Below are 136,443 nucleotides of genomic sequence, written 5' to 3'. Positions count from 1 at the left end.
TCTATACATCTCTCTACAGCTCATTGCTTGCTGTGTCCCCCACACTCTGAATATGAAGAAGTCCTTTCTTGGCATCTATGCAGTCAGGCCTTGTGGGATTTTGAGGGTTTGTCAGGGTGGACAGGGAAGGGCTGAGGGAAGCCACTCTATATGGCAGGGTCATGTGGGTGGACTTCTCCTCACTACTGAAGCTGTTCAATGTATCATATAGTTGTGATCTGTGATTTTAGCCCCCGTCATACTTTTTGCCCCAATCCCTCTCTCCATTAGAAGGTATGCTTTCTCTGATTTCCCTGTGGCTCCAAATAGCTTTGAGAGACATACCCCTGGCCCTATCTGCATGGCCTGATATCGTTCCCTATCAAAAGAATAAGGAAGCTGCTATCACGAGCTAAACCACAGATATTTTAACTTAGTTTTCCCACCTGATGGATTTTTTCTGTGGGAGGGTAGCAGGGACCCTACGTTAGTACATTTGATTATTTTTTGATTCATCAAGATCATGTTGCATTTTAATCTTAGCCTCCAAAATCCACATAATACTCAAAAGACACTTTGCCTGTGTTTTTAATTTCTGTTGTCTTTAATCAAGTTGTGTTGTGTTTCACCATGTTTTATGTCTTTAGGTGTCTAGGCTGACTGTTGCAGTGGTGCAAGTTTGTGAACATAGATGTGCTAGTATGATGCCAGTTTCCTACATCATTTCAGCCTAGAAAGTTTTGTATGAATTAATAGTTCCCCCTGCTGACAGTTGGTATAGAAAAATTTTTGAGACGGATTTTCAGTATTTAGGTTTGCTACCTCCTTACACAATTCGGTGTGCTGATTTGATTATTAGTCTGAGTACCAAAGGTTGCTGGTTGCCTACTGAAAATGAAAAGTACTTGATTCCTGTTTAAACCAAACCTTATAAGTTTATATAAAAGTAAGCACTAGAATGATTGTTGAGCAGATGCAAACTGGACATTCTTGACTGACACCTTTGCTTCCATTGTTCATGAAAGGACACAGTATTGGGCAGTTTCTAATCACATTGCACTTCAACATGATGCACCATAAGTCATTGTGAATGGTGAGAATACAAAGCAATGAGTTAAGTATTGTAAAACAAAACAACCCCTCTCACGCATTATTCAGATATGATTCTTTTGTCCCAGCTTCCTCCCTGTTTTGTGTCTAGTCAGATGTTTATTACAAGAGAGTATGTTACTTTGTTAACATACTTGAGGGCAATTGACTACTTGCATGCAGTATCTGAAAAGGGAAAAAATAAATGTAGAACAAACGTATTTCTTTTTTTCTACATTCCAGTTTTGATGGCCGTCATCTTACTCTGTCTACAGCAGTTACTGCTGGAAAATCAGGGTGTGACTCCAGTAGGCTTTTATGTAATCTCAGTGTGCATACTCTGCAGACTCACTGGTCTAGTGGTGAAGAATTACACTCCATTTTGTTCATTTATTCTCACCACTGAGCTCCAGAGGTAATTCTGGCAATTACAGGCCAGGAAGGCTAACTTCAGTACCAGGCAAATTGGTTGAAAATGTAGTAAAGAACAGAATTATCAAACACATAGATGTACACGATTTGTTGGGGAAGAATCAACATGGCATTTACGAAGGGAAATCATGCCTCATCCATCTACTAGAATTCTTTGAGGGGGTCAACGAACATGTGTACAAGGGTGATCCAGCGGATATAGTGTACTTGGACTTTTTGAAAGCCTTTGACAAAGTCCCTCACCAAAGACTCTTAGCAAAATAAGCGGTCATGGGATAAGAGGTAAGGTCATTTCATGGATCAGTAGCTGGTTAAAAGACGTGAAAGAAAGGGTAGAAAAAACGGCCCGTTTTCAGAACCGAGAGAGGTAAATAGCGGTGTTCCCTAGGGTTCTGTACTGGGACCAGTGTTGTTCAACATATTCATAAATTATCTGGGAAAAGCAGTAAACAGTGAGGTGGCAAAGTTTGCAGATGATACAAAATTACTCAAGATAGTTAAGTCCAAAACAGACTGCAAAGAGTTACAAAGGGATCTCACAGTACTGGGTGACTGGGCAACAAAATGGCAGATGAAATTCAGTGTTGATAAATGCAAAGTAATGCACATTGGAAAATATAATCACAACTCTAAATACAAAATTACGTGATCTAAATGATCTGTTACCACTTAAGAAAGAGATCTTGGGGTCATCCTGGAGCATTCTCTGAAAACATCTGCTCAATGTGCAACAGCTGTCAAAAAAGCTAACAGAATGTTAGGAACCATTAGGAAAGGGATAGCTAAACACAAAAATATCATAATGCCACTATATATTGCCATGATATGACCACACCTTCAATACTGTTGCAGCTCTGGTCACCCCATCTCAAAAAAGATATATTAGAAATGGAAAAGGTACAGAGAAGGGCAAGAAAAATGATTAGGGATATGGAACAGCTTCCATATGAGGAGAGATTAAAAAGTCTGGGACTATTCAGCTTGGAAAAGAGGTGACTATGGGGGAATATGATAGAGGTCTATAAAATCATGACTGGTGTAGAGAAAGTGAATAAGGAAGTGTTATGTACCCCTTCATATAATACAAGAACCGGGGTCACTCAATGACATTAATAGGCAGCAGGTTTACCACAAACAAAAGGAAGTACATCTTCACAAAATGCACGGTCAACCTGTGGAACTCATTACCATGGGATGTTGTGAAGGCCAAAATTATAACTGGATTCAAAATAGAACTAGATAAGTTTATGGATAGGATAGGTCTATCAATGGCTATTAGCTAAGATGGTCAGGAGTGCAACCTCGTGTCTCTAAGCCTCTGACTGCCAGATGCTGGAAGTGGATGACAGGGGATGGATCACTTGCTGATTGCCCTGTTCTGTTCTTTCCCTTTGAAGCATCGTACATTTGCCACTGTCAGAAGACAGAATGCTGGGCTAGACAGACCATTGGTCTGACCCAGTATGGCCGGTTTTATGTTCTTACTTAGTCAAGAACTCAGTAACCTTCCCTTGCTGAGAGTGATCAGGATTTAGGAACTTGATGTATAATTTTAAAATTTGAAGCCCAGAAACAAAAGTGTGCTGTCAATTCATCTTTCTGGACGCTGCAGTGCAGCCACTCTATTGTTTAAACACAGGAAACATGAGGCAAGGTTCTGTCTGTTTCTTCTATGTATAATTTACAATGGAACTTAAACTCTGGACCCATTTATTGGTTTTAACAGCAGAATCTCTAGGCCAACAGCTAAAACTGCTGTAGTGCTCTGCATTTGCAGACAAGCCTTATGATTTACAAAATTTAATAAGCTGGCCGCTTATGACTTTTTTTTCAAAGATAATAGCTGCCAAAAAGCTTGTCAGAGGCACATATACCCATTGGTATAATGAAACTTTACTTTTTTTGTGCAAAAGCATATAAATACTCTCCAACTATTGCTAATTCATTAACAATGATTAAATTCTAGAAAGGTCTGCTGGTTGGATATGGTAATATATTAGTGACTTTTGTAGCATCATTATATGGCAGTGATATTTCCTGGGTAACTGTGTAGTGAGCTGCAGACAAAGACCAGAGGATTTATAGTATCTCATCTGTACTCTACTTCGTTTAAATCAACGTAGCAAGAAGTCAAAGTTCCTGTCTCATCCAGAAGTTACCTTTCAGTAGTGCCCACTTGCATGAGCTGAATTGAAAAGCTATAGCCACTATAATACTTTCTGCTTAATATATCTTTAAAAATAATGTTTTAATAAAAAGATAAATGCACATCAAACACTCAGACACATTTTGCTATGTTTAGATGTACCTGTGGGCATACATCTATAATATCAGATTTGGTTGGAAAAAGAAAAAAATTGTTTTGGGGTCTTTTTGTGGCATTTCATTTCTGTTTCTCATTGAAATATCATCAACTCTACTGATGGCAACTTCAAGATAATCACATAACATCTTTAAGGAGTTTCTGGCCATAAGACTGCAAACACAAAATATCATGTGAGAAAATTTAATTGTATGAATAGTCCTACTGACTTCAATAGGTCATAAAGTACTTACAGAATCAAGGCCTATATTTGTAGCCCTTGTCCTTAAATTCCTCCTTTCTCCACAGATGTTTTCCCTTTCAGTTGTTTTCTTGCCTAATATTTAGGGCCTGATCTTCAAACCTTTGCTATTGGGTGTCATATTTACTGCCTTGCGTAGTCCCTTTGTCAATCAGAGGCCTTTTAATTATAGTAATTGCTACATCCAGTTGCAAGTGTTTGAAATACCAGGCCTGTTTTTTGGAAGCAGATGGGAAGGGGTGGGCAAACAGGCCAACCTCCATTGGTGCCAGCTTTCAAGAGGTGCTGTACCACTGTGACAGTGGGTTTTCTTTTTTCTTTTCTTTTTTTTTCTTTTCTTTTTTTTTTTTTTTTGCTTGGCTTCTGGAGGGGTGGGGAGGGAGTCAGGAAAGACAGGAGAAGTGGGGGTGCTGAAATGTTTTTTGCTATGTCTGGCAAAACAGCTAGGGCTACTCCTGAATGCAAGAGTTTCTTCGACAAACTCACCTTGTCCAATTCATTTATTTGTAATGCAGCTAGCATATTTTGGGGCACTGTAGAAATAATAAATAAAAGTAGTCGTTTCTGGCTAGATTACAAACTGGAAAATATTAAGAAAAAGTAATTCCTTTCAAATGAAAATATTTCTCAAACAATATAATGAAGACAGTTATTCGCTGACTTTTTTGTAATTTATTGACCTTTTGCTTGATGAAAATTGCTTCTCTTTTGACAATAATACTTGGGATGATTCTACTTTTTCATGTATGCATTGCTCCCTTATTTTTATTTTATACCCACCTATATAACTATTACACTAGTCTGTACTTTTTGGGTGTGCCAGTATATCATGTTTTCTGGAGCAATGTGAAGAAAATCATATCTTTCTGATCTCCTTTTAATATGTGGCAGGGTCTGATAGTCCCTTTGGGCTTGACAAAATACAGCATACAACATAGCACCTGCTATTAAATAAGACTTGTTTCTTCAACCATTCTGAGATTTGAAACTTCTCATGGAGGTAACCCAGAGGCACGGTCTTCCTTTGTAGGATGCTGTTCCTGTTTAGACTACATATATTTTTTTGTAGCTGTCGTTGTTGCTGGCTTAAACACTCTTCCTCCTTAAGATCATTTTCCTTGTATACAAATAGCCAGTCATTCCAGATCTTTAAATTGGTTTGTCTTCTGTGTCCTGTTTCCTGTCTTCCATTGTTCTTGTTCCTTCTCTTCCCCACACCCACTGCCTTCAGCTTTCTTGATTACACGATTCACATTCATGTAAATTATTCCTACGATTTTTCTCTCAACTTAGCCCTGTGAGAATATGATCCCTATTACAAATGTATATGTTTTACAGAACTGTTTGGGAAGGTTGGCTTAAATATGATGATAAATGTGAGAAAAATAGATATGTTTTGTTATCATAACCTTCCTGCTATTTTTCTTTCCACTACAGGGAGTTTCAGGGATGTATGGTAAAACAAACTGCAATCACCTGGGTGTTTCCACTCTAGTTCTTTCATTTTAAATGATGTATGATTTTTTTCCTGATAAATATCTTTACGTTTTTTTTTTCTGTGTGTACTTTGGTCAACATCCTGTAAATATTTAGTCTCTATCCCAGAGGAATTCTTATTTTTTGCTTTTTAGCATTGTAATATAAAGGCTGTGTGGGGGACAGCTTTTAGGGTCAAGCAGAAAGGAAGATTTTCTCTCACAAACTTCTGTGAACAACCACATGGAAGAGCAGACAGTACTAGCATAATTTAATGTGCTTCCACTGGGTGAAAAATTCTTTTTTGACACTATGTCATGACTTGTACTTTAAGTGAAGCCTTTTCAGGTGGTATATCTTACACTGCATTGCTTTTCTTTTCTTAGACTAATATTTTCCAGTCTTCTTTTTATTGGTTGATGCTACAAACGTGTCAAAAAAGACTCATAAACGTTATTTATTCCTTCGGCATTCGCTGTCCACTGTGATAACAGTGAACAGTTGCCATTCTGCAGATGGCAGGAAAACCAGTTTCAAGTTTCTGTGAACCTGAAGGTCACCCATGGCTAAGCTGGTGATTAAGCATTAGGTTTGACAGGCATAATTGTGAAGAGACCTGTAGGTCTGACAGCTGTCCTTTACCAGCAGGGGCTGCAGCAGAGCAGTAATAATCATAGATCCATCCTAGGGGACTTTCAAAATGTGTTTTTTAAAACAAACTATGTATAATAGTTTTTACATTCCGTGATGCTGTTAGTTCTGTTGGGGCAAGAATTAGTGAGAAACGTAAAAGTCACTGAAGAATATAAAAGTTGGACAGGAGAAGAATAAGTGTTCTTGAAACTTTGTATAAAATACAGAATATGCGTAAGATTTATTGAAGTAACTTCCTTAGATGAGAAAGTTATGCTAATGTGAGTTATATAATAGCCTAAAATCCTATTCACTACAAAACAAAATCTTTGAAAAGAAAGGAAAAGGAAAAAGATGGATTGTAAGTGAAGTTAAAACTTAATAGAAAAATCCCCTTAGTAATAGTAACCTCTGTTTTTTTAGGGTTCATTATCTTAAACACACCACTGAGAATGTGCAACTACGAACACGGGGCTCAGGCGGGGAAAACTGATATTATTCTAAAGATGGAAGAGAAAGCATAATGATGTAAGTATTTGGTTGCATAACTATTTTTTCACTTAAGGGATTTGTTCTCCAATACCTGAATTAGCCATGCATCCCTTTGTTATACTGCAGGATTTCCACAGGCCAGAATGGCTGCCCTGGCTATGCTCTATTGAAAAGACTATCTCACTATATTGCTTCATATTGCCAGGTCCCTTTTAGAAGAAGAAAATCAATATCAGTGTCAAAGAAACTGATCTACGGGTTCAGATCATGATATGGTATCATTTGCTTGGTGGTATGATAAGCTCGAAGGTGAAATCATAAATATATAATCCGGGACTGGAGTACAGAATCTTTGGATTTTGTAGGAGAATTTGCAGGTAAATCCGACCTATTCAGGGAATAGAACTTTTCTTGCATTGGTCTTAACATGTTTCCCTAGTCTTCCTCCCCTCTTTTTAGATGGCTCCTGAATTGACTGAGGAGGCAAGTAAGTGGCAGCATAAGTTGCCTATACCTCAGCCAGCAGGAATGTCACACGCACTGAGCAGTAAAAGAGTGCTCTTTGGATTCTGAAAGTACTCTACCTCTCGTATGTATCTGACTTTTGCGGTTTTAGCTATTGAAAGCTTTAACCTGTTCCCAGACTCAAGATACTGAGGACTGAGGTTTTTTTGTTGGGTTGTGCAATGCTGTTAGCTTACTACTTACCTCTACATGATTTTAAAAAAAAGAAGGAAAGAAACCAACATTTCTGATATTTTGTTTTTTGGCATATGAGGATGTGAGGAGAGATTTAAAGAGCTCATCTTCAAAAAAGAACTAGATAAGTTCATGGAGGATAGGTCCATCAATGGCTATTAGACAGGGATGGTGTCCCTAGCCTCAGTTTGCCAGAAGCTGGGAAAGGGTGACATGGGATGATCACTTGATGATTACCTGTTCTGTTCACTTCCTCTGGGGCATCTGGCATTGGCCACTGTCAGAAGACAGGATACTGGGCTAGATGAACCTTTGGTCTGACCCGTATGGCCGTTCTTATGTTCTTACCTTCTATTTAGGCACCAAAATTATTAGCCAGATTTTCAAAAGAGTGTGTGGTTATAGCCAATAAGTTTCACAATGGGAGCTACTTGGTACCGAGTACTTGAAAATATGTTCCTCAGCTCTTTTGAAAATCTGGAGTGTGGAATCTCACATCCATGTACTGGAGTGCCTTACAATAGCAATTTAAAAACCTTGATTGGAATCCTGGTCCTACTGAAGTTGATAGGAGTTTTGCAGCAGACTTCAGTGGGTCCAGGATTTCACCAATATTCTTTTGTTATGACTAATATTGGAGTCAAGGGAATTTCCCTTGAAAGTTTGGCGACTTAGAACTTAAGAGAGTTGTGCATGGGTAACCTTATTCTAGCACTGTGCTTGCAGATCTTGAATTGAAGTGTTTGGCTGGCTTTCTAGACTTTCTTATTACAATAGACACACGTACACTTAACCCATTTAGACACCATCTTCCTCAAAGGAGGTTCCTGAAGAAAAATATTGATGCAAAAGTTGCGTTAGAAAAGATCAATGACAAAATGCCACTGTCAATTGAACTTATGTAAAGACCCTTAGAGTGTTAGAATATAAAGCGAAAGCAATGCAGTCACATAGTGTAGCACAGGCCTGCAGCAGTGCTTAAACTGTAACACCGTTACAAAAGCAGCTATTGACTTTGGCATTATTGAGAACCTAATACCGGTTATTGAAGTCAGGTTTTACTGATTTTTAACACTGACAAAATTTCTGTAAGGGCAGATCTGGTAACTATTTCTTTTATATTTCTTCAGAACTCCTGATTGTCAAAACTACTATATAGACAGTGTATACAGTAGTATACTCCATAATTTATATAATAATAACCAAGGACAGAGTGCTATGAGAAATATTTTCGCACATTAGGAATAACTTTTCATGATTTGAGTTACAGAGAGAAGAAGAGCCATGAATGGGTTATTATAGGTCATCCTTAATGAGTGGGACTCTTTCTAATATCATACTGCCTGCAGTCATCTGTTTGCTTTATAAAACGTATGAATTTATTTTTTCCAATATGAATTTTACAAAACTATTTATTGGTTCCTAAGTTGTGTGGGTTAGAATAATAGAATATCAGGGTTGGAAGGGTCATCTAGTCCAACCCCCTGCTCAAAGCAGGACCAATCCCCAATTTTTGTCCCAGATCCCTAAATAACCCCCTCAAGGACTGAGCTCACAATTCTGGGTTTAGCAGGCCAATGCTCAAACCACTGAGCTATCCCTTGTCTGTTGATTACTTGGAAGAGCTATTACGTTGTTGGTTATTTTTACCGGTAAAAGGTTTGGTCTGTGTTCTGTGGATACAAAGTGACACCTATGGTTTGGCCTCTAGCACAGTGTGGCTTGGTGGTAGTGCAGCTAGGGGAACTATCCCTTCATTAGCCTGTACACAAGGCCAGTCCATTGCAGGCAGATTCCTACAACAGCAGATAAGTGGTAGATGGCTGGGACATATGTGGATTTGGTTATATTTATTGGTTAGTGGGTGAGATTAGTGTTCTAAGTAACATTGTTGTGTTCTAATGTGTAAGAGAACTCATTTTTAAGGTTTTGAGTTTTGGGCTATAATTTCATGCTTAGAATTGATAGTTGACATTTCTGTGTATTTCCTGCAGTACTGTGGGTGGGTGGGAATGTTAGGGGTAGTGTTGTTGATGTTCCCGTTAAAAGGCCAGGAACTGAGAAAGTTTGGTTACACTGAAAGAGAGAAATTCTTTACAAAAGTGCTTACAGTGGATTTTTGGGGGTTATGTTGATTGGTTGGAGGATGGAACTATATATTGTCACTCCTAGTATCAATTTTAAGGAACACAAAAGGGATCCTTTATGCCAGACTCTCTAAGTCTCTCTGGGTCTTAGGTCATAGTTTGAGGAACACAGCCAGTGCAGCACGGAGTTGGCTTAGATTACGCACTCATGAAATGGATTGCTGAGCAGACTAACTTTGAGAGGCAATGGTGGTTTTGTTGTGTTCATTTGTTAGTGGGTGGATGGAATGAGGGGTCTGTGTGGGTGGAGTTGGGTTTCAGTGTGTGAGATGCTGCTACACCAAACCTGTCAAGTGTCACTTCTCTTGCATGGCATGCACACATTAGGCCCCCTTGTCACGCATAGAGTGACCAGACAGCAAATGTGAAAAATCAGGACAGGGGGTGGGGGGTAATGGGAGCCTATATAGAAAAAGACCCCAAAATCGGGACTGTCCCTATAAAATCGGGACATCTGGTCACCCTAGTCACTCATCGCTGCATCTGCACTGGATTTTTCCACAGCCAGTATAGCTGCCCCAGAGTGATATTAGCCCTTTTCACAACTGCATCACATCGTTGGTTAATATACTAGTTGTGGTCCATTATAACGCCAAGATCCTTTTCTGCAGTACTATGGCTTTTCAATTATTCATCATTTTGTATTAGTACAGTTGATTTTTTTATTCCTAAATGTAGTACTTTGCACTTGTCTTTATTTCAGCTTGTTGATTGCAGACCAATTCTCCAATTTATCAATATCATTCTGAATTCTAATACTGTCCTCCAAAAGTGCTAGCAACCCCTGCCAGCTTGGTATCATCCAGAAATTTTATAAGCATACTCTCCATGCCATTATTCAAGTCGTTAATGAAAATGTTGAATAGTATTGGACCCAGGACAGATCCCTGCAAGACGTCCTTCCAGTTTGACAGTGAACCATTGATCACTACTCTTTGAGTACAGGTTTTCAACTAGTTGTGGACACACCTTATAATAATTTAATCTACAACACGTTTTCCTAGTTTGCTTGTGAGAATGTCATGTAGGACTGTGTCAAAAGCCTTTCTAAAATACAGATATATCATGTCATCTACTAGGCCAATAAGCTTGTCAAAGAAGGAAATTAGGGTAGTCTGGCATGATTTGTTCTTGACAAATTCATTTTGGCTATTCCTTATAACCCTATTTATCCTCTAGGTGCTTGCAAACTGATCGTTTAATAATTTGTTCCAGTATCGCTCCAGGGATCAAAGTTAAGCTGACTGGTCTATAATTCCCCATGTCCTCTTTGTTCCATTTTTAATGATAGGAACTATGTTTGTCCTTCACTAGTCCTGTGGGATGTCACCTGTCCTCCATGAGTTCTCAAAAATAATCACTAATGTTTCCGAGGTTGTTTGGAGGACATTGGTTGCAATAGTTTATTGCCACTGCCGTAACACAACAGCTACTATCACATTATAACATCGAAACTCAGCAACTAGAAAACAGTCTAAAACCCAGGGCCCCTAAACAATCCTTGTTGTCAACTCCTCAAGTTAATGTTGGTCCTCCCTGAACTGCAATTGTCCCAAATACTCCAGCCCCACTGTTCCAACTCCCACTGGACCATCATATCTTCCCAATGCCAAATACTGCTCTCCCTAATTTATGGTACTCTGGACAACCAGATCCCTGGCATTCCTACTCTCCTCTTTCACTCTGAAGAGTCAGGACCAAACAGGGGAATGAACACTACGAGTGCCAGGTTCTGTGACGAGGGGAAGAGCAAAGGTTGGCTTCTTTATCTACCCTTGCCCTTGATGTAGAAGAAATTCCCAAATATATATCTGTGTGCATTTTGTGTGTGTGCATTTGTGTGTGTGTGTGTGTGAAATATGTGTGAGGTGTGTGTGTGTGAACCCTCTTGGCACAAACCTCATTTCTGGGAGTGGTGAGGGATTGGCTCCTGATTCCATCCGTGCCACCCATCCCCCCTCCCGCTGCTTGAGAATTGGCCCAAGAGGAATCCCTTCTCCCTCCCAGCTTTCTGTCTATTTATATACATACTTGCATAGCTTTGCAGGGGAAAATTAGTAGCTTGCTTTTATCTGTAAGAAATGCCACACATGGAGCTGCTTAAAACGTGGCAGCTATGCCAGCTCCTGTGATAAATGATTCTTTTAAAAAATGTCTGTTTGAGTAATTTCATGATCAAAACTAATATTGTAGTTATCATTCCTATTTATTTCTTGTAGTTTATTTTTTAAGAACAATATAAAATATAGTAACTGGGGAATGGGAGAGGAGCACCCTGATGGAAAGAGTTAAAAACTTCAGACAGGCCTGGAGTATTTTAGCCATCTCCTCTTTTTGATTAAATTTAGCACACTAATATACATACTGGATATGTCAAGAACAGAATGTATTTTAAAGAGCTTACAGTGGTTCAAACTCTGAAATATAACAGCAGAAGTAAAAGCATCAGGTTTTGTGTACATATGTATCTATTATATTCTGTAGTTAATGTATGTATACTGTAGAAGATACACTGGAAAATCGCAAGTCACTTAAAATGTCACAGACTGGAGTATGTCTGAATTGTGCTGTCAGTGTGGAGAATGAATTCAAATAATAGGTGCCATTACTGTAGCATGAAACTATTAGTTAAAGTTCACAGTGCTTGGCTAGACCATTTAGACCTTTATTAGGAAAAAAAATGAAATTTTGAATGTTCTTATATTCTTCCTTAATTTGAGCAAAGGCTCAAAGTTTAACCAAAAGTATTTGGAAATAAGTTCCACCGCTGTACTCTTAGTCCAAGTTCCACTGAGCAGAGGACACAACTGCTTGTGCCTGGTGCTCACTAGTATCATGAGAATGTTAAGTTTGACACAAGGTGGACTGACAAGTTGTTATTCTTCTCATTCTTACATCTATTTAATGATCTGCACCTGAGCTCCACTGTGTTGCATGACACTTATTAGCAATCTACAGGTCTGAGACAACTGTTGTTTATCCATATTTCACCTGTGATTACATTAACAAGAGATGATGTGCCGCAGTGGCTGGTGCCAGCTGAAGGTCACGGGGAGAGCAAAGGAAGGATCAGGATTTGTCTGTCACTGTGGGTACTGCAGACTCAGTTTCACTGAAAGCAGTGATCTCACATCATTAATATCAATGGGACATAAGTGCGTGCTACCTGCATTAGTTCCTCGGTTCCAGGAGTGGAAACATGGAGCTATTAGCGCATCTCATTCACATCCTAGATAAGAATGTTGAAATAGTTCCACATGGCAGATGAACAAAAGAAGTCATTAGGCTTGTGCTTGTCCACATGTACTCAGCTGGCTGACAGAAAGTGCCCCTGCTATTTTAAATCAAGACTGAGAGACTCAAGGCTACTGATTTACTGAATTTCACTCAACTCTGAATCATTTTTTTATTTTTCTCGTGAGGAGCTGCTTCAAAGCAACTAAGTCTCATTGACTAAAACAGCTACTTTGATTTTCAGCCATGCACAGTCTAATAATATTATTGTGTGGAAGAGAATGATCGTATTTTTTTTAATTAGAAATTCTCTGGGAGCCTATGATAGAATATAAGCTTTCAGATATAGAGCAATTTTAAATAAGCATCTCTCTCTCTCTCTCTCTCTCTCTCTGTGTTTGTGTATACATACACTTGCATATATTTCTGCATATTATAGATAGATATGTCTGTGTGCGTATTAAAGAAAGGAAATAGTTTTTCTGACTCCTTATTTAAATTCACAGAGTGCTGTTCTGCAGGCACTGTGTGCTTGCATAAGTGGTAACTGACTTCTTCCTTTTGTTTCTTTTCTTTCCTGCCTTATTTTTTTCTAGCAACATTTTTTTCCTTTTGCAAATCATGCAGACACTTGGGCCCCTGCTGGGCTGGTGCAGCCACCAGCAACTTCACAGGAAAACCCTCCAATCGTCTGTAAAGCATATAAAACGACACCATTTTGCAGACAGGAAGAGACTGCAAGGTGGTGAGCCCCTTCAATGCCTATTGACTCCATTGGGGAGTTCTGGGGACTCAGCACCTTGCAGGAAGTGCTCAGGATCAGGGGGGCAAATTTGCCTAAATTGTCTCTGAATGACAAACTAACTGTCCCCATCTGGAGTGAAAACAATCACTAGATCTCCCTGCTTCAATCTCAATTAAACAGACATTAAAGAATGCTTGTATACCTCTCCTCTCCATCTCATTGGTACAAGGGCCTAATCCAAACCTCACTGCATGTCAACAGAAAGACACCCAGTGACTTCAGCGTAGCAGCTGTGTTAGTCTGTATCCACCAAAAGAAAAGGAGGACTTGTGGCACCTTAGAGACTAACAAATTTATTTGAGCATAAGCTTTCACAAAGCTTATGCTCAAATAAATTTGTTAGTCTCTAAGGTGCCACAAGTCCTCCTTTTCTTTTTCCAATGACTTCAGTGGCTTTTGGTTCTGGCCCGACTTTCTGGATGTTTCAGGCTTTTTTTATAAGCGATACAGCTGAAGAAGCATAATTTTAACCAGTTCTATCATGGAAAAAGCTACTTGTTTTTGTAACTTTCTCTCAGCTGTTTCCATTGAAGTAGAATATGCTGGCTTTCTAGAGTATGCCATTCTTTTTTTGGCTTGTTCCTCGTGAACCAAACATAAAATCATTATTTTGTTTTGGGGACTCATTGGTATTTAAAACCAACTCCCAACATCTCACAAGATGCAATTGTACTTGTAAGTACAGTAATGGGCAATAAATAAGAAAGATTAAGAACACTGTAACCAGGTTGTAGTGAAACAACAAAAAAGGCTGCTGCATTCTTTTTAAACAAACAAAAAGCATAATTGGAAAAAATCATTTTTATGTTCTCTTACATTAAATGGGACCAATGAGTGAAACATTCACTGATGAATTACTCCTCTAATCTGCGGAGGAAAAACAGCTACTGGCAAATTAAAGAGACTTGGAACAGAGCCATGAGAACTAAATGGCTAAAAATGAAAACAGGCAAACATTTGAAGAGTATTCTACAGAACACAGATCTTTCAACACCTCCCCTTTTTCCACCGTTAATTCATTGTCATGGAAACTGAATTTATCAAAATGTTCTCGTTCACTCCTAGTGACCCAGTGAGTCGACTTACAGAGCTGGTGAAAGGTAACTCTGGCTGAAGCAATTTTTAGAAATGATACGTAGCAGTTCATAAATTGGTGAATTTTGAATGGTGCCATTGTGCCTCCCAAACAGTTTTCCACAGTCTCAAAAGACTCTTTTAATCTGCAAACCAGAGGGGTCTGAAACCCCTCATGAACAAGTTAGTAAGGAAAACATGTATAGATTTAGCTCCCCTTTTCTCCCCCTTAATTTGTTTTTCTTCTCACCCTGTTAGAATTTATGTTTAAAATCCTGTTATTTGTGTCTTTTATTTACTTTATGCATTCTCCACAGCATTTTCCTTTGCTGATTTCTAGCCCAAGGGTACAAAAATCCCTCAGCTCTTCATCACAATCATCTCTCCTTATCTCTTGTTAAAGGTAGGTGTTGACTATCAAGTGTGACACACAATGACTACTTTATGCTGCCACCTTTGCCAAATCTGAATTAACCATGAAAGTCTGGGTGCCTTCACCCAGAAGGTGGACTTGGGTGGTTTTTTTTCATCAAATAGAAATAATGTCATTTATTATTATTACTATTATTATTTAAGGATTTTACAGCTTCCACGTAGCTGCCAAATTCAGTCAAGGTTGATTTTTACTTTATTTTATGTTAGCAATTAGTGACTTGTTGTCATGGAAACCACACTTCACACAATTCTGGAACTTAAACTGCTGAATGTGATCATGCAACAGCCCTTCCTTCTTTTAGCCTCAGTAGTTAGTCTTTCTTTGTGTCATCTTGATTACAGATTCACATAAAATATCTATAAACATGCAAAATAATAGCAGAGGGCTACATCAATTAAAATTGAGTATTCAATAATTTATTCTTTAATTAAACTCTTTCCTTTTCCTATTCCTGTAACCTTTCAAGTGTTAAAGCAGACATAAGAGCTCATCATTTGGTAAGAAATATCTTTTCTAATTAAGAGTTTGTGAGACAATAATGAAGAAAAATAAAAATTAGGATTTCAGATTCTTTTTTGGCTTTTCATGTTTAATGTAAAGGGTGAAAATTAGGAGACTTCACTGATAAATCTTTTCTAGGTGAAATATCTGCAGTGAAGGTTATAATCTTTATATGTGTTTTGTGTATGTGTGTGTACAGGGAGGAGGGTGAATGCTACCCATGCTTGCTTGCTGTCAGATGAGATGAGTCAGGATACAAAAGTCAAAAGGAGGTGACACAGTATGTGAGAGTTGTGTGCATGTTTGCATATGTGGCATGCTGTAAATATGTTGGGATTTGGAAACAAAATTCACTGTAACTTCACCATAAAACCTGCATTGTAAAACAGGAAAAACACGGAAGGAGGTAGTAGATTTTATTTCTTGACTTGTGAATGATCCCACAACCCGTTAGAATACCACAGTGTAAAATATATTGTAAAGGCTTGTCTACATGGGAGATTTTTCCAACTATACCCATATAATTATATGGGTATAGTTAAACTGATATAATTATACTGGTATAAACACCCCATGTGGACACTCTTATACTGGAATAAAAGTGTGCAGATGAGGAATTATACTGTTATAACTCTAGCTGTTTAAGTTCACAGCCTACTTTATACTGGTACAACTTTCCTGTGTAGACAAGCCCCAAATGTAATTTACATGTACATATGGGGGCTGTTTTCCTCTCTGTGGGCCTAATCCTGAAAGGTGCTGAATAACTCCAAGTCAGTGAGTGTTCAGGGAATTTACACCTTTCAGGAGGCTCTCAACACCTTGCAGGATAGGCCCTGACCTTCAGGATTAGGCCCACAGGGAGGAAAACAGCCCCCATGTGTACATGTAAATTGAACTTGAAACAGGATTGAAGCACGTTTGAAGAAAAATTAATTTTCTCACTCACTCTCTCAATGCAGATATAAACAGTTTGACCAACTGTGTCTTTATTATCAAGAAGGAAAAAGCAATGGTAACATGATCAGTGCCCCCACATATTTATTTTACCCACAGTGGAAAACTGATGTATCAGAAATGAATCTAATTACCAAACACGACATGTTAGAGATTTTTTTGGTTACTATTGGTAAATCCTGACACAGTATGTCAAATTTTCTCCCTTCTCCCATGCTTTTGTGAAATCAAAGCAGTCTTATTGAAATCAACCCATTTAAAATCAATGTGATTGCATAGATGTACAGGTCAGAATTTGGTCCAGTGCACTACATAGGGATACACTTTGTTTTGTTGACATGTGTAAGACATGATGCCTCATAGTAGTGATTCCGTGAATATCTATTTTTTAAAACCTCTTTTCCAACTATTACACCTGCTATCAGTTCAGGTAACTGTCCCTTGATTCCAATTTCTTTGGAATAATTTTCAGAACAACATGCTCATCTGACAGTATTTTCTCATGACCTTTTGGAACAGTAGATTCTACAAGGGCAGGATGTAAATAAAGCCTTTACAAATATATCGTCAATCATTATACTAACTATGTAGTACCCACAATTTAATAGAATCTTTCTTGAACAATTCCAATGCATTTTGGTTTATTACATGTATTTTAGAGGCTCGTAGTATATTAACGCCTCTTATTCGTTGTGCTCTTCTAATTTAATTGTTTTTGTGAACTTATCAAATTTTATCTTTGAGTTCATTAAAAACATGCTGAGTGAGGAAGATCAATTTACTAATTCAAGTTTAGAAAGGAACAAAGCATTTGCACTTGAATTTATGACATGGTTATTGTGCAGTAGCTTCAGAGGAAAATAAACCTTACAGTACAGCAGAGTGCTATTTTTCAATATACAAAATTCAGCAAACAAAAGTCTTTTGCAAATCAGATGGAAATGAAATTCGAAAAAAGAGGCTATTAAACCTGGTGATTTTCTTCAAAGTGTGTGGGGTTTTTTTATTTAACTCTTGTAACATGTTTAACATTCTTGTACTAGGAAAGACAATAGGATATGACAGGTTCCTTGACAGTTTGCTAACACAAATTAACCTCATTTATGGTAAGACTGGCTGTGTGTGAACATCTACTTTTGCTGTGCTATGTAAAACATCTCTGAATTGCGGTCTGCACTGGGAGGTTCGCTTCCTAAAGCTTAGATGTTTTGTGGAATAGTGTCATTTATGCTATGCTGTATCAAATGATTTACTTACATGAATGACCAGTTAGTTCCGTATGACAGTGGGGAAGAATAAGAAAGAAAGAATACACCCTTTTCCAGGCTGGATTTTTAATTTGCCATTGTTACTCTTTTACAACCCCATTGATTTCTATGGGATTGCACCAGTGTAACTAGAGGGAAACATTTGGCCCTAGATCAGTCTTTAATTAATAAAGAAACCAGCTAGTCCAACTTCAGTGGGAGAAATTTGGCAAAACAAATTGTATTACAAAGAAATAATAGCCCATTTAAGGAACATTGTTTTTGACCCAGGTTTATATTTGTTTCTTGTATTTTTGTTCAGTTTGACAAATTAATAAATCACTACCATCTAGAAAAAAGAAAAAGACTTTAGGAGAGTACATGATACTAAAAAGAAAAGGAGTACTTGTGGCACCTTAGAGACTAACCAATTTATTTGAGCATAAGCTTTCGTGAGCTACAGCTCACTTCATCGGATAGCTCATGAAAGCTTATGCTCAAATAAATTGGTTAGTCTCTAAGGTGCCACAAGTACTCCTTTTCTTTTTGCGAATACGGACTAACACGGCTATTACTCTGAAACCTGTCATGATACTAAAGTTATTCCTTAAGAGGTTGGTGTTAGCCAAGATAACTATTAGGGACAATTTGTCTACATCTAAAGGTGACTATTGTTCTGAATTCAGTTTTTTAAGAGGTGGTAGTTGGCAGATGAAAATGTTGAAAAAATGTGTCAAATAAAATAAACATAAACATATGCCAGTGAACTTTCTGGGCTGGATATTTACAAATAGAAGTATCTTGGAGAACTCTGCCTTCTCACACCTCCTGAAAGAATGAGTTATGTTTTCCTTCTCACGTTGAAGGACACTACTGAATACTGAGAGGATGTTGTGAAGGCCAAGATTATAACAGGGTTCAAAAAAGACCTAGATAGATTCATGGAGGATAGATAGGATAGACAGGTTCATCAATGGCTATTTGCAAAAATGGGCTGGATGGTGTCCCTAGCTTGTGTTTGCCAGAAGCTGGGAATGGGCAACAGGGGATGGATCACTTTATGATTACCTGTTCTGTTCATTCCCTCTGGAGCACCTGGCATTGGCTACTGTCAGAAGACAGGATAGTAGGCTAGATGGACCATTGGTCTAACCCAGTATAGCTGTTCTAATGTTCTTATTTTACTGAGCTAAGCAACATAAGAAAGATCAAAAGGTCAGGTAAAACATTTTCCCCTAGCCTGTGATAGTGCCAGATCCCAAATATCAACCAAGTTTTGGCTCGGTGAGTTCTTGAATGGAAGATCGTACTGGAAAACCGATGGTGCTACATAAAGTGGTGTTTGAGGTTTCAATAGGTGGCACTTTCCATTTTGAATTTAGTGCTGAACCAAAGAGGAGAAATTAAATAGGACTTTCTTGGTGCTCAGCACTTTTCAAAATCAGGTCTGTTCTTTAGCATGGATTTCAGCACTGAGCTTTAAGCTCCTGTTTTTGAAAATCTTGACCTTTAATGGCACCGAGTTTATGCTGATAAAGCCTTCAAGGTATAATCATATCATCATATTTCCTGTACATGACACATGCGTTACAGATAAACTATTTCAGGGGTGTGTCCAAAATATGTTTATGGACTATTTCCTGTACAGTTAATGGTAAGTTAGATGCACTGGTTTCCTTAGGTCTAACTGTGTGCAGGTCTCACATGGAATCTTAAAAAGCTCTAAAAATAGACTAAAGGAGTTTTTCTATACCCCAAAATGTCAAGACATTAACATCCGATATCTTGGGACCTTCCAAGCTTAGAAGGTGGGAAACTGATCCTTTCCAATGGTATAAAGCTCTCATTTTTAGGCTTATAGGGATGCAAAGACTTAAAAGTTATGACAATTTTATATATAGAAAAGCTGTCCTGAATATTGCTCACCCTGCACTTCAGGTAGGTGTAATTTTGAGGAGGATTTCCATATTTGGAGGGAGAAAGAGGGACCTTTTTTCTAAATAGGTTCATTTTTTAAATGCTCAGGGTTTTGAAGTAGTTTAGGAAGAGATGGAGTAGATAGAGGTCAGGTGACAGAGTTAAAGGTGTATGGTAAATTAATTTATCACAGGGCTCTGCAATTTATCATATAGATATCTCCACATATGTGGATCATGTGTATACTTACGTAGCTCTGTCTGAAAGTAGAGTTTGAACACTCAGTTTTGTACAACTTATGTATGAGCAGAGAAGGGCAATTTTAATTGCTGCCTATTAAAAAGGCAGTTCAATTAGGAGGAAAATATAGATGTAGATTATGATGAGTTCTTTTTTGACCTGGTGTTCATCAGTGACGATTGTCTGATCTTAGCTTTTTCGATGGTGAGACTGAAATTGTAATTAATTGTAGGTTTGGGAATGAATAAAAATTCACTAGCTCAATTCACTGCAGTATAGCAGTTTAGTGAGTTGAATGATGGGTCACTATCTGAAAGTGTATGTCACAATCAAGGTACTTTTCTATTTAGGGCCTTCTGTAAAGTGGCTGAATGATGGCAGAGCAATTCATTTCCATTTGCTGGTTAACCATGGAGGAAAAGGAAAAAAAAATCTGTTTGTGTTTTAGGGACTTAACAGGATTCATGATGAGCAAGAAGGATATTCTTCTTACTTGCATTACCTTGTGTTAAGCCCATTTTGGAGTAGAGTGATGTGGATGGGAGACATCTCTCCGGAGCAGACGTGCCAAACCTGTGAAAAAAACCGCAGAAATTGGGCTTGTTTTTGGCTTAATTGGCTTGTGAGTTGCTTGTTGGCTAATTTTTGGCTTGTAGCTTGTTTGGCTTGTAGCTTGTTGCTTGTTGTAGCTTGTTGCGTCTTTTTTTGATCAGCTCCAGGCAAGCAGCGGCAAGGGGGGGCAAAGGGGAGGGACAAGGGGCAAGCAGGGACAAGTGAGAGGGAGAATAAGGAGTGCACAGCGGGCCCACCACAGTCCTAGACTGCACGCTGGGGGGATCTAGTCACATAGAGTGTTGGCTTGTTTTGGCCTTCTTTTGAAATGGGATTAGCTTGAGTTTTGGCTTATTGTGAAAGTTGGGGTGCTTATTTACTGTGTGAGATTTGGCAACTGTGCTCCAGAGCAACATTTCATAATAAATAATCCTACCATACATAAAAATATTCAGTTATCTGTTTATTTGTGCAGAAAACTACTTACACATTTCTGACCAGATTTAGAAGAACAATATTGCTTAGTACTGTATGTGTCATAAAAAACTTACAATAGTAGATTTGGATATTTTTAGCTTGAAATCCAAGATTTTCAAAGGTGACAAGTGATTTAACACCTTATTTTGTGGATTCCCTAACTGAGACACCCTAAAGGGGCCTGAATTTCAGAACAGTGGTGCTCAGTGCAGTCTGAAAATCATGCCCTTTTAAGATGCCTCAAATCGGGAACCCACGAATTGAGACAATCAAAATTGCTAGTTGTTTGAAAATCCTGGCCAAAAATATTAAGATTTTTACTGATCAGACAGTTTTATGTTTGAAATCATCTTAAGTCAAATATGCTGCATACTCACTGGAGCTCGGTGAAAAGTAACAAACCTGGTATATAGATTTTACTGGTTAATATTTTTGTCATTTCTTTCCAGGCCATGTTGTTCCCCTGATATTGTTTCTTATTATATTTATTCAAAATGGGCATTTTTCGCCTTGAAAGCACAGAAGATATTAAAATATGTCCCATGCTTTTGTAGCAGATTGATTTTCATATAAAAGAAATGATGAATTATTGTTTGAACAATTTTGAAAATTGTGTCTTTTTTTTTAAAAAATTTAAAACTAGGAAAATGTGGGGGTATGTCAACACTGCAGGTGGAACTGTGCTTTCCAGCATGGGTAGACAGACCCATGATATTTTTGCTCGAGTGCTAAAAATAGCAGTGTAGCCGGGGGTATCATGGGTGGCAGCTCAGGCTAGCTGAACTGAGTGCAAACCTCCCCAGATGCCCTGGGTATGTACTTGGGTGGCTCGCCTGAACTGCTGTCTGTGCTACCTCAAACTACACTGCTCTTTTTATCTTTCTAGCTTGAGTAGAATTAGCATGTCTGTCTACCCTCCCTGGGAATCACGGTCCCAGCTGCAGTGTAGACGAACCCTTGGAGAGAAAAATGCAAAGTTCATGTTTTGTGTTTAAAGCCTAAACACTTTTGAAAAATTGAAATGAGACACAAAGCTCTTGATTTCTGGGATTGTGTAAGTTTGTTTCACATTTTGTGTGAAGATCTCTCACTTTCTGACAGCGATACTCTAATGCAGGGATCAGCAACCTTTGGCACACGGCTCATCGGAAATCCGCTGGCGGGCCAGGATAGTTTGTTTACCTGCAGCATCCGCAGGTTTGGCCAATCGCAGCTCCCACTGGCCACGGTTCGCTGTTCCAGGCCAATGGGGGCTGCGGGAAGTGGCGCAGGCGAAGAGATGTGCTGGCCGCCACTTCCCACAGCCCCCATTGGCCTGGAACAGAGAACTGCGGCCAGTGGGAGCTGCGATCGACCGAACCTGCGGATGCTGAAGGTAAACAAACCATCCCAGCCTGTCAGAGGATTTCCCTGACGGGCTGCAGGCCAAAGGTTGCCGATCCCTGCTATAATGGAACAATAGGTAATAATATGGGAGTTTTTATCCAGGTACTGAATATTTATTAACTTATTAAAAAGGATTACAAAATGTTACAGATAAGTGTCATAGTTTGAGGAGACTAGCCATATTACCACAGGTAGCCATAGACTTGATAGGGCCTCTTTGCAACTCAGGAAGTCTTGTGTAACTGTGCAGCATAAGTGGGAAGGAGATGACTGCAGCACCTCAGTGATTGTTGGGAGAGCTTGCCATTAGGAGTGGAGTGGGGAGGGTTTCAGCAGCTGGTAGATGGGTTGGATAGGGTACCAATTCCTGCAGAAGCATGAAGGGTTGGTTCTTCCCAGTTGTGAATCCCCATCTTGAGAAGTCAGCAGAATTGTTCTATTTCCCTTTTGTACTTGTCCCCCTTTTCTTTGTTTTCCCATTTGCTGCTTCCTAATTGTGAAGCTGAGAGGGTGACTCTCTCCTGACATTAGTGCTACTCCTCCGTGTGTCTGGTAGAATGTTTCATATCAGCTTTTCCTCCATCTTCTCCATCTGTGATGTGCTCAGTTTCTTGGAGGTTGAACCCTGTGCTCATTCCCGAATGGACACAGCAGTGTGCTTCTCTTTTGCTATAAATAATATGTCTTTAACAGGTGTTGACCATCATCCATGTTGAACTTTCCCCCAGAAATAGCTGTATGCAGTGATTCTGAGATAGGATAATGATCAAGCTTACATTTCTAATATATAGCACTATTCATCATGAAGAATCCCCATTATTCTTTTTCTAACGATCTCAGCAGCCCAGACAGGGTTGCAGCAGTACTGATGTGTGTGTGTGTATGTAATTGGGGCATGGCAGCGCCTAACTGATATTTCCTGTCCCTGGAAGGCGTAGTGTATGAAGGATTGATCAAATGGATTTTGGAAGGGTGCAGCTGCTGCAGGCTGGTCATTTAGGGTGGCCAACCAAACACAAAATAAAGGCAAATAAAATGGTAGCTAAAGGCAAAGAAAACTGTCGGTCCAGTCTTTTGTTATAGCTGTGCTTCAAGCATCAGTGCATGTAACAAGCTCTGAACTGGCCCTTGGATGAAGTGGTGTAATTTGAGGCACGTAAATCACAGATGCTGGCTTTTATTAAATAGCGGCAGGACTTAGCAGTTTCACCAGCTCATGGGGAGAAAGTGGGGACCCTTCCCAAGATAGGTTCCAAGTGTCCTTCAGACCTAGCTGTCTAACAGGACCATGTGTTGTACACGTGTGTCAGAGTGAGGTTCACTGCAATGTGCGGGTAGCTCTGTGCACATGTGCCCTATTTAAATAACCATCTGATCATGTAGACACAAATACTAAATGATATCTATAAATGGATCATTTTGCGTAACAGGGATATAGCTAATAGCGACAGTGTAGGCATATGTTCTTTCTGTAATATTTTAATTATAAGAGTTCTTGTCAGTGGTAATGATAAAAACTTTTGGCCATATTCTCAGGCCTACTCTGGGCCCTGCAGTCTCTGGTGTAGAGGCATGTTTGGGCTGGGGTCGTGGTGGCCAGAGCACAGGCCCCTCCTATCTCCAGTTGATGAGAGCCATTATCAGTTGGATGAATTGAGAGCATCCCTTTAGACTGTTCTACATTCCATCAAGGCTACTGCAACAGGTTAGAAGTTCAGGAGCTGCATTGTTTCTCTCATGTCCCGCTCCTGGGCAGCACCCAGTGGAAACTGAGCAGAGTAGAGCAGACCCATTTAACAGTAACAGGGCTAGTCTTTTTTTTCTCCCACAGACTGTTTGGATATTTCTGGTTAGGTTGCTGTCTAAGAAGTAACATGTCAATATTTGCTGTTTTAAAATAGATACAAAAATAAACACAAAATGCTACATTAAAAACAATGGACTTGGTTCTCCTCTTTCACAAGATTTTCATCAAAATTACTCCAACTTCCGGAGAGTTACTGCTGATTTACACTGGTGTAAGTGAGAAGAACATCAGGCCCAATCTGAAGGACCTGACTTAGAGACAACTGCAAAGGATTTCAGAGATGCTATCCTCAGTTCCCCCTGCTGTGCCTTGGTACTACACTTAAAACAGAACTGCATGGGATATAATGTTAAACTGTTTGGATACCACTGCAATACAAGATCAGCTAAGGACCTCATCGCAGTAACTTTGAGTTTGAATTTCCCTGCTTTCATTGGTTTGTGAGTCTGTCTGTGAGATTTGAACAACCTCTGTATTTGCTAGTAAATAATGAAATCAGTAGATTAAGATGACAGTTAGTTCTTTTACCTCCACCTTGTACTGCACTGCTACTATCAGCACATCTTTATTGAACAATAAATGATAGGTTAGCCTGGAATAGCTGCAACAAATTTTATTTAATTTTATTAGTCATATAATAATTTTATTTCCCAATGCAGTATGTTTCTCACACATTTTATATTCTGTGCTTTGTTTTATTTAGCCATTTTCCCTTCCTAATTAAAGCTCCATTAATTCACTTCACTACAGCAATCATCCGTGGCTGGGGAGGAGGATGGAAGGGGAGAGAGAGAGAGCGAGCGAGCTGTTGAGTAAATGAAGCATTACCCATGACTGCTGCACCACCACCGTCTGTGCTTGTACGAGCACCGTATACCCGCTTCCGAGCATAACAAAGGTAACTCATTTCCTCGTGCTTTCCATGCTCAAGGGCAAGTTACCTTCACCACAGAGAGAATAAGGACTGGCTGGTGTAATTTTGGAAATATGTAGCAATTACTCGCTGCAGAAACTCAGATTCCAGCTCTTCTTAATGAAGAATGACAAAGACCTGGGTTCAAAGAGGGTGGCCCACAGCTGCAAAGGTTCACTATTCTGTACCATTAGTTTGCAGAACCCCCACATGGTTTAACTATCCTTTCCTTTTTTCCTCCCTTCTTTCCAACTTGTTTTCATGATCTGGTCAGCTTCTTAGTGTCTCATCTATTCCTCTCTTCTTTTCCTTTGCATGGTGTGCTTACTAATGATCAGATTAGGCTCATTTGATTATTCCCTCTTTATATTACCTCTGTTTTTGACTTACTATATCTTAAAATTTAAGAATATTTATGCTTTCTTGACATAACCTATTCACTTACTTTATTTAAATGAATGGCATCAAATGTTTCCTTATTTTCCAAATTCTTTTAACCATGCAGTCTTTGTAGTTTTCCATACTCAGGTGAAACCTCCTTGGTTTCTTTTATTGTTCTCCATATATGTATATATCCAGGCAGAAATACGCTTAAAGTGCTGGCTTAAAATAACAAAATTCAAGAAGTTCAGAATTAAAGCTCATTTCAGTGTGATATGCCTAAGTATACATCACAGCTGTATAAAGCTATACTCTGCTGTATGTGTTTGATTCCTCCTGAAATGGACACAATCAGATAGGTAAAGCTGGAACACGTAGCTTAATACTTGAATTTCCAGGTTTTATTCAGTTTAAAACAGACACTTGGCAATTTTTAAAATGGGGGTGAAGAGTTGGTTTGTTTGTTTGCGTATTTATTTGTTTTGTTTCATGTTTACAATTACTTTGTGAAGATAATTTTGGGTGAAAATAAGCAAATATATCTGAAGAGAGGGTCTGAGAGATATCTGAAGAGCTGACCTCCCTGCTTTGAATTGGAAGTTGTTTGGAACAATAGTTGTCCTTTCTGAATTTTACCTGCTGAGTGTTGGTTTTGGAACAATAGATTTTTCAAAAGCACTTAGGAGCACAAGTCTCATTTATTTTACATGGCACATAGACACCTAAGTCCCTTTGTGGATCTAGCCTTAGGTGACTTTGGAGCACAACTGCTACTTTAGGAACCAAAGTCCAAAATTTAGATTCTCAAACCCTCCCACTCAGTTGCCACTCAACTTTGTAGGTGCCTAAAGTCCCCAGGCATCTAGGCCTCTGTCAACAAAGTCAGGTAAGTTACTATAAATCTGCCAGTGAACATGCAAACTGATGTCTAAGTCTCAATCTCCTGCACCTATCTCCTGTATAAGACTCTGAGGGATCCTCAGACTAGTCTTTCCCCTGTGCAATCTGGTAAGCATTTTCAGAGGCTAACTGATCAGTCCCCACACCAAACACACCTGCTGAAGGAGTTGGTAGTGGTGCCCCCATAATCTTTAGCCCAGAGCTCTCACCCTGGATATGGGAGACCTGGGTTCGAATCCTCACTTGGCCTAATATAGAGCAGGGATTTGAACCTCTGTTGCCCACTTTTTTAGGACAGGGCTTCAACTGCTTGGCTATGGGATATTCTTCCCTAGGAATCGCTCCTGTTGGAACTATTCCACTTTGTACAAATAATCATTGGAGCAGGGACTTGAGTTTGGGTTCCTGAGTGCTCTAATCACTTGGCTATAGAGTCATTCTCACTCTGTTTCAAAAACTATTTAATTATTTATACAAAGTGGAATAACTTCAGAAGGAGAGCCATCTATCCCAGGGTATGCCATAGGCTACTGGTTAGGGCACTGTTTGAGCTTTAAGGTAGGCTGGGGTAGGGCTTGTCAACTCCCTAGAACGTGCTGCAAATTGTATAGTTGAACATTATTTCTCCAGATAATTGTCTGTCACCACATTACTTCACTGGGCTTTGAAGGAACTCAGTGCCTTGCAGGAGTTGCTGACACCTTCTAGGACTGGACCTTAAATCTATACAACTGTCCAGAATAACTAAAAAAATCTTACACTCCTATTGCTTGTCCAAAGTTGATTATAAAAAAGAAAAATAAAGTGTATAGCACTGGGAAACTGCTGATGTCCACATGTGATGGGGGGAAAAAAAAGGCAGAGAGAGAGAAAACAAGGTTGATCATTAACAAATACAGATCACGGCTCTTGTTAGCACTGAGCTAGTTGCTTTTGCAAAGCCAGTCAAAGGAGGTTAAACCCTGGGGTAATACACTAATATTCTCAAAGGTGGTAGCTGTTGCTTTAATTTTGAGCACTTCATATCTGTTTATTCTCTAACCTTAATTGTGTTGGACTATAATAACCTTACAAAAATCATTTATAAAAATTGGGCTGATTTTGAATGCTGTTAAATAATACTAATTTGTTGCTCTCATGCTCTGCCAGTGTTTTAATGTTTGTAGAGCAAATAAGGAATTTCTAAACAGTCCCAGAGGGGCATTGTGCTAATTCTTTGTGTGAGAAAAGCCTAATAATTTGAGCATGCCTTAAGCACTACTAGTTTATGATAAGGACTTTATAAAAATGCAATGGCTCTTTAACTGATGGCTCAGTTAAAATACTATGGAGTATAATTGGCTAGGAAAAGAAAATTCTATTCTCCCATGGATTGTATATAAGTGAATGAAGCTTCCTATTCTCCCCATAAATGCACTTCAAAGTGTAAGTGGGATTCCTCTATGAAGATCTTATTGTTTAGGGTCACTATGTTTGAAGGTATGAATACTTTTGGCATTAAGAGCTTTCCCTCTCTAAAAAAGTCCTCTCCTGAGTGGATGTATTACTTTAAAAAGAGAGAGAAAGAGAAACGCTGTGGGATGAACAACTCTCATCTTGGCATGTCTATTGCAAATCCACACAAATTCATGTACTGGGTGTTCCTAATACAAAAAGGATATTTTACTAAATAACTCTTTCTGAGGTGCTAAGGGCCAGCAACATGAAAATAAGAGGCATCATTTCCACTTAACAAATTACGAACTATACAATCAAGATAAGAGTGATTTATGATCCTCTTGCTAGACCAGTCACACAAGTGCACTGCCTTTAGAATTCAGTGAAAGGCAGACGCATTGTCAGCTATTGATATTATTAACAAGTGACATTAATGTATCACTGTATGGGAATGTACGTAGTTTAATATTCAATGGAGAGCTCTAATTGTAGTTAGCTGTTTGGAATATGCACATCCATTATTCACAGATGCAAGATGTGGATTTTTATTGATTTCTTTTGACTATGTATAAAAAAAGCAGTTAAAACATCTTATTGTTGATCACTTTTTACACACGTGTGAAGTAGCCTGGTCAAAGCTTCAGGAGCAACACAAAGAGAAAACTGTGACAGGAGATGCAGATACAGCAGTCTCTTACGCTATATCATTTTAGGTTTTCACCCACTGAAAGCCTAATGGAACAGCATTACTTTGTATTCCTGTGAATAAGGGCTTGCACACATTCTGCATGATAATGTGCACTTTGGGTTAAAATGTGCACTTCTGGGCTAAACTAATATTTTTTTCCACAGGCAGACATAGCTGCAATTTCAATGTGTACTGTTTTTAAAAGCTTCTCTTATGAAACCATTTCTTCAGGAATCAGGGCACATGTGTGTAGAAAGAGCATAAATATGGTAGTGCATTTTTCTTTCACCTCCAGTCCCCTCTGTGTATTACGTTTCAGCTTTGTTGACCTTCAGTGGGACTTGTGGACCCAAGCCTGTTAGATGCTTTTAAAAATGTCACCCTGAATGTACTTTAAACATTGTTGAAGATTGCTATGATTTCTTTTATGTTTCCCTATCATATTTGTTAGAGTCACTTAACTAGTCACATAGTTTGAATTGTCTACATATGATCCTGTTTTCCGCATATGGTATTGACTAACGCTACTCTTAAAAGAATGGTTATTTCGAGTCTTCTGTAAGGTTTTGGACTTAGATGTTGTCTTTGTAAGAATTCCATTGGCTCCCATAAATGTAAGTTGTCATTATTTCTCTCACTTCTCTGGCATCATACCTTTGATCTTCAATTTGCATAGTGTGTGGTGGCTGTCTCACTATGGTAAGGTAACAGCTATAGTTGGCTTCCTGCTATTTTCAAGTACAACTATTAGTCTGGACAACGGTTTTCTTAGCCATAGTAATAGCTTTGTTTCTTCTGTTGTTGTTCAAATTTTATTTGTAAGTCCAGATTACAAAGCTTAGGTCTGAGTTGCTGGGCTTGTTTTTGACTGATGTCCCATTAGTACTTGTGATAGAAATGTTAAGTCTCTATTGGCAAATTCCCAAGATTCAGTTGGATTAAGCAGAGTTCTTTATAATAATATTCACAATAATACTTAATTTTTATATAATGCCTTTCATCCATAGATGTAAAAGTGCTTTACAAAAGAAGACTAGTATCACTATTCCCATTTTACAGATAAAGAAACTGAGGCACAGAAAAGTAAAGTGACTTGCTGACGGTCACATGTCCAGTTGGTAACATAGCAAAGTCCAGCACTCTATACGCTACGTCATGCTGTTTAAACGTCTTTCATAGAGATTGTATGATATTCACTGAACTCTCAGCTACCTCATCATTTGGTGAAGCTGACGTGATTTTTCTCAAGCTCTGCTATGTCTTAGCAAATACTTGAAATCCCACACTTAAGTACTGCAGTCCACTGTCAGTGACATATTTTATGTCACTCATCATATTGTAGATTGATATGGCTAATCTTGGTACTACTGCTTCTCTTGGTCATTTTGGAAATCTCAATGAATGCAGAATACTAATCAATTAAAAGTAAATAGGTTTTTCTGACAGTTTGAAAGGGTCCCTATGAAGGTAACAGGGAAATGGAACAAGGTAATAAATAATTTAAAACTGGAGAAAATTTAATCAAGAACCCCCAATTCCCACTGTCCCCACACACAGGTGCTCAATTACACTACTTCTTAGAAGAGGCAAGAGAGCAATACCTAGGTGTCTGTGACATAAATGAATTTTATTATTAGGGAAGAAGGCATTCAAACATACAAATACAGTAAAGTAATCGATTCAAATTACAATATGATATGTTTATTGTGTAGAGTGCTTTTTATTAAGCTATATCCCAAAACTCTTTACAAAATTAAATAATATATTTCACTATATCATATAAACGACAGGTATCAGCAATAGTGTAGAGACTTTTTATGGTGAATGGATGAGATCATAAAACAATTCAGAGGAGGGAAGGAGGAAGAAATTAGGAGGCATAAATGGGGGAGAAAAGATTGTATTTCAAGTAAAATGTAAAGAAAGATGGAGAGCTGATGAGCTTGATCTCACATCATTAAAAGTGATCGAAGTTATTCCATTGGCTTCATTGGGAGCAGGATCAAGTAGTAAGAGAGTAACAAGGAAGCACAGGGAGTGAAAGAGGAGAAGACTTTTGTCAACAGAAGGGAAACTGTATGAAGAGATAAGAAAATTGCAGATTTGGGTGAAAGGAGGGAGCAGGAAGGAAAGTAATGAGGGACGGGAGGTCCCCTGGAGAGGTTTAATAATGATCCACCACACTTCATTCCATTTTGACACCAGCATAGCTCTGCTGAAATTAGCTAACTGAAATCAGTGGAGCTACATCAGCAGAAAAGTAGAGGAGTGTTGCTTCGGTGAATCAAGACCATGGAACAGCATCTTGAAATGGCTTCTGAGGTGAATGCAGAGCCAGTGGAGTTGTTTGAGAAGGGGGAAGATGTTGCCATGTTTCTCTGTATGTGTGTGAAGTCAGGAAGCAGAGGTGAACAAATGCTGGTGTCTAGAAGTCTAGGATTTGGGGAGGCCATACATAAGTGAATTGTAATAGTTCAGGTGAGAGGAAATGAAGGCATGGATATAGATTCTGTACGTTAGTGAGAACAAACCTCTCTATTCCGTTGCTAACTTTGCCATCCTTCTATATACAGGTGTGTAGTGAGCTTACTTAGAAATTTAGTTGTGGCACTTGACTCTGATGGGGTTGAAACTCCTTGTGAAAATTCAATGGGATGGTCACGTGGCTCTTCCAGTGCGAGAACCTAGGGTGGCTGCTGCCATTTTTCATTGGGCCTCCATTTGGGCGATTTGGATTTGGATTTTTTTAAATTAGCTGAGGTGCCAGGATACTTTGGCAGCAGTACCCTAGTATAAACAACTAAATTAATGGCATTACATTCAAAAATCCCTTCCTAGCTTTTTCGTGGCCTCCAGTTGGGTATTTCATGACCCTTCCTCAGCTCTGTTATGTGGGGGACTCTTCTGAATCCACGTGACTAAGTGACTTATCATGGCTGCTATCTTTCCACCCATTACAACACAGAATACATTCTCCTATCCTTTTTCTTACATTGCTCAGCACCTAGATGGTGGCTGGAAGTTTATTAATAAGTATCCCATTTTTTAACATTGGGAAAATGTTACCTACTTAGTGCCTTCATCTCTTTCCCAACTGACCAGGATGATCTCAAGTTGAGGGATAAAACTCTGTACACTCTCTCTCTCTCTCCCTGACACCTCATTAAACTATCGTTTTCAATTTATTCAAAATGGTGTGTCTGTTCTTCTTATTGAAACCCTGCTAGTTTAGCAGCCATGTTAGTCTGTATCCGCAAAAAGAAAAGGAGGACTTGTGGCACCTTAGAGACTAACCAATTTATTTGAGCATAAGCTTTTGTGAGCTACAGCTCACTTCGTCCGATGCAGCCAATGAAGTGAGCTGTAGCTCATGAAAGCTTGTGCTCAAATAAATTTGTTAGTCTCTAAGGTGCCACAAGTCCTCCTTTTCTTCCTGCTAGTTTAGTTGGACTGATCAACATATTCTTTGTTGTATAAACAACATATTCAATTCATGAATCTCACTGGTGGATTTTGTTAAGCTGTTTATAGCCCTTCTAATGGCTATTGTGGTCCTTAGTTGATTGTGAAGATAAAGGGCCTGATTCTTCATTGCCTTGCACCTTGTGTAGTCATTCACACTGAGGAAAAATAGGTGTACGTTGTTACCAAATCAGATTAGTTTAGAACAGCGTTTCTCAAACTGGGGTTGCGTCCGTGAGGGAACTCTAGGGGGTCCGCAGGCCCAGCTGATCTACTCCTCCCTCTCCCTTTCTCAACTCCTCCCCCTCCCTCCCAGCACCTCCTGCACACCAGGGAACAGCTGTTCAGGAGCGTGCATGAGGTGCTGAAAGGGAGGGGGAGGAGCGGGGATGGGGTGTGCTCAGGGGAGGGGGTGGAAAGAGGCAGAGAAGAGGAGGGTGGGTGGAGCAGAGGTGGGGCAGGGGGAAGCAGTGAAGTAGGGCAGGGTCTGGGGCTGAGCAGTGGGTTTGGGGGTCTGTGGAAAATTGTAAATCAAAATGGAGGTCCTCAGGTTGTTAAAGTTTGAGAACCACTGGTTTAGAATGATGCCATTCTGATTGGGTAACATTTTATCGCCATTTTGCGCTCTTTTTGCACAGGAGTAAATGACTGCACAAAGTACAAGTCAGTAGAAAATCAGACCCTATATCTTAACAGCTTTGATATCCTAAGGTGGAGGCTAGGTGGTGATCAAATCTATATCACTCCAGTTTTCACGAGCTTTGTAATCAAGAATGGCCCAGTGGTTAGGGTACTAGAAGAGGAGTTGGGAGAACCTAGGTTCAAGTTCTTACCCCACTACAAAACTTTCTATGTTATGACCTTGAGCAAGCTTCTCTGTGCTCCACATATATAAAATGAGAGTACTAATACTCCACTCTCACCTTGGTGGTGTTAGGTTAAATACATTAGAGATGGTGAAGTACTTCGGGATCTACAGATATAAAAGCCGGGTATTATTTGAACAGGGAGACAGCTTTTTGTTTCTTTCATTTATAGATAATGGAACTTAACCAATCAATTGCCTGAACCTTCTTTTCTTCCTCAGCATTTGTGTGTGTGTGTGTGTGTAACATCTATGAAAACACACATGATGGCCCTTTCTGATTAAGGCATGCCCCGAATCCTGCAGAAGATGCATCTGCTTATACTGCATCTAGTTCAATTAATTCATATTTTTAAACATGTGGATTGGTGACCAGTGTTTTAACTAAGTTTATGGTATATCTAGCTTTTCAGTGCCAAGTGATGTGAAATTGGGAAATAATTTTGCAAAATTGTGCATCATCTCCATAAGTCTCCGTACATTGGTTTTGTATTGCAGAGTGGGTGTTTTAACAATCTGAATGATTCATTTGAGCAATTAAACATTTTTGCTCATTTCATTGTATGACTAATATAAAAAGCTTCTTTTAATGTTACCTTTTTAGGATTAAATTTTTAGTGCTCAATTGCATGTGCAATTTCCTATCTATATTTGCACAGATACATAATATGATTTCCTGTGCAAATTCCCATGATTGCACATACAAACAGGTTTTAGATGTCAATTGTTCAGATTTTTGCACATGGGTCTGTGATGGGGCATTGGCCCCACACTGGTCTCGAAGGGGTTAATAGAGTCCTAGGGATGCTACACAGGAGGCAGCCAATTAGAGAGGGGCTGAGAGGAGCAGGTAATCTGGCCCTGGCAGGTTCATATAAGAAGAGCTACAGGGCAGAGCAGGGTCAGTTACTCCATGCAGTTTAAGGAGGGAGGACTGGCAGGCAGAAAGAAGCTAGCACCCTGGACGGAGCACTGCTGCTAGCAGGGATGAGGGAGCTAGAGAAAGCTCCTGGCTGGCTGCTTGGATTTGTAGGCTAATGCCCTGAGGTCAGGGCGAAGAGGATGCTGAGGCCACAGGGAATTGGTAGGACAACTGGCTTCAGTCACCAGTAGGGAAGTGGTGGGACAGTTGGACTGCAGCACTCGCCCCCAAAAGGGGAGAAAACATATCATGATGTGGCTGAAGGGCTGTGTCATGAAGAGGATGCCGTGGTCTTTGAAGTGACGTGGGTCCAGGAGCAGAAGTGACAGTGGGCAAGACACCATCGGGAGAAGGTGTACTAACCTGCAGAGCTAGTCCCCAAGACGGCCAGTAGGCAGTGCCAGCGTGGTGAGTGGAACCCCGTTACAGATCCTTTTCAAACTCATTCTCAAATTTCTGTTTGAAGTGGCTTTCCCTCATTGTTGACACAACTTTTCTAAGTCTTTTGTTTTGTCCTTAAATGCCTTGAACTCAAATTAAAAAATAACATTTGTAAGCATATATCACTTTACATCCCAAGATCTTTAAAATGCAATTTCTTGTCTCAGACACTGTACAAAGGTACATGTTAACCCCATTTCACTGATGAGACAACTTCGCAACAGAGATGTTATGGCCTCAGTCCACAAAGAGACCGAAGTGTTGCAACACCTTGAAAATCACTGGAATCCACAAAGCTTGAGTTAGGCACCTACAGTCTATATGCATTACACGGGGAGAGATAGGTACCTAAGAATAGAGGCCAGCACCCTAAGCAAGGAGATGCCTAAACTAGCCAAAAGCATTAGCCATCAGACCTGACCTCTCACAGGTTAGGCACTTAAATCTAGGTGGCAGGGAGGCACCTATCTCTTCTAGTGATGCACAGATCCCTTTCCCGGAGTCAGATGTCTTAGGTACCTAAGCCGTTTCTTGCAAGAACAGCTTAGGTGTCTGCCTAACTCCACACAAAATGAGTATTGGGAAGGGAGGAGGTGCCAGCAGCGACCTTCCTTATAACTTTTAGCCCAGTGGTTAGGCTACTAACACAGGATGTGGGAGACCCCTGTTCAGTTCACTCCCTCTTCCTGATGATGAGAAGGGATTTGAACAGGGGTTTCCAACCTCTCAGAGGAGTGCTTCAGGGGTGAAAGTAACTTAAATGACTTACCAAGATGCAGGGTGGCTGGGATCCTGGAAAAGAGGGGGTGGTGGGCAGCTCTGGGCCCCTGGAAAGGGCGGGGCCTCGGGTGGAAGGGGCTGGGGTGGGTCCAAAATCCCCCAGCCAGCCCTTCAGCACCGCCTGGCCTGTGCTGCCAGGGGCTTCGGCGGTGATTTAAAGGGCCCGAGGGTCTGGCAGCAGTCATGGTAGCAGCAACAGGGCCGGGAGCCCAGGGCCCTTTTAAATCACTGGGCCCTGTGGCAGCTGCCCCTTTTGCCCTTCCTTCCCCCCATCAGCAGCCATGCACTGCGGTACAGTCAGCACTTTCTTACCAGTACACAGTACCGGACTGGACCGGCTTATTTTCACCTCTTGGAGTGCTTCCAACTAGACTATGGAATATTCTAATGAGGGTCTCTTTCATTCTCTGCTATTGAAGCCATTCCACTTTAATTACATATTAATTGGGACAGAGTTAGAGTGAGAATGGCCTTGTTGCCCAGTGGTTAGGGCACTCCCTGTCCCCATTCAAAACCCTTCTCCATTTTAGGCAAAGGGAGGAATTGAATGGTGTTTCCTATTTCCTGGGTGAGTGCTGTAACCAGTGGGCTAAAAGTTATCAGGGATGCTGATGCTGCACCTACCGCTCTCCCTCTCCCCCTCTCCACCCCGCCCCTTGGCTGTTGTGTGTGGAGATAGATCGGCTCGGAGAATCAGAGAATATCAGGGTTGGTGGGGACCTCAGGAGGTCATCTAGTCCAACCCCCTGCTCAAAGCAGGACCAATCCCCAGCGAAATTGTCCCAGCCAGGGCTTTGTCAAGCCTGACCTTAAAAACTTCTAAGGCAGGAGAATGCCGGCTAGTTTGGGCCAACAGGCAAGATAGGTGGGGCAACACTTTCCTTCACCTGATTTGAAGATTGTACTGGAAACTATTTGGATACCTAGAGTGAGGCATAGTGTTCATTGCCCAGAAAAATAGGTGCCTAGGGAACTTTTACAGCAAAAATATAGGCACAGGGTCAATTTAGGTTAGGTACAGCTGATCAGGGATTTTGTGGATCACAATGGTGCCTAAAACTAGCACTTAGGCATCTAAATCTAAGTCCCTTTGTGGATCTGGCCCTAAAGCTGAGATTTTAAATATATTTAGATGTTGCTGTGTGCTGCATTACAATGCCTAATATATTTAGGATCCTAAATCTTATTTTCAAAAGGGATTTAGGCACTTGGGAGTCTAAATCTTATTGACAATTTATGGGATTTAGGCTCCTAAGTATCTAAGTCCTTTTTTAAAATGAGATTTAGTCTCCTAGATCAGTTAGGCATTGCGATGGTAATGCAACAATGCCTTAAATATCTTTAAAAGTCTGGGCCTAAGGGTATGTCTACACTACGGAATAAGGTCGAATTTATAGAAGTCGTTTTTTTAGAAATCGGTTTTATATATTCGAGTGTGTGTGTCCCCACAGAAAATGCTCTAAGTGCATTAAGTGCATTAACTCGGCAGAGTGCTTCCACAGTACCGAGGCTAGAGTAGACTTCCGGAGCTTTGCACTGTGGATAGCTATCCCACAGTTCCCGCAGTCTCTGCTGCCCATTGGAATTCTGGGTTGAGATCCCAATGCCTGATGGGGCTAAAACATTGTCGCGGGTGGTTCTGGGTACATATCGTCAGGCCCCCGTTCCCTCCCTCCCTCCGTGAAAGCAAGGGCAGACAATCGTTTCGCGCCTTTTTTCCTGAGTTACCTGTGCAGACGCCATACCACGGCAAGCATGGAGCCCGCTCAGGTAACCGTCACTGTATGTCTCCTGGGTGCTGGCAGACACGGTACGGCATTGCTACACAGTAGCAGCAACCCATTGCCTTCTGGCAGCAGACGGTGCAGTACGACTGGTAGCCGTCCTCGTTGTGTCCGAGGTGCTCCTGGCCACGTCGGCTGGGAGCGCCTGGGCAGACATGGGCGCAGGGACTAAATTTGGAGTGACTTGACCAGGTCATTCTCTTTAGTCCTGCAGTCAGTCCTATTGAACCGTCTTATGGTGAGCAGGCAGGCGATACGGATTGCTAGCAGTCGTACTGTACCATCTTCTGCCAGGTAGGCAAGAGATGAGGATGGCTAGCAGTCGTATTGTACCATCTTCTGCCGGGCAGGCAAGAGATGAGGATGGCTAGCAGTCGTACTGTATCATCTTCTGCCGAGCAGCCATGAGATGTGGATGGCATGCAGTCCTTCTGCACCATCTGCTGCCAGCCAAAGATGTAAAAGATAGATGGAGTGGATCAAAACAAGAAATAGACCAGATTTGTTTTGTACTCATTTGCCTCCTCCCCCGTCTAGGGGACTCATTCCTCTAGGTCACACTGCAGTCACTCACAGAGAAGGTGCAGCGAGGTAAATCTAGCCATGTATCAATCAGAGGCCAGGCTAACCTTCTTGTTCCAATAAGAACAATAACTTAGGTGCACCATTTCTTATTGGAACCCTCCGTGGAGTCCTGACTGAAATACTCCTTGATGTAAAGCCACCCCCTTTGTTGATTTTAGCTCCCTGAAGCCAACCCTGTAAGCCGTGTTGTCAGTCGCCCCTCCCTCCGTCAGAGCAACGGCAGACAATCGTTCCGCACCTTTTTTTTGTGCAGACGCCATACCAAGGCAAGCATGGAGGCCGCTCAGCTCACTTTGGCAATTAGGAGCACATTAAACACCACACACATTATCCAGCAGTATATGAAGCACCAGAACCTGGCAAAGCGATACCGGGCGAGGAGGTGACGTCAGCGCGGTCACGTGAGTGATCAGGACATGGACACAGATTTCTCTGAAAGCATGGGCCCTGCCAATGCATGCATCATGGTGCTAATGGGGCAGGTTCATGCTGTGGAACACCGATTCTGGGCTCGAGAAACAAGCACAGACCGGTGGGACCGCATAGTGTTGCAGGTCTGGGACGATTCCCAGTGGCTGCGAAACTTTCGCATGCGTAAGGGCACTTTCATGGAACTTTGTGACTTCCTTTCCCCTGCCCTGAGGCGCATGAATACCAAGATGAGAGCAGCCCTCACAGTTGAGAAGCGAGTGGTGATAGCCCTGTGGAAGCTTGCAACGCCAGACAGCTACCGGTCAGTTGGGAATCAATTTGAAGTGGGCAAATCTACTGTTGGGGCTGCTGTGATGCAAGTAGCCCATGCAATCAAAGATCTGCTGATATCAAGGGTAGTGACCCTGGGAAATGTGCAGGTCATAGGGGATGGCTCTGCTGCAATGGGATTCCCTAACTGTGATGGGGCCATAGACGGAACCCATATCCCTATCTTGGCACCAGAGCACCAAGCCGCCGAGTACATAAACCGCAAGGGGTACTTTTCAATAGTGCTGCAAGCTCTGGTGGATCACAAGGGACGTTTCACCAATATCAACGTGGGATGCCGGGAAAGGTACATGATGCTCGCATCTTCAGGAACTCTGGTCTGTTTCAAAAGCTGCAGGAAGGGACTTTCTTCCCAGACCAGAAAATAACTGTTGGGGATGTTGAAATGCCTATATGTATCCTTGGGGACCCAGCCTACCCCTTAATGCCATGGCTCATGAAGCCGTACACAGGCAGCCTGGACAGTAGTCAGGAGCTGTTCAACTACAGGCTGAGCAAGTGCAGAATGGTTGTAGAATGTGCATTTGGACATTTAAAGGCGCGCTGGCGCAGTTTACTGACTCGCTTAGACCTCAGCGAAACCAATATTCCCACTGTTATTACTGCTTGCTGTGTGCTCCACAATATCTGTGAGAGTAAGGGGGAGACGTTTATGGCGGGGTGGGAGGTTGAGGCAAATTGACTGGCTGCTGGTTACGCGCAGCCAGGCACCAGGGCGGTTAGAAGAGCACAGGAGGGCGCGGTACGCATCAGAGAAGCTTTGAAAACCAGTTTCATAACTGGCCAGGCTACGGTGTGAAAGTTCTGTTTGTTTCTCCTTGATGAAACCCCCCGCCCCTTGGTTCACTCTACTTCCCTGTAAGCTAACCACCCGCCTCTCCTCCCTTTGATCACTGCTTGCAGAGGCAATAAAGTCATTGTTGCTTCTCATTCATGCATTCTTTATTCATTCATCACACAAATAGGGGGATGACTACCAAGGTAGCCCAGGAGGGGTGGTGGAGGAGGGAAGGAAAATGCCACACAGCACTTTAAAAGTTTACAACTTTAAAATTTATTGAATGCCAGCCTTCTTTTTTTTGGGCAATCCTCTGTGGCGGAGTGGCTGGTTGGCCGGTGGCCCCCCCACCGCTTTCTTGGGCATCTGGGTGTGGAGGCTATGGAACTTGGGGAGGAGGGCAGTTGGTTACACAGGGGCTGTAGTGGCAGTCTGTGCTCCAGCTGCCTTTGCTGCAGCTCAGCCATATACTGGAGCATACTGGTTTGGTCCTCCAGCAGCCTCAGCATTGAATCCTGCCTCCTCTCATCACGCTGCCTCCACATTTGAGCTTCAGCCCTGTCTTCAGCCCGCCACTTACTCTCTTCAGCCTGCCACCTCTCTTCCCGGTCATTTTGTGCTTTTCTGCACTCTGACATTATTTGCCTCCACGCATTCGTCTGTGCTCTGTCAGTGTGGGAGGACAGCCTGAGCTCGGAGAACATTTCATCTTTTTTCTTTCTAAGCTTCACTAGCCTCTGGGAAGGAGAAGATCCTGTGTTCATTGAAACACATGCAGCTGGTGGAGAAAAAAAAGGGACAGCGGTATTTAAAAAGACACATTTTATAAAACAGTGGCTACACTCTTTCAGGGTAAACCTTGCTATAAACATTACATACATAGCACATGTGCTTTCATTACAAGGTTGCATTTTGCCTCCCCCCACTGCATGGCTACCCCCTCAAACCTCCCCCCTCCCTGTGGCTAACAGCGGGGAACATTTCTGTTCAGCCACAGGCAAACAGCCCAGCAGGAATGGGCTCCTCTGAGTGTCCCCTGAAGAAAAGGACTCTATTTCAACCAGGTGACCATGAATTATATGTCACTCTCCTGAGGATAACACAGAGAGATAAAGAACGGATGTTGTTTGAACGCCAGCAAACATACACTGCAATGCTTTGTTGTACAATGATTCCCGAGTACGTGATACTGGCCTGGAGTGGTAAAGTGTCCTACCATGAAGGACGCAATAAGGCTGCCCTCCCCAGAAACCTTTTGCAAAGGCTTTGGGAGTACATCCAGGAGAGCCGCGAATGCCAGGGCAAAGTAATCCTTTCACATGCTTGCTTTTAAACCATGTATAGTATTTTAAAAGGTACACACACCGGAGGTCCCTTCTCCGTCTGCTGGGTCCAGGAAGCAGCCTTGGGTGGGTTCGGGGGGTACTGGCTCCAGGTCCAGGGTGAGAAACAGTTCCTGGCTGTCGGGAAAACCGGTTTCTCCGTTTGCTTGCTGTGAGCTATCTACAACCTCCTCATCATCATCTTCTTCATCCCCAAAACCTGCTTCCGTGTTGCCTCCATCTCCATTGAAGGAGTCAAACAACACGACTGGGGTAGTGGTGGCTGAACCCCCTAAAATGGCATGCAGCTCATCATAGAAGCGGCATGTTTGGGGCTCTGACCCGGAGCGGCCGTTCGCCTCTCTGGTTTTCTGGTAGGCTTGCCTCAGCTCCTTCAGTTTCACGCGGCACTGCTTCGGGTCCCTGTTATGGCCTCTGTCCTTCATGCCCTGGGAGATTTTCACAAAGGTTTTGGCATTTCGAAAACTGGAACGGAGTTCTGATAGCACGGATTCCTCTCCCCATACAGCGATCAGATCCCGTGCCTCCCGTTCGGTCCATGCTGGAGCTCTTTTGCGATTCTGGGACTCCATCATGGTCACCTGTGCTGATGAGCTCTGCATGGTCACCTGCAGCTTGCCATGCTGGCCAAACAGGAAATGAGATTCAAAAGTTCGCGGTTCTTTTCCTGTCTACCTGGCCAGTGCATCTGAGTTGAGAGTGCTGTCCAGAGGTGTCACAATGGAGCACTCTGGGATAGCTCCCGGAGGCCAATACCGTCAAATTGTGTCCACAGTACCCCAAATTCGAGCCGGCAAGGCCAATTTAAGCGCTAATCCACTTGTCGGGGTGGAGTAAGGAAATCGATTTTAAGAGCCCTTTAAGTCGAAATAAAGGGCTTCATCGTGTGGACGGGTGCAGGTTTACATCGATTTAATGCTGCTAAATTTGACCTAAAGTCCTAGTGTAGACCAGGGCTAAGTGACTTGCGTTGTCAGACATAGCAAGTCAGTGCCAGAGCTAGGCGTAGACTGAGGTCTTCAAATTCTTAGTCTCTTATACTAATGATTCAGTCATGTTGCCACATCCATAAATGAAGTGTTATTCATTATAACTTCAGGACCTTGTGAATTTTGTGAAAACTTCAGAATTTTGTGAAATGACTGAAGAAAACACTTCAGAAGCAGACCAGATACCACATTAGACATTAGCTTAAACTCAAAACAGGAGGACTTAGTCTTTACAAGTGCAAATTCCTGTGTTCGCAGGCTGAATTAGATAATGACCCATGCAAATTCATCCTGCAGTTGGGTTCACAGTCATCTGTGAATGTAAATCTACATTTTTGTGCACATAAATGCCAGTGTTGATGGCATACAGGGTACATATGAATTTCTGTCAGTATTCTGGGCCCTGCTTTGATGATTTGGTTCACAACATCCAGTTTGTGTATCAGAAGTTATTAAATTAGAGATTGACTCATCTAATTTTATTTGCTAGAATACGTCTTTGATCTGATTAAGAGAACAGTTTTGATTCTGAGAGCTTTTCTGCTGCCTCTTCAACACTTTTAATCAGCTAATATATTTAATTGCATGATTTAAATGACATGAACCAACAATACATATCCATATTTATGATTTTCCAATCATCGATCTAGAATTAATCCAATCCATAGATTGTTCCATTCTATTAATACCGTCTAGATTTCCCATATTATTAAGTTTAGTTTTTACATCTTTTTAAGGGAATAGAGATTTGCTGCTTTGAGTAGATCATTTCTGTATTCATTTTGTATCTCCATCCAGACATCCTAATTTCTACCAGCATGTCCTCTTTGCTTGCAGTAGGAAATTCTATATCATTATCGAGTAGAGCTGGGTAAATGTTGGAAAAAAACATCTACAAATTAGAAACTGAATTTTGATTTGCTGTGGTTGCATCACTGTTGTATTTGCATTTTGTGAATGCTTGTGGAGAATATATTTCAGGCCCATAGCTGAAATCTATTTTATGACAACACAAATTTGTTTTGTGAGGAAGTAGCGAGGTGGCCATACAGTTTAATTTGTGCAGGAGCATGGTATGTAGGGTTACATAAAAGGGGAGGAAATAGGAACAAAGAGATGAGGAAGTCTGGAGGTGTGGAGGAGATAGGGCTGGGAGGAGGCCCCATTCATCACCTGTCAGCCCACTTCACAGAAGTTCAGGTGAGTGAATGAAGGTGCTCAGGCGAATGCTTGCCCTTCAGTGGTATGGGCTCACCTGAGATCTCTCCACAGGGTGAACAGAAGACTCTGATGGGAGAATCTGGTCTGGCTCATGCATTTTAGCAGATATGTCCAGAGAAAGGGGTATGGCAGCAGAAGAGAGAAAATGCTGCCAGGGTCATTCTATATACATAGGATGGGACTGGCTGCTTGTTTTCTTGGAGGCCTCCAGGATGACTCCTCTGCCTGGAGATCCTGGTTGTAGATGAAGAGAGGGACCCTAGATGAAGATAGAGGTATTTGAAGGAGAAACTACCTGGGAGAGAGACAGGCCTATTTTAACTGGATGAGAGAGGTGAAGGTCATCCTCTCTCAGATGGCCACCTGAGCTCCAGGAACCTCTCTGCCTTGCTGGTGGTCCTCATCTCCTTCCTTCTGGTAGCTCCCTACCACCCTAGTCATGAGTCTGAACCTTATCCAATGTATTTTCCGGACATGGGTTGTTTGATTGGAAGTGAGGCCTGATCATCAAAACTATCAGGAACCACCAAAATAATAAGTAGCAATAGTAACTGAAGTTATTAAAGCTCCTCTTCATTCTGGTGATAGCAGGAGCAGATCCAGTGAGAATGCTGATATGTAATGTTCCTCGTGATTTTGGTAACTTGTGATTGCCTTGTGATTTTTGGTAACTCAGTTTTTGGTTGCCTAACACCGAAAAGGGGCTTGATTTTCCAAGGATGGGTGTTGAGTGGTTATACAATTCCTTGCCCTCCACAAATACCAGAGAGGACCAGGATGTGTTGCAGTGGGGAGCATAATAAAAACAGGAATTTCCTGGTCAGGGAGTTCTCTAGTTGCTGCTAAAAGCATGGCTCTTTGTGTTTGTCCTCACACTACAATAGGTACTTAAGACTTTAAGGTGTCTCAATTTGGGCATCCAAAGGCAAGCAGCATCACTAGTCACTTTTGAAAGTCTTGACCATGATGACCAAGACATCATACCAAACTAAGGTACATAAATTGCAGTATTCTGTGGCTGCACCTTCCTCTGTCTGTTCACTTGTACAAGTTGTTTGCCACAAAAACAGCATTGCACATTGTTGGTGCTTCTCAAAAATAAGTGTTATATCAGATGAGACTTGCAACTTACACAAATCTCTAGCATCAACAGCTGCAGCAGTGGGATGATGTAAGTTTTCTCAGCTCCTCTTTTTCCCAGATCTCCATTCTCCATATGCAACCATAAATGTGGCCTGGAATATTCATAATCTAGAGAAGTACCCTACCCTACTCACAGATTGCAGATATTCAAGGGAAACCATTTCCTGCTACAGATCAAACCAGCAACTTCCTCACATGCAGCATACACAAATTCATCTGCAATAAAAAAATACAGCAGTCTTATTGAAATTGTGGAGCTGGATTAATCTTTCCTACCTCGAAATAAGATATACCTCTCTGGGGAACTCATTATTTTTGAGGGTCCTGCACTGAAAATTAGTGTTATAATTGATCTCACTTTTCTTGCCTGTTCCACCTCTCAATCATCAGAGTGCAGTTTTGTCCCCCAATGATATGATTAAAATTAATATTTTTGTAATGTTTGTTTTGAAAGAGTAAAAGCAAACTCTTTAAGAAAGAAATGATTTAGTTGGGATTGGTCCTGCTCTGGGCAGAGGGTTGGACTAGATGGCCTCCAGAGGTCCCTTCCAACTCTGTTATTCTATGATTCTATGATTAAAGAGCCCAGAGCTCAGGATAGTTTTTGTGTCTTGGAAAATGTTAGATACTGAAGTGATAGGACGTGCAATTTTAATGTTTTTTTTTTAAATAGGGCTAGACAAAAAGCAAAATCCTAGACCCGAGCTTCACGATTTCTTGTGAGTGTGTGAGTGAGGGGTAGGTTGCCTCACAATATGAATACTAAACTAAGGAGCTCAGAATCTGAACCGAGATCCAACTTTTGCAGGTGGCCATTAAACTCTAATGGGACCGAAACAAATCCTAGATTGTAACTTGTCTGAATTTTGGGGATATCAAAATCCAGATGTGAATTTTTGCAGCTGGAGCCCATCTGTAGTTTGAAATTGCATTTTTTTAAAGGAATGTTTAGGGGCTGGTAGTGAAATGGTTGACAAATGTTTCAAGCACCCTGAAAGCAAATACATTTCAAAATCCTGTGTGCTTGGGTAAATATGTAACAGGTGGCACCCTAATGGGTTTGAACCTGCACAAATTTGCCACCTCTAACTTTCACCCTGTTTGCAAAAACAAACTGACAGACTTGGCTGGCTTTTCTTGACACAGCTTTAAAGCTGCACATTGTTTCAAAGCCCATTAGCTCACACATGCAATGGCAAGACTCATTTGATTTTGAGATTTTTTCTTCTTCTTGTCACTGATGATGCAGAACCTGCTCCTGTTCATCATTCTTTTTTAATCTGCCCCAGTGATGAAACGGACCACTGGGGCAAGCTTGGCAGTTGAAGGAGCCAGATGCTAAACTCCAGGATTAATTTCTCTAGCAGTGTCACCTGGGAGTCGGCTTCTTTTTCCTGGCAGGCTACATTAACCCTCAGCAATCCAAAAGTCTCATTTTTATATGTCAAATTGGGAGTTCAACTATCCTGGCAGGTAGGAACTGCCAGACTGACATTCTGAAAATGAAAAAAAAATTGTATTTAAACACCAGTGCCTTGATTTTTCCCAGGCTTGAGAGCTTAGCCACTGAAGACTTTTGTACCAGATAATGATGCTTTCCTTTGGCATCCACAGCAAGATGCAAGAGAAGGAGGAAGTTACCTGTAGCAAGTGAGAACAGTTAAGGCTTCAAGCGAAAAGAAATTAACCAGTGGTGGTGTCTCAAAATAGGGATACATAGGACCTGATTCTGATCCTGAAGCAGTATAGATCAGGAGTAACATCCCTAAAATCAAAAGAGCTGTAAAATCAGTGCAGATGAGATTCGTATCAGGTTTAGATTATCTGTATAATTTGTTCTTGTGTACAATTCACCTTTTCCTGAGTACATTTTTTTTTGGAGAAACGTCTACCTTTTGTACTCGTTTGTTGAGGAAATAATTTACAATCAGTCGCAGTACGATGAAATCTTGCATTCTTCAAGTAACTCCCTCCTCTGCCAAAAAATCCAAGTTTACAACTGAGTGTCTGCAAGTACTTTGGTGAAAAGGGCCCTAAATATTAAACTCCTTTCAAGTGTGACTAGAAATTCAGGCATAGTAGCAGTAATGACAATGTATTACTCATCAGAAGCAGTATAAATACAATATGGATACCCAGTGATAATATGAAAATAACAGATATTTATTTGTATTTGATTTGAACAATAGAGATACAAGGCATACCATATAGTGGTAGAAAGACATGGCATATCATAGCAATATGAATTACATAGGTTTAAGGTAAAGCAGTTAGATTATTGCATTAAAGAGTTATCATAGGAACAACATAGTCTTCTAGAAATTTCTAACAACAATATGTAATATGATGAACACTCACAATGTTAAGTTTGAAACCAGTTAGCTTTATGACAGCTTAAGTAAACAGATCATGACCACCCCTGTAATATCTCATTAACTATTGGCTAAAATAAGGGAGAAAAGAGTAGCAGAATCTTGTGTACATCCAGCATAGAGGGGGATTGTCTGCAGGTCATTTTGAGTATCTTGGGCACTCTTGTAAAGAGTCATTCATGCCCATTCCACAATTACTACATAAGAACACCAGATATTATAAAATTGTTCAGTGGATTTTGTGAAAGGTGGGTAAGATAGACTTTTAAACTCCAAAATTCACATTCCCACTATAGAGACAGTAGGTGCCCTCAAAAAGTCCCATTTGTTTTAAAGATTCTACTGGCTCTAACAGAATTCGCCACTTTAAAGTTAGGGAATATCTCTGAAATAGAAGAATCTTTCAAATCAGTTTTTGTGATGCTGACAGACCAGCTCAGACCAGAGCCATAGGCCAATTCACTTTTGTGTGAATATCAAAGAGGTTAAATGTATTAGAATATGTTCAGGACAATTCACTTGTGTGTTAATAGAGATCGAAGGAGATGTTAATTGTATTGTTTTTGCCTATCTGTATCTTGACGCTTACTATTACATTACATTTACATTATGCATGCCCAGTGATTAAATAACCCTAGACCAAGGTGTGTGTTAATGTAAGAATGTATTCAGATGTTAGAACTTCATGAAAACTAATGGACTGTTACTTGTATTGTTTTCACATACCTATTACAATTATTATGTAATGGAAGGAATTTATGTATATTATGTATATCCCTGTGACTAAATAACTCACTGAATGCAAATGAAGAAAAGTGCTAAATTTAAAGCAATTGGCCATTGTGTGGGTACAGACACTTATCAGATTGTTGTCTGAGAAAAGAAGCTATAAGTACTGACTCAAGGTGAGATTCTACTGTTTCTGAGATCCCCAGAGTTATTCTGGGTAGCCCTGAAAAGAGAAATGGGCAGATTATTATATCTTTATCATTATGGTCTTAAAAACTTTGACTCATCTGTTAATGTATTTTACCTGCTTTAACCTCTCAATAACTATCATTTCTTTTTCTTAGTTAATAATTCTATAGTTAGTTTACTATAAAATTGGCTACTAGCATTGTCTTTGGTGTAAGATCTGGAGTATCAATTGATATGGAGTGAGTGACTGGTCTCTTGGCACTGGGAAAAACCCGATGTGCTGTGATTTTAGGTTTAAGTAACCTTTTATCACAAAGTCCAGTTTGGGTGGCAAGATAGACTGGAGTGTGTAAGGGGACTGTCTGTGACTCCAGGGTGAGATGGGTATAGTAATCCAGGAGCTCACATTTGTTACTGACTTGGTAAAATCTAATAATAGAATATAACACCAGTTTGGGGTGTCTGCCCTTGATTTCTGACAGTCTGCCCTGAGATAGGCACTCATAGTTGTGAGCCACTCTAGACAGCATGACAGTACTAAGTGCAGTTGCTGTATTGCAGAAGTAATATGTAGGTTCATAATCAGGTTCTTATTGAGAAGGGAAATTGTATTCTGCACAAATAATGTTTTGTGGGCGAATTCACACTGAGAATCTACCCCTAAAGGGTAGAGAAGTTGCTAGAGGCTGGTATTTAAGAGCACTTTGGTGCTTACAAAGCAATGCTCATGCATCCAGAATCTAAAAATACCTCTGTGGTCCACACTTCAGAAAGCGTGTACTTAAAGTTGGTCAGGTTTTATTTAATATATATAGAAGGAATAATATGGTCCATGTAATATACAGTACTATATCTATTTATGTGTTGCAAACCTATTCTGAAAAGTGATATCTGAGAGACTCTTGGCAGCAGTCAGGATCTAATGTGATGCCAAGATCCTGGACCTGTGGTTTACTGCTGGAAGGATAGATCTGAAAGTTGTTGATGCGAAACACAATATATGCTTTTGATCAGAGATTTTTAGCATCTTACCACTGGTTGAGGGTCTTAACAAGTCATATGGTCCCAAAAAATGGTGATCAGCAGGCAGATTGAAGTCTTTCTGGGGATGATCAGAATTATGCAAAATTTGCCAGTATTTTATGTATGAAATAAATCTATCTATTTATTTATTTATAATCTTTGACCCAAATTCATGACACCTCATAAAATGAGGGGAGAATCCAGGGGATTGTCCAGGGGAGAATCCTGGCAGGCCTTGAAATATAAAGGGGCAAGTATACTGCAAGGGGGTGTAAAGGCACTTGGTGGTAGCCTTTTTCCAGCATAGTCTTTAGCAGGGAAATCATGACCACGCTGAAATCATTGGCAACACTCCCATTTATTTCAGTGAGACCAGGTTTTCACCTTATAATCAGATTTTATTTGACTTCTTGTGGTAGATGTAAATTCTCTCCATCTATTAGGTTGGATAACAAAGTTGACTGGGAGCAAAAAAACTTCAATGCTTGTCAGGGTAGGTTTATCACTGAGTCTCAATATTATGCAGTCAATCCCAGGCATAGAGAAAAAAAGGGTACCTAAAATTTGTATAGTGAGGCCAATCGCCATGAATTTTTACCTATTTGAAACCAATTTTTTAAATTCTTCCTTACAAAACTACTACAAATCCTGTTGATTTCCATTTTAGACGATGCTGGGAATAGTATAGAAGAATTTGTAGAGAATACAAAGTCTGAGGTAGAATAATGATCTTGAGATCAGTTCTCTTAAGTTAAGGGAAGAGAAGGCCTTGTCGCCTTTGCAGTTCCATGCTTGAGTTTGCAACCAGGGGCATACATTTAAAGTGAACAGCTTGAGTTCTACAGGTGACCATTTGGCTGTGAGGTCCATAGAAGAGAACATGAATGCTGATAGCCCAGTGGAATTGTGTCTGACTTATACACATTCTGATTTGAAAACTAGAAATTGAGGAACGTTCTCCAATCATGTCATTAAGGTATCTCAAGTCTTTGTTTAATTTAAAGTTAGAGAGAGTACATTGTCTGCAAACAATGTGATTTTAAGCTTTTATTCATTTACATGAATACCAGTGATATCCCTGACTTGGCACATTGCTATTGCAAGAAACTCTGTGCATCAATTTAATTTTTAGTTAAATCTTCCTACACAAAAGCCAGCATATGATTAATCCATAGAAGCCTATAAAAGCCACGGCAACTTTCTTGAGAGACATAAATTACTTCTTTTACCTAACTAGTTAAATTGTTTTGAACAATAGAAAATAAAAGAATAATATTTTGCTGACAAATTGTGAAATTTTATGATAACCTAACTGATGTTTATGTTGTCACATCCATGTCTATTCTTAAAATATTTGAGAAACTTAAAATGATATTGAATTAGTTACTTACACGTAAGAGGCTGTATCATAGTTTGAAAACAATGGCTCATCCAACAAACAAAATAAAGTGGGCCAAATTCAGAGGTGAAATGTAAGGTACACTGTCTTACACACCAGTAGAATGGGAGTAAGTAGGGAAATGGTCAAAATTACAATATCTTACATAACACATAGGAAAATTAGGTTGGATATTAGGAAAAACTTTTTCACTAGGAGGGTGGTGAAACACTGGAATGCATTGCCTAGGGAGGTGGTGGAATCTCCTTCCTTAGAAGTTTTTAAGGTCAGGCTTGACAAAGCCCTGGCTGGGATGATTTAATTGGGGATTGTTCCTGCTTTTGAGCAGGGGGTTGGACTAGATGGCCTCCTGAGGTCCCTTCCAACCCTGATATTCTATGATTCTGTGATTCTATGAACACCTCTGAATTTGGCCCATTAACTCCTTTGGGAGTTTGTGAATCCTTTGTTTCATTATTTAATTTTTGTGCTTCCCTTTTCAAAATTTTATCAGAGTTTTATGTTGTTTTAGGCTGTCAAAAGTAAACACGCTTCCCATGTACTTCTGGGTGCATGTAGAGCCCAGATGTTGAGAGCAACTGCCTAAGAAAGGAAGCTTAGGTAGAACTGTTTTTTAATTTCCTCCTTCCTAGAGTCCAGAAATTGAAAAAGCCTTTGTGTGCACAGGGTGGGATGAAAAGAAACCGAATGCTCCTGCCTACTTTTTACTTAGAAAGGCTTGCCAGTGAAAATGTTAATTATGAATTATTCCAAGAAAATGATTTGGCCTTTTGGCAGTCCCTCCATTTCCTGACTTTTATTCAGACTCTGTTAGATAATGTTTTTCTCCTGGGGAGTTAATTGATATTAAATCCCCAGTTGGAATTTTATACTCCCTAGAAATGATTTTTAAATGGTCCCAAAAGAGAACCAGATATGAAATCTAAACATGTAGGCACATGGGTGTGACCCAGGGACTCCTTAATGCCAACTGACAGAGAGCACAGGGGTGCATAGGGTTTTACAGGCATCCCCTGGGTCAGATATATGCATAATAGTTCACTGAAGGGTGGCATGTGAGATTTCATCTGAGAGCCAGTAGCTCACTGATTGTCATAATCATTGCAAGCACAGATCATATTTAAGGAGTTATTTATCTATACTAAAAATTATGTTCTTACGGTCTTGGAGTTAAGACAGGTCACCAGCAGACAATATAACTCAGAAATGTTCCTGTGACAGGTTCAGTCACAGAGACCCCCTTGGACTGTCACCTGATGTGGTGAGACTACCTTTGAACCTGTTTTCCCTAGCAGTTTGGGCCTCCAGAAGCCTGCCTTGTTGAGCAAGACACGTTAGTCTGCTGCAACACAGACCTAGGGTCTGGACCACTCGTCCCAAAGCTGCAGACTTAATTGAAAATGGCTTAGCAAGTGCTCCTGTCTCTAGCACCCAGACACCCAGCTCCCAATGGGATCCAACCCCCAAATAAATCCATTTTACTCTGTATAAAGCATATACAGGGTAAACTAATAAATTGTCCGCCCTCTGTAACACTGATAGATAGATATGCACAGCTGTTTGCTCCCCCAGGTGTTAATTATTTACTCTTGGTTAATTAATAAGCAAAAAGTGATTTTATTAAGTATAAAAAGTAGGATTTAAAGGGTTCCAAGTAATAACAGGAAGAATAAAGTAAGTTACTAAGTAAAATAAATCAAAATACACAAGGCTAAATTAATACATAAGAATCCAGTTACAAATACTAACTTCTCACCCTAGATGTTATCCCAGGTACAATCCTTTTCAGACCAACGTTGTAGTGTATGGCCTAGGTTCAGGAATCACTCACACCCCCATAGTTACAGTCCTTTGTTCCAGTTTCTTTCAGGCATCTCTTTGGGGGTGGAGAGGCCATCTCTTGAGCCAGCTGAAGATAAAATGGAGGGGTTTCCAGGGCCTTTTATATTCTTTCTCTTGTGGATGGAAACCCCTTTGTTCTCCTGTGCAAAACCACAGCAACAAGATGGAGTTTGTAGCCTACTGGGCAAGTCACATATCCATGAATGATTCAGTTCTTTATGGGCCGATGCCATTGTTTACATGTTAGTTTGAATATTCCCAGGAAAGCTCAGATGTGGATTGGCGTCTCCCAAAGTCCATTGTCAGTTAAGTGTTTCTTGATTGGGTGCTTACTGAGAATAGTCCTTTCTCAAGAAGCTGACCAAATGCTTCATTGAGGCTACTTAGAATAAAACACATTGAGATACAAGTACACAGCCAATATCCATAACTTCCAATACAAAAATGATACACACATAGAGACAGCATTATCAGAACCAGCAAACTACAACTTTTCCATGGACATCCCACTTGACCTCCTCTGTACAAGACCTGGTGCAACCATAGGACCGTGGTTGCAACAATGATCTATACAGTCACAGTTCCTTTCAGGCAGAGATAAAAGAAATCTTTCTACATGGTTGGCCATGTGTGTGTTGTGTATTGTATGCCTCACAATTTGCATACAGAATCACAGGCAAAATGAGAGATTGCAAAATCTTCAAGATGAAACAAACAGCAGGATAAAGACAAAGGATGGGACTAGTATATCTTGGGTGGCAAAGAAACAATCTGGGTCTTTCACCTGGGAGGCAAGCTGACAGTGTACTTGTCTCATGAAAGGAGGATCTCAGCCAAGCCTGTTTGTAAAGCACTGCAAAGTTTTTGGGTGAGCTATAGTTGGTTAGACAAGAGAGTGTCTTCTTAATTAAGTAAAGATTCTAGAATGCATGTTATGATTTTGTTTTATATGTAACCATTTTTTAATAATGCTTCTATTTGCTATTACTTGAATCTCTATGCTTTGTTAAACAAACTTAAACTTGATTTCACTAGGAACATATCTAGGTGCTATATGTTAAGTGGGACAGTGATTGGAGGTGAAACTGGTAAGCTGGGGTGTACTGTTTCTTTGGAAGCAATAAATCTGTGAACACTGTGAATGTTCAGTGGATCAAGGCTGGATGCTTCAGCAAGATGCTCAGAAGGTAGTCTAGGGGGGTGCCTGTTGCTAATGTAAAGTACCAGGGAGGTCTGGGAGGCCTAGAAAGGAGTGCTTGTGTTGCCCATGGCCAATGGAGTTGGGAGCTGACCTGCAACAGGCACAGACAAGACTTCCTCATTGTAAGGGTGGGAGGTATCGGGGTGGCTCACAAAACTGGGTGCCCCTGGGAAGCATCACAATGGGATATCCTGTCTAGAGGAAGAGTAGCAAGAACAATATCCCAGGCAATAATGGCCATCCTCCATGTACTGCCCTGAGCTGCACATACTCATGAACATAAGTTGTAAGATCTTGTGGCAGCGATTTGTTCTTGTTTTTTGACATATATTACCTGATGTATATTATCCATTGTAAAGAACTCGATACAGCTATGAAACCATATACATAATGATTTATTAGTGCTTCACCCTGCTTTGTACTCTAGATGGAAATCAACCTGTGGCACATGCTGTATAAAATCCAGTAAGAAGCAAAATCATAAGCAATTGCATGTCAGGATAAGTTGAACCATCAACCCATAGAGTTCTTTTTATGTGTCATTATTTTTGTCTCATTACATTCTTTTTATGTGTTATTATTTGTGCATCTGTGCTTCACTAGTGCTAGCACTAGGGGACATGAAGAATGAATGTCTATCAGAATATGTTTTGTACTTTTATTTCTAACTGAATTACATTAATGAAGCTAAAGTGTTGCATTTAAAAAAAAAGTAATATCAAGCAGTATGTTGAAAGAATTGATGTTGTCCCCACTTATTTTTCTCTAACATGTTACAATAGTATGATAAGCAAATATCAAACTCACCTGTGCTATAGTTATTTTCTCACAGTGCCAAAGAATGTGTACAGTTACTCAAAGATCACTGTTCCCTGGCATCTTGTATTCTTGCTCAATAACTACCAGTCTTGTAGAGATATGTTTATGAAAGATTGTGATTTGGAGACCCTCCCTCATAAGGGACTGTGTTGTGAGTGTGGGAATTTGGAAATGCACCCTGGAGGAGGTGAGGTTGTGAACACCACATGGTTGTGTGAGGCAGGTAACCAGATATGCTCTCCAGTTCATTTTATTAAAGTTTTATTCTTTCTCATTCGCTGGTTTGTTATTTAATGAACCCCAAGATTGTTACACGTTCAGAAGTGCTGAATGAGAAGAAAACTGCAGTCATTTTGAAGTTAACTACAGGGTTTTCAACTCCATGCAGGGACAAAAGGAGGCATCAGAGAAGTACATGGAGCGCAAAGCACAGAGGCTTTTGCATGTATTTGGCGAGCACAATAGTAGCTTGACTTGCTTAAGAGGGGGCGGGGGAAAGCCCGAAATGGATGTGTTGTAATCTCCTTCCAATCTGCAATTGCCAGACAACGTTGCAGAGAACTGGGAAAAATTCAGACAGCGATCTGAATTGTATTTAGCAGCCTTAGGGGCAGAGGAGAAAAATGATAAAGTGAAACCTGTTATCTTTTTTCATGCTGTTGTGGAGGAAGTATTGGATATTTATAACAACTTTAAGTTTGAAGAAAGTGAAAGCATGAAGTTAAGTAAAATACTTACTAAATTTTAGGAACATTGCATGTCAAAAAGGAACAAAACTTTTGAGAGAGACAATTTTTTTGCATGCAAACAACTGGTGACACCATAGAGCACTATGTCACAGAATAAAGGAAACTTGGTAAAACTGTGACTTTGGTGAGTTGACAGAGTCTCTGGTCAGAGATAGAATCATTTGTGGCATTAAAGACAATGTGTTAAGATAGAGACTGCTCCGTGGAGGAGATTTAACTTTAGAAAAAACTTTCCAAATATGCAGGGCAACAGAAATTGTGAAAGTACAAGCCAAAGAGCTGAATTCACCAGAAAGAGTTATCCATGTACTAAGTACTAAAGAATAGAGCCAGAATAGGTCAAATCAGAAAGTTGAACCACTCACTATGAAAACCACTGCTGGGGGAAGACTGGGTATAGATGGTTATGTGGAAGGCATGGATCACAGCATGGCCACAAATAACATGTTGCCTTTGGGAAACTGTCAAAAATGTGGGAAAAACAATCATTTTGCAAAATGCTGCAGATCCCAAATACAGAAAAGTCAATCTGGTTAAAGACAATCTGGTTGAGGAGTTTTTCATAGACATACTGGGATCTAGCAAGCCTGATGAGAGGGATTGGATACTGCCTATGACAATGAATGGAACAATTATTCCACAGAAGCTGGGCAAAGAAAGATGTCCAGTGGTTCCTAGGAATGGTTAATTATCTGGCAAAATTCATACCTCATCTATCTACCAAAGCAGCAGCTTTGAGAAAACTCCTAGAGAATAAAAATGAATGGTATTGGGGTGCAGAACAGGAGGAATCATGGGAAGATTGTAAACAACAACTGATACAAGGAACCAGTGTTGTAGTTTTATGCACCAGGAAGGCTTGTTAAAATCTCAGCAGATGCTTCACACCCTGGGTTAGGTGCAGTGATTTTACAATAGCATGATGATTGTTGACAACTAGTGGCATATGCACCTAAATCACTGACTGAAGCAGAAACCAGATACACACAGATTGAAAAGGAGCTTTTAGGAATATTGTTTGCCTGTGAGAGTTTCAATCAATGTATTTATGGACAGACAGTGGAATTTGAAACAGACCACAAGCCCCCGATAGTATTATTTAGCAAACTGCTAAATGACTGTACCTTAAGGATTCAAAGAATGATGATAATGCTGCAAAAGTATGATTTTGCTTGTGATCTATGTGCCTGGTAAATTCATGTTCACTTCAGATGCACTTTCCATAGCCATGGCTCCCACAAAACTAGAGAAGACTTTAGAGACAGAGATGCAAGCCAATGTAGTTATGATTGTAAGGTCAATTCCCATAGCTAACAGGAAACTGCACCAAATATGAGAGGAACTGGAGAAAGATGAATCCCTGGGAGTCCCTAAAGAGGTGATAATTAAAGGATGGCCTGTAGAAATAAGCAGTTGCTATCCAAGTATAAGAGACTATTGGAACTTCAGACATGAACTTGTGGTGATTTTCAAGGCCAATAAGGTAATTCCTCCGAAAAGAGATGCTACAGAAGAGCCATGAGGGTCATTTAGGAATTCAGAAGTGCAAACAATGAGCATGAGAGGTGCTGTATTGGTCATGGATCAATCACAACCTCACTAATGTGGTAGGAAAATGCTTTTCCTGCTTGAAATACAAGCCATGCCAGCAGGCAGAGCCAGTGAGACCTCATCCAGTTCCAAAAAGGCCTTATGAGAAGATTGGCATTGACTTATTTACCTAGCAATCAAAGGATTATTTAATAGTCACAAATTATTATTCTCTGTATCCAGAAATTTTCACACTGAACAGTACTATTAGTAAGTCAGTGATAGCGGGCATGAAGGGAATTTTCTACAGACGTGGAATTCCAGGTTTAAGTCTTTAGCGACAATGGATCACAATTTTCCAGTGCAGATTTTAGGCAATTTGCCATAGATTGGGATTTTCGTCACAAAACATAAAGTTCAAATTACCCCCAATCAAGTGGACTTGTAGAAAGGTCTATACGGACAGTAAAGAACATTATGAAGAAGACTTTTGACAGTGGGAGTGATTTGTATAAAGTGTTACTGGTTTACTGAAGTGCACCGAATGGCTTTTCTCCAGCTCAGCTCTTAATGGGAAGAAGGCTCAGATCTAAATTTACCAATTACTGATAACCTGCTGAAATCTCATAACAATGAAACCAAACAATGAAAGAAAATCAGAAGTGGAAGCAGCTATCTAGTTTGACAAAAAGGCCCGTGATCTCCCATCTCTTAAACCAGGTGATAGAGTGTGCCTGAGGAATCACACCTCTAACACTTGGGGCCAAAGGGGTACCATTAAAGAACAACTGCATCCAAAGTTTTATGTAGTCCAGACAGACCAGGTGGACATGTTTCAACGTAGTCAACGGGATCTATGAGTAATCCCAGAAAGTTCCAACACATTGACAGCTGATCTGAACTCTGGCATTTCCCATCTGACTAATCCTTTATCATCGATGCACAAAGGAGAAACTGTCAAGAAACAAGAGACCAACTCAGACTCTAATGAAAGGCTGATACTGAAAAGATCGGAGTGGGGGATTAATGTCCTGAAAGACTCATAGAGACTCCCTAACCTGCCTGGAAAAGGGTATTTGAGGAAAGTGAGTGATAAAGATTCACTCCAGAGTGATGCAATGGTAATCTGTCCTCTCTAGGTAGCTGACACATTGGGTCTATTGAAATGTATTTGTTATTAGACAGTTGTTAACAGTATGTATGTGTATATATATATATATATATAAATGTGTGTGTTAATTTTGTTTTCTTTAAGAGGAAAGATGTACAGATATGTTTATGAAAGATTATAATTTGAGATGCTCCCTTATAAGGGACTATGTTGTGAGTGTTGGAATTTGGAGATGTGCCTTGGAGGTGGGGGTTGGGAACACCGGATGGCTGTGTACAGCAGTTCACCAGAGACGCTCTTCAGTTTGTTTTATTAAAGTTTTATTCCTTTCTCATTCACTGGGTTGTTTTTTAATGAACGTGAAGATCGTTACATATCTAGTCATCTATTTGTCAAAGGTATTTCTATGACTTCCATCACCATAGAGTCTGAGCTCCCTTCAATCCATTAATAACTGAGGATGATGTTAGACAACATCTACTAGGGATAAACATTCTTAATTCAGAAGACCTGGATAATTTGTACCCATGAGTCCCAAAAGAGTTGGCTGGGGAGGTCTCTAGTCCACTGATGTTAATTTTTAAAATGGAATACCAGGGAAATTCCAGCAGACTGGAACAGTGCTAATGTTGTTCCAGTATTCAAGAAGGGCAAGCAGATGACCTGGATAACTATAGGCTAGTTAGTTTGACATCAGTCCTAGTCAAAATAATTGATAAACTGATAAAGTTGAAAAGGATAGGAATATGATTAATTCCAGATGACGTGGTTTTATGGAAAATAAGTTTTGTTAAATAAACCTGATGTTATTCTTTGAGGAGATTACAAGTTTGATTGATAAAGGTAACTGCATATGTGTAACAGACTTTTGTAAGGTAATTGACTTAGTACTACACAACATTCTGATAAAAAAAGCACTTTATAATATCATTAGTGCATGCATTAAATGGATGAAGAACAGGCTTCCTGGCAGATCTCCAAAAGCATCCTTTACCTTTGAAAATATTACTAGGGCATCTACATTCAGTGATGTAAGTTAGAAATATTGAGAGATAAGTGATTGTAAACATCTTTCTCACTTTGACCCTTTCTTCCCTATTTGGCCATGATTAAAATGGATCCTACCACAGGGCATACCTGTACCTTTTCTAGGGCCATTTACCAGACAGACTGTAAATCTTTCAGCATTCCAAGCACCTGGGCCCAGTTGGTATTTGGGAGATGGAGTAGCAGGGTGGCCATCTCCCTGAACTGGGTAAGTGGTGCCTGAGAGGAGGAAGAGAATACTCTGAAGTTGTTGTCCAAGGAGGATAATATTCAAACACAAAACTCTAAGTACGGTAGTATCATATCCCATTACAATGAAGCATTGGACACTAATTTTCCGATCAGATGTTCTGGCTGTGTGTATTAATTAATTTCATGCCTGTATTTCTTAAAATTTCTGACAAAAGGTACTAATCAGAAAGGAAGCGTAGCCTCGTATAGTTCTTCTCAACTTTTTTCATACTGGGACATCCTTTAGCTTATCAATACCACCTTCTCTTCAAGTCAGAATCTAGCAACGAGCAACCTCCCATTCTCCCCATTTAGTAATATGGGAAGGGCAGGATGGTGTGAGCCCCAGGTTGAGCAGTCCTGTTTAGTGGTTAGAGTATCGCTCTGCGTCAGAATTCCATTCCTCGCTCTGCTACTAAGTGACTATACTTAGATTATGACTGCTCTGGGAGACGGAAAAAGAAACCTACCTGAGCAGAGGCCTCTGGACTTGACATGGCTGTACTGTGTCAGGAATGCCTATAAATACACTTAGGAACCATCTCTCCCCTCTAAGTGCGAGCTGTAGCCCGATAAATGATGACACAACTGATTTGTCCCACTTATAATGTTTATTATGAATAATCAATCACAGGTACTTTCCCAAAATGGACTACCCCCATGTTTCTCTCAGAATTCCTCTCTTTTTCTCTGGGATTGATGTGACTGGCTATAAAGCAATACAGATTCAACTGTAACCTTACAAAGAAACCAAACAATTGTACTACGTATAATTACTAAACAGTATAAACCTACCCAAAGAAGCAGCCTGTGCACCTAATATGGCAGGGTTAATAAAAGGATTTCATACTTACACTCTAAAGGAGGAGACGATGAATACAGGGATGAAGAATCACTTAATGGAGTACTTCAGAAGACCACAGATGCAGTTAACACCAATTCCAGAGCGTGAGAGAACCCCAGAAAAGGGGAACTGGTAGTGGTGTCTTATACCCCACGTTATGTAGATGTCATGGATATATATCTTTATTTGTTCTGTTAACCCAATTATCATATGATCAGTTCCTGCCCCTATCCCATCTGTGGCATTCTGCACATCCATAATTAACCATAATTGTTAATATTAATTTGCATAAATCATTTCTTAATAATTCCAAGAGTCAATATGGTTTAACTGCCTAGATACTGCATAGCAACTCCTCCCCCCCCCAAACTCCCATCTGGCAGTATTTTGTGGTGTACTGTACCCTTTGCGGTCACTTGTTTACGTCCTCGGAATGAGAATTCAGAATGATGACCTAGTGTTATACCTTCTGGCCTACACTCTGTTAGCTAAATTCCAGCCTTTAGGATAACTAGTCCCACAAAGCCTTACACTAATATAACAAGCAGTGACTCTTAGCAATTTAATAATCCCAATTACTCATGTTTATTTATGTTCATCTACTTGCCCCCATGCATGTTGAAAACTAATAAGCAAATCATAGCTGTCAATCAGACACTCCTATGGTGTAGTTAAACTTATAGCAACAACAAATACTGGGAGAGCAGGGGAACGGTCATAGGTCAACATAGCAGAGGGGCCATGATTTAGCCCTCAACTTCTCTGTGTTTCAGTTTCCCATCTATAAAAGGGAGATAATATTTCCCTACTTCACATGGGTGTTGTCAGGCTTAGTTCATTAATGCTTGTAAAGTGCTTTGAGATTATCTGATGCAAGGCACTCTACAGTTACACAGGACTCTTATTGTAAGAACTTTGATTTCCAAATCAATCTTCCAAATCTAGTAGCAGCTGCCCGTTGCTAATGATATATCTACTGTGACAAAGTTCCTGCTCTACCTTGGTGGGTCTTGCACTTATTGGTGGATTTGCTCGCCTTGGAGCTTCACGGCAGCCCTCAGCTTGGCCGTTTTTCTGAACCCACAGTCCAGGTCGACTCCTCCCGTGTCTGACCAGGAGTTGGGAGGATTTGGGGGGAACCCGGGCCCACCCTCTACTCCAGGTTCCAGCCCAGGGCCCTGTGGAATGCAGCTGTCTAGAGTGCCTCCTGGCACAGCTGTGCGACAGCTACAACTCCCTGGGCTACTTCCCCATGACCTCCTCCCAACACCTTCTTTATCCTCACCATAGGACCTTCCTCCTGGTGTCTGATAATGCTTGTACACCTCAGTCCTCCAACAGTCTGCGTTCTCACTCTCAGCTCCTAGTGCCTCTTACTCCCAGCTCCTCATACGCACATCACAAACATAAGTGAGCTCCTTTTTAAAACCCAGGTGCCCTGATTAGCCTGCCTTAATTGATTCTAGCAGCTTCTTGATTGGCTGCAGGTGTTCTAATCAGCCTGTCTTAATTGTCTCCGGAAGGTTCCTGATTGTTCTGGAACCTTCCCTGTTAGGAAACGGAACGTCTTTTGCTTGCTCCTCAGCTATCTGCTTTCTATTCTTTCCTAAAGCCTCCTGGCCCGGATTTTTCTTACTTTTTGCATCTGCCTTAGTCCCCCCCCGACCGGGCCAGACGCTTTTTTTGATTTTTCTTTTCATTTTTTGTGTTTTTTTCCCATCTACGTCCTTCGCCGGCCATCCCCCCCACGCCTGCTTTCGGGCGCAGCTATTTGCCTCAGCTGAGCCCCCGGAGGAGGGGGGGGAAGATTGCCGATTTTGCTGTCCGGAGGGGGGAGTGGAAACCCCCAGACCCAGCCGTTTCGCCAGTAGCTCGGACCTTATAGCATTCTTAACATACCGGAGGACTTGGAACACAGCCAACACAGCCGGAGACGGAGATTCCATCGGACAGAAGAAATAATATAAATCATCGTGACGGAGGCCGTAAGACTGAGTAACTTTTTGAATTATGCTCTCGTGGGGGGGAGTTTGACTGTGATTACTTGCGTTTGTGGCGGCACAGGGGGTGTGGCGTGGAGACCCCCACCCCCGATCCATCGGTGCCCCTACCCCCCCATCGTTATTACAACTGTCACGGCCCCCCCGCAGTCTGTCCCTGCTGGCAATCTGCCATCTCCCTTCGGATCCAGCTGTTTGCTTTGAACTTTGCCTTCCGGACCGGACCTAACAACCGACCAACCGAGACTCTTTGGACAAACGTGTGTGGGTCTGCACCCCCCCCCCCGGATTGCTTATCCCACAGTTTGCCCCTTTTACTGGACCCCGATTTTGTTCCCCCCCTCCTCCCAGACCCCCTCCCTCGGCATTTTTTCCCTTCCCGTCCGCAGCCAGCGGAGGGAGGGGCTATTCTGCCTCCCCCCCCCTCCTTCCGGTGTCTCCCTGTCTCTCCCTGCTCACAATGGCGGGGAACGAGAGGGGTGAGACTGCTTCAATAAAATTAGTTGTCCCTTCCCCACCACCACCCCAGCCCAACCCCCAAGGTCCCCCCCCTACTACTATTGTTAAGGTACTTGCCACCCCCCCTGCTGGGGCACCGGTAGCAGGAGGCACCAGGGTGATTGCTGCTGCTGCTGCTGCACCCATCACCCCCCCAGATTCTAGGAAACCCCCCCCGGTTCGCAAGAAGGGCCAGGGCGGGTGGAAGGGAAAGGGCCCCGCTAAAACCACTGAGCCCTCCATGGCGGGAGCTGCCCCCACCGCTGCGGCCTCGTCATCAACCGTGGCGCCCCTCCCAGCGTTTCCCTCCACCAGCTCTGCGATTGTCCCTCCCCCGGCCCCCAGGACGTATGCCCGGGCGGCAGCGGGCTCCCCGCTGCCTGCCGCCTCGTCATCTCGCCCCCCCCCTGCCTCTGCCACCATCACCAGCGGCCGAGGCCCTTTCCCCGCCTTGACCAGGAAGCACGGCGTCCGTTGCCTCCTGGTGCCCGCCTCGCCCCGCGTGGAGACATACGTGCAGGCGTTGGCGAAGGTGGTGGGACCCACGGCTATTGTGGCGGCCTCCAAGATGTATGGGAAGGTCGTTTTCTTCTTAGCCTCGGAGGATGCCGCCCAGGAGGCGATGGAGAGGGGCCTGACGGTGGGGGGGGTGTTTGTCCCCCTAGAACCGTTAGAAGACCTGGGCGTTCGCCTTGTCCTTACCTCCGTTCCTCCCTTCTTACCCAATGCTGCCCTGTTACCCGCTCTTTCCACCCTGGGGAAACTTGTTTCTGTCATCAGCCCTCTCCCGTTGGGCTGCAAGGACCCCACCCTCCGTCACATTTTTTCGTTCCGCCGGCAAGTGCAGCTTCTACCACCAGCAGGGGCACGTGACGGAGAGGCGCTTGAGGGGTCCTTTCTAGTCCCCTACGAGGGAGCCCGCTATCGGGTCTTTTATTCTACCGGAGAGGCCCGGTGCTACCTCTGCCGCTCAGCGGGGCATGTCCGCAGAGACTGCCCTTTGGCTCGGGGGGGAGGGGCACCCGAAACCCCCGAGACCCGGCAGGACATCGGCCCCGTCGCTGCCGACGCCCCTGGCTGCCCAGTACCTGAAACCAATCCTCCTCCTATTCGACCCATCGCTGCTCCCGTCCGGGCCCAAGAGATACCTTCCCTACAATGCCCGGGCGAGCAAGGGGTTTCCACCCTTGCTAGTACCACCCCAATAGAGCCCATGGAGGAGGGTGTGGCAAGGATGTTATCGGGTATAAGAGAGGGCCCTCCCCAAGGAGAAGCCCCCGCCCCTCATGTTGCCCCACCGCTACCTCCCCGAACCCCTAAACCATCACCTCCGCCCCCCGACACGACCCCTGCTAATCAACCCCCAGATGATGCTATGGAGGGCTGGACCCTAGTCCAGGGGAAGCGAGGCAAGCGGAAGGCTCGAGCTCCGCTGCATCCACCCGACGCGGAAGCCCCCCGGAAGACCAGGAAAGGAGGCACTGCTATCGAGCCTCCCGCCACGGCTGCGAGCGAGATCCATCCGCCGGTGTCGGGAGGGGAAGACGGACTGGCATTGGAGGGCAGAATCCCCCCTCCACGGGAAACCCTCCCCTCCGAGACTCCTGAGGACACCCCTTCTGCCTGGATGCTACCCGAACCCCCCGCGGACCCCGAGGCGGCCGTTGAGGCGGGCCCTGGAGGAGAGGCCCCCGGGGTGGCAGGAGTTGGCCTCTCCTCCGTGTATGCGGAGATTGAGGCCCTAGATTTGACCCCGGTCACCCAGGGAGGGGATGATTTGCTGCCGGCCGGCCTCGAGCTGGGCAGCCTTACCCCAGCCTCCCTTTCCCCATGCTCCCTCCCCCTTTTTGCCTTCCCGGGTGAGCACCCTGCAGAAGGCGGTCCACCACCTGATGCCGTGACCGCTAAAATCACCATGGAGCCAGCACCTAGCATTATTGGGAGCCCCTCCCCTTCCCCCTTAACCCTTGATTCTGCTCAGGAGGCACTTTTCTTTAGCTGCTCGCCTCCTGCACCCCAGAGCCTTACCCCTGCCCCTGCCCCCACCCCTGCCCCTGCCCAAGGTCCCTCCTCCTGCAATGTTAATGCCGCCCCTGGGGTTATTTCCTTTCCGCCTTTTGCAGACTCCCCCCAGGGAGCAGTCTTTGCACTTTCTAGTCGCGACCCGTTAGGAGTGGCAATTTTTCCCCTGCCATCCCCCTCCACCCCAAGGCGTGAAATGAATTTAATAACCCCAGCCTGTCAGACGCCCCGTCGGTGGTCCGCACCCTGTTTACCTGCCTTAGCGGACCACGAGGCTGTATTAAGAGGCCCATTAGGGAATACCTCGGGAATTGTAACCCCACCCCCCCATGAGCTGCGGCATGCGCTACGGAAGTTCCTAGAGCACTCCCGTGGCGCCCGCAATAGGGCACAGCTGGCTCTTCGGCTATGGGGGGACTTTGATCAACTCCTCCAGGCCACAAAGGCCCTTATGAAGGAGGGCAGGGGGCAAGGAAAGCGCGGTGCTGCGGCCTACGAGCGAGCCCGCAGCTTCCGAAGCGATCTACTCACCCACGGGATGGGTCATGGGTTGCTGCGCAACCCGCCGGGGGCCCTGAACCCCCCCGCCAATACGAGACCCCCACCCCCCCAGCCCTCCGTATGACGCCTCTTATTATTGCGACCCTGAATACCAGGGGCTGTAGGATGGCTCTCCGCAGGTCCCAGGTGCTCTCTTACCTTCGGGAGGGGAGGTACTCTGTAGTTTTCCTGCAGGAGACCCATACAGACCCGGCCGCCGAGGACAGGTGGCGGCTGGAGTGGGGGGACGGGGTATACTTTAGCCACTTTGCGACCTGGCAGGCTGGAGTGGCAACCCTATTCTCCCCCAACCTACGGCCTGAGGTGCTAGGGGTCAATGAGGCCGTGCCGGGTCACGTGCTGCACCTTCGAGTCCGTATGGAGGGGCTCGTGGTTAATTTTGTTAACATCTATGCCCCGCAAATGAGCTCCAGGCGGCCACAATTTTATCAGCAGGTGTCCGACTTTCTCGGCACCCTGGATTCGCACGAGTGCCTGGTCCTGGGAGGGGACTTTAACACCACCCTCGAGGAACGGGACCGCTCAGGGGCCGAACCGAGTCCGGCCGCTGCGTATATTCTCCAAGGGATAGTTGACCATCATTCCCTAGTGGACGTCTGGCGTGACCATCACCCAGATGACACCTCCACGTTTACCTTTGTCCGGGTGGAGGCCCATCGGTCACACCACTCTCGGTTGGACCGTATTTACTTATCCCGTTTCCATCTTTCACAGGCCCACTCCTCCGCCATTCGGCCGGCCCCATTCTCCGATCATCATTTAGTCACTGTAACGGTTTCCCTCCGTGCAGAGAGACCGGGGCCGGCCTATTGGCACTTTAATAACAGCCTGTTGGAGGACGAGAGCTTTGTGATGTCCTTCCGGGAGTTTTGGTTGGCCTGGCGAGAGCAGTGGCGTGCCTTTCCCTCGGTGCGGCGATGGTGGGATCTCGGGAAGGTGCGCGCCAAGCTCTTCTGCCGTGACTACACTCGGGGCACCAGCCGACGGCGAAATGCGGCGATAGAGCAGCTGGAACGGGAGGTCTTAGAGATGGAGAGGCGCCTGGCCGCCGATCCCGAGGACCCGTCCCTCTGCGGAGCGTGCCGGGAGAAGCGGGAGGAGCTCCGGGCCCTTGAGGACCACCGGGCCCGAGGTGCCTACGTTCGATCCCGCATCCGCCTCCTTCGGGAGATGGACCGCGGCTCCCGCTTCTTCTATGCCCTGGAGAAAACGAGGGGGGCCAAGAAACACGTCACCTGCCTTCTTGCGGAAGACGGCACCCCCCTCACGGATCCGGAGGAGATGTGTGGGAGGGCCCGTGACTTCTACACAAGCCTTTTCTCCCCGGACCCGACCGATCCTGACGCTTGCGAGGTGCTCTGGGAGGAACTCCCCACGGTCAGCGTGGGCGACCGAGACCGACTAGAGCTGCCTCTCACCCTGGCCGAGTTCTCGGAAGCCCTCCGTCGCATGCCCACCAATAAATCTCCGGGCATGGACGGGCTGACCGTGGAGTTTTACCGCGCGTTCTGGGACATTCTCGGCCCAGACCTAGTCACCGTCTGGGCTGAGTCCTTGCAGAGCGGGGTCCTCCCTCTGTCATGCAGGCGAGCGGTGCTCGCTTTGCTGCCAAAGAAGGGGGACCTCCGCGATCTACGAAACTGGCGTCCCGTCTCACTCCTTAGCACGGATTACAAAATCGTAGCGAAAGCAATCTCGCTGCGGCTGGGGTCCGTGATGGCGGACGTGGTCCACCCAGACCAGACCTATACTGTCCCGGGTCGCAGCATTTTCGACAACCTCTTTCTCGTCCGAGACCTTTTGGAACTCGGGCGGAGAGATGGTCTATCGTTCGCCCTCCTGTCTCTTGATCAGGAGAAGGCGTTTGATAGAGTAGACCATGGGTACCTCCTGAGCACTCTGCAGGCGTTTGGATTTGGACCTCGGTTTGTGAGTTTTCTCCGGGTGCTGTATGCCTCCGCGGAGTGTTTCGTTAGGCTCAACTGGACCCTGACTGAACCGGTCAGCTTCGGGCGAGGAGTGCGGCAGGGGTGCCCCCTCTCGGGCCAGTTGTATGCTCTGGCGATCGAGCCTTTCCTCTGTCTCCTCCGCAGGAGGATGACAGGGTTGGTGCTGCGGGAGCCGGAGCTGCGGCTGGTCCTGTCGGCGTACGCCGATGACGTACTTCTCGTGGTCCAGGACCCGGGCGACTTGGCGCGAGTGGAGGCATGCCAAGCCATCTGTTCAGCAGCCTCCTCCGCCCGAGTCAACTGGGTCAAGAGCTCTGGCTTGGCGGTGGGGGACTGGCGGCAGGTGAGCTCCCTCCCACCCGCACTTCAGACCATCCGGTGGAGTGCGGGTCCACTGCTCTATCTCGGCGTTTACCTTTCCGCCACGCATCCTTCCCCGCCGGAGAACTGGCAAAATTTAGAGGGCGGGGTGATAGAGCGGATCCGGAGATGGACGAGGCTTCTTCGATGTCTCTCCCTCCGAGGGAGAGCACTGGTGCTTAACCAACTAGTCCTGTCCACGCTCTGGTACCGGCTCAACACCCTGGCCCCGGCCCCGGGTTTCTTGACCCATCTCCGGAGATTGATTCTAGAGTTCTTTTGGTCAGGAATGCACTGGGCCCCTGTTGGAGTTCTTCATCTACCCCTGAAGGAAGGAGGGCAGGGCCTGAAGTGTCTGTACACTCAGGTCCGCGTCTTCCGCCTCCAGGCCCTGCAGAGGCTCTTTTATAGTGCAAGTAGTTCGGCGTGGAGCATACTGGCGCACGCCTTCCTGCGCCGTTTCCAAGGGTTTCGATATGACCGGCAGCTCTTTTATCTTTCTCCGAGGGGTTTTCCGCGAGACCTCTCCGGGCTGCCGGTCTTCTACCAGGACCTCCTCCGGACCTGGAAATTGTTTCTAACAACCAGGTCCGTGGCGGCCACCGTGGGGGCAGATCTCCTCACGGAGCCCCTGCTACACAACCCCCAGCTCCGTGTGCAGGTGGCGGAGTCCCGCTCGGTGCGCCAGAGGTTGGTCCTGGCGGAAGTTACGAGGGTCGGAGACCTCCTGGACTACGACCGGAGAGACTGGCTGGATCCCCTGATGCTCGCTCGGCGCATGGGGCTCTCCAGCCTCCGTACCCCCCGGCGCGTACTTCAGGAGGTGAAGGCCGCCTTGACCCCCGCTGCTCGGGCTTATGTTAGCCGAGCCTTGTGCGAGGGCACACCCCGCCCATCCCTTACCCCAGGCCCGCCGGACCTTTCCATCGGGCCCCCACCCCATAGATCCCAACACACCCCTCACCCTTTCACTGCAAGCCGGCTGCACGAACTGCAGCCGGTTAGCTTTCAAATTGCTTCACGGAAATATTTATATACACTTACGCTTCACACCCTTCACGCCCACACCCTGGTGTCCCGCCCCGATACAAAGTGGCGGGATCTCCTGCCACCTTTGGAGGGTGAGCAACCTCGGTGGGCCAGCCTGTATTCCACCCTGGTCCCAAGGCCCGTCGGGACATCAGTTGGCGGCTCCTTCACGGAGCTGTGAGCACGGGCGTGTTTTTGACACGGTTTACCCCATTCCGGACACTTGTCCTTTTTGTAATGTGAGGGAAACCCTGGTGCACGTGTATTTAGAGTGCGCCAGATTGCAGCCCCTTTTCCGGCTCCTCACAAATATTTTATTACGCTTCTGGCTTCATTTTTCTCCCCACCTTTTTATCTATACACTTCCCATTCGTGGCCCCACAAAGTCGCGGGATCTTCTGGTCAACCTCCTCCTAGCTTTGGCTAAAACAGCCATTTACAAAACCAGAGAGAGGAGGTTGGCCCATGAAACGTCCTGCGATTGTGGGGCCGTTTTCCGATCCTCAGTACACTCACGTATCCGAGCGGAGTTCCTCTGGGCGGCGTCCACCGACTCCCTTGAAGCCTTCGAGGAGCGGTGGGCGCTGTCTGGGGTTCTCTGCTCGGTGACCCCGTCCGGTTCCCTCCGTCTGACCCTTTGATTGAGGGGAAGAGCGAGAGACGCCAGCCCCAGCCATTGCCGCTGTGGATACCATCATTCCTGTCATCTAGGAGGGGTCCTATAATACATGGGTGTCTACCCCCCCCTCCCTAAACCGCCCACCCCGCAGCCGTGCCCATCTTACCGGGCACTCTCAGGAGAGGGAGGATCGGTGACACTGGGCGCGGCACTGGGTAACTCGAGGGGGTGGAAGACCACAAGTGTCGAGGAAGCCCCCCCGCTCTAGGCCACCAGGTAACTCAGGAGGGTGGAAGACCACGAGTGTCGAGGAAGCCCCCCCGCTCTGGGCCCAGGCTAGCCTGAACACTTCTCCCTCCTGAAAGCTGCTGTGTTATACCTTCTGATTGCGTTGTTTTGTTGCATAGTTGTTTTGTTTCCTTTGGTAATTCTGTAAGCGTTACCAATAAACTTTCTTTTTGTTTTAAAAAAAAAAAAAAAAAAAAAAAACCTTCCCTGTTACCTTACCCAGGGAAAAGGGACCTACTTAGCCTGGGGCTTATATATCTGCCTTCTATTACTCTCCTATAGCCATCTGGCCCGACCCTGTCACACTACCCAACATGTGAGAACACTCCCTTTTTATAATGCTTACAATTGTTGACTCCCTCAGACAGGGACATGATGAAGCTGGCATGCATTATACTATATATCTGAATTTTAAGGAGTACCACTGTGGGATTTTCTGGGCTGTACTGACCTTCTGCACATGCACACAGTAGACCTCTTCATTCTTAGACAAATATGTAAATAACAAGTCAAGCAAAAGATCCTTTGTCAGGCTCCTGTTATTTGATACCAGGTGCATCGAAGACTCTTGTCCCCATCTGCCTGTTTCATCTTAGATATGAAAACATATTAATTGTGACAATCATATTAATTACATCTGATTGTTTAGGACATGAGTTACCAAATGTATCTCGCAATGCAGGTGACATGGTTTCAAATGCAATGAACTATAATAATCATGGCAAAAAAGACAATTTATTTATAATTTACTCTGAAAGAGTGAAATTTGGTTCTTACAGAAAATAGGTATAGCTTTCAATCATTAAAAAATTACAGTCACTTTTGTTGTAGTAATTTTTCTGTTATAATTTTACTTAAGGAAGAAAAATGACTTGGCTGTAATTGGTTTCTGCTATATTTTATTCTTTTATGTGTACACCTGTCATCTCATCTGCTTGTCTCTCAGATTTAGGTCTGCAGAACTGGCTCTAGCTCAGGGTGGTATTTGTGATGCACTGTGGATTGTACTGAAATCTTTTTTAACTCATTTAGAGTACGGCATTTTATGGAAGAATAATTAAAATGATTCGCAATTACTTCAGTGTGGGATGGAGGGGAGAGCAAGTTTTAGATGTGAAGTGCACTCATCAGGTTCACTCAATGCCTGATTACTTTTGCATCTATCACATTTGCTTTGCAGTTAGTTAATGTCAAAATTTTGGTTGCTAAAAACATGGCAGATAAAAGCATTTATGGAAAGAAGGGAAACTCCGTTCCCACTGGCAACACAAATGCACTTGCAATATTCGCCTGTAACCTACAGAGGAGAACTGAACAATGGAAAATACTTCCCTATTTCAGACACTATATCAAAAGCTCTGTGTGATTCACCTCTGTGACCTGCTTGAGCTTCACTCAACAGGGAAATAGAAAACTTGAGGTTGACTCGCTCCACCACATCATGTCTTTCACACTACAGTGCTGCTGCCCAAATACAAAACTGGTCATAAACTGCTGGAGATGATGACAATCAGTAAAACTATTTCCCCATGTCTATTCCCCACCCCACCCCCCACTGTTCCTCAGATGTTCTTGTCAACTACTGGAAATGGCCCACCTTGATTATCACTACAAAAGGTTCCCCCTCCCCTGCTCTCCTGCTGGTAATAGCTCACCTTAAGTGATCACTCTCGTTACAGTGTGTATGATAACGCCCATTGTTTCGTGTTCTCTATAAATCTCCCCACTGTATTTTCCACTGAACGCATCCGATGAAGTGAGCTGTAGCTCACGAAAGCTTATGCTCAAATAAATTGGTTAGTCTCTAAGGTGCCACTAGTCCTCCTTTTCTTTTTGTGGATACAGACTAACACGGCTGCTACTCTGAAGCCATATGTTTTTCTGTACACTCAAAATTCACAGTAGGTGACATGTGATTGTTTAACTGTGTTATCTCAGATTGTTGTTTCCTCCCACAAAATATCTGAATTAGAGAATGACAATCTGCTGCCGCCACATCATCGATCATCGTTGTAGCTTAAACTGCAAGAGTTTTGGGGGAATTTTGTCTGTTATGAGCAACAAGGAATTCAAAACTCATCTGATAAAACTGCCCATATGTCTCAATGTCAAGAAAGAAAGGTTTTCTCTACACTTAAAATTAAGTCATATAACTCAGCTGGGATGTCACATTTTCCTCAATTGATCTTTCTGCCACTTCTCTCATTTTTCAGTTGAAATTCGGTTAGGACTGGGACATGTTGTTGTCACCGTGTTTACATTCACACTATTTTCTGCTTTTCTTCCAGGGATCTCTGATGATATGTCTTCATCCTTTCATTTCTGGCTTATTTTGTCACATTATCAGAATTAGAATGTGGTTGCATGCATTTCAGACCCTTGAACATGACAATGACCTTAGGGTCTATGAAGGGCAACAAGATGTCAGAAATAGGACTTCCTGTTCTACTTTCACAGTCTTTGATTCATAGGCACAACTGTGAGAGTTTGGGAAACAAACTGCTTCACTTTTAAAATCCAAAAATGTTCTCAGAGTCTTCTGAGCTTGTGAGCCTAGGATATGTTTGTTTAAAATCATGGGAGAAAGGCAGTGTAACTACAGGTCAGGTTCTGCCCTAAATTGCACCTTGCGTAGCTTCATAGGAGCAGTGGGGGTAAGTCACAGCAGAAATTGACCCTGAAGCTATATCCAGCCTCCCCTCTGTTTTTTTAGCTGTTTATTTTCCCTTTTAATTATTGCAGGTGAATTTGGTTCTCTTCATAAGACTAATTTACACAAACACAGAGCGCTGTACATCACCATAGAGCTCTAGGGATGTGAATTAATCCAAATGATTCCTTGTGAATTGGGTAGGCAAGTGTCTGAGAGAGGAAACTGGTTGAACACGGGTTTCCCACTTCTCAGGGAAGTGCCCTAACCACTGGGCTATAGAATCATTCTCACTTGTTCTTTAGCCCAGTGCTGCTGCTGCTGCTTCTTTTCCCTTTATGCTGATTTTCCTGGTGAGGATCCTGGCGGCAGCATGGAGAGTAGGGAGGACCAGACCTCCTTTTCCTCCACAACAGGTTCCAGCTCCTCCTGGGGGATTCCCCAGTGTTCCCAGGCCAGCTGGGAGATAGAATCCCTTCAGCATGTCCTGGGTCAGCCTTGGGGCCTCCGCTCAGCAGTGCTCCCTCTGATTTTTTACATCCATGTGCGGAATTAATTTTGTTATGTGCACCAATATGGAGATGATGTGGGGCTGAGAGTTTTGGAGTGTGGGAGGGGGCTTAGGGCTGGGGCAGAGGTCTCTAGGGTGGGGCTGGGGATGAGAGGTTTGGCGTACAGGCTGCCCCGGAGCTGCCGCGGGGGAGAAAGATTTCCCCTCAGCACTCTCTTGCACAGCAGCCTGGGGCCAGGGTAGAGGTGCCTCTCCCTGGCCATGGCAGCCCCGGGACTGGGGCCGGGAGAAACACGCCTCTCCCTGCTGCATGGCCCTTGATAGCCTGCTGCGTGGCCACACAGCTTAGAGGGAACTTAGCCACCCAGTGGGATGTGCCCAGTAGAGTTCTAACGGAAGCCTCCCAGGAGGCACCCTTATCAGGTGTCCAAACCACCTCAGCTGCCCACTCTTGATCCGGAGAAGTAGTGGTTCTACTCCAAACCCATCCTATATAGCCGAGCTCCTCACCCTATCTTGGAAAGTAAGCCCAGCCACCCTGCGGAGAAACCTCATTTCCGCTGCTAGTACTCGTGATCTTGTCCTTTCAGTCATTACCCAAAGTTCATGACCATAAGTGAGGATGGGGATGTAGATCAATCTGTAAACACAGAGCTTCATCTGAGAATTCAGCTCCCGCTTCACCACCACGGATCAGTACAGTGCCCGGATCATTGCTGCTGCCACACCAATCTGCTGGTTGATCTCACCCGCTTGCCTCACTCATGAACAAGACTCCTAGATACCTGAACTCATCCACTAAGGGCAGCTGCTCCCCCCCTCATCTGGAGAAAGCACTCCACTTTCTTCTGGGAAAGGATCATGACCTCTGATTTGGAGGTGCTGATTCTCGTCTCAGCTGCTTCATACTCAGCAGGAAAATGTTTGAGTGTGCAATGGAGATCACAGTCTGAAGAAGCAAGAAGGACAACAATTACCAGAGATGCCACCTCCAAGTCCCCATACCAGATGCACACCACAGCTTGGCTGTGCCTTGATATCCTGTACATGAAAATCATGAACAGGAGTGGGGATAAGACACACACTTGCGGAGTGCAATGCCCAGCTTGAACGAACTCAACTTAATGCCAAGAATACAAACACGACTCTCGCTCTGAGAATAGAGGAATTGGGTAGCAGGCAAAAGTGGCACCGGCACCTCATACTCCCACAGCACTTCCCACAGGACATTTCAGGGAATGTGATCATATGCCTTCACCCGGTCTACAAAACAAAGGTAGACAGGATTAGCAAATTCCTATGACCCCTCAAGTATCTGGGACAGCAAAAAGCTGGTCAGTTGTTCCATGGCCAGGATGGAATCCACATTGTTCCTCCTGAATCTGAGTTCCACTAACTGGCGTAACCTCCTCTTCAGCACCCTGGCATAGGCTTTGCCGGGGAGGCTGAGGAGTGTGATTCCCCCTATAGTTGGAACACACCCTCTGCTCTACTTTCTTAAAGATTGGGACCATCACCCCAGTTTGCCAGTCCAGAAGTACTGCACCTACCTTCCATGAAACATTGAAGAGGTGTGTTAACCATGCCACCCCAACATTTCCAGTGCTTTCAACATGTCGAGGTGAATCTCAGCCACCTGCTGCCTGCTATGAAGGCACTTTATTGCTGTATCGATCTCAGCATCAGAAATAGATCTGATCTCATCAGAGGTTTCCAGCGTTGCTTCCTGGAAGCGGGGCATGTCCATCAGGTTGGGCAGTTCCTCAAAGTGCTCCTTCCCCGCTCAACGATCTCTTCAGTCAAGGTCAACGTTTCACCACCCTTACTGAGTACAGCCTCTGTTGTGGTTCTTTACAATGGTCTTAAAGGGCTGCAAATCTGTTGTAAGGCTCCCTGCAGAAAATATCCCAGTGTAGGGCCCCCCTCTGGCTGGAGCACAACTGCCGTTGCAATACAGGAGGCAGTTCTGGAGACAGAGGTGGACATAGCTGGAGTGTCTCTGTGCCTCTGCTATTCTCTAGCTGCCATGTAGCTTTGTAGGGACTGCTGTATCCAGGGAGCAAATTAGGGTAGCTAACTTGCAATGGGTGCTGATTAGGCCTCTTGCAGTTCCAGGATAGGAGAAGTGCATTGCCTCCCCTAAGTCCCTTTGCCAGGCTCTGCACCAGTGTAAGAAGGAATTCAGACCCCCATGAGAAAGAGGTGCTCTGATGCCATGGTTATGACCATAATATAGGAACACAGCTAGATATAGCGGGCCTGATTCCAATCTCACGAAGACCAGTATAACTCTGTTGACTTCAGATGAGCTAGTTTACATTTATACTGATGTAACTGAGACCAGAATCAGGCCTGATGAATCTAATGAATTCATGTACAAAGAAATGCAAACCTTTTCTCTATCCTGGCTTCACGTCCCCCTGGCACAAAAGCAAAGTGAAGAGCCCTGCTCCTTCTCAAGAAAAACAATTCACTGCCATCGTCCTTTCCCTTGCAAAACCACAAATGAAACATAGAGAGGAGCAAAACTGTTTGCAGAGAACATTAAATCAACTAAGAACATACTGTTACGGAAAATGACATTCCTCTTCCAAACATCCATTAGTTTCTGATAATCAGGAATTCTCGGATGCTTGAACATTCCATTAGTAAGACACAGCGAGTTAATTGTAATAATTATCAACAGTTTTAATTGCTTTGTTATAACGTATTTTGCAGTTTGACAGTGTGAAATCAATATGCACCTCTAGGAAATGTCCATAGTGTGATTAAAAACAGGCTCCCCTATGCCCTTTCCTAACCTTAGACCGGAACTTAGATTTTTTCAGTACTTCCGCTTACAAGGATTAAACTGAGTAGTTATTGTCCAACTTGGACCTTGTTGTTAAAGGGAAAGTGGAGTCTTCCCTTAAAATTCATTTCAGTCCTACCAGATTTAACTTTTGGATGGAGGTAGAAAAGAATATCTGATCAGTTTTCTTTAACTTGTTTGCTTCAACTTCTATACAGAACTTACTGCTTTATTTCTCTATAATGCTTTAAGCTTACTGTCATAAATATAAAGGGAAGGGTAAACCCCTTTAAAATCCCTCCTGGCCAGAGGAAAAATCCTCTCACCTGTAAAGGGTTAAGAAGCTAAAGGTAACCTCGCTGGCACCTGAACAAAATGACCAATGAGGAGACAAGATACTTTCAAAGGCTGGGAGGAGGGAGAGAAACAAAGGGTCTGTGTCTGTCAGTATGCTGCTTTTGCCGGGGATAGACCAGGAATGGAGTCTTAGAACTTTAGTAAGTAATCTAGCTAGGTATGTGTTAGATTATGATTTCTTTAAATGGCTGAGAAAAGAATTGTGCTGAATAGAATGACTATTTCTGTTTGTGTGTCTTTTTTGTAACTTAAGGTTTTGCCTAGAGGGATTCTCTATGTTTTGAATCTAATTACCCTGTAAGGTATCTACCATCCTGATTTTACAGGGGTGATTCCTTTACTTCTATTTACTTCTATTTCTATTAAAAGTCTTCTTGTAAGAAAGCTGAATGCTTTTTCATTGTTCTCAGATCCAAGGGTTTGGGTCTGTGGTCACCTATGCAAATTGGTGAGGCTTTTTACCCAGCATTTCCCAGGAAGTGGGGTGCAAGGGTTGGGAGGATTTTGGGGGGAAAGACGTGTCCAAACTACGTTTCCCAGTAAACCCAGTTAGGGTTTGGTGGTGGCAGTGGATATTCCAAGGACAAAGGATAAAATTAATTTGTACCTTGGGGAAGTTTTAACCTAAGCTGGTAAAGATAAGCTTAGGAGGTTTTCATGCAGGTCCCCACATCTGTACCCTAGAGTTCAGAGTGGGGGAGGAATCTTGACACTTACAAAGAAATATTTTGCTTGCATGTGATTGTGCATTCTATAGTCTTTATAGTTGTCATATTTACAAAAAATAGGGTGAAATGTACTATAATGTATAAGTTCTGATAGTGATTTCCATTCTGGAATGTCAAAACTCTTAAACTATAAATTATTTCAGTCTCACAGCATCCTTGTGAAGTAAATAAGTGCTAATAATATTCTTGTAGACATGGGGTAACCAAGGCAGAGAAATGCGGAAATACATTTCCACCACTGACTTGCTATATAACTTTGGGATCCATGAATGGAACCAGGGAGTTCTGTATCCTATTCGTTGCTCCAACTGTAAAGCGATATTACCTCTCTTCGGTTACATAGTGTAATAATATCTGTGATGGTTCAATAGATCTTATTCTCTTCTTTATTTGCAATGATTTATCTGACTTTAAAAAATGATAAAGTCTCTGTGCAGCCTCCACCTTGGATTCCCTCTTCAAGGGGAGTCAATCCCTGTAGCTGCCTCAGGAGCTTTGAAAGCTTTGCTATTTTTTTTTCCTGTGAAAAAGCTTTATTATGTGCAGACAATGCTTAAAGAGGCTTTGCCAAACACAAGCTTTTAAAGCATCTGTGTGGGATTCCTTTTTCAGAGAAAGGAGTCATGGTGGCAAGTCCCACAAGATACCATAGACTCCAGCAGTTTGCCCCGCAATTCTGGCACACTTGGCAGCTGATGTTATATAATATTTCAGGTCCTATCTTACAGGCAGACTGCCAGTTGTGCCAAACTGTGAGATAATTTTGCTATATAGGTCAATGGGAGTCTTTCAAAGGAGGTCTTTCAATTGGGTCAGGTCCTAGATGAATATCTACTAGGCAGCTGATGAGACTTCCAAACTGATTTCCTATTGTCTAGCCTTATGTTAGACTTGAGCTGAAGTGAAAGGCTAGTGCCCTTAACACGCTGTGCCAAGGAGCTATGTGAAAGTGCCCACTGCTAATGTAACGCTAGTCCCAACCCTTGTTTAAAAATCACCTTCAGAACAAGATTAGTCAGCATTTTACCTCATTCTGAATACAAACATGTTCAAAGTTATCAGCTCTAGGGGATGCTGCCAAATTTTACATATCTTGCAGGGATGTAGGTTGAGATATTAGGTCCAGGTCCTCAGCTGGTGTAAATGGGTGCGTCTCCATTGACTTCAAAGGCTTTTCAGTGCATTTTATTATGTGCTTAACATGAACTGACATGTTTCCTCTCCCATCTCCAGGAAAGAGGCTGCTACCTCAAAACTTTTCTAAGTTAATACACCAGAGCATCCCCTTGAGCTACATGTTGACTTGAATGGAGCTGAATCCATTTATACCAGTTGAGGATTAGATCCTTAATGTTTCTTTTCAGGTCCACCACCAGGTTCCAGGATTAAAAGCCCAGCAACTTTTTAGGGCTATAGTTCCCAAAAGCTCATGGGTGGCAGTACGGTTTCTTGTTGCTACTTTGCTCTTATGATCTGTAAAGAAACAGAACTTTAACCTTTTGTAAGTTCAGTGATACGTTATTTGCTGGAGCAGCTGATGTGTCAGACCCTAGCTGGTTCACAAATGACATCTCAGGAGAAAGCAGACTGTGCTTCCTGTAAAATCCAATTGTAGCACTGTCATAAAGTGGTTGGAATGCTGTGCTGTCATTTCAATAGTTGTCATTGCCCCTGTCAAGGGCTTCAAGTGTATTCAAAACTTATTCCTTTATTTCCCTATAATGACTAATGATGATTCACAATCTTCCTTTCTCCTTCCTTAGTTCTAATAACACATGTTTTTATCCCTGATATCTTAAATCCCTCTCCTCACTCTTAAGGGAAGCTTCTGAAGCAAACAGACTCTGGCCTCATACTTTGAGTCTTTCAGAGAGTCCTCAATAGTTCCTGAGGATGTTTCCTTTTTTAATACTGCCCCTTGCTGCTTCAGCTAGTCCACTATTTTCAAGATTGTGATTATTGTTGTCATTATTTTAGCTAGATATCTACTTGGAGGCTGCTGGGGAGTGTTCCAGAGAGACATGAGATGCACTCTACCTTCCCTGAGCCCAAAAGGTCAGCAACACTTCCAGTCCCTGCTGGTGCTATAGGCAACAGTCTTGTGGCTCTTCTTTAACCCTGACCTCTTGCATAGCAGTAGGTAAAACTGATGCCAAGTCACTGAGTTGACAGAATATATATAAACTCTTAGTTTCTAATACTCACAAATTTTCAATACCCTGGAGCAACTTTTTGATTTTTAACAGTGTTATTATTTTTTGATGGTACTTGACTTTTTTTTTTCTTTTTGAACTGCAACTACTGGTGCTTATTACAAGTGAATTAACAGATTTCTTTGTATAAACGCAATTGATTTCTCTCTCTTTCAGGAACTGGAGTTAGTGCTTGCTTTCAATTCAGTTGGCTTTTGCTGCAGTTATTTAAGAGCCCTTTTTATTATTTCAAGAGGCCCTTTGATTTCCTTAATTTCTATTTCAGCAGCTGGCTTCCTTTAGTCTGTGGCTCTGGCTTTGATAGCTTGATATTATTTCTGGATGTCTTTGCCTTTCCTCTGATGAAGAAAGTCTATGGCAAGATCTCACAGTCTCTTTGGAGAAATAGGCAAAAATGCCCATGGAAGGCTGTTCAGAGGGACAAAAGCCATTTCAGTGACATGCCAGTGATTTTGTTCAGAGGCTGGTTAATGCACATGTCCTCCAGCTGCGAATCAGAAACAAAAGGGAAGATTTTGTGGAGGTGTAGGTTTTTTATTGAATGATTTTTCGCTCAGTTGATTTGTAGAACCCTGATTACACGTCTATATTTTTTCAGAATCCAGGTCTTAGCAACAGCTCATCGTGGCACCATGCTATGTCAGAGCTGCTGCTGACTTGAAAGGCTTTTCAATGCATTTTATTATGTGCTTAACATGAACAGACACGTTTCCTCTCCCATCTGCAAGAAAGAGGCCGCTACTTCAAAACCTTTCTCGGCTAATACACCGGAGCAGCCCGGTGGACTAGATGTTCTGAACTAGTGTAACTCACCGAGGAGCAAGAATCATCACCACAGAGGTATAACAGTCTCACCAGGCTGCAGTATCTCCATTTATTTTTAGACTTCTGCACCACAGCTGGAGATGACTACTCCAGGAACAGTAGTTCTGCCTGTGGAAAGAGAGCTGTGTTCACAACTTATCCTCAGAAAGGTATTAATAATGAAAAATAGAGCAAAGTATAAAATATATTATTTAAGAATAGTTTTAAAGATGGCCTGTGTAGCAATAGTTAACATGCAGTGGAGTAAAAACTATGACAAATTCCACTAATCAGATGTTAGGTATTCAGGTTGTCACACAAGCCATCTCTAAGTTACTACTTGTAAAGGTGACCTAAACAAAAGGAAAACAAAGTGTAGGCACACCCTTTTTATTTCTTTCTACTGCATTAAGTAGCTCGATATACTTTATATATATTTACAGGTTTTATTCTACATACTTTTTACATTTTAAATATTAAGTTGTCACTTGCATGTGCTGGAAGACAGGCAAACTAGTGGGACATACTGAAGGACTAAAACTTGAGCAAGTATGATTGCTTTTGTAACTAAATATTTAACTCTAACATCTGAAAAACATTTGGGAGAAAAGCTTTCTCTGTGTAATAAAGAGCTGAGTAACCTATCACTTATCTAGTTCTCCAAAGAATTCTTAAATAAAAACAGGAAAGACATAACTGAGATTGGTGGGGGGGGGAGCCACAAACAGAATTGTATTTTATGTGGGAAAGAAATTCAGGGTTTTTTTATTTATCACAAAGAAGAAAAATAGGGTGCAAACATTATCATTTTTTCCTTTGACAGGTTTCAGAGGAACAGCCGTGTTAGTCTGTATTCGCAAAAAGAAAAGGAGTACTTGTGGCACCTTAGAGACTAACCAATTTATTTGAGCATGAGCTTTCGTGAGCTACAGCTCACTTCATCAGATGTTTACCGTGGAAACTGCAGCAGACTTTTTCCTTTGTGGTTCTCATTTAAAATTTACCTTAGTTTGAAAGGGAGTAGCCAGATTTGTATTCATACAATTTTAAAGCATGTTTCTAGGATATTATGAGACCAAATTTGAATTCTACCACAATAAGTACTCTGAAACTCAGCTTTGACTAACACAGTACCCAAATGGGGTAGTTTCAGTGTGCTAATCTGGATTAAAGTATTTCCTTTTATATTGCAGTAAAACAATACTGAAAAACATACTTTAGCATTATTGTGATGTGAAAAAATATATACTCCCAAGTCTGCAGTCTATACATACTAGGACAGATTCTCCCCTATATTTTACCAGTTTTTTGATGGTGTAAGGCCATTGATTTCAGTAGAATTATACTAGCACAAAAGTGGTGTAACAGATTAGAAAATTAGAGCTACTGACTTCAACATTTCTGGATGGTGAGAAATGAAGATTTAGTATCCTGGAGCTGCAAAACTCACTAGGGTATAGTGGTCAAAGAGTAAAACAACAAACATAGCAGAGAAGAGACTTTAAAATTTTGTTTCTTCCTCTGATAACATATGTGCACTGTTACTAAAATAATCTTAAATGCCATTAGAAAATTAGGCTTTCATTCACCGATGAATGTATCTGTGAACACATACTGCAAGGAACAATCTTCCAGGATTTGTAATGCAATATTAAAGAAAATGTAAAACACTTAATATATTCCCAAATGCACATGAATCTAGTTAAAGATGGGTAATTTATTTGTTTGCTTTAAAAAAACAACAACCCAAACCTTCAGCCACTGATAATTTGAAAAGGAAGTTTGCCTGGGGGTTGGGGGGAAGGTGGGGCGGGGGGGGGAGGGGCGGGATATTGTCAGAAAAGAGAGAGTCTGTTAAAGCAAATGCATATGTTTATCTCAAGAGAAATATACATATAATTACGGCTAAAGGTGGAAAATATTTTTTGTTTTCATGCATTTGGAATAACTTAAAAGAGTCCACAGCTGACTCTGACTTGTGCTCTTTACTGAACCAAAATCATGATAAAAGATATTTCCCTTTTCAGTATGGCGTATACTCTCTCTGATCAAAAATGGTTCCAGCTCTTTTTTATTTAGGTTCTTATACCATGCCCATCACCATGTTTGAGTATTTTTCAGATTTAAAAATCATACAACTTACCATCAGTAAAGTTTCCCCTTCAAACTCCCCCCACCCCCCCAGGGTGAATAAGTTGTGTTAGATTTTTGTGAGTGTCCCAGAAATGCTAATAGATTTGGAGTTTCTGTGTGGGGAGGCAAGGTCAAAGACAGTGGGATTTGCATTTGGACCTGAGGGTGGTGAGGTTGGTGATTATTTTTAGTTGCTACAGGAGTGAATTCCAAAACCTCCGTCAGCTATACACAGGAGCTTCACCCTTGAAGGTAGATAGAATTTGTATGTGCACAAAAGGCAAATGAGAAAAATAATTATTCACAATACAGAAATATCTAGAAAATAAATCATGTCAAAAGAGCAAGCTACTGAGATGCTCAAGTGAAACAAGACACAATGGATCAAATGTCAGCCCTAGTGAGGAGAATTTGGCCCTCTTCTAGTGTTCACTAGCTTATGTGTATTTGGGATATGGTATAAAATAGGGTTATTCTGCATTCCTCCTAACACAGAATGAATGAGGAATAGTGTGGAGAACCTATTGAGAAAAGCCTTTAGTATAGATGACTTGAGTTTTGAAATGTGTTCATTTCTTAGAATCTAGGAAAGTTTTGAATACTGTGTGTGTGAGGCACCTCTGCCAGTTACACAACTATGGATCAAAGACTCGCTGTGCAAAGCAGGGAAATGTTTCTGTCTACTCTTTATAGTGTATCCTGCCTGTAACCCTGTGCTATGGGCAGGGGGTTGGACTAGATGACCTCCAGAGGTCCCTTCCAACTCTGATATTCTGTGATTCTATGATAATTCCTCATCCCTTCCCCTAGAGATCTTGCTGTCTTTTCCTTTTTCATTATCCATGGGTCTTGGGTTGACAAAGCGTATATTTCACTCAAGTATGTGTGCAACTATACTGTTGACATAACATTATATAACTACTGTAGAGTTGGTGGTTGACTATATTGTTGAAGTGGAAGGTGGAAAGAGGGAGTTCAGAATTTTAATACAAGAAGCAAGACTCTACCGAGCATATAATTTCCTTTCCTTTCCTAACCAAGTTATGATCTGGATTCTCTCTTGCTTAGCTATGGCAGTTTATTTTTATTTTCATGGCCTACTGATTTACCTCGATAGGTAGAGTTTGAATCATTATAAGAAAGGATAGGCACATATGCTCTGGGATTTTCGAACAAAGAAACAAAGGAACATTACAGTTTTTTAAAATCTGTCTTAGAACATCTCTTCTCTTCCTTTCTCACTTATCATTCCAGATGTTTGCTAACAAAGGATTACTCTGAGTTCAATTATTTGCAAGATACAAACATAAGTGTTAACATTCTGTAATGGATGATTCATGTAAAATTATCTCACTAGACATTAGACTATGACCATCCCTGTAAAATGAGAGTTCTTATCTAAAAAGAAACTAAAGGATGATTTCCCCCTCTTTCAAGAATCTCCTTTCATCAAACACTGAGCATGAAAATTTGAAGTGTGGAGGGGTATTTCTACTCTTCATAGTATGTTAAGAGCCAGGGTGGTGAGAAGTTTTTGTGTGTGCATAAATATGTTCCCTTCATCTGACTGCAACAATACTATGAGAGGAGGGTAGGATTGCACTGGTTGTTGGAGAAACTGGGAATAAAATTTATACGCTATCTCTAGTCTGATTATTTTTAATTACATATTCAAGATTTGCATACACGTGGAACATTGGGAATAGGGAGTGGTAGGACTCATTGTCACTACTAGAGTTATAGAGTTTAAGGTCAAAAGGGACCACCAGATCATCTAGTCCTACCTCCTGTATATCACAGACCACTAAACGCCCCCCAGCCACCACCACACCAAACCCAACAACCAGAATTAGACCAAAGTATTACAGCCCCCAGGATACTAATCTCTTATGTGCCACAGGCAGAGAACAGGAGGGACTGCGATGACCAATGCCTGAGGACCTGCAATAGCATGGAATTGATTATATGATCTATACCCAGATGAACCTAGCTAGTGGCCCACACCCCATGTCATAAAGGATTATGAAAACCCTAGGGTCCCTGCCAATCTGCCTTGGGGAAAAAAATTCCTTCCTCATCCTGAATATAATGATCAGTGACTGGCTGAGGCTGTGAACAAGATAGCATGGTCTACTGCAAGACACACTGCTCTGTAACTCAGCAGATGGGGGTTTTCTTTCCAGCTTTGCCACTGTGCTGCTAAGTGGGCTTCAAGAAAGTCAGTTTTCCTTTTGTTTCCCTTCCCTCCAATGGGTGGTTTTATCCAATTAGATGGTTAGCTCTTCAAAGTAGGAACTGCCTCTTACTCAAGGACAGACAAGATTTCCCACAATACATCACCAATAAATTCCTAGACTGGCTCAAGGTAGTCAGGTGCTAAGAACCTGGGGATATACCCCCATAAATCCTAGCGCTAAACTTGGGTAACTGCAGCGTGGACATTGGTATGAGTTGTATGTGACTCTGCAGTGTGGACATTTACAGGTGGGCTTGGCAAGCCAGAGTACCTGTATCCTGGTACCCTCTGCTATGAAGCCATACCATATCTGTTTGTAGAATACCTGGCACAATGGGGCCCTGCTCTAGGTGTCACTGTTATATATATACTTTCTAAAATTGCTCAGGTCCCACTAACTCTCTGAACTTGAAAGTGAAAAAAATTAGGAAAACTTTTAGGAGACAAAAACATGTAAGATGCCACCTGCAGCCTCTGAAAGGAGATTGCACTTTTTTCACTGAGACACCAATCATATTTGAGATTAGATTACTCTTTTCTTGATATTCATCTGGTTGCCAGAGAAATTGTCAGATTTGGCTCAATTAGCATTTCAGGACCATGCTCCGCTGGTACTAATGTTAATAGTAAAGGAACCTAAAGGGTGGATGGCACTGGTCAATAGATAAACTTGAAATGTAGTGTAATGATGCCACAGATAACTATCTAGCTAACCGCTACACCCCTGAGATTTCCTGTCTCTGGCTGTGGTGGGGACCAGCAAGTGAGAAGGGGCAGGGCTATCTCAATATGTCAGGAAGGAAGCAGTGTCAGGAGTTGCACGTCAAAAATTTCTTCCAGTATGAGAGATATTGCTGGTGATACTTGCACCCCGATAGAATCTTGCAAACTTGGAAAAACTTTTGAAGTGTGACTGCTTTGGTAAACCAACAACTTCTGGCTCTTCAGGATCAGTTAAACCCAATTGGAAAAATTACAGAATAGTGCTTTAGTAGCACTTTGAAATAAATGAGCAAGACTATTAGAGAAATAAATGTAATTGATATTATCTGAATGGTGTATGCAATTAGAGCGCCTAAAAGATTTTGTTCTGAGAAAGCCAACAAATCTGACAAACCTCTACCTTGGCTTTTTCAAGGAAATCACTTTAAATGTATTGGAATCTTGGAAACCTTACCTGGCTGTGAAATACATTTTTTAGCTATTTTTTTTTTCAATTCTAGCACTTTGCCTGTAACCCCATCAATGAGAGAGTGATCAACAGACTGCCAAATGAAATGGAAAACAGAGTCCTTGGTTCTGGCCACTGCCAGAGCCAGGATTCTGAACTAACTGGCTCACTGGTCTCATGCAGTATGGTGGCTCCTAATTCCCTGCATTCCCTGCTGTGTGTAAAGTGGTTATAGCTGGAATATATTCTACCCCCCAACACACTATTTTTAACATTAAGGCCTTGTCTACAGTGGTGGCAGCATGCAGCTACATGTTGCAGTGGAGTAGGGTGCATCCACACAGTGGTGTGTAGCTACACATGGCAATGAAAGGCTCTGGCACAGGGGAGGCAGGAGAAAAGGCTCTGGCAGTGGGGAGCTGTCAGAGATTTTTCCCACTGCTTCCCCCTGCCAGACCCTTTTCCTGTTGCTGGAGCCTTTCCCTTTGGTGGGGAAACACTCCTGCAATGGAGAGGCAGCAGGATGCTACACTGCTAAAAATAGCAGCATAGCCATGGAAGCCACTGCTTTTGTGCGTAGAGAGCCATGTAGGGTACATACCCTAAGATTCTGATGTGTCTACTCACCTAAGCAGTGCCTCACCTTCTGCACTGCTAGTTATAGCTGCGTTCCGGGGGGCATGCCATGTATGTACTCTGCACACTGTCCTAAGTGTAGGCATAGCCTAAGTTAAACTATATTTAAATATGAGATGCAGACACGAGGAGGCAGTTTATCTAGACAGGCAAATAAATCATCTGAGCTGTTGGCTTAAGTGTGCCGTATCCCAGTCAAATAGAATCAGAATAGTAACTGTAATGTATTTAACCTCTTCCAGATTAAATGCAATAAATTACTGTTATTCTTCCGAGTGGCAGAAGAACTGTGATTTACTGGTGGCTGTGCCCTCAAATAATTTCTCTTCGGGATGTGTGTGTGTGCGCGCGCGTGTGTGTGAAATTAACAGATACTTAAAATAAGAAAGGTTGACCTCCCTTTAGAACCTGCCAATTACTTACAGAGTTTATTGCCAAGCACACCAGAGGTAAGATTACATATGGGACTGCCTGGAAACGAGAATTCAATTTCACAAAAACATTTGATATGGGAGAGATCCCTGGGATAGCCAGATGGTTAGGGTACACTGCTGGGATGTGGGAGACCCAGGCTTAAGTCAGTAGTCTGAATCTAGCAGACTGAACACCGGGTCTCCTACATGAATCCCCCAACTGCTTGGCTATTCTGGGCTGGATCTCTCTCTCTGTGTTACAGGAAATTTCCTCCTGGACCTGAAAAACAATCCTGACAAAAGTTTTTTTCATAACCAATGTTTCCATCAAAAGTTCTGGTTTCTACAAATTGAAAATTTTTTAGCTGAAAAGTTCCTGACCAAATTACATAGAGAATTATACTTCCAACTTCAGACTAAGGCCCAAATGCCCTCATCCCTAAAGTTTCTGAATGGGTCTAATGATCAGAAGGTCTAGTGTGGTACTGTAAATACATCCATTATTCTGAAAATAACCTAATAATCAGAGAACGTATGTAGCAACTCAATTCCCTTCTTCTTTGAGGAGCATCTCTGTTGGGTTCTCCACTTTAGGTGTCTGTACACCTTACACCTGAAACAGAGATTTGTGGCAGCAGTGCCTAGTTGGGTCACACACGCGCCATCACTGTCTTGCACCACTCCAGGTGGTTACATAGTGCTGCACAACCAACCGCCCCCCAGTTCCTTCTCTACCGCAGAGAATCTGTATGAAACTCTGAAGTAGAGGGGAGGTGGGAGAGTAGTGGAGCACCCACAGTGACAGCCAATTCAAAACACCTTAGTTACTGCACAAGGTGAGTAACCTTCTTCTTCTTCTTCTTGGAGTGTCCCTGTGGGTGCTCCACTTTAGGTCACTGTTGAGCAGTGCTCCTCAGTGGAAGGGAGGGGCTTCGGAGTTGTGTTGTAAATGTTGGATAACACCGTGAGTCTAAAACAAGCATCTGATGTTGATTGTTGTTCTATAGCATAGTGTTCTGTCAATGTGTGGGCTGATGCCCAGGTTGCTGCTCTGCAAATGTCGGTAATGGGGCATTGTTGAGAAAGGCCACAAAAGCTGCCTGTGCTCTGGTAAAGTGTGCGGACTCCCACTGGGGCTTGTAGGTTGCTCTTTTGGAAGCAAAGATGGATGCATCCTGATATCCATTTGGATAGTCTCTCTATTTTGAGATGGTTTGTCCTATTGAGTATTCTGTTATGGAGACCGAAAGTCTCTGTGATTTTCTTAATTTTTTTGATCTTTCAATGTAGAAAGCTAATGCTCTGTAAATATCTGTGTGGAGTGATGCCTCCCTTCCATCTGCATGTGGTTTTGGAAAAAACACAGGTAAGTAAATGGGTTGTTTCAAATGAAGTGTGTGGGCGGGGGGAGCGACTTTGGGTAGGAACTTGGGGTGTGGTCTTAAAGTAACTTTATCTTTAAAGAAAGTTGTGTAAGGAGGATGTACCATTAGGGCACCTTGCTCTCCCACTCGTCTGGAGGATGTGATGATGATGAGGAAGGCCACCTTCATAGATAAATGTAGTAATGAGCCAATTGCAAGGGGTTCAAACAGCTTTCCCATAAGACTGCATAAGATGAAGTTGGGTGGCAGTTTCCTTATTGTGGGGGTAGGTGTTCTCAATGCTTTAAGAAAGCGGTTAGTCATTGGGTGGGCAAATATAGTGATTCCATCCACCTTCTCTTGGAAAGCTGTGATAGCCACCAAGTGTACCTTGATGGAGCTTGTGAAGAGTCCCGGTTTTTAAAGTTCTAATATGTAGTCCAGGACCCTTGTTACAAGGGAAGATGTTGGTAAGATCTGTTTATCTTGGCACCAAGTGCTGAATTGTTTCCACTTATGGATATATGTCTTTCTTGTATTCATTCTATGACTGTTCAGTAATATGTCTTTTATTTCCTCCGAACAGGCTGTCTCGGCAACCATCTCGAAGAACCTGCACAATGTAAGTAACCTTCTCTTCCTCAGTCAAGTTGGGGTAAACAATCCCCTATATCAAAACCTAAATTCTATTAACATTTTGATTACATTTGAGACATTAATAACTCAAAGCAGGTTATTAGCTATCAGGATTTTGAATTGTGGGCATGGGCCAATTTATTATTATCTTTGTGAGATTTTCAAAGGCCCAAATGGCAGTTAGGAACCCAACTTCCACTAAAAGACAATAGAATTAGATGCTTCAACTGCCCTTTGTGTCTTTGAAAATCTCCCCCTAAATTTGTATATATGGTCACAGTAGTCCCTTCTGGGTTTATAATTTATGAATCTGAAACCTTCCCACCATGGAGTTAAACTCATTTTAGGCTCATAGATTGGTTATGCTGAGATCCACTTCATTTACTTACTGATGGGATTTATTTTCCTTGTTTCATGCTGAAAGAAAAGTTAAAACATGCTGTGCTAGTTCATGGGTTTGACTAGTTTGGTTTTTTGGTGTTTGTATTTTGGATATATTAGGTATGACAACTCACACAGTCTGAGAGGTCAAATTATTGTGATATTATTTTAAAAGCAAAGACAACATCTTTGCTTTTAAAGGACTTTGAAGAGAAAGCTCTGTCAGACTTTTCCCTGTAGAGTGTCACATCCATGTGGAACACAGTGAGAGGTCATTATAGATCTGTATGCAATCTGTATATCCCAGAAGGGTTGCAGAATGATCTTTTTCCTACGCTGTTCAAACTCCTCATGAAATAACAAGCAGAGACAAAAGTGCATAGTGCTTCCAGAGTACTGCAAATGACTCCAAAATCTCTTTCTTGAAGGGTAACCGTTAATTTAGACCCCATTCTTTTGTATGTATAGTTGGGATTATGTTTACATTACTTTACACTTAACATTGAATTTCATCTATCATTTTGTTGCCAAGTCACCCAGTTTTGTGAGGTCCCTTTGTAACTCTTTGCAGTCAGCTTTGGACTTAACTATCATGAGTAATTTTGTATCATCTGTAAATTTGCCACCTCACTATTTTACCCCTTTTCCCAGATCATTTATGAGTATGTTGAACAGCGCTGGTCCCAGTACAGACCTCTGGGGGACACCACTATTTAACTCCCTCTATTCTGAAAACTGACAATTTATTCCTACCCTTTGTTTCTTATCTTTTAACAGGAGTGCTGGCAATGCTTTCAGGATCATCTAAGGATCCTTAATTTAATTTAATGACAAGCCTTTTGTTATCTTAATCACCCTGCCTCTGTTTATAAACAAACTCCCTGCCCCAAGGGCAGAAGCTGTTAGCAGTACAGAATTTGGTGATTTTGCAACAGAAAAGAAGCTTCAAAAACAGGCTCCAATGAGAAACTGCTAAGCTTGAATTAATATGCAAACTAGATACCATTAACTTGGGTTTGAATAGAGACTGGGAGTGGCTGGGTCATTACACATATTTAATCTATTTCCCCATGTTAAGTATCCTCACACCTTCTTGTCAACTGTCTAAATGGGCCATCTTGATTATCACTACAAAAGTTTTTTTCTTCTGCTGAAAATGGCTCATCTTAATTAATTAGCCTCTTACAGTGGTATGGCTACTTCCACCTTTTCACATTCTCTGTATGTATATATCTATCTTCTTACCATATGTTCCATTCTATGCATCCGATGAAGTGGGCTGTAGCCCACAAAACTTATGCTCAAATAAATTTTCAAAAAGAAAAGGAGGACTTGTGGCACCTTAGAGACTAACAAATTTATTTGAGCATAAGCTTTCGTGAGCTACAGCTCACTTCATCGAATGCTCATGAAAGCTTATGCTCAAATAAATTTGTTAGTCTCTAAGGTGCCACAAGTACTTCTGTTCTTTTTGTAAACTTATCATATTCCACACTCAAGCTCTGTGTGGGCCTAGGGCAGGCCCAGTGATCAGACCTCAGTTACAAAACTTGAGGGGGAGAGTGACAGGAACCACTATAGCTCATGTGTGCTGAGCACCCCCTATTTTTTTTTCTGTGGGTGCTTGAGCCCTGGAGCACCCACAGAGTCAGTGCCTATTGTGCATACGTGACCTATTTATTCCAAGTGGGTTTTGATTGTAAACTCCTTAGGGCAGAGACTGTCTTTTTGTTACCTGTTTGTACAATGCCTAGCACAACGGGGCCCTGGCCTATGACTGGGGTCTCCAAACACTTCTGCAGTACAAGTGATCAATAATAAGACAACCAGAACCTAGCATGCTGTGGTGTCTCTATTAAAGCTCAGTTCTCTTCATGAGTTAAATATTCTGGCCAGACTGAATATTTAGAAGTTGTTTGAAATATTTCCAGCCCAGACCTTTCAGGAAGGAAGGAATTCTTTACAGTGAGGAATAAGAGTCAACTCTGGAGGGTGGTACATGATAGCCCAGGAAAGCTCTGGTACCTTCTCCTAAAAGAAGAGAGAAAAAAAGAAGGATCAGGGATACAAAATATCATACCGCTGTCTCTCTTATGGAAAGTTGCTGTAGCATTTAGAATGAATGGTGACCTCTCTATAAAAAGTTGAATCCTACCTATACAGATCAATAGAAGGGATACAATTATCCAATTAAAATCTACTAGACAGTACAAAATTCCATAGGAAGGCTATAATTTTCTATTAAATTATGGTTTTAGAATATTTTCTATTGTTTCATCCCTGTTGAAATCCATAGGGCTATTCCATTAGATTCCTACAACTTTCCAAAAAAGGAAGGGGGAAAAATCCTGATTATTCATGCAAATTGTAACCTGGAATGCTAAATGAAAAGTTTCTAGAAAATAAATAACTAGAGTGAAAGATGACTTTTGGTTTTACATGAATGCATGTATAGTCAGACCAGATCTTTAAATTTGTTTGGAAAAACTGGATATTGGCAGAATCTCAGAGAAATCAAGAAATAGAACCACAATGACTTTGTTGTGATGGACCAAATGGGGAAAGACTGTGGCAACATAAGGAGAAACTGATGGAAGTGAGGGACTAATCTCTCTGTTCACTCTGTATAGAGATTTTATAACAGTTGACTTTGCATTTCTGGCTGAAGGCATTTGTACATGTGATAGACTGACTGTACTATTGAAATCAACTGTGTTGCCTTATGATATAAAACAAAAAAGACTGGAGTGTTCTCATTGTTTTATATTAATGGAAAGTTAAGTTTCAGGTCTGTTCTAGAAGAAAGTAGACGAAGCAGAATTAATTACGAGAATATAGTAAGATAAAATGAGCATGCTCAGAGCCAGTTAAATACCATTTAAAAGCATGTAGTTGCTATGTCAGAGTCAGAGAAGGTGGTTAGGTAAGCCCAGGCACTGTTGCAAGTAGGTTGATCAAACACATTCCTATATACAGAGAAAAAAAATCCATCTAGAACGAAAACTGAGCGCAGCTAGGTTCTCTACTTTCATATCCTGCCTCAAGACCTGCCTTTGCCACAATCCTGCTAAGCTAACTAAAGAGGGCTAGGCTGAGAGACAGACAGGATACTAAATAACTTAAAATATTTACTTATTATAAAGTGCACTCCACAACTGAATGCAGTAGATCTTTGTCTGGGCAGCAAGAAAAAAGGGATTGTGGACCCCATAAGGGTTCCTGCTTCCTTGAGTTATGAGGGAAAGGCAAAAGAGGTGAGCAGAGTAATAGGGACCCAGAAGTCCAGCTCAGGTGTGGGCACTGACCTGTCAGGCATGCAGTCAGGGCAGGATATTTATACCCTCCAGATGTAATCCTCTTTGATCATGTGGGTAAAGGAAATGGCAAAACTTCCGCTAACTTCCATGGGCCATGTCTTAAGTTATATTTGTGCAGCATTTAACACAACATCCCAGCTGAGGCCTTTGAGTGCTTCTGCAATATGGCCTCATCCAACTGCCAAGGAAGTCATTAGAAGTCATTCCATTGACTTTAATGGGAGCTGGATCAGGGCCTATACATATTTAATAAGAAGAAAATAACTTTCTTATTAAATAACCAGGGCCTAACCTTGTGATAATATTAAAAAAAAACACATTTTCTGGGGTTTATTAAAACTCTTGCATCCTAAGGGATGTGCAATAAACACAATTAGTTTGATTTTTTTGAAAATAAACTGAACCAAGTATTATAGTGAACAATTTGTGTTGGCTTGGGATTGCCTGGATCACACAGATGTTTTCTACTTTTGTGATTTTTAGGGTTGTTGTGGAAACTGTGGGGTTGTGGGTTTTTTTTTTTAAAACTAGGCATGATTTAAAGAGGCATGTCTTTTTGACAGTATAAAAACTAATCAGTCACAGCTTGAATTATTTATAAAAGCTTCTTAATCAGAGGTACAGTGAAGAGTGATTGTCCATGAAATTATTGTCTTTCTGAACTGGACAAGTTTTGTACTCTGACAGTTCATGGTAAAAGAAAATTACATTAGTATGTCACAATTAATTTGTCTGCAGTGTAACAGGAACTTCAGAATGGTCATCAGTGGTACAAAGTGACATCTGTTAAAATCTGCGCTAGCATGCTTCAAGAGTGTTCTAGCCTTAAGGCTAAGATTTGTCATCATTTCTCATGGAATTAATGATTCCCAGTTACTAAAAACTGGTATGATACTAATGTAAATTCCGATACCCTGGAAGGAAAGGTCGCACCAATCCTGTTTGCTGCATTCTGAAAGCAAAATCACACAAGTGGCAGACAAGAGTTGCCAGCTATCAGTAAATTACTTTTAAAAATGTGTATACTATAGACTAATAAAAATAGCATACTAATCTGGAAATTATTTTTGGCATAATATTCTGTATTTTCAGCAGAGAATAGAAAAAGAGTAACACCAGAAATAATCTGCCAACTTCCTTCTCAGAGAAGCCGACTCATTGTGGAAAATGTTTCAGGAAAATAACTAAAGAAATGGTGGATGAATTTTGTAAATATTGATCCAGATTGCATTACCATGAATAGAAGTTGGGCAGAAGAAAAAATTCTGAGAAATATTGTTTCCAAAGTACATCAGGATCTTATTATTAATCATGTTGGTTTATTATTTTTTAAATAAGTAAATGAAACTTTGACAGTATTATTAGTATTTTTCCCATCTGGGCTGTGAACTGAAATAGCAACTTGTTAAGCAACACTTTAGCCTTCTCCTATGGTCACTCTACTTCTTTTGTTTGTTTCAAACACATATTTAACTGTGAAATTAACTTTTTCAAATTTTAAAGAAAGTTAGTACAGGCTTAGAATCATAGAATCATAGAATCTCAGGGTTGGAAGGGACCCCAGAAGGTCATCTAGTCCAACCCCCTGCTCAAAGCAGGACCAATTCCCAGTTAAATCATCCCAGCCAGGGCTTTGTCAAGCCTGACCTTAAAAACCTCTAAGGAAGGAGATTCTACCACCTCCCTAGGTAACGCATTCCAGTGTTTCACCACCCTCTTAGTGAAAAAGTTTTTCCTAATATCCAATCTAAACCTCCCCCACTGCAACTTGAGACCATTACTCCTCATTCTGTCATCTGCTACCATTGAGAACAGTCTAGAGCCATCCTCTTTGGAACCCCCTTTCAGGTAGTTGAAAGCAGCTATCAAATCCCCCCTCATTCTTCTCTTCTGCAGGCTAAACAATCCCAGCTCCCTCAGCCTCTCCTCATAACTCATGTGTTCCAGTCCCCTAATCATTTTTGTTGCCCTTCGCTGGACTCTCTCCAATTTATCCACATCCTTCTTGAAGTGTGGGGCCCAAAACTGGACACAGTACTCCAGATGAGGCCTCACCAATGTCGAATAGAGGGGAACGATCACGTCCCTCGATCTGCTCGCTATGCCCCTACTTATACATCCCAAAATGCCATTGGCCTTCTTGGCAACAAGGGCACACTGCTGACTCATATCCAGCTTCTCGTCCACTGTCACCCCTAGGTCCTTTTCTGCAGAACTGCTGCCTAGCCATTCGGTCCCTAGTCTGTAGCTGTGCATTGGGTTCTTCCGTCCTAAGTGCAGGACCCTGCACTTATCCTTATTGAACCTCATCAGATTCCTTTTGGCCCAATCTTCCAATTGGTCTAGGTCCTTCTGTATCCTATCCCTCCCCTCCAGCGTATCTACCACTCCTCCCAGTTTAGTATCATCCGCAAATTTGCTGAGAGTGCAATCCACACCATCCTCCAGATCATTTATGAAGATATTGAATAAAACCGGCCCCAGGACCGACCCCTGGGGCACTCCACTTGATACCGGCTGCCAACTAGACATGGAGCCATTGATCACTACCCGTTGAGCCCGACAATTTAGCCAGCTTTCTACCCACCTTATGGTGCATTCATCCAGCCCATACTTCCTTAACTTGCTGACAAGAATACTATGGGAGACCGTGTCAAAAGCTTTGCTAAAGTCAAGAAACAATACATCCACTGCTTTCCCTTCATCCACAGAACCAGTAATCTCATCATAAAAGGCGATTAGATTAGTCAGGCATGACCTTCCCTTGGTGAATCCATGCTGGCTGTTCCTGATCACTTTCCTCTCATGCAAGTGCTTCAGGATTGATTCTTTGAGGACCTGCTCCATGATTTTTCCAGGGACTGAGGTGAGGCTGACTGGCCTGTAGTTCCCAAGATCTTCCTTCTTCCCTTTTTTAAAGATTGGCACTACATTAGCCTTTTTCCAGTCATCCGGGACTTCCCCGGTTCGCCACGAGTTTTCAAAGATAATGGCCAGTGGCTCTGCAATCACAGCCGCCAATTCCTTCAGCACTCTCGGATGCAACTCGTCCGGCCCCATGGACTTGTGCACGTCCAGCTTTTCTAAATAGTCCCTAACCGCCTCTATCTCCACAGAGGGCTGGCCATCTCTTCCGCATTTTGTGATGCCCAGCGCAGCAGTCTGGGAGCTGACCTTGTTAGTGAAAACAGAGGCAAAAAAAGCATTGAGTACATTAGCTTTTTCCACATCCTCTGTCACTAGGTTGCCTCCCTCATTCAGTAAGGGGCCCACACATTCCTTGGCTTTCTTCTTGTTGCCAACATACCTGAAGAAACCCTTCTTGTTACTCTTGACATCTCTGGCTAGCTGCAGCTCCAGGTGCGATTTGGCCCTCCTGATAACATTCCTACATGCCCGAGCAATATTTTTATACTCTTCCCTGGTCATATGTCCAACCTTCCACTTCTTGTAAGCTTCTTTTTTATGTTTAAGATCCGCTAGGATTTCACCATTAAGCCAAGTTGGTCGCCTGCCATATTTACTATTCTTTCGACTCATCGGGATGGTTTGTCCCTGTAACCTCAACAGGGATTCCTTGAAATACAGCCAGCTCTCCTGGACTCCTTTCCCCTTCAAGTTAGTCCCCCAGGGGATCCTGGCCATCCGTTCCCTGAGGGAGTCGAAGTCTGCTTTCCTGAAGTCCAGGGTCCGTATCCTGCTGCTTACCTTTGTTCCCTGCGTCAGGATCCTGAACTCAACCAACTCATGGTCACTGCCTCCCAGATTCCCATCCACTTTTGCTTCCCCCACTAATTCTACCCGGTTTGTGAGCAGCAGGTCAAGAAAAGCACCCCCCCTAGTTGGCTCCTCTAGCACTTGCGCCAGGAAATTGTCCCCTACGCTTTCCAAAAACTTCCTTTAAAAATTTAAAAATTATATTAAATATGCCCAGTATTTAGAGATGAAAAGTACCTGTTAGATACTTGAATTCATCCCTCTGCTTGGCAGAATACATTTCTTTATGTAGCAATCCCACAAGGAATGTTCATGTATTAAATTTATACTACCCTGGGCACAAACACTAAGCGACCATTAGAAGTTATTCTGGAGACAGGAGGAGTCAATTATTGTAAGCAGTTGAGTCTCATCAGTAGCAGAAACAATATGCTAATATGGTATGTGCCCTCCAGATTTTCTTGACTACATCATGTCCTATCTGAAGAAACTCAATATCTGTCATAACTCAAAATCTTTTCAATCAATCCTCCCCAATTTGCTTGCCATTTATTCAGTCTGTCATCTCTTTCCCACTTCTTTCACTCTGCTGCACCATGGTATCAATTGTATCCTCATGTGCTTGAAACTGCCTTCATATTGGCTACTTGGGCCTCCAGGCAGAATGAAATGTTTCATAATTAATGTGGGATACTTCAGTCATCCAGCCAAAGCACAGTGTAAATATTAGCAGCATTTGTGATCTGGTGGGGATGCGACAGGGATCACAGAGTTGGGGGTTATTGAAGAAGGGAGTGGGATGGAAGGAAAGAAGTCAGAATGGAAAGAAAACTTTTACAATTTTTTTTGTATGATAGCTCTGAACAGCATTAGCAAGGACAGCAGTTGGTGAGTGTAAGTAACTCGTGAGTATGGGTTATAGGGACACTTCTCTATGTCAAAATCCACATATAAGAATTTGCTGCTTAGGATACTCCCAGTTCAGTCTCCAATATGTCAACCAAGAGGACAGCTATCACGGTAGCACTTGAAAGTATATACATGCCTCACTTGTAAGAACCATATAATGTGGCTCTTCCTGTTTCCTATTTGGTTATTGCTTGAAGAAACCATGAAGTGGATTGGCAAACTACAGCTTATTTGAATGTTTAAGAACTTTGGGAATCAGGAGAACTGAGTTACAGTCCTGACTGCCAGTTTGTCACTTTGAGCAAGTCTCTCTCAGGTCAGTGTCCTTTTCTGTTAAATGGAGTTAATGATGTTTTCCCACCTTTGTAAAGTGTTCATAGATCCTTGAGACAAGATTATTAATATTAATATTTATGCAATTTATTTTATCATTGTTAAAGCCTGACAAAATGTTAGGTTACACTTTCACACCAGTTGGCAATATTGTTCATTACTCTCTTTTCCCGAACACATGTTTTGCCTGTCATTGTCAGAAGCATCTCTGCTAGCGCAGTGGGCAGGTCACTCCCAATGCTGTTATACACTGTTTGTATAATCAGTGATATCCCTATGCAGTTAGAAACATGGTGCAGAGGCAGTTGCCATGTGCAGATGCTGTCATTTGTGTCAGGAACACAGAAGAAGCCATATCTGACTGCTTTAGTATGGGTTTATTGTAGTACTTTATCCAGACAGAGTTATGCATGCTATATAGGTTTCATACTTCCAGTATATTAGACAACTTGTTTGTCAACTGTAATAAGTTTCATGGTGATGGAGGAGTAACAAGACAAAGTGCCAAACTATATGAAAATCAAAGTGCCATACCTTTCAAAGGGGGCCTGTAAACCATGACTGCTCAAGGTCCTTTCATTAACTTAATCCAGCTGTCCTTAATCTGTAGAATTTGAACGCCAGAGTCTCTATTCAGGGTGAATGAACATGTCTGGGCTTTATTTCCATTAACACATGGAACTTCTTTTAAGTAACAATAAGGTTGTGACAGATGCTTCCACACTCCTTTTTTAAAAAGACAACTATCAAGGTATTTTTCATAATTCTTAAAGCAGTTTTTTAATTTCTTCATTCCTTATAAAAGCCCGTTGGGTATTTGAAATTCTTTTTCTTTGGAAAAGAAAACTGCAGTGCAATAAAAGTGATTCTAACTCCTGCAAATGACTCGTGTATTTTTAAAAATATTTTAAATATAATCAAGAATAATTAACCACCAGACATGAAGATGCTGTCTGGACAATCTGATGATGACCTAGTTTTAGACACTGTTAATGCAACTCAGCATTTAAATACAAGAGGACAGCAGAAACTTTCTAAATTGTTGCAAGGTGAATTCTGTTATCTTTGTCAACTTGGAGTATTATATAATGTTTTAACAAGTCTGTGTATGTTGTATTTGTTAGCATGCTGGGACCATGGCTGCTCAGATCTTCACATTGACAGCAGGACTCTACATTCCTAGGATCCTGTGATTTTGGATCTATCCCTGAATTAATTGTGAGATCAGAGTGGTTGTGGTCTGTGGTATTGCGACAACCATCTTGTCCTAGGCAAACATTTGGTACAATATTATTTTATATATGCCCTTTGGGATATAAAATAGTATTGTTTTCAAAATCATGCACAGTAAAAACCCTCCATTTACCCACCACCGTCAGTGTGGTCTAGTGGGATTCCTTGGTAGCTATGATGTCAGTATATGATAGGGGTCAGTGTATGATCATACAGTCCTAGGGATTGCGTGGACGTACAGAGTGTATCCAGGCTGTTAGTCTGGATTTCAAGGGACATGTGCTGAATACAAGCAAGGTAAGTTAAATAATTTATGTGCAGAGTGTTCACATTACCCTTGCTATTTGGGACATTCAGTATATAAAACCACATTTAGTTGTTTAAAAATAAAGTGCAGGTCACCTTTGTTTCACTTGTAAGAAATGAGCTGATTTTTCTCATTTTGACATGGTTAGTATCGAGAAACAAAGACAGATATCTATATGGGTTTACTCATAGCCCCTAGAACAGACAGAATAATAATAATATAACATATGTCATATAAAATGAATACGGGGCTTCTAATTGCAGCTCTATATCAAAAGGACAAAAAATCCGATGACTTGTTCTCCTTGGAATAATGTCTCTAAGTACTTCTTGTGCTCTCTACATCTGTTACATGACAGGTTGTTAATGATGTGTGTGTTCATTTGATGTAAAGCACCTCCTGTGTGTTGTACTTTTCAAATCTGCCTTCTGAAATCCCTACTGATGTGGTATATTTCTCCAGACTGGGTCCACTCAAGGTCCAAATACTGATTAGTTGCTGTATTTCTCTGAATCAGCTTTCTGCCATTGGAGACCTTTATCCATTTCTCCGGGAGTCATGTAAGAATTTTCTTTCTACTGTTTGATCCCTTGTGTTATCTATGCCAGTGATGGTCAGACCTGATATAGGTTATTAAATGTTGCCAAATGCCACTTTTCTTAGTCAGGGATATCAGTCTACTAGAGTTGCCCTACCAAAATGGTCCTTACGCACATGAAATATTTAAGTATACATTTGTATTTGTAGCTCAGCTCAATCTCTGTCCATTTTTATAGGAGCCTGATTCAACTGCAATGGGATGAATTTGCATCTTCTTTGAAAACTAATTGTATGTAAAATCCTAGTGTGCTGTCTACACTTGTGCTTCAACTCTGTCATCCTTTACAATCTAGCTTCAGCCCTTTCTAATTCATTGAAATAGCACTCTCCAGAGCCATAGGTGATCTATTCTTAGCTAAAATCAAGGGAGCGCTTCAATTATTTAATTCTTTTTGATTTGCCTGCTGCCTTTGACCATCATGATCATGATTATTTCTACCTCGTGGCTGGACTCTATTAGTTTTCCTTATGACTTGCTGTCCACTTCTTCAAAGTCTGCCATGGCAGTTGCTTATTATCTCCTCTCCCACTATCCTGCAACTACCCAGTGATTCTGCAATTATTGTTTCATAAATTTAACTTCTGTCCCTAGTAAAACAGTGGAACAAATATTGAGAGGAAAAAAGTAGCTAAACATCTCTAGGATAGTGAGTAATAAGCAACACTGGTTTGCAAAGAATGTGTTTTGCTAGAAAATGAAGGATTTTGACAGAATTACAAAATGTGGATGTCATATAACTGAATTTGAATAAACGATAGAATAAAAGATATCATGAAATCATACTTGAAACATTAATTCAGATCAATAGGAATAGCCTGCTATAGGCTGAAAACTGGCTGAAAGATTGTAAACTAATGGTAATAATGACAAACAGCAATGTATCAAGATGGGGGAAGGTATCTAGGTATCTGTGTTATTTCAGGCATAGTTAAAAACTTCATCAAGAGTTCACAGAAGAACTATAGGGATTGATTTTATGATGCAAGTTTACAAGAGCAAGATAAATTTGCTTGACTAAGCAAAAACAAAGGGGTATATAATAACTGCTGCTAGTAAAGACCAATGGTGAAATCTTGACATTTTGTCATTGACTTCATTTGGGCCGGGATTTCACCCAAGGAGAGAGAAGAGGTTTTTGCAGTAGTATAAGGGATTTAACTAAGACAAGTAAAAGGGAACATTTAGGCTAAATATTAAGAAAAGTTCCAGTTGGGTTATACAATAGCCTCCCTAGGGAAATAGTCATAAACCTGTCACCTGAAACATTAAAATGTAGCCTGGACAGAACACTAGAAAATGTATGTTTTGGGACGGTCCTGCACTGGGAGATCAGGAGGCTGATTAGAGATCTAATAGGTTTAGTCCTTCTCTAACAGCAGTGATTCAATAGGATCTCTGTGTCCAAATGTCAGGCTTTTGGTGTGTCACAGGCCCTTGAAAATCCAGCCACTCCAGCATGTTTATTATTGTGTTACAAGTTGTACCATCTATAGTATACAACAAGAAACAAGTGATACATTTCTACTTGCTTAAGTAAAAGGACAAATAAACTTCTCACTCTCATAAGAAATTAATGACTACCACCAGGTTGCTTAAAAGGAATCGCTGAAATGTTGTTTGGCCTGTTGTGGTACTGTCACTGTTCATGAAATGTCATAGACTAAAGCAGGCAGTGAGCAAGGCTTATCCGAGAGTTGGCTACAAACTGTTGTTTGGCCTGCTGAACTGGAAGCCTAGGTTTCCCTGATAATCCTGCTGGCTGTCTTGCCTCCTTTATGTCTCACAATAAAGAGTAATGCGGAGGAGGAAATTACATGCTTTGGCTGCCTGTTGGTCCTTAGGAGGAGGTCACAAGGGACAATCTATCTAAGTTGAGCAAACTGGAGAGACAGGTAGGAGACTGGATCTTTGGATGGGAGAGGACAAGTGGAAATTGGTGGTGGTGGAGGAGACAGAAAGGACCAGGTGGTGGACAAGACAGACAATGGAACTGGAGAAAGCTAGATGGGAAAGAGGGCAGGACTGAGAAAGGAAAAAAGAAAACAATGTTGGTTAAAATAAGGGAAGAATGGCCTTGTTGCTAATGCATGGCTCAGGAGTTGGGAGACCTGCATTCTGTTCTCAGCCGACAGATTTGCTATGTAACTTTAGGCAATGGAGAAGGTAGTTAAGGACATTGAAGTCAATGGTAAATGGGACAAAATACAGCATGGTTTTACAAAAGGTAGATCATGCCAAACCAACCTGATCTCTTTCTTTGAGAAAGTAACAGATTTTTTAGACAAAGGAAACGCAGTGGATCTAATTTACCTAGATTTTAGTAAGGTGTTTGATACCATGCCACATGGGGAATTATTAGTTAAATTGGATAAGATGGGGATCAATAGGAAAATTGAAAGGTGGATAAGGAATTGGTTAAAGGGGAGACTACAACGGGTCCTACTGAAAGGTGAACTGTCAGGCTGGAGGGAGGTTACCAGTGGAGTTCCTCAAGGATCAGTTTTGGGACCAATCTTATTTAATGTTTTTATTACTGACCTTGGCACAAAAAGTGGGAGTGTGCTAATAAAGTTTGCGGATGATACAAAGCTGGGAGGTATTGCCAATTTAGAGAAGGACAGGGATATCCTACAGGAGTATCTGGATGACCTTGTAAACTGGAGTAATAGTAATAGGATGAAATTTAATAGTGAGAAATGTAAGGTCATGCATTTAGGGATTAATAACAAGAATTTTAGTTATAAGCTAGGGACACAACAATTAGAAGTAACGGAGGAGGAAAAGGACCTTGGAGTATTGGTTGATCATAGGATGACTATGAGCCGCCAATGTGATATGGCCATGAAAAAAGCTAATGCGGTCTTGGGATGCATCAGGAAAGGTATTTCCAGTAGGGATAAGGAAGTTTTAGTACCATTATACAAGGCACTGGTGAGACCTCACCTGGAATACTGTGTGCTGTTCTGGTCTCCCATGTTTAAGAAGGATGAATTCAAACTGGAACAGGTACAGAGAAGGGCTACTAGGATGATCTGAGGAATGGAAAACTTGTCTTATGAAAGGAGACTCAAGGAGCTTGGCTTGTTAGGCTAACTAAAAGAAGGTTGAGGGGAGATATGATTGCTCTCTATAAATATATCAAAGGGATAAATACCGGAGAGGGAGGGGAATTATTTAAGCTCAGTACCAAAGTGGACACAAGAACAAATGGATATAAACTGGCCACCAGGAAATTTAGACTAGAAATTAGACGAAGGTTTCTAACCATCAGAGGAGTGAAGTTTTGGAATAGCCTTCCAAGGGAAGCAGTGGGGGCAAAAGATCTATCTGGCTTTAAGATTAAATTTGATAAGTTTATGGAGGAGATGGTATGATGGGATAACATAGTTTTGGTAATTAAATATTCATGGTAAATAGGCCCAATGGCCTGTGATGGGATATTAGATGGGGTGGGATCCGAGTTACCCAGGAAAGAATTTTCTGTAGTATCTGGCTGGTGAATCTTGCCCATATGCTCAGGGTTTTGCTGATCACCATATTGGGGTTAGGAAGGAATTTTCCTCCAGGGCAGATTGGAAGAGGCCCTGGAGATTTTTCACCTTCCTCTGTAGCATGGTGCACGGGTCACTTGGTGGAGAATTCTCTGCTCCTTGAAGTCTTTAAACTACGATTTGAGGACTTCAATAGCACAGATATAGGTGTGAGGTTTTTTGCAGGAGTGGTGGGTGAAATTCTGTGGCCTGCGTTGTGCAGGAGGTCAGACTAGATGATCATAATGGTCCCTTCCGACCTAAATATCTATGAATCTATGAAAGTCACATAATCTTTTTCTGCATTGATTTCCATATGAAAATAGGGATTTTAAATTTTACCTGTCTCACAAGTAAGTGAAAGTCCCTTAAGTACTTTGGGAGGAAGGTGTTTGTGATGCTTCTTGGGACACCTAGGGCTGGGGGTCACCTTGTTACTACATGAGGGAGACTTGCATGTGCTTAACTGGGTGTTAGCTCGTGAGCACAACTAGCCTGTCAGACACTCAAGAACTCTTCTTTGGGACTGTTTTTGCTGTGCAGATTGACAATAGTGGCACCTCTGCCCATGAGTTTTTTCAAAGAATTCCCCTGTGGTATCCAGCCCCTGATCACTCCCTACACAGAGAAATTCCAGATCCTCTGTTCTCAAAGGAAAAGAGTATCACAGTTTACCAGCTCTACCTTAGATCACCACTTCTTCTGTTACACACAGCACTTGAGTTCAATTACAAACAAAAGGAAATGTATTTAAGAAAGAATAAAAATATTCAAATAAAAAGCAGTGTAAGAGATGGGAACAAATGATTACATCTAAAACAAAATCATAACATGCATTCTAGAGCCTAAACATAACTAACATATAATCCTCTTGCCCAAATAAGTTTATCGCATCCAAAGTTCTTTCCAGCGTTCTCAACCAAGCCCGGCTGAAATTTCTTTTTCATGAAGCCAATGTGCTATCAGTTTACTTCCTAGGGGAAGGCTGAAGGTGTACTTCTGTACCCCTTATTATACCCCCCAAATTTCATTGTCCTTACATGTAAACAGGGCATTTCCCTGCTGGGTCACTTCTTCCTGTAAATTTTCTCTCTTTGAAGATTTCACAATCCTTTTTTAACATTTGGCTCAGACTGTACATGGATGCCCATTGTGAACCATTTACATATAAACAGACAAATGGATAATTATTTCTTGCATGAAAGAAAACCTGCTTTTCACCTTTCTGATGACCAGTCTCTGATCACAGACCTTAAGAACATATTTTTCAATGTATATATGTAACTCTTTACACAATGTCTGTACATACATTTTGAAATCATTATGATGACCAGTGTGAGACAGGCTTTCATTAGAGACCTTACATGACATCCTTTGGGTGAACCCAGGGGATCCCTATACTCCTTTGCCCTCTGCTAGTTGGCATCCAGAGAATCTTTGGTCACAGTGTTATGTAACTCCAAAGTATTATAACTAACTAATTAATTATTATTAGATAGGGGAGAAATACTGAACTAGAGGGTGCTTGCTCTCGCGATTCAATCCTGCATAAAATATCACTTAAGAAGCTGCATATGTACCTAGTTAAATAGATATATAACATGCACAGATGACAAGGTCTAGGTAAGTCCTACACCACTGAAGTCAATGGGAGTATTGCAGGATTGGACCCTGCATCTTCAGAGATCCGCTTTAGGAAGAAAGAGAATATATTTAATATTAGTCCAATGGACTGTTCTGTAGGCTAAGAAAAGGGTTGAAAAGAGTTTCCACATAAAAATCAAATACTTCTGTAAAATGAGTAGCAAGAAAATAAAAGTTAAAGTGAGGCAAAGCAAAACCTCCTTTTTCTTTTCTTTGCTGAAGCCAAATAATACCGTCTTGTGAATAACTATTATTCCATGCAAATTTTTGTGAGAATTTAAAAAAAAAAAAAAAGTGGTATCATTATAGGCAAAACCTGTAATAAATAACTGGATCTTGCTAGAACATTCATTTCAATAACATTTGTTCTGTCTCCCCATGAAAGGCATAATGATTTCCAATGAGCTAATTCTTCTGAAACTTTCTTCAGAGTTGGACTATAATTCAGAGAGAGGTTTCAGAGTAACAGCCTTGTTAATCTGTAAGTCTGCATGGTTTTTTGATATTTTAACCCCTATGTAACTAAGTGTACTAGATGTCTGCTTGAAATCAAAGCTAGCTCTAAGAGAATTCCAGGGAGAGCATAGGGAACAGTGCTTCTGCTTTTTCAAACTTGGTTTTGAACCCAGAAATTCCTTACACATTTTGAAAATATTATTGAATTAGAAACAATTAATACATATTGTCATCATATTGTGCAACCAATTCTTAAACTTATGACAGCCTTACTCGCTGTACTAAATTGTGTTAAAGGTTCCATTCATATAGTATATTGCTCAGTGCTAAAGAGCAACTAGTTTACCTCAAAAAAAAAAAAGATTCCAGGATGTTAAACTAATATTGGCTTTGGGAGATGCATTCCTAGCTTCAATATATTTCACATAATTATGGCCAAAGACCATTCTTTAAGCATGGACAAACAAAAATAACCACTCCACTTCTTCAGATGCTTTTTCTTAATCAAGAAACCAAAAAAGTAAGGAGGACTCGTTTAACCCAGCAGGAGGGAGAATATTAACATACTTGAGTAAATTATCAGCCATTACATTTTTTTTCTTAATAAGATTTATTTAGACCATATAATTAATTTTTTATGTCTGATACCAAGCATATAAGCAGGTATATATGAATTTAGGAGAACCCACAAAGTTCCTCATATATATATTTTTTGAGAATAAGCAAGATTGTTTCATTCATATATCAGGCAATTTCCAATTGACTAATTAAAGATTTTAGTCAAGAAGAGCTTTAACTGAGGTAAACAATTTTATAGCATTATGTTACTTATGAAGATTGTTTTGATTATCCAGGATCAGAGAATGATAGGAGAGAGTTGCAGAATTTTTTAAATATTCATGTCACTTAAGCAAATTTGAAATATACAACTCTGATAAAAAGAGGAGTGAAGCAGTAGACATGATTAAGGCTACAATTTAGTTGCGGAGGTCGTGGAAGTCATGGAATCCATGACTTCCAGCAATCTCTGTGACTTCAGCTTGTGGTGGTCGGGAGCTGCAGGGTCCTCCGCTGTCTGCAGGGGCAGGGAGCTGCCAGGTACTCTAGCCTCTGGCGGCTCCCAGAGCTCCAAGCTGTCATGGGCAGTGGGGCACCTCGCAGCTCCTGGGCAGCAGGGTACCCTTGAGCTCCCAGCTGCCATGGGCAGTGGGGGCCTCCCAGAGCTGCCAATGGCAGGGGAATCACCACAGCTTCCGGCTGCCGCGGGTGGTGGGGAACCCCTAAGCTTGTGGGCGGTGGTGGCAGGGGAACCCCCAGGCTCCCAGCTGCTGCAGGCCCCCAAAACTATGGGTGGCAGGGGTATCCTGCAGCTCCCGGACCCTGCGGGCCTCAGGGGAACCCCTGAGCTCCTGGCCACCACGGGCCCCTGGAGCTGCAGGTGGCGGGGGTACCCACATCCTTCAGCTGCTGTAGGTGGCTCCTAGCAGCCACCCAGCTGCCCCACTTTAGGCAGTGTGGGGACCTGAAGATCCAGATCCCCATTTTGTCACGGTTAGTTTTAGTAAAAGTCTGGGACAGGTCATGGCTTCTGTGAATTTTTCTTTTTTGCCTGTGACCTGTCCATGACTTTTACAAGAAATATCCATGACAAAGTCTTAGCCTTAGACATGATTTATCTTTGTTTTAGCAAAGCTTTTGACTCAGTCCCATTTGACATTCTCATAAGCAAACTAACAAAATGTGCTCCCGATGAAATTATTATAAAATAGATGCATAACTGGTTGAAAAACCATAGTCAAAATATAGTTACAAATGGTTTATTGTCAAACTGGGATGATGTATTTAGTGAGGGTTCTTCAGGAGTCTATCCTGAGTCCATTACTATTCAATATTTTCATTAACAACTTGGATAGTGGAGTGGAGAGTATGTTTATATAATTTGCAGATGATGCTAAACTGAGATGGTCAGGATTAGAATTTAGAATGACCTTGACAAATTGGCAAATAGGTCTGAAATCAACAAGATGAAATTCAATAAAGACATGTGCAAAGTACTACACTTAGGAAGGAAAAATCAAATTCAGAACTACAAAATGGGGTGTAACTGACTAGGCACAAATACTGCAGAAAAGGATCTGGGATTATAGTGGATCACAAACTGAATATGTGCCAACAATGTGATGCAGTTGTAGAAAAGGCTAATATCATTCTGACGTGTATAAGCAGGAGTGTTGTATGCAAGACATAGGAAGTAATTGTCCCGCTCTACTTGGCGTTAGTGATGCTTCAAATGTGTCCAAATTCAGGCATCACTCTTTAAGAAAGATGTGGACAAATTGGAGAGCGTACAGAGGACAGCAAAAAAATGATGAAAGATTTAGAAAATCTGACGTATAAGGAAGGATTTTAAACAGAGTATGTTTAGTTTTGAGAAAAGCAGACTGAGGGGGAACCTGATACTTGTTTTAAAATATTTTAAGGGCTGTTACAAAGAGGATGGTGCTCAATTGTTCTCCATGTTCACTGAACGTAGGACAAGAAATAATCAGCTTAATATACAGCAAGAGAGATTTAGGTTAGATAGTAAGAAAAACTTTCTCACTATAAGTATCATTAAGTACTAGAATAGCCTACCAAAGGAGGTCTTGGAATCCCCATAATTGAAGGTTTAGAGGAGCAGGTTAGACAAATGCCTGTCAGGGATGGTCTAGGTATACTTGGTTCTGCCTCAGCATGGGGAAATGGCCTTGATTACCTCTGGAGGTCCCTTCCAGCCCTACATTTCCATGGTTCTATGAAAATTGATTCTATAAAAAACTATTCTATTGACTTTATACTCTCTGGCTTGTTTTACATTCTGACAAACAAGGCGCTTGTCAACCTTTTTTCTCTTTACATAGCATCTTTCTTTAATTCAGTTTACCCTCTCCCTTCAGCCCCCACCCCGTTTGATCACCATAGGAAGACCATTACATTTTCTTCTGGCTGTAGCTAACTTTTTGAATAAGCAGTTAGATGCAGTCCTTTTTGTAAATATTTTTTCCAATGTGTTTGTTTAAATATAAGATTTTGTTCTTTGCAATTCACATCTTTTCAACATAGTTGTCCATTTAATTTCATATAGATTTCTAGTGTGTCATCTCATGACAAGTAGTATTCAGTTTCTTTTGCAATATTATTGGATCATAGGGCTGTTGTACTGCATTTAGTGTTATATTTTCATCTTGTTTGTTGAAACAAGCCAGAAAAAGATCATCATTACAGTATTAGACTGTATAACTTAAGTTGGAAGAGATTCTTATCTCAGGAAAATTTTTCGGCGGCTATATAATAAAATAATCTGGCATTACCAAATAAATCTTTCTATACATCCACTAAAACAAGATGTCCCATTACTTTGTTTACATTAAAGTAATCAATTAAATTTTATTGTAGATACTGACATTATGTATATTTCGTCCTCTATGGCCATACTTTTCAATATCTAAAATTAGAGCACATTAAAGGGTACTGTGAGTGCTTAGCACCACGGAAAATCATACCACTAACTGAGGTGCCCAAATATGGAACTTAAGGTATTTCCTTTGAAAATTTTGGCCATGTTGCTTTTGGCAGAACTTGAAAAAAAACAACAACCAAATTGCCCTTGTACAAAACAGCAAATCCAGCAACACATGTTCACCAACATTAACCAGCCAAAAGAATAAATTTAACAAAGAAATAATTCACCCTCTCCAACAATACCATCTCCTCCGTGTGCTGAGTTCGAGAATCTGTCTATGTATGATTAAGCATTCTGTTTGATGTTGGGGGCTCTTGATATGTATTTATGTCAGACTGCAGACTCCACTCTGAATGTGGGGTTTGCTGTCTTCTCTGTTGTTCCCTTACTTTCATGCTGCTCTGCAATTCCGAGGGGTAGTGGCATCGGACTAACAATAGTGGGTGATTAAATCTGGATGGTCCTCTATTGAAAGAGAAATACCCTGTAAAAATGGCTTTCTTTTCCCAGGGGAGAGGTTGCCTGGCAATTAAGTCACATGGGTCTGCTCATCCTTTTGAGGCTGATTGGGAGGTCATATGACAGGAGACTGGGAGGTTATAATTTAAGGGCAGGAACTGCTCTCCTCAGAGTCTTTGGCTATTTTCATCAGTTCAAGCCAATGGAAGCTGTTGCAGGAGCCTGATGTTGGGGGAACCCTGCCTACCTGAACACAGAGAGACCTTAAGACCTTTCTCCCAAGGGAAAGGTCAGCTGCATTCTGGATTATTTGTTGTTTTCTAAATATCTGTGTTTGTTTGTGTCTTATCTCCTATGTACACAGTAATAGTGTTAGAAACCTTTTGCTAAGCCTGTGTCCTACCATGTGTCTCTGAAGAGGTAAACTGTAAACCAAAAGGCCCAGTCCTTCAGTGGGATACTGGGGAATGTGCAACAGCTGATGGGGAGGTTTACACTAATTTCAGGACGTAGGGAATTGGGCCATGGTGCCCATATTTCCAAAAGGGGCATGAGACACAGCATCTGGAGTGCATGCCGACAGACAAGGGATTGGCAATGTTTGGCATGTGGCCCATCAGGGAAATCTGCTGGTGGGCCAGGCAGGTTTGTTTAACTGCAGTGTCCACAGGTTCAGGCAATCACAGCTCCCACTGGCTGTGGTTTGCTGTTCCAGGCCAATGGGGGCTGTGGGAAGCAGTGTGGGCCGAGGGATGTACTGGCCGCCACTTTCTGCCACCCCCATTAGCCTGGAATGGCAAACCATGGCCAGTGGGAGCTGTGATTGGCCAAACCTGTGGACCCTGCAGGTAAACAAACAGTCCCGGCCCTCCAGCAGATTTCCCTGATGGGCCGTGTGCCAAAGGTTGCCGATCCCTGCTATAGACTCAAAGACCTACAGACCTAAAATCTGCCCAGCCCCCATAAGCTAAGGGCTTATGGGATTCATTGTTTGATTCACCTCACAGCAGTCTGGCAAGTGTTCAGCATGGGGAACTTGGCTTCCTCAAATTCTGAGCAAAGAAAGCATTATTACTACAACCTGAATATCAGCAGATTAAGGTTATTTAGGACCAAGGTTGAGAATGAGTTCCAAAGTTTGGGGGATCTCATACAAAACACCGTCAGGAGTGCCCTTCCTTTTACACCAAAGAATTTATAGCTTAAGCTCCTTTTTTGATTTCAGCTATGGCAGAATTATGCAGGGAGAACGATGCAATTCTTGTAGGCCACACCTCAGCCATTTAGAATGGCATTTAAAAAATGCCTACATAACAACATAGGAGCACAAATCCCATTGCCTTTCAATGGAACTTATGCTTCTAAGTCACTTCTGAAAATCCCACCTGATCAAAATTGGCACATTAAATTCCATTCAGAATCAAAAGGTAGCTAATGCAGATCATGAAGTGCAGGTGTGATGTGCTAGTTGATCCGGAATAAGTAATGTACAGTGTAGTATGTTAATGTTTTATTGTCATTTGGCCTTCATAAAAAGATTTTTTAAAAATAAAATCATAACATAACAAGTGAGCTGATGCATGAGAATTCATTTTTTACTGGATTTAAAGTATCACCACATGTAAAATTCCACTGCAGTCATCTAAAGTGGAGCTGACAGAGGGATGGATCATGGTAGCTGATTGGTCCTGTTTCATTAATATTTATTGGCTTAGTTTCCCCCTCCCTCTCACCTTGTGTAGTCTTTTACACTTGTGCAAAGTGAGTGAAAATGGGAGTTAACTCATGCCAAATTGGAATGGTAGCGTTTTTCACACACTTGGCACTCAGTTTGGAGAGGTGTAAATTACTTCACAAAATGAAAGGCAGTGGAGACTTAGGGCCTATGTCTTTAAACTAAAACTTGCATTCAGGAGGAAGAATAGGGTGAGGAGTGTCTGGCTGCAATAGGATTTCAGTGGGAGTACTGTGGAGGCAGACGCTGGTACAGAAGTCTTTCCCTAATAAAACAAGTATAAAAGCAGGTGAGGCTAATGTTAGCAGTGGGTGTGTAGGCATAACTGAGGGCAGAATTTGACAATAATCTTATTCATTCTGTTATAAATGTTCATTTCTTCCAAATGTTTACAGTCATGCTGTTTCCACTTCAAACTGGAAGAAGAAAATTCTTATCTCAAGGTTCTTTTTTATTCATCTACTTTGCCGGTTACTCCAAATTCCTCTTCAGAGCATCTCTTTTCTTTCTTCAAACAATTCTTACTGAAGATACCACTTTTCAGATAATTTCTTCTACCAGATGGCTCAGTCTTTTTTTGCCTCCATCTGGGACGTTTTAACCCTCCTTTTATATGTTTGCACAATTCAGAGAGAAATTTATCAGTTAACAAAATAGCTATCAATCATTATTAGAAGATCTTATTTCTTGTGGTTTGAAAAATAATCTCTTCAATATTTGCCATGCTGAGCTAACATGCCTGGACTTACATGTCTGCATGCCAATTGATTTCAGTGGAATTAAACCAGGAATGAATTAGAGCTATTGCGTCCAATATTAACAGGGCTATTTTAGTTTAAACTATAGGCGAGTGAACTGAATAAAGTGTTTCGTTTTTTTTAAATGTAGCTTTTATTGAATCTGCAGCCAGGATTTACAGGCCCAGTGACATGCCATATACAGTTTTGAAGTGCCTAGTACATTTTGGATGCTATAAAATAAATAATAACAATAAATATAAGGTGTTTGTTGGATGCAAAGATCTCATGTGACATCCAAACAGACTTATGTGTAGCACTAGGAAGGAGCTGATAGTCATGGTACATGTACGTAGGAAGAAAGGGAAGGTAGGAGAAAAATCCTAGAGGCCAAATTTAGGCAGCTAGGTAAGAGACTAAAGGCCAGGATCTCGATGATAGCATTCTCTGAAATGCTTCTAGGTTTTTTGTGCAGGGCCAGAAAGATAGGCAGAACTGCAGGGTCTCAATGCATGAATGAGATGATGGTGGAGGGAGGAGTGTTTTAGGTTTATTAGGAACTGGAGAACCTTTTGAGAAAGGAGGAGCCTTCATGAAGATTGGGCTCCATCTAAACTAAAATGGAACCAGACCGCAGGCATCTAAAATTGAAAGGGTGGAGGATTTTTTAAACTAAGGGTTGGGGGAAAACAGACATGTGTAGAGGAGCACATGGTTCAGGAGGATGCGACAGATTTCTGTTACCAATCTGCCGCTGCGTCAGTTGATCAGGCTGATGCCACAGGATCTTTGGTGGGGAGATGATGTAATAAGTGTCTAAGTTTTAAAGCTTTATTGATAAAATAATAAAATAACAGCAGAGAGTGTTTCCACGTCACTCAGGGAAAGAAAGAAAGCGTAAACACCCCAAGCCCTAACCCACTTTAATACTCACACATGCACTACCCAAGACTGGCCAGGCCTGGGTGTAAGGTCAGAAGAAGCGGGGGAGGGGAAGGATGGATGAGAGTGCTGTCCTGGGCCCAGGCTGTCCAAATCTGCTGTTGCTCTCCAAATTGCTCCAGCTCTCAGGAGGGTTTTAAGTCCTGCTCCCCATGGGGCGGGGGTGCTCCATTTGGGGACCTCTGCTCCTGGTGCCCTTCGTGCCAGAGACTTTGTTTTCCCTTCTATTGACCTTCGCTGTTGCCGTCTCATTTTCTCTCAGTGTTCTCGCTGCTATCTCTGCAGCTCTGCTCAACTTAGTTCTCCTCTTCTCACGGCTGGGCAGCTGCTGATTTCTCGTCGAGCCTATGACCTTGGCCTGGGGCCAGCATCTTATCTTCACACGGAGGTAGCTGAAGTGTTGAGTTAACCCATTCTCTGCTCTTTTTCCTCTCCCCGCCCCAGCCTCTCGTTATCTGCAAAGGAAACTTCCACTCCCTACTCTCACACCTTTGACCCTTCCCCAAAATGCTTTGTGATGCTTGCAACAGTGTTAGCCATATACAGTGCTGATCTGCCTTCCCAGGGGAACTCCTGAAGTTGTGACAAGGAGATATCACTTTATTAAAGGAGGAATTCTGTATCCTAATAAAGATGATAGAAAAGAAGTTGGTAAAGTAAAGGTAGAAGCTAGTGAGGAACAGTCAAACATAAAAAAGTCCCATTTAAATATAATATATGAAGGTAAGCAACTGAATATTGACAAAATGTACAAATGCTAGAAGTCAAAATACTAAGATGAGTGAATTCAAGTGCCTAGAGAATATTAATATAATATATATGTTGCAGAAACTTGGTGGAATGAGGCTAATAAATGGGACATGGTAATACCAGGATACAAAATATATAGGAATGACAGAGTAAGTTGTGCTGGTGGGGGAGTGGCACTATGTGTGAAAGAAAGAATGGAATAAAATAAAGTAAAAATCTGAAATGAATCAAACTGTACCATGAAACCTTGATGGATAGAAATTCCATGCTTTAACCGTAACAGTATACCAGTTGGAATATACTACCAAGCACCCGACCAGGATGATGACAGTGATTGTGAAATGCTTGGAGAGATTAGAGAGGCTAGAAAGGCAGCAAATGCAATGATGGGGGATTTCAACTATCCTTATATTGACTGGATGTATGACACCTGAGAAAGAAATGCAAAGATGAAATTTCTAGATGTCATGACTGCTTCTTAGATCAGCTAGTCCTAGAACAACAGAAGAGAAGCAGTTCTTGATTTAGTCTAAGTGGAGCAGAGGATCTGGTCCAAGAGGTGAGCATAGCTGAACTGCTCAGTAATAGTGACCATAATGTAATTAAATGTAACATCCTCGATGGGGAAAAATGCCAAAGAAATCCACCACAGTAGCATTTACCTTCAAAAGAGGATTACAGAAAAATGAGAAAGCTAGTTAAATGGAAATTAAAAGGAACAGTCACAAGGGTGAAATGCCTACAAATGGCCTGGAGACTATTTAAAAACACCATAATAGATGCTCAAACTAAATGTATACCCAACATTTTAAAAAAATTAAGAGTACCAAAAAATGCCACCATAAGAAACAGCAAAGTTGTGGGTTCCAGGAAAAGCTGCTTCAAGAAGCAATCATCTATAGTATCTAGAAATTTTATCTCTGCATCCCTTCCTGAGGTGACATATACCCAGTCTATATCAGGATAATTGAAATCCCCCATTATTATTGTATTTTCTGCCTTTGTAGCCTCTCTAATCGACTTGAGCATTTCACATTCACAGTTACCATCCTGGTCAGATGTCTGGTAGTATATTTCTACTGCTGTACTTTTATTGATCATATATGGAAATTCCATTCATAGAGATTCTGTGGCACAGTTTGAGTCTGTGACCAGAGTCCCAGAGGGAACACGCTGAGATTGCTCAGTTAGGGCAAACTGCAAAGAATGGGGCAGACAATAACTGGTGCTTATTCTAATACTTAGAGTCACCAAGCCAGCAACAAAACAGCTTCTACAATATCTTACTGGTTACCCAGAAGCCAGAAATACAATTCCCTTAAAGCAACCAAGCCTTGGGCTTCCACCCAGACAGCCAAGTTAAATATGATGAGGATTATATTCGATGAAGTGAGCTGTAGCTCATGAAAGCTTATGCTCAAATAAATTTGTTAGTCTCTAACGTCCCATAAGTCCTCCTTTTCTTTTTACTAAAAATCTTGTTAATCATATAAAACATTTTACCAAGCCCAAAGGATCGGACACATTACCCATCAGCTTAACAAATATTTTAGATCTTACTCAAATATACACTTACTGCCAATTCTTATTAACTAAACTAAAATTTATTTAAAAAATAAAAAAGAGGTAGTATTAGTTAAAAGATCATTATACATGAAAATATAAATAAAGTTCTTAGGTCAGTTTCATAGTAGAGGTGGTGAACTTTAAAGTTGAAAAGAGACCTTTCCAGAATCAGTTCATTAAGTTATAGTCCAATGGCCAATATCAGGGTGATCCAGAATGGAGCTGAAGATCTCAGACTTGTGATTCAAACTTCCCCTGATGAAGCTTAAGCAGATATGAGATGAAAGTATCAGGGCCCTACAGTTCTTTTCATAGTTGTTTAGCAGCTTCTTGACAGTGTGCAGTCTTTGGGTGAACAGTAGGCAATTATCCTAGCTTTGAAGTAGAACTCCTATGTCCCAAGCATCACCGGTAATTAGCTACATGGATTAACATAAGGCAGCTGCCCATCTTCAGCTATTTACAGGTAGTTTACTGCAAACTTCAAAGAGAAATAAGAACAATGATATTACTACATTCACAGTTCATCTAAATTTTAACATCTCCTTTTGATCTCTGAATTAACAGAATACAGTGATAAACAGGAACCATTTGGCTATATTGTCAACCTCTAACAATGTATATGTAAACCCACAAAACCCGCAACCATTATCTTCTAATATGTCTCTAAAGGTTGAATCTGGGTCAGTTAGTCTGCTAGTTGTGTAACCCTTTCTGGCCGTGTAACATAGTGATTTAACATATTTACTTTATTTGAATCTATTCTGATGATAACTCTCTTTCTATTCTGCTGGTATCTCTGGAGGATGTTAAACAGAAGCTACTAAAGTCTGGCATTTTTAACTTAGAATATCCAAATAACCTGCACCCAAGAGTTTTAAAAGAAGTGGCTGAGGAGCTAACTGGACCATTAATGTTGATTTTCAATACATCTTGGAGCACGGGGGAAGTTCCAGAAGACTGGAAGAAAGCTATTGTTCTGATGATTTTCAAAAAGGATAAACAGGATGACCTGGGCCTGCCGGCTTACATCGATATGGGCAAGATAATGGAGTGGCTTATACAGGCCTTGATTAATGAAGAATTAAAGGAGGGCAATGTAATTAATGCAAATCAAGATGGGTTTATGGAAAATGGATCCTGTCAAACTAAGTTGATATCTTTTTGTGATGAGATTACAAGTTTGTTTGATAAATGTAATTGACTCGAACTTCTGTAAGGTGTTTAATTTGGTGCTGCACCATAGTTTGATTACAAAATTAGAATGATATAAAATGAACATAGCACACACTAAATGGATTAAAAACTGGCTAACTGATAGGTCTCACTATGTAACTGTAAATGGGGAGTTGTCATTGAGCAGGTGTGTTCTAATGGGGTCCCGCAGGGATTGGTTCTTTAATGCTTTAATCAATGACCTAGAAGAAAATATAAAATCATCACTGATAAATTTTGCAGATAACATAAAAATCGGTGAAGTGGTAAATAATGAAGAGGACCTGTCACTGATTCAGGGTAATCTGGATTGCTTGCTAAACTGGGTGCAAGCAAACAATATACATTTTAATGTGGCTAAATGTAAATATATACATCTGGGAACAAAGAATGGAGGCCATACCAACAGGATGGAGGACTCTATCCTGGGAAGCAGAGATCCTGAAAAAGATTTGGGGACTGTGATAGATAATCAGTTGAACATGAGCTACCATGACCTGTGGCCAGTAGAGCTAATGTGACCCTGGCATGCATAAATGCGAGTCTCCAGTTGGAGCGGTGAGGTTATTTTACCTCTGTTTGGCACTGATGCATTTGCTACTGGAATACTGTGTCCAGTTCTGGTGTCCACAATTCAAGAAGGATTTTGAAAATTGGAGCGGGTTCATGGAAGAAAATGATTAGAAAGGATTAGAAAATATGCCTGGTAATGATAGACTCAAGGAGCTCAATTTATTTAGCATAACAAAGAGAAGGTTAATCGGTGACTTTATTACACTATATAAGTATCTACATAGGAAACAAAAATTTAATAATGGGCTCTTCAGCCTAGCAGAGAAACATGATCCAAAGGCTGAAGTTGAACCTAGACAAATTTAGACTGGAAATAAGGCATACATTTTTAATAGCGAGAGTAATTAACTATTGGAACAATTTAGCAAGGGTGGCGGTGGAGTCTCTATCATTGAGAATTTTTAAATCAAGATTGGATGTTTTTCTAAAAGATATACTCTAGAAATTATTTGGGGGAAGTTCTATGGTATGTGTTATACAGGAGCTCAGACTAGAATCATCACAGTGTTCCCTTCTGACCGTGGAAACTATGAATGTACCTGAGTGATTTAGGAACATTGTTAGGATATAGATGTTCAGGCCTGTCTGTAAAGGCCTATACTCTAAGAATTTAGGTATATTCTTATCACTTGGCTAGTGATAGAGGTATAAAAGAAAGAATCAAAATCACTGTCTGCTGGTGTAAGGGCCTTCTCTTACTGTGACAGTCTGAGGCCCTGTTCTTAGGCTAAGGCCTTTGGCTAAGCAGCAGAGGCAGCCATAAGCTGGGAAGCAAACAGTCACATCCTCACATTCCAAACTAGTCACACTGAAATAAGGTGCTATTCGGCTGTTAGGAATACAATCCTGTCCTGATAGTTCCTATCACCTCCAGAGAAAGGGAAGTGCCTAGAAAATGTAAAAGGAAACTTAGGGTATGTCTACACTACGGAATAAGGTCGAATTTATAGAAATTGGTGTTTTAGAAATCGGTTTTATATATTCGAGTGTGTGTGTCCCCACAGAAAATGCTCTAAGTGCATTAAGTGCATTAACTCGGCGGAGCGCTTCCACAGTACCGAGGCTAGAGTCGACTTCCGGAGCGTTGCACCGTGGATAGCTATCCCACAGTTCCCACAGTCTCCGCTGCCCATTGGAATTCTGGGTTGAGATCCCAATGCCTGATGGGGCTAAAACATTGTCGCGGGTGGTTCTGGGTACATATCGTCAGGCCCCCGTTCCCTCCCTCCCTCCATGAAAGCAAGGGGAGACAATCGTTTCGCGCCTTTTTTCCTGAGTTACCTGTGCAGACGCCATACCATGGCAAGCATGGAGCCCGCTCAGGTAACCATCACCCTATGACTCCTGGGTGCTGGCAGACGCGGTACGGCATTGCTACACAGTAGCAGCAACCCCTTGCCTTGTGGTAGCAGACGGTACAGTACGACTGGTAGCCGTCATCGTCATGTCCGAGGTGCTCCTGGCCACGTCGGCTGGGAGCGCCTGGGCAGACATGGGCGCAGGGACTAAATTTGGAGTGACTTGACCAGGTCATTCTCTTTAGTCCTGCAGTCAGTCCTATTGAACCGTCTTATGGTGAGCGGGCAGGCAATACGGACTGCTAGCAGTCGTACTGTACCATCTTCTGCCAGGCAGGCAGGAGATGAGGATTGCTAGCAGTCTTATTGTACCATCTTCTGCCAGGCAGGCAAGAGATGAGGATGGCTAGCAGTCGTACTGTACCATCTTCTGCCGAGCAGCCATGAGATGTGGATGGCATGCAGTCCTTCTGCACCGTCTGCTGCCAGCCAAAGATGTAAAAGATAGATGGAGTGGATCAAAACAAGAAATAGACCAGATTTGTTTTGTACTCATTTGCTTCCCCCCCTGCCCTGTCTAGGGGACTCATTCTTCTAGGTCACACTGCAGTCACTCACAGAGAAGGTGCAGCGAGGTAAATCTAGCCATGTATCAATCAGAGGCCAGGCTAACCTTCTTGTTCCAATAAGAACGATAACTTAGGTGCACCATTTCTTATTGGAACCCTCCGTGAAGTCCTGCCTGAAATACTCCTTGATGTAAAGACACCCCCTTTGTTGATTTTAGCTCCCTGAAGCCAACCCTGTAAGCCGTGTCGTCAGTCGTCCCTCCCTCCGTCAGAGCAACGGCAGACAATCGTTCCGCGCCTTTTTTTTGTGCGGACGCCATACCAAGGCAAGCATGGAGGCCGCTCAGCTCACTTTGGCAATTAGGAGCACATTAAACACCACACGCATTATCCAGCAGTATATGCAGCACCAGAACCTGGCAAAGCGATACCGGGCGAGGAGGCGACGTCAGCGCAGTCACGTGAGTGATCAGGACATGGACACAGATTTCTCTGAAAGCATGGGCCCTGCCAATGCATGCATCTTGGTGCTAATGGGGCAGGTTCATGCTGTGGAACGCCGATTCTGGGCTCGGGAAACAAGCACAGACTGGTGGGACCGCATAGTGTTGCAGGTCTGGGACGATTCCCAGTGGCTGTGAAACGTTCGCATGCGTAAGGGCACTTTCATGGAACTTTGTGACTTGCTTTCCCCTGCCCTGAGGCACATGAATACCAAGATGAGAGCAGCCCTCACAGTTGAGAAGCGAGTGGCGATAGCCCTGTGGAAGCTTGCAACGCCAGACAGCTACCGGTCAGTTGGGAATCAATTTGGAGTGGGCAAATCTACTGTGAGGGCTGCTGTGTTGCAAGTAGCCCACGCAATCAAACATCTGCTGATATCAAGGGTAGTGACCCTGGGAAATGTGCAGGTCATAGTGGATGGCTTTGCTGCAATGGGATTCCCTAACTGTGGTGGGGCTATAGACGGAACCCATATCCCTATCTTGGCACCGGAGCACCAAGCCGCCGAGTACATAAACCGCAAGGGGTACTTTTCGATAGTGCTGCAAGCTCTGGTGGATCACAAGGGACGTTTCACCAACATCAACGTGGGATGGCCGGGAAAGGTGCATGATGCTCACATCTTCAGGAACTCTGGTCTGTTTCAAAAGCTGCAGGAAGGGACGTTATTCCCAGACCAGAAAATAACTGTTGGGGATGTTGAAATGCCTATATGTATCCTTGGGGACCCAGCCTACCCCTTAATGCCATGGCTCATGAAGCCGTACACAGGCAGCCTGGACAGTAGTCAGGAGCTGTTCAACTACAGGCTAAGCAAGTGCAGAATGGTGGTAGAATGTGCATTTGGACGTTTAAAGGCGCGCTAGCACAGTTTACTGACTCGCTTAGACCTCAGCGAAACCAATATTCCCACTGTTATTACTGCTTGCTGTGTGCTCCACAATATCTGTGAGAGTAAGGGGGAGACGTTTATGGCGGGGTGGGAGGGTGAGGCAAATCGCCTGGCTGCTGGTTACGCGCAGCCAGACACCAGGGCAATTAGAAGAGCACAGGAGGGCGCGGTACGCATCAGAGAAGCTTTGAAAACCAGTTTCATGTCTGGCCAGGCTACGATGTGAAAGTTCTGTTTGTTTCTCCTTGATGAAACCCCCAGCCCCTTGGTTCACTCTACTTCCCTGTAAGCTAACCACCCGCCCCTCCTCCCTTCAATCACCGCTTGCAGAGGCAATAAAGTCATTGTTGCTTCACATTCATGCATTCTTTATTCATTCATCTCACAAATAGGGGGATGACTACCAAGGTAGCCCAGGAGGGGTGGTGGAGGAGGGAAGGAAAATGCCACACAGCACTTTAAAAGTTTACAACTTTAAAATTTATTGAATGCCAGCCTTCTTTTTTTTGGGCAATCCTCTGTGGTGGAGTGGCTGGTTGGCCGGAGGCCCCCCCACCGCATTCTTGGGCGTCTGGGTGTGGAGGCTATGGAACTTGGGGAGGAGGGCGGTTGGTTACAGAGGGGCTGCAGTGGCAGTCTGTGCTCCAGCTGCCTTTGCTGCAGCTCAACCATACACTGGAGCAGACTGGTTTGGTTCTGCAGCAGCCTCAGCATTGAATCCTGCCTCCTCTCATCACGCTGCCTCCACATTTGAGTTTCAGCCCTGTCTTCAGCCCGCCACTTACTCTCTTCAGCCCGCCACCTCTCCTCCCGGTCATTTTGTGCTTTCCTGCACTCTGACATTATTTGCCTCCACGCATTCGTCTGTGCTCTGTCAGTGTGGGAGGACAGCATGAGCTCGGAGAACATTTAATCGCGAGTGCGTTTTTTTTCTTTCTAAGCTTCACTAGCCTCTGGGAAGGAGAAGATCCTGTGATCATTGAAACACATGCAGCTGGTGGAGAAAAAAAAAGGGACAGCGGTATTTAAAAAGACACATTTTATAAAACAGTGGCTACACTCTTTCAGGGTAAACCTTGCTGTTAACATTACATACATAGCACATGTGCTTTCGTTACAAGGTCGCATTGTGCCTCCTCCCACCGCGTGACTACCCCCTCAACCTTCCCCCCTCCCTGTGGCTAACAGCGGGGAACATTTCTGTTTAGCCACAGGCAAACAGCCCAGCAGGAATGGGCTCCTCTGAGTGTCCCCTGAAGAAAAGCACTCTATTTCAACCAGGTGACCATGAATTATATCTCACTCTCCTGAGGATAACACAGAGAGATAAAGAACGGATGTTGTTTGAATGCCAGCAAACATACACTGCAATGCTTTGTTCTACAATGATTCCCGAGTACGTGTTACTGGCCTGGAGTGGTAAAGTGTCCTACCATGAAGGACGCAATAAGGCTGCCCTCCCCAGAAACCTTTTGCAAAGGCTTTAGGACTACATCTAGGAGAACCGCAAATGCCAGGGCAAAGTAATCCTTTCACATGCTTGCTTTTAAACCATGTATAGTATTTTAAAAGGTACACTCACAGAGGTCCCTTCTCCACCTGCTGGGTCCAGGAGGCAGCCTTGGGTGGGTTCGGGGGGTACTGGCTCCAGGTCTAGGGTGAAAAACAGTTCCTGGCTGTCGGGAAAACCGGTTTCTCCGCTTGCTTGCTGTGAGCTATCTACAACCTCCTCCTCATCATCATCTTCTTCGTCCCCAAAACCTGCTTCCGTATTGCCTCCATCTCCATTGAAGGAGTCAAACAACACGGCTGGGGTAGTGGTGGCTGAACCCCCTAAAATGGCATGCAGCTCATCATAGAAGCGGCATGTTTGGGGCTCTGACCCAGAGCGGCTGTTTGCCTCTCTGGTTTTCTGGTAGGCTTGCCTCAGCTCCTTCAGTTTCACATGGCACTGCTTCGGGTCCCTGTTATGGCCTCTGTCCTTCATGCCCTGGGAGATTTTCACAAAGGTTTTGGCATTTCGAAAACTGGAACGGAGTTCTGATAGCACGGATTCCTCTCCCCAAACAGCGATCAGATCCCGTACCTCCCGTTCGGTCCATGCTGGAGCTCTTTTGCGATTCTGGGACTCCATCATGGTCACCTCTGCTGATGAGCTCTGCATGGTCACCTGCAGCTTGCCACGCTGGCCAAACAGGAAATGAGATTCAAAAGTTCGCGGTTCTTTTCCTGTCTACCTGGCCAGTGCATCTGAGTTGAGAGTGCTGTCCAGAGCGGTCATAATGGAGCACTCTGGGATAGCTCCCGGAGGCCAATACCATCGAATTGTGTCCACAGTACCCCAAATTCGAGCCGGCAACGTCGATTTAAGCGCTAATCCACTTGTCAGGGGTGGAGTAAGGAAATCGATTTTAAGAGCCCTTTAAGTCGAAATAAAGGGCTTCATTGTGTGGACCGGTGCAGGTTTACATCGATTTAACGCTGCTAAATTCGACCTAAAGTCCTAGTGTAGACCAGGGCTGAGTTTGATAGCATCCTGTCTGGCAAGAACTCACTTATCAATAGCTGGGATGTGAAATCCTCACTTTTGTTTTGTCTTGTCATTGTAGTTCCCACTTTGCTATTGTTTGTCTGTATAATCTCTGTCTGGTTCTGTAATTGTTCCTGTCTGCTGTATAATTAATTTTGCTGGGTGTAAACTAATTAAGGTGGTGGGATATAATTGGTTACATAATCATGTTACAGTATGTTAGGATTGGTTAGTTAAATTTCAGGAAAATGATTGGTTAAGGTATAGCTAAGCAGAACTCAAGTTTTACTATATAATCTGTAGTCAATGAGGAAGTGAGTGGGTGTGGGTGGGGGTGGGCATGGGCATGGGCATGTGGGTAAGGGAGATGGGAACAGGGAATGGGGGTAAGAAAATTGGAATCATGTTTTGCTAAAGGGGGAAATGGGAACAGGGAATGGGAGTAAGGAAGTTGGAATCATGTTTGGCTAAGGGTAGGAATGGGAACAGGGACACAGGTGTAAGGCTTTATGGTGTCAGAGCTGGGAAGGAGGATACTAAGGAAGGAAACTGGAATCATGCTTGCTGGAAGTTCACCCCAATAAACATCAAATTGTTTGCACCTTTGGACTTCGGGTATTGTTGCTCTCTGTTCATGCGAGAAGGACCAGGGAAGTAAGTGGGTGAAGGAATAAGCCCCCTAACAAACATAAGTCCTATTGCTTTTCAGTGGGACTTGTACTCCAAAGTCACTTTGTCGCTTTTGAAACTTCCAGCCTTTTTAAAAACAGGATCTGGATTATGGATATATTGATTTAGTTGGCTCTTCTGAAGTACTAACAGCCTATTTTTCAGTTTGCCTCTGTCCTAATTGAAATGCAGGTCACTGTGGGCACAGTGGAAAAGAAATCTGTTACGTATTGGGGAAAAGACACACGTACACACACATTGCATGTGCTCATCTTTTGATCTCTTCTTCAAAACCCTGTTAGACTCATGTGAATGTGTTTATAGCTGAATAGCCCTGAAATGTTATGTTGCTGATGCAGATTGACCTCCATAAACAGCATGTCTTCTATACCAAGATCCATTTTTTCCACTTGTTTACTGCTCCTTTGAGATGATTTTTACTGTGGTTCCCAACTCTGGGGATTTCTGTTGAGAGCCTGTTTGTAGAATGCATACCACATTTTATCTTTCAAGACTTTCTGGCTCTGATTACCAATATTACTTTTAAAGATGATTTACTGAAGGCTACAGCTGTGCTAACTGGGTTGACAAAAAATGCCAAGAAGCCTCTGATAGGGGTTACCCAACTGCCGAATTGTGAATCAGAGACTCTTTGGTTACAATGGTTAATGTAAAATACATATCCGCTAAAGAGAAATGTTATTTGCTACAATAAAACAGAGAGAAAGCACATTTCTTGACAGAAAAGTAATTCATGAATCATTGCTGTACATTTTGTTACAAGATGTTCACTTGGGTACACCTGAGCTCCACTAGTCTAAGTAAAAATACAAAATCACCTTTCCCAAAACATTTTAGTTTCAGATCCCTCCTGCAATGATCATGACTGCTGTCTTCTCCCTCAGGAATAACACCTCTTTAAAATGCAGAGTCTTAGGTGTCAAAGGCCTGACCTGAAATATTTGGATGCTTTCAAGCTCCTTTAATAGTTTTAAAGACAGATTAAATCATATAATTTAAAAACTACTTTGTAAAAGAAAATTAGTTTAAAAAACACCTATTGCAATGGTACAGGCATGATTCAGTCCCACAGACACTGCACTCCTGTGATGTGGCAAAGTAGCAAAAATAAGAGATTGGTGTTACATCTTTCCTTGGATTGTTCTGTGCCCAATAGCAGGTCTCTTAATGTTTCCATTACAGACCCCTATTTTTAGAAGTTAATAGCTCGGCTATCACAATTTGCTTCAGGCTGAAGCTGGCACACAAAGTCTCAGTCGGGAAGCACATTTATAGAGGAATAGAAGATTACCCATTTCAGATCCTTTTTTGGCTGTCATAAAGTCTACAAATAGTTTCTATTTCAAAAATTACATTTGCCACCTGATTGATCTGTATACTATGATCTATTCTCTTGTGACTGCACTTGACCAATAAAAAGCCCTGTAAAAGAGCATGAATATTTTTCAGTCATGTAAAATAATTTTGTTTATGGCCATGTGTGTACATGTGCATATGAACAACTGTACATATCTGTTTCAGGATTTATGCCAGACACTACGTAGCAAGGATTAGGAGGAGAGCTTCATTGGTCAAAATATACCACAGTAGTGCCAACCCCAAATGTTCAAAAATCACGAGTCAGGCTCACCAAAAATCATGCAATTGGCTTTAAAATCATGAGGTTATGTAAAAATAATAGTTTGGGGATCTTTTTATTTGCCTTCTGCCTGTTGAGCCTTTAGGGTGCACTGGGGTCATATTTTGAAGCTTTTTCCACACCCACAAGGGCTGGAAACTTACTTCTTCTTTAAGAATTGAAGGCTGAAATCATCACATATCCATTGGACTCCAGGAGCTGGGGCTTTAAGGAAAACCATAATTATCATGAGACCCATGACAAAATCATGAGCATTGCCAACACTGACACATCTGCCTACTCTCAGTTCTTGTCCCTTTCTCAAAAGCACCTGGTGCTGTCCACTACTGGAGACTGAACTACAGGGTTTCTCAAGGTGCCCAGGACTGTGCATCATCTTGCTGCCCCCCCATCTCCAGTGAGAGGAAGACTTGCTTGTGCGTATCTGGGTATTAGTTCCCAGACCTCACCAGTCTGTTAGCCACCCAAACAAACTCTCAGGGCTCTGCCAGCCCTTATTTTGCCTTGCAGGTTAATAGTAGGTGCACCTTGCCCCTGGACCCCCCTTGAATTGTTCCCCTGCAGTGTCTAACCCTTAACCACTGAGCACTCACTGAAATTCCCAAGTTTCTTATCCACAAGGGCACAGTATACCCACAGGTTGACTAGTACAACTCATGATCGGGACCTTTATAACATTACAGCACTGAAATATAGTTACAGTGAAAACAATCATAAATTTATTATCAAAAGATACAGATTGAGTAAGAATAATGAAAAGAAATCATTACATATAAAACAAACAATATAATGCACTTCTTAGAATCTAAACTTAACATTTACAGGCTAACATCCTCATCTCAAGTAGTATGTCACCTAAACCAGTCCCCCAGCATTACCAACCAACAGGGGTAGGATCCATGTTTCATAAATGCAGAAAGTGCTGTCCTTTTTGCTCCCTCAGTAATGGGTAACAAAATGTCCTTTTGTGTCTCCTTAGATTTCCCAAAACTCATTGTTTTGCCCCAAGAGTCAGGATGACCCCAGTGGTTTCTTTCCTGGTGTGCTGGCTCCAGGTTGTCTTCACATACTCATGTTGACTCTGTATGCGGAACAGGCTTCCATTGTGTTGATTTACAGTGCACAATCTACATGTGAACCTAGGCAGCCAGGTGAGTATATATCCCTTTGCCTGGCAAAACCTGTTTGTCAACCCTGCCTGGACTCTAAAATGTATCTTCAGTATACACAACTCCTTAAATCTCATCTGTACATATATCTTACAATGATTATGATGATCAGCATGACATAAGCTTTTATTAGACACTTCATGCAACCCTTTTTGGATAAATACTATGACTGCAATGTCATAGGAGTAGTGAATTTGTCACACCTGATAGAAGTTGTTGTTACAGAACAGTAAACCCTTTGCCAGTTGGCACAGAGAGGTTCTTAGGGTCAAGGAGAGACCATGGGTCTGATCCACTGTGGTAGTTGCTATGGTTCATAGGGCTTAATCCTGCAGTACTTACTCATACAATGGCCAATTAATGAGTGTTTTACAAGAGTGAGGGGTGAAGGATTGCACCACTGTTAGTCTTATCTAAATCTATTTGGATTTACTGGAATTTTATTAAATATGCAGGAATAGAGGGAGGAGGCTGGTGGATGAGAGAGAGAGAGAGAGAGAGAGAGAGAGAGAGAGGAGGCAGCCAGAGAAGGACAACACAGTAGTTGAGAGGAGCAGAGTAGGATAAAGCTAATAGAAAGGCTCAGGAGAAAGGAGTGGGGTCTTCTAGAAAAAATGTGAAATTTAACATTTATTAGTTAGAGGAACCAGATATTATTGATTTTTTTTAAATGACCTAAAATATTGTAAAACTCAGTAGACATTCTATATTTGACTAACAAATATTCCTTTTTATGGAGGTATGTTAATACTGTACTTTAATGTTGTTGGGGGTTCAGTAAACAGCAAAAGTCTTGACCCATGCTGTTGTGCTGTTTTATAATCCGTAGTGATCATGTTTTAAATATCACTTTTATATTAAATCTATATTTAGTTCCTCTTTCACTCATTTGATTTCATTGTACCTGGATGTGTTTTAGAGTTTTAAATTTTTCATTAAGATTGACACATAATGAAGCAGTATAATGAAATATACCCAATTTAAAAACATAGAGAAAAAGGAAAATAAAAATCTCTATTCAGATTGAGGCTTTGTCCTGCCATGAGATCTGCACAGTCAGCCCCTTACTCCTTGGCATGCTGTTTAGTGGCACTCTGCCCTGAGATGATGGGCTATCCCTGTCAATCAGATTGCAGGATAATGTTCCTGCTGAGTATTGTAAAATAACCTACTTAAAAAAAAATCGTATGCAGCAGTTGTTACTGTTGATCAACTAAATTCTCCATATTTCAGAAATTATCTTAATACATTTCCCCATGAGCCCTGCCAGTATGATTCTTTCTCATCAACTCATTCACTTTTGACAGAGGTTTAATTTCTGCAGTTTAAAACAACAAGAGCAAAAGTTAGCAGGGGAAGGCTCAAACACTGAAGAGAACAACTTTAAAAAAAAAACACCCATAGAAGATTCACCCCCAGTAATATTAAAGATCTGGCTCAATCTGACAGAAATAAGGAGATTTTGAGTCAAGACTGATGTTCCATTCTTAAACCATATTGAAACACGAATGCTTTGAATTTGCTCTATACAGTAGTTGTCATCTGAGGATCTCAAACTGCTGTACAAAATCTAATTAGCTAAGCCAAGACACCTGTGAGGTAGCTCATCTATCCATTTTACAGGTGAGTAAACTAAAGAATCTTAAAGATTTGGTGACTTGCTTAGGGTTGCGTGGACCGTAAGTGGCATGAGCCAGTAATAGAGCCCCAAGTCCTGGTTCTCAGGCCCTTTGTGTGGTAACTATTAAGCCATGCTTGCATAGTGCTGCAGTTCTGCAGCAAGCACAGTACATCACAGGCAGAGATCCCTGAAATTTACAGGCACAATAAGGCAATTTAAGGAGGAAATTGTAACTTTCATTTTACTATTTATTTTTTACATTGCTGAAGGGTATATAGATGAGAACACAAGGCCCGGTGTTGGTACAGGATTCCCACAAGTAAGTATACAAAAGTTATCATTAGAAAATGAACAGAATTGAAAGTAGAACAGGATTGGTATTTTCAGAAAGGCCTGCAGGTGTTTGTTTATTCAGTGTGGCTAACATCAGACCAGTGGTGCAAGTAAGCTGGTACAGTGAGGTACGCTGTCCCAATAAGACATTAATTGCCGTTATGCCCTAGCAGAAAGACACATTCGGTATCTGCTGAACACCGCAGGGCTCTCCCGGGAATTGCAGCAGCGAAAGGAGCAGAACGTGGGGCCGGCGGGCGGCCCCACTCCAGCAGCTCCTCTGGCATGACTTTACGGCCCCCAGCCTTGTCCTCTGGTGGGGCTGTATAGACCCCAGAGAGTAGATGCAACTGCATGGAAGGGCTGGGAGTGGCACAGCCGTGGCAGAGGAGCGGCACCTTTTGCTGCTGTGGTTCCCGGGAGAGCCCTGCGGTTAAGCGAATACCGATTGATATCTGTGGATATCTGCATCCGCAGGTATAAATTTGTTTCCGCGCAGGGCACTAGCCACGGAACATTAAGGCGACTGGTGGGAGGGGCACAAAGAGTCAAGTAACTCTCCCGAGGCTCAAGTGCCCCCGCCGGCCCAGGTGGGAAGAGGAAGGGGCAGGGCCAGAGCTGGAAGGCCAGAGCCTCTCCTCTTCCAGCCAGGCTGACTGGTACACTGCCTGGTGCAGCGCAGCAGCTGCCTGGGAGAGACAGGCACCCTCCGAGGCAGCTGATGTGCTGCACTGGGCAGCAACCAGGAGTGGCTCCGAGGCCTGGCTGCCAGGAAGAGCAGCTGAATGCCAGGGGGATCTGGCTAAGCGGGAAGACAGAGCCTTCCCCTAATCTCATTTGAGACAAGACCCAAGAAGTAGGGCAGGGTTTGTTTGTTTGTTTGGTTGGCTGGTTGGTTGAGTGGCAATTCTGAAAAATGAAAAAAACCCAAATGTTTTGGTGCGTTGAAAAGTAAAAAAAAATATGGCTCAGATTTTATTTTTGTTTTGAGCATTTTTTAACATTTAAAAGTTTTTAAAAAACAATATTAAAGGAAACTTTGAAACTAAAAGCAATTTCAAATTAAAAAAACAAAACCTTTTGATCTACAGTTTAAAGAGTATTGATTTCAGCGGTAGTCAGGAGGGTTAATATTTTTTATGTGCATTCAAACATTTTGTTTCTATTTTTTCAGGGTTTTTTTTTTTAAGGTATTCCTTTCAATGGAAAGAAACCAGTGAAATTGACACAAATTCGTTAACTGTTTCCGTGTCGCCAAATCTGCATTTTTCACCCAAAAAAAAGGTTAGTAGAAAAATTGTGCCCAGGACTAGCAAGAAATGGGTGCAACAAACAATAGGGAGGAGAAGGAAGGGTGGATAAGAGAATTAAAAATAAGAACCCATATATATGTAGGCCAACAATATGCATAGATAGATGATTTCAAGTTTACATATATATATAACACACACAAACACACAAAATACAAATAACAAATGAATCAGAAAAATACCAGAAGTCCTGTTGCTCATTACAAATAATGTATTGACTAAAGTCTAGTTCTTTAACTTCAAAATCAAACTTCAAAATTTTCTGAAGTGGGATTGTCTATTTCAGAGTTCAATAGCAAACATACTGTGGATACTTGAAAAAACTTTATTGGATTTACCTATATTTGTGCTATTTGTGGTATTCCCTATACTTAGGGAATTTAATATCGCAAATCATTAGTTAGATCAGGAAATGGCAAATTTTCAAGTCTTGATCAAGGTGCATCAGGTTATTGTTCTTCCATCTAGTATGGTCTCAGGAGAGAAGACAGGGCAAAGCCTAGCATGTTGGATGTCAGTAGAACAGAGAAGTTTTGACACCCAGTTCCTTTTTTATGTTTTTTGAATAGTTAATGCGTTTGACCCATAGCTAAGACTGGATTAGAAGTTTGATTGTTCTGACATCCCCCGTATAAAGGGTATTGATTTCCATAGTGTAGTGTGGAGGGTTGATTTTTTCTATGTGCATCGAAGAGCTGTGTTTGGTATCTGATATCCACTGTTGAGTCAAAGAACTGCAGAGCCAGGTCCTTGATTTCTTTTTTTGGTTCTTTGCCTCCTCTACACTTATCCTTTGAATTTGTGAGTCATTACAAATCATACATAGTTTAAAGTAACCTTCACTTTAAATTCCCTGCCTTTTGTTGGTTTGTCAGCCATTCAATGGTATTATTACAGAGTTTTCTTTGTATGAACATTGTCAATCATGCTTATCATCTGTTCTAGCACTTACAATAAATTTTTCAGTCACTCTTATGGCAAATGTCACCTATTAGGCCTTTTCAAAATCCTCACAACTGCTCTGAAATTCCAGTGTATGGAAAAATTTACTATTGTCAAGCAGAGTTTTAATTAAAACTCTACTTTGTTTTCAATCCAATTTAGGAACAAATGAAAAAAAAAAGCAAGATGTAAATTTTACAATGCCTGGCAATGTATCCAATTCTGAGCTGAACAAAGAAGGTTATATGCTGAAAATCTTGTAGGAATAAAGCGTATAAGATAAATAAAAAGCTTCCAGTGCTTAATTCCAATCGTCTCCACAACAACTGGAGCTCCTGATAAGACACTTCCTCAGAGTAATGATGCATAATGTGAAGAAGCAATAACCCAGACTGCATAAGTATGAAGGGATGCCATTCTTTTTAAAGAAAAGTGTGGCAAATGTGAAGCTCTGTTAATGTTCTGAGCCATTTTCAAAGGCATTTTCATGAGCATGGCAAAATGCCAGGTGTTGGCTTTTCCAAACATGATAGGGAGAGCAAGAAATGTAACTATTATAAGGACATCAAGCATTTGTCCATGTAGTATCATGTAAATATTTATGTACTATCAATTCATTATTAGTGGCAGTTTTAATATGAATATAAATATTATAAAGTGTGTGTATGACAGATAAATCATAGGGCTGCTAAAGTAATTTGCAACAGTAAAGCTCATTTTGGATAATTACAGAGCCCCAGAAGATTGTGTTTATGTATTACAAAGAAAGGGGTTGTTAAGAAGAAAACTGTTTTGTGCTGCTGACACTTTGCAGAGACAGAGGCTGATCCTGCTTGGGACCAGATTAGGAACATGTGCAAACATTAATGAAAGATGTTGTGAATAGAACAGGGAGGAAAAGCAGTGTGGCGTTATTTGCAGGGCTAACCTTATTCAGTCAACTTTCATGCAGATGAATTACTGTAACTATAGAAATAATATAATAAATGATTAGTTAAGATTATGTTAGCAATAAAGATTCTAATGTTTTATTACATACTGAGTTCTATTTTGCATTTTATGTAGGGGTAAATTAGACCATAACGTTGTTTATTCTTGTTTTATGAAGGCTGTTTTCAGATCCATATTAAAGCTTATTATTGCTTTCCCCCTTCTGTCTCCCCACCCACATTTTATCTGGTCAAAGTGGAAGCTGTTTCTTTAAATCTGTTGAATAACCATTAAATACTGTTGAAGTTTAAAAAAACAAAAACAAACAAACAAACAACGTGCCAGGCAACAGAGTGATAGACTTTGGAAGGTCATATTATAATGAGATTAAAATGTAGTTCTCTCAGCTAACGTTCAGCTGCAAATAAATGTGATTCAATTCTTTTTCATGAATGTTTTACTGATTAGATTAATTTCAAGTGAAACATACATTATTTCTATGACAAGCGAGTCAGTGTCTACCCAGTGGATGACTGTTCAACTAAAATGCAGTGAGAAGAAACAAAACTATTTTCTGAAGTGCAGTAAAATAGTCTAAAATTAGATCTCTCTCTCTCTCTTATGCACTTACACAAACACACATGCACAGTTTTTAGCCATTAGGGAAGACTAGAAGCAGAATACCAAGGGTTTTCCTTTTACATGGAATGGAGTATCAAAACTCAGTTGTCAGTTTGGAGGGCAAAGCTTATCCTAGAGAATTGGTGTAAGAAATATCATCCCTGTTTTTCCATTCATGGGAGCTCCTGACATTCAAGGATTGGTTTTCCTTCATTTTGCTCTATCTCAGCCAACATCAATACCAAAGTGGGCAATTAATTTCCGGATGCAGACAATCAGCATCAGGACTTGCTTGAATGGGAACTATGGCGCTTTCTTCTACTCCATCACTTTGACCACCATTTTCCACAGCAATCACATGTCTACAGTGGCATCTGTCTGAGAAGCTGGTGTTTGGTACTTTGGAGCAATGTAGAAGAGCTGTCTAGCTTAGATGCAGGCCAGGATGCTGTGCTACAGGTCCAGGCTGTGGTGGATATGCTTCTCCATAAGGCAGCTCCCCCAACTCCTCCAGACACTCAACCAGCCTTCTCCCCACTGCAGGTTTTCCCCAGCTGGCCTGTTTACCTTTCAGACAAATGTCCTGGCTGGGTGCATTTAAAAGATTAAAATTATGCCCAGCTAGGCAAACCTACATTTCTGAACAGACTGGCATGCCTACAGCATCTAATGGCTGCCCCTGATGATGTGTCACTCCTCGTCTCCAAGAATCTGATAACATTATCTGCATGCTCTCCCCACCTTGCAAATCTCAATGTGTATCTTTACCCTCAAACCCGGTCTCCCACATAGCAGCCTGACACATCAAAGATCAAGCTGCGGGGTAGACCCAGAGAGACAACTTCAAATGCTTTGAAACAGAAAATAATACAGTTAAATTGTTAACCAGTTCCAGGAGCATTACAAGTGCTTTCTATTTCTAGTACCGTCTCTTCTGTATGGTCCAACTAGTTAATTTAGATAGCATTTAACCAGATGGAACTTGAAGATATTTTCAGAGCATGTAGCTGGCCTTAATTGATTCTTACATTGTTATATCCATGTAACTCTGGTATCACTCTCTCTCTCTCCTGATCGGTCATCTCTCTTTTGGAGTCTGCCTTCATTTTATTTTTGCTTTAGACTATTCCATCATCCTCATATCACAAATTAACCGTTTAATCTGTATCTCCTTGTTGAGGTGATGTTGAAATGCATTCTCACCTTTGTACCTTTTAATCCTTATGTACTGAAATTTTTGTGAGCTCAGCGCCTGAATATTTATGATCATTTAACTAAAGAGAATGTACTGAATCGATTTCCAAAAAGAGTGGGGGTAGGGGTGGAACAACCTCATCCTTACACCATTTTCATTGTATTGGTCACAGTTAAACACTTAATCTTGTTGCACAGTGGTTCTATGCTTTTAAGATGATTACATTATTACAAGTTTGATTATTCATTATGCTGTATTTTGCCAATTGCTACAAAAGTTTTTTAAAAATGTTTTGTCCTTTTTAACAGACAGGCTTTGTGCTGGTTTCTTCTGCACTTTCATGATATGATGTTGCAAGAAAGAAACAAGAGGAGGCTGTGCTGAAATGTGAGTGTGTAGCAATAGCAGATAGATCTCCTTCCTTTGCAATGACTCACCCCACTCAGAGGCTAGCACAGTCCTGCTGCACTCCAGAGACTATAGTTTGATTGCTGTCACTACCAGTTAGATCATTAATCATAATTGTGGTACTGACAGCAAGTTTCTTGACCTCATCATGAAAGGCAAGGAGGTCATTCCTGGGAGCGATTTATCCGTCAGGTGAGGGAAAACTACAGGGAAGATTTATTTTTTTTATCTACAGTATTGTCTTTTGTCCCCTAATTTTCCCTATAATCAGCAGAAATGTGAGGGCTTTGGGGCAGCAGGGTCTGGCATTTCCTCTACTCTTAGGGAAAAACCTTTTTTCTTTTTTTTTTAGATCACTGAACTACTTGCTCCTGCCCTCAACATACCCCAGCTTGGGGTTGAATGTCAGAAATGCAGTAAGTATCTGCAATAGTGTAATGACAACGGCATACATTCATCTGTGTCTGTGTTTATATGCTTGCTGATTGCAGGGGAAATTACTAAGCAGCCTTCTTGTGGACGACAGTGCATAGTCTGCTCAAATAGTGGTCACTTGGCAGTGTTCTCCTGAAAGGAAGCCTGTGATGTTATTACAGCGTGTTACCACCAATGGCCTTCATGCTGAGTACCTTGGAGGAACTTCTCTGAAAAAGAAGACTGAAGATGAAAAGGTAGAAAATGCTATGCACAAGGGGAAAATATTAGTACAGAAGTCTTTTTATTGGGTAGCATGTAGTTTACTTTTGGAGTTCTATTAATTTTGTCTGTGGTATATGTAGTGTTGTTCCCTTCACTCCGATCTACATAACATGCAGTACATTTGCAGGCTTATAATATTAGTATATTTCTGCTGAGAGCATCTGTTCCTCTTACTTGGTATGCTTTTTCTCTTCCTCATCATAGAACTCCTTCATCTTCCAAGCTCTTTGAATACAGCCAATGTTCATCTTCAAAGAGATGATCTCATGAAAACTCTCACAATTAAAGCCAATATAATCTCTCCTTTTTTAAAAAGAATATTTCCAAAAACTGTTACCTTTGTCAGCGCAAAGTCATAAAAGTGCACTTTCAGGTCTTGCACAGTATCAACAAGGTCAGGTTGTAAGGAATTTGTATTTTGAGATTTGGAAAATGATTGGAAACAATAATAACTTTAGCAAAATCTTGAAAGAGGTACATTATCAACTACAATAATATAGTGCTACAAATTCATATGAAAGACTTCAAAGTAGATATTCAAATAAATACTTGAATGAAAGGATAATTAACGAGGGTGTGTCATAGGCATTCCTTAATACCTATTTCATTGCTTTATTAATGATTACCCAGCCAGACAAAGTATCGATGCAATATTATTGGATTACTAAGTAGAACCATGCCTTTTCAAAGACCATAAAGAACCTTTAATCAGATAGAACGTTTTCTGCAGTTTTGTAATTTATATGCTGCACTGTAACTTATATGCTACACCTATCACTTAAATCAGCTTCTCTACCAGATGATTGGAGGATAGCTAATGTGACACACAATTTTTAAAAAGTGTCCAGAGGTGATCCTGGCAATTACAGGCTGGTATGTAACAGTAACTTCAGTAACAGGCAAATTTATTGAAACTAAAGAACAGAATTATCAGACAGATAGATGAACATGATTTGTTGGGGAAGAGTCAACATGGTTTTTGTAAAGGAAAACCATAGTTTACCAATCTATTAGAATTCTTTGAGGGGTCAACAAACAGGGGGAGAGGGGTAAGCTGGTGGATTTAGTGTACTTGGACCTTCATAAAGCTTTTGACAAGATCCCTCACCAAATGCTCTAAAAGTAAGGAGTCATGGCATAAGAGGGAAAGTCCTCTCATGGATCAGTAACTGCTTAAAAGACAGGAAACAAAGGATAAATGGCCAGTTTTCAGAACAGAGTGAGGTAATAGTGGTGTCCCCCAGGGATCTGTACGGAGACAACTGCAGTTCAGCATATTCATAAATGATCTGGAATAGGGAGTAAACAGTGAGGTGGCAAAATTTGCAGACAATACAAAATTACGCAAGATAGTTAAGTCCAAAGCTTACTGCAAAGAGTTACAAAGGACTCTTTCAAAACTAGATGACTGGGCAACAAAATGGCAGATGAAATTCAATGTTGAAAAATGCAAAGTAATGGACATTGGACAGCATGACCCCAATTATACTTACAAAATCATGGGATCTAAATTAGCTGTTACCACTCAAGAAAGAGATCTTGGAGTCATTGTGAATTGTTCTTTGAAAACATCTGCTCAATGTGCAGCAGTAGTCAGAAAAGCTAACAGAATGTTAGGAACCATTAGAAACGGGACAGATGATAAGACAGTAAATATCATAATGCCACTATATAAATCCATGTATGCCTACATTTTGAATACTGCATGCAGTTCAGGTCATCCCATCTCAAAAAATATATATTAGAAATGGAAAAGGTACAGAGAAGGGCAACAAAATGATTAATCATTAACAAAATGATTAAATGGTAGAACAGCTTCCATATGAGGAGAGATTAAAAACACTGGGACTGTTCAGCTTGGAAAAGAGACAAGGAAGGGGGATAAGCTAGAGGTCTATAAAATCATAAATAGTATGGAGAAAGTGAATAAGGAAATGTTATTTATTCCTTCACACAACACAAGAACCGGGGTCACCCAATGAAATTAATACGCAGCAGGTTTAAAACAAACAAAAGGAAGTACTTCTTCACGCAATGCACAGTCAACCTATGGAACTTGTTGCCATTGTATGTTGTGAAGGCCAAAACTATAACTGGATTCAAATAAGAAATTAAATAAATTCATGGAGGATAGCTCCATCAATGGCTATTAGCCAAGATGGTCAGGGATGCGATCCCATTCTCTGAGTGTCTCTAACTTCTGATTGCTGGAAGCTGGGAATGGACAATGGGATGGACCATTGATGACTGCCAGTTCTGTTCATTCCATCTGAAGCATCTGGCATTACCCACTGTTGGAAGACAGGATATTGTGATAGATGGACCATTGATCTGACCCAATATGTCCATTCTTATGTATTGCTTCTTAATAAGTATTTACATTGTTTTAAAAGCAGTTTACAAAAAACTTATAGCCCATAACCATAACACCTGTGTTTACTCACAGAAGTATGCCTCATTTTGGTGGTAGTGTGTGGAGCGGCAGGCAGCACTGATTTACTTCACACTGTGTAGCCTTATACTGTCCTTGAATCAGCGCTTGATTCCCATTTATAGTATAAGGACTTGTGCATGTTGATTAAAGGGAGCATATGCAGTAATATTGCCCAGCATATTTCACTTAGTATTTGCACAGTAGGTACAAGGTTAGGACATGGTCATTAATTACAGGCTTTTCTATTATTCCATACAAATGTGTTATGGTAAGATGTTGGTAAACATTCCTGAAGTTTCGTGGAAAGTTAAAAAAAAAATCACTAATGGCCCAGTCCTGTGAGTGCATGCTCAACTCCTGTTGACTTGAAAGAGAACTGAGGACATTTATCACTTTGCAGAATTGGACCCCCAACTCCTTTTCAGGCACATGTACTTCATGTGTGGATTTGAAATGTCCATAAGTTGCTAGATCATAGGCGCATACCACTGGTGGCCAGTAATGACTTCTCAACTTTAACATATTTACATTGCCCCGCAAATTAAATATAAACTTGGTAATTCCTAGCGTACCAAGAAATGTAGAGCTATGGGTAACACTGTAACTCACAGATCATAATGAATCATAGGAAACAAGTATAGAGACATAATTTCACTTTCACAAATTTTGTAATTCATGCTCAGGTAATAAATTGCTCAAAGACCCTTAGAAGCAGTTTCTTCTGGGAGGCTGCAGCTGGATCCTTGCTTGAGGTACACATCTTTCCTTTTTAGAAGAATTGCTTAGTCCTAAACTCCTTAAATCCTGGGGTTACTCACTGGCTACTTCATCAACTTGGACTCCTAATGGTCCAAGCTGTGAAATGCCAGTGTCTCTCTCCTGGTACTCTAAGGAATTAAAAAGGCCCTTTCTCCTTGCTTCTGCTCAGTGTTATTGGTCTTGATGTATGTAAATGGAGATTCAGCTTTGCCAAGCTAGTCCTTTATTCATCCTGTTTCTTCATCACACTTTCTCTTTCTCAATTCAGTTTTTTTGTTTTGTTTTTAAACAAGACAGTCCACACTATTGTCACACGTTCAGAGTTATTGGTATCCAATAATGTAACATGATACCAAATTTGGTAAAATTCAGTTATCATGTGAGTAAGTTACTAATAAGTGCTGTTTATTGCCAAGCTTTAGGCAGAGTTCAAGCTTTTCACACAGCTTGCCCTTCTGCCTTAACCCAAACCACATCTGCTAACCTAGCACTGGCCCTGTCTTGCATAGACACTGCCAGTTGTGCAGAATTGAGATACACTTATGTGTTTGCCTTTTCTCTGAAATGGACAATCATGTGCAAAGGACAATGCAGGTATCACTGAATGCATTTCAGTGGTTAAGTGGAATTTCAACCAGCTAAATGAAACTTTTCTAACAAAAATCCAAATCAGGTAAGGCACATCTAAAACTGGGGACTTTTTAACTTAAACATAAGATTTGCTTAAATTTATGAACCTATCAGCCCGTGTGGGCCAAGGTTTATGTGAACGTGGGTAGATTTGTCGTTTCAGGGGAAAATCCATTAAAGCTTGGTAGTGTTGCCAGTTATGCCTTGAGATTTTGGGTTAATTTGAACCCCAAGCCCCAAATGAAGCTTGGGCATGACCCCATAACATATGGAAACGAAAAAGAAGGATGCATATCAAGGTAAAGCTCTGAAGTTTATACAAATCTGATTTATTCCTAATCTACAGAAAAGGCCAGTGAATCAATCTAATGCATACTGCCAAGATTCTGAAACTAGTGTAGCCCAGTAGGTAGCTTGTCTTAATTATATTCACTGCTTTGCATTACATTCTGCTTTGCATTATATTCAGCAGTAATGCAAGAAACATACAGGCCTGTATCCTGTAAGACATTAGCTTCAGCAAGTTAGAATAAGGCTTGAGGCCTATGAACTTTGAACAGATAAATTTTGCACCACCCAATGGAAAACCCCAAGTATTTGGGGAGCTGAAAATAGAGTTTAAGGGGAAGTTCTGGCCACAGGCACATGATTCAACCACAGAAGTGTCCTGGAAACAAACTGATGTACGTAACAGTTACATGAGATACATCTAACGCTAGCCTGCTTGCTAGCCTATATATCTTTTCTTATAAGTTTCTTATTTACTTATG

The 136,443-nt window shown here is 41.9% G+C and overlaps 3 long non-coding RNA genes across 3 annotated transcripts in view; all 3 read left to right on the top strand.

Moving 5' to 3' along the window:
- Positions 1 to 14,945: 14,945 nt before the first annotated feature.
- On the top strand, positions 14,946 to 85,955 carry LOC140903534 (uncharacterized). Its single transcript, XR_012156275.1, has 3 exons — positions 14,946 to 15,027; positions 24,895 to 25,042; positions 85,884 to 85,955. It is a non-coding gene; the product is annotated as an uncharacterized LOC140903534 (long non-coding RNA).
- Positions 85,956 to 123,610: 37,655 nt separating this feature from the next.
- Positions 123,611 to 127,010, top strand: LOC140903501 (uncharacterized). The gene is made up of 3 exons (XR_012156266.1): positions 123,611 to 123,773; positions 125,682 to 125,731; positions 126,920 to 127,010. It is a non-coding gene; the product is annotated as an uncharacterized LOC140903501 (long non-coding RNA).
- Positions 127,011 to 135,399: 8,389 nt separating this feature from the next.
- The window catches only part of LOC140911995 (uncharacterized), a 7,923-nt gene continuing 6,879 nt past the window's right edge, over positions 135,400 to 136,443 (top strand). The window contains exon 1 of the long non-coding RNA XR_012159197.2: positions 135,400 to 136,443. This exon is cut by the window's right edge and continues 1,269 nt beyond it. This is a non-coding gene — a long non-coding RNA (uncharacterized LOC140911995).

Source organism: Lepidochelys kempii, chromosome 1, assembly GCF_965140285.1.
Source record: "Lepidochelys kempii isolate rLepKem1 chromosome 1, rLepKem1.hap1, whole genome shotgun sequence".
Taxonomy (NCBI): Eukaryota; Metazoa; Chordata; order Testudines; family Cheloniidae; genus Lepidochelys; species Lepidochelys kempii.
Note: the sequence above shows the minus strand (reverse complement) of the source record. Positions and strands in the feature narration are given on the sequence as shown.